Consider the following 144179-nt stretch of genomic DNA (forward strand, 5'->3'; position numbering starts at 1 on the left):
AAAAAAAAGAAAAAGGATAAAAAAAAAAAAAATCTTCTGTTGGCTTTAAACCGGTCAGGTTATTTCTGCTGGTGTCCTGTCTGTGAAACGGGAGGGGGTGGTTGGAAGGATTGGTTTCACTTTTCTCTCTTCCTGGGTCACACTCTTCGCTGTTTTGTAGGTGTGGTCCCTGGCAGTCAATCAGTCCGTTGATCAGCCAATCCAGCCGCTTTGGCTTGTGACGCGTGCGTGCGCAGCAGGGGAATCCAGCCGCTTTGGGTCTGTGACGTTATTTTGTGCCCTGAGCGCGCAGCCGGCGGACCAATCGAGCCGCCCGGGCTTGGAACGCTGGCGCGCAGGTGGCAGATTCAGCCACCTTGGGGTTAGGACACTCGCCAGCAGCTTTGTATTTGGAAAACAGGCACCCAGCTGGCCCTGAGCTTGGTGAGCGCGCGCAGTCCGCTGAGCCACAGGCTCTGTGCTTGGGGACCCAATCCAGCCGCCCTGGGCTTGAGTCTCTCGGGCGGGCGGGGCCGCCCTGGGACTGAATCACGCGGCACTCGGTTCCGAGGTTTTGGGCCTGTGGGTGGAGCAGCTAGTCTCTGCTCCAAATTATCTCGGAGGTTTCAGGTGTGGGCGCCCCTCCGGGGTTTCAAGTGTGGGTCCCGTTCGCTAATCTGCTCACGCGCGCGACCGGACCTCAGGTGAGCGTAGCAGTCCAGGGGTGGAGGGGGAGGGGCGCCAGGGGCCTCGGCTACTACCGAGAGTTCTCTAATTAGCCCCTGAGTGTCTCTATTTTCTTTTTCTTTTTGAGAAATTCCTCCTTTTCAAGCCCCCCTGGTCTAATCAAGCACCTGGCTGCTCACAGCGCAGCCTGGCCCTCTCCCAAGACTCCTGCCGCAGCCCCTGCGCCAGGGCTGGCGCTTCTGCCGCCCTTGTACCGCGCGGTCCTGGGTCCCGTGGACCTTATTGTCCTTGAGCACTCTTCTTACCGTCAGATCTTTCAGTGTCCTCTATCTTTGGTCTCTGATCTTCGTATATGCTGGAATACTGTTGGCTGTTCGCTCTGCTCCTCAGATCAGCTAGGTATTTCCCTGGCGTTGAGGGGAAGTGGACTCTGCTCCCACCTATGTTGCCGCCATCTTCCCCCTCCTATTTTCAGTAACTTTTGTTTATTCAATAAGGCAAAGGCTATTAGGGAGAGACACCTTTTCAGTAGTTCTTAGGGTTACTTACTTGGGAGAAATAATAAGGGCATCACTGATTTTAAAGAAATTTCTCAGGCAAGAGCTGCTTGCTTCTTTCTCTTCCACTGTCTGAGTCCTAAACCCTGCTCTGCTCAGAACCTTGCTTTCTGTCTTTGCCTCTCTGGTTTCATTTCCTCCTCATCCCTATGGCTTATGCATCTCCCAAACTACATAAGATGAATAAATTTTAGGGACCTATTATATAGCATGGTGACTAGGGTTAATAATACTGTGTTGTATACATGAAAGTTGCTAAGAGGGTATAGCTTTAATGTCCTCATAACAACAACAATGACAAAATAGTAATTATGTGAGGTAAAGGACAAGTTAACCTTATTGTAGTAATTATTTTTGCAATATATATATGTGTGTACCAAATCATCACATTTACACTTTAAACCTACACAATGTTATATATAACTGTATCTCAAGAAAGCTGGAAAATTTTGGAAAAATATCCTGGCCCCTGACAGTTAGGTGTGTTGAAAGTAACACTGGACTGATGACCTGACTGGTGAGGCTCAGTTGGTTGGGCATCATCCCACACAGCAAATGGTCACCAGTTCTATTACCGGTCAGGCACATGCCTAGGTTGTGGGTTTGTTCCCTGGACAGGCTGTCTAGAGAGACAACTGATTGATGTTTCTCTCTCACATTGATTTTTCTCTCCTTCTCTTTCTCCCTCCTTTCCCCTCTCTTTAAAAATAAATAAATAAAATCCTTTAAAAAACCACTGGATTGAGAAACTGGAGAAGAGAGTTCTAAGGGTTGATCTATCAGTGGCCAGTTGTATGGACTTCCCAAATTTCCTTAACTTCTCTGTTTCCCAGTTTTATTACCTATAAAAGGAGGGGATTGGGTCATATTCTTAGGGTTGGTTCTAAAATTTGACCTAAAGTTTCACACACATCTTCTTGCTTTCTGCACCTCACTCCTAAACTGGAATCATCTTCCATTTTTTAAAATTCCTCTTAGAAATGTGTTTGTTTTAAAGTGCATCTGTTAAATATTGCAATTCTTTGCTAACTATGTCACAAGAACCTGTGTTGTGAAGTTCTTTTTAATAATTATTAACCTCTGATGACATTTAAAATTCAATATAGATAATGCAGTAATATTCATGAGAAGAGAAAAAATATAGTCTGGAATCTATTTTTATCTTAACTCTGGAATCTATTTTTATCTTAATGTGAAAAAAATATGCTGATACTAGATGAGGAACAGCTGATTAATATCATGAAGGAAGGAAAGAATTATTTCTCATCTACTCTATGCCAAACACAGTGCTAGGCCCTCATGCATATTATTTCTGGTAATTTTCATGACTGTCTTTTAAGAAAGACATCAATTTCTGCCTACGCAAGCTAAAGAAACTGATGCTCAGGAAGGTTACATAACTAGCCTAAGGTAACATGATCTTTTAATGGCAGGATTGGGATTTGAATTTAGGAGGTTAAAATGTATGCGTGAATGTACTAAATGCCACTGAATTGTAAAGTTTTAAATGGTTAAGGTTGTTATGTGAATTTTGTCTCAAAGAGCAAAACAAAATTAAAAAATTTGGAAAAAAGATTGTGTTTACAGTTTGTGTCAATTTAACACAGTATGGTATACTGGAAAGTACCTAGGACTCAGCTCTCTGAGTAGCCAGCTCTGTGACCTTGAACAAGTTATTTCATCTCTCCAGATTTCCATTTTTCTGGATATACAATAAAGGAGGGATAGACTACATGAATGATTTCTAGGTGCTCCTTTATCTTTACAGATCTCTGGTCTCTGTGTTTTGTCTATGGCAGAACACTAACAGGTCTTCATTGCCCCCTTGTGGGAAAGCAGAACTATTACTGTCATTGTATTCATATGAAGTCTGTCCAGAAAAAGTCCAGCCATCATTAATATAACAAGAATAGTTTGTGCAACGTTGATGTAACCTGGCACCCAAGGAGACTGGACTGGAACATGCATGCATGAACAATGACAACTTCACTTTACTAGTCAGTGGGGGCAGTAGACACTGTTGGGTGAGCTTGTGTATTGTATGGCCGTTGCATTCAAAATGACTGAATGAACAGAGCAACCAATCGGCATCAAACGTTGTGTTAAGCTTGAACATTCCTCTGTGGAAAGTGTTCAGATGATTCAGAAGGCCACAGCTATGGGCAACTGGTGATTGGCAGCTTCGTCACAACAACACACCTGCTCATGCATCACATCTCATGCAGTTTTTCTGTGAAACATCAAATCACTCAGGTGACTCAGCCCCACTACAACCCATATTTGGCGCCCTTCACCTTCTGGCTTTTCCCAAAATTAAAATCACTTTTGAAAGGGAAGAGATTTCAGACTGTCAATGAGGAAAATACAATGGGGCAGCTGATGGCAATTGGGAGAACCGTATGAGGCCCCATGGTGCCTATTTTGAAGGGGACTGAGGTGTCATTATCCTACGTACAATGTTTCTTGTATCTTCTTCAATAAATGTCTCTATTTTTTCATATCACATACCTGAATACCTTCTGGAAATACCTCATACAATATTGCAGAATAATCTGTTTATTAAAAATAACAACAATAAATTCAAATCAAACCAGCCATTTGACATCATGCAGAAAAAAAATCTTGATGAATGAATACTTTGCTTTTTACCAATATTTTATCATGCTGACACAAGCTTAGACTTATAATTTCTCTAAATAAAAATAACTACATAGTGTCAAATGTGGTGAGAAATAAAGGACAGATCAAGTAGGCATTTCTCTCTCCCCTGACCTTATTTTCTATTTTGTTAGAGCATATCCCTTTCAATAATCTGTCAGTACTTTTAAAAAACAGCATGAACAAAGTTAAAGGGGAAGATATATGGGAGAGAATTACAGGAAACCAGCAATATCAATAAGATCAAAGGTTAATACCTATAATATAAAGATAGTTTCTAGAAGTCAATAAGAAACAAAAATAAATATTTCCCATCACAAACGGGCTAAGGACTAGAATGGGCTATTCACTCAAGAAAAAAAAATGGTCAACAAATATATGAACAACTATTTACTCTCAAAGTGTGAAAGAAATGCAAAACAAAACATGAGCTCACTTTTCATCCATCAAATTGGGCAAATGTGTTTAAAAAGTAAGCTAATATTTCATGAGTGATTGATAAGCCTCTTCTTATTCTACTGGTGTTGATGTAGTTTGGGACAGTTTTCTAGAGGGCAATTTGTCAATTATATATTAATAGCCATAGAAGTATTTATATTTTTGACCCAGAAATTTAATGTATTTGAAATAAACAGAGATGTGAATTAAGATTAGTACTAGAAACATTCACCACTCTTTTATAAAGAGGCAGTTGGAAAACAAATATTTAGCAATAAGTGTTTGATTACATATATTATGGTTAATTGTTCAATAGAATATTATACAAGCATTAAATATAATCCCTAGAAGAATATATGATGTCAGATAAAAGTCCTACTGTCAAGTGGAAAACATTATAATTAGTGTGTGAAGTATGATATAAATTTGGTTATATAAATATATTAAAATATACATTAAATAGTAATAGAAAATGTTGGTTATCTCAGGATAATAGAATTACAGATAACTTTTATTTCCTTTATCTTGCTTTTCTGTTTATTTTATTCTTCATTCTTTTTACTATGGGTGTGTATAACTTTTGTAATCAGAAAAAAAAGACAAATAAAGTTCTAAAGTATTTACTGGTGACACCTTTTTTTGTTGGAAACAAACGGAAAAAGAGATGATTCATATGTTATACCAACACTTATTCATTTGTAAGCAGATTCTATATTGATGCGTTGTTTCTAAGGCAGCCAAGAAAAATGAAAGAGAAAAAAGGGAAGAGATAAACATGTCCCTTGTTTCCTCATGAATGTACCACAGGGAGGCATGATTTGTATTTTTACTCTAATCAGTACAGTTAATGTTGAATTAAGAGCTACTTCTTACATTAAGGTAGCATTTCTCAATTCCTTTTTTATCAATCAATTTAAATAGAAGCACAGCTTGATATGTGTGGTTAAAATTCAGGAGTGCTATAGTGAGACTTATTACACATTTACCCGTAATTCATAGCATAAAAGGAAATGACAGATGACTCAGTAATACACATACTTGCACTCACAAAAACCATTTAAAGAGGCATTTAAATATGGCTGAACCCAAATTCTCCATGTCGCTTTGGAGAAGACAAAAAATTTTACAAAGACACACAAATCACTGCAGCAGTTCTTACATGACTAAAGGTGACAATTCCATCACATCTTGAGCTGTAAAGGCACTTATTCTCACTATGAAAGCGCTAAATAATCCCTCACATATCAACAAAACAAAAGCGTCACACAAACATCACCACCTCCACCAGCAAATAAAAGGCAGATCCTTGTTTAACAGTATTTGCAAATATCAATATATCAATAAAGGGACGTTTAAAACCTTTATTTATATATGTCTAGCTTTTACATTATCATTTTCTATTCTCTTTTTAAAATATTTTATTGCTTGCGGTACTACAGTTGTCTCAATTTCTCCCATTTTTCCCCCTCCATACAACCCACCTCCCACTTCCATAGCCAATCCCCATACCACTGTCCATGTCCATGGGTCCTTCACATATGTTCTTTGACTAATCCCTGCACCTTTTTTCAATCAGTTGCCACCTCCTTTTTCCCCTCTTATAGCTGTCAGTCTGTTCCATGATTCCATGCCTCTGGTTCTATTTTGCTCATTAGTTAATTTTGTTCATTAGATTCCTCTGATAAGTGAGATCATATGGTATTTGTCTTTCACCAACTGGCTTATTTCGCTTAGCATAATAGTCTCCAGTTCCATCCATGTTGTCGCAAAAGGTAGGAATTCCTTTTTCTTTCTGTTGTGTAATATTCCATTGTGTAGATGTACCACATTCTTTTGATCCACTCATCTACTGATGGGCACTTAGGCTGTTTCAAAGTCTTGGCTATTGTAAATAGTGCTTCTATGAACATGGAGGGTAAATAAATTCTTTTGATTAGGTGTTTCATGATTCTTCAGGTACATGCCCAACAGTAGAATTGCTGGGTCAAAAGGCATTTCCATTTTTAGGTTTTTTCCAGGAAATTCCATACTGTTTTCCACAGTGGCTGTACCAGTCTGCATTCCCACCAACAGTGCACTAGGGTTCCCTTTTCTCCACATCCTCACCGGCACTTGTTGTTTGTTGATTTATTAATATTAGCCATTTAAAATATGTGAGACAATCTCATTTTGGTTTTAATTTGCATCTCTCTGATGTTGAGCATCTCTTTATATGTCTATGGGCCATCTGTCCTCCTTGGAGAAGTGTCTATTCAGGTCCTTTGCCCATTTTTAGTTTGGGTTGTTTGTCTTCCTGGTGTTGAGTTATATAAGCTCTTTAAATATTTTGGATATTAAACTCTTGTCTAACATATCATTGACAAATATGTTCTTCCATATAGTTGGTTCTCTTTTCATTGTGCTGATGGGTTTTTTTAGCTGTGCAGATGTTTTCAATTTGATGTAGTCCTATTTGTTTAATTTTTCCTTTATTTCCCTTGTGCACAGGTGGCAAACACAAGGCCTGTGGGCCAAATCCAGACTTCCACCTTGTTTTATCCCACCCAGCACCTTGTTTCTACCTGGCGGCAGTGCCAAGCTCTCACTTAACTGTTAAGGAGTAGTTCCATTTATACAGTCCTAAAATTACATTCTGCCCTTTGAAGCCAACCTCAAGGCTGATGTGGCCCCCAGTGAAAATGAGTTTGACACCCCTTCCCTAGGGGATATATAGGCAAAAATATTGCTATGTGAGATACCTGAAATTTTACTGCCTATGTTTTCCTCTAGGACTTTTATGGTATCATGACTTACATTTAAGTCTTTTATCCATTTTGAGTTTAATCTGGTGTATGGCATAAGATTGTTACTGAACAGTACTTGGGGTCCTGCTGCCTACTTCCTCCCCCTAGGCAAAAGTTCCAGAGGTAAAGGATTGGTGATAAAGGAAAGGAGATTTTATCCAAAAGCACTTACTTAAGCCTAACAAGTCACAGTTTTAATCACTTAAACCTATCAATTAAGGAGAAACTGAGTTCTCCTTATCTTTTCCCTGGTGGTTTTTAGTTATCTTGTTTCTATAGCACAGGTGACAAACACCAGGCCTGAGGGCTGAATCCAGCCCTCCACCTTGTTTTATCTGCACCTCGTTTCTACCCAGTGGCAGCACTGAGCTCCTTGCCCCTAGTTAAGGAGTAGTTACATTTATACAGTCCTAAAATTACATTTGGCCCTGTTTTAGGCAACTGAGAGGCTGATGTGGCCCCTGGTGAAAATGAGTTTGACACCCCTGTTCTATAGGGTTGGTTTACAAAATAAAAACAATATAATATACAAAAACTACACCTTTTTGGAAGAATGGCAGGCTTCTACCTCAGAGCCTGTAGAACACCCAAAGAATAAACCTGCCACACTTTGCCCGGCGAGCCTGATCCTTGACTGTGCCCAGAGTTCCTTCCCATACAAAATACTGTCCACTGGGAAATGCAGGCAGCTGCAGCATGATCATCCAAGTATCCTCTAGGAAGAAGAGCCTGAGAGGGACCCTGAGAGCCCAAACCTGAAAGAAAGCCAGCTGAAGAGCCGGAGAGCCTCCTCCCTCTTTTTATTTCCATTTGCTCTGGAGGTACTCAGCTTCTCAGCCAATCCCATCATAGACTGCCCACAATTGCCTCATCAAACTCCTCATATGGTCCCTCCCTACTTCTCCCCAGTCATCTGAGTTATCTAAATCAGATCTCTCTGTATCAAGATGGTGGTCTAGTTTCATTTTTTTTTTTTGCATGTACCAGTCCAGTTCTCCCAAAACCATTTATTGAAGAAACTGTCTTTATTCCATTGTATCCTCTTGCCTCCATTGTCAAATATTAATAGACCATAAAAACATGGGTTTATTTCTGGGCTCTCTATTCTATTCCATTGACTATGAATCTGTTCTTACACCAGTACCAGTGTGTTTTGTAGTACATTTGATATCAGGTATTGTGATCCCTCCAACTTTGTTCTGTTTGTCAATATGGCTGAGACTATTTGGGGACTTTTTTAGTTTCATATAAATTTTTGGAATACTTGTTCTAGTTCTTTGAAATATGTCATCTTGATAGGAGTTGTGTTGAATCTATAGATTGCTTTGGGTAGTAGGGACATTTTATTTTTTCATTTTTCTTTTTAATCTTTATTGTATTTTTTCCATTTCCATTCAGTCCCCTTATATGGCCCACACCCCAACAATTACCACACTGTTGTCCATGTCTATGAGTCCTTTTTCTTTTTTGCTCAGTCCCTCCACCCCATTACCTCCCTTATGAACTAACTGTCATCCTGCTCGCCATCTATGAGTCTGGCACTATTTTCCTTGTCAGTTCAGTTAGTTCATTAGATTCCACATATGAGTGAAATGATATGGTATTTGTCTTTTTCTGACTGGCTTATTTCACTTAGGATAAGTTTCTCCAGGTCCATCTATATTGTCACAAAGGGTAAAATTTTCTCTTTTTTTACAGCTGAGTAGAATTCCAGTGTATAAATGTCCCATAGTTGCTTTATCCACTTGTCTACTGATGGATACTTGGGCTGCTTCCATATCTTGGCAATTGTAAATAATGCTGCAGTGAATATAGGGTTACTTGTGTTCTTTTGAATTAGTTTTCAGTTCCTTCGGATATGTTCTCAGGAGTGGGGTCACTGGGTCAAAAGACAGATATATTTTTTAATTTTTTGAGGTATACCATACTGCTTTCCACAGTGGCTGCCCCAATCTGCATTCTCACCAACAGTACAAAAGTGTTCCCCTTTCTCCACATCTTAACCAGCACTTGTTTATTGGTTTATTCATGATAGCCATTCTGACCAATATGAAATGATATGTCATTTGGTTTTAATTTGCATTTATCTGATGATTAGTGACAATGAGCATCTTTTCATATGTCTATTGGCCATCTATATGTCCTCCTTGGAGAATTGTCTATTCAGGTTCCTCGTCCATTTTTAAACTGAGTTGTTTGTTTTTTTTAGCGTTGAATTTTCTAAGTGTGTTATAAATTTTGGATATTAACTACTTATCAGATGTATTGGTAAATATGTTCTTCCATTCTGTGGGTTGTCTTTTTATTTTGTTGATGATTTCCTTTGCTGTGCAAAAGGAAATCTCATTTGTTTATTTTTTCATTTGTTTCCCTTGCCTGGGGAGATATATCCAAGAAAATATTGCTACAAGTAATGTCCAAAATTTTGCTGCATGCATTTTTTCTAGGAATTTTATGGTTTTGGGTCTAACATTTAAGTTTTTGATCTATTTTGAATTTATTTTTGTGTACAGTGTAAGAATGTGGTTGTTTCATTTTTCTGCACATATCTGACCAATTTTCACACCATTTATTGAATAAATTATCTTTTCTCAATGTATGTACTTGCTTACTATGTCGAATATTAATTGACTATAACGGTGTGGGAAAAGATTCTGGGTCATCTATTACATCCTATTGATATATGTGTCTGTTTTTATGCCAGTACCAGGATGTTTTGATTACTATGGTCTTACATTATAGTTTGATATCAGGTATTGTGATTCCTTAAATTTTGTTCTTCTTTCTCCCAGTTGCTGTTGCTATGTGAGGCCTTCTGTGATTCCGTATAAATTTTTGGAATTTTTGTTCTAGTTCTGTGAAGTATGTCATTGGAATGTTGATAAGCATTTCATTGAATCTATATGGGTAGTATGGACATTTTAATGATGTTAATCCTTCCTATCCATGAACACAGTATGTGCTTCCACTTATTGTATCTTCTTCAGTTTCTTTCTTCAGTGTCTTATAATTTTCTGAGTACAAGTCTTTTACCTCCTTGATTAGATTTATTCCTGAGTACCTTATTTATTTTGAAGCAATTGTGAAAAGAATTGTTTTCTTAATTTTTATTTCTGTTCATTCAGCATTAGCATATAAAAATGTAACTGATTTCTGGGTATTAATTTTGTATGCTGCTACTTTGCTGAATTCATTTATCAATTCTCGTAGTTTCTTGGTGGAATCTTTGGGGTTCTCTATGTATAGTATCATGTCATTTGCAAATAAAGACAGTTTTAGTTCCTCCTTTCCAATTTGTATGCCTTTTATTTCTTCTTCTTGTCCAATTTCTGTTGCTAGGACTTCCAGTACTATGTTGAATAAGAGAGGTGGAAGTGGACATCCCTGTCTTGTTCCCATCTAAAGGGGAACATTTGTTGCTTTTGCCCATTGATTATGATGCTGGCAGTGGGTTTGTCATATATGGCATTTATTATGATTAGGTGTGTTACCTATATTCCCACTTTACTGAGAGTTTTTATCATAAGTGTGTGCTGGATTTTATCAAATGTTTTTTCAGCATCTATCAATATCATCATGTGGTTTTTATCCTTCATTTTGTTTATGTGATCAATAACATTTATTGATTTGTGAATGTTGTACCCACCTTGCATTCCCAGAATAATTCCTACTTGATCTTGATGTATGATCTTTTTGATGCATTGCTACACTGGTTTGCTAATATTTTATTGAGGATTTTGGCATCTATTTTCATCAGACATATTGGCCTATAATTTTCTTTCCTTGTAGTGTCTTTATCTGGTCTTGAAATTAGGATAAACATGGCCTCATAAAATGAGTCTGGAGTCTTCCCTCCTCTTACAACTTATGAAATAGTTTGAGAAGGAGAGGTGTTAGTTATTCTTTGAATGTTTGGTAAAATTCACATGTGAAGCCATCTGGTCCAGGGCTTTTGTTTGCTGGGATTTTTTAGATTACTGCTTCAATTTCACTAGGTGTAATCAGTCTACTCAGCTTCTCTGATTCTTCCTGATTTATTTTTGGAAGATTGTATGTTGCTTGGAATTTATCTATTTCATCAAGGTAGTCCATTTTTCTGGCATATAATTATTCCTAATATTTTTTCACAATCTTTTATATTTCTGTGTTGTAGGTTGTTATTTCTCCTTTTATTTCTGATTTTATTTATTTCAGCCCTTTCTCTTTTTCTGGATGAGTATGATTAAAGGTTTGTTAATCTTTTTATCTTTAAAAAAAAACCCAGCCTTTGGATTAATTGGTCTTTTGTATCATTTTTTAGACTACATTTCATTTATTTCTGCTATAATTTTTATTATTTCCTTCCTTCTACTCAGTTTGGGCTGTGCATCTAAGTTGGCTATCTCTTCGTTGCTTAGTTGTATTTTTTCTGGAGCTTTGATCTGTTCTTTCATTTGGGCCATTTTTTTTGTCTTGGCACACCTGTTATGTAAAGGCGCGGAGCCTTAGGTGTTCACCAGGGCGGGGTAACACTGGTCGCTGCACTGTGACACTACATGGGGGAGGGGCCGAGAGGGAGCAATGGCGCTTGCTTCACTCTCTGCCAGATTTCAGTCACTCCCTCCACTACCCACAATCGAATTGAGCCCTTCTGGTGCTGCTTCCCAAGTGGGTGGGTTTGTGAAGGCTCTAGGCCCCTGTTGGTCTCTCCAAGAAACTTTCCTTTGAGGCTGGGAGTTTCTCCTGCTGCCACTTCAACCTCCACAGCTGTTTTCAATCAGTAGTTTAAGGCTTTATTTCCCCACGCTGGAACTTTGGGTTGCCCAGTCTGTCACCTAGTCCACCAGCTGCTGCCTCTCCAGCCAGCTGCAGCTTTGCCCACCCCGCTCCACAATTCACCACCTCGGTGGGTCTGCGAGGCGCCAACTTGCCACCAGTCCTCTTTGCCCCAGCTGCCCGTCTCCGCCCCTCCTACTGGTCTGGATGAATGTTTCTTCTTTATTTCCTTGGTGGTCGAACTTCCATACAGTTCAATTTTCTGTCAGTTCTGGTTGTTTTTTGTTTTTAACTTGTTGTTGTCCTTTGGTTGGTTGTGCGAGGAGGCACAGTGTGTCTACCTATACCTCCTTCTTGGCCGGAAGTCTGGATTATTGTTTTAGTCTCTATGTCTTTTAATTCCACTCTGATCTTGATTATGTCCTTCCTTGTAGTTGCTATGGGCTTTGTTTGTTTTAGTTCCTCCAGTTCTTATTGGTGTTCGGTTGGGTTGTTTATTTGAAATGTTTGTACATTTCTTAGGTAGGCCTGTATTGGTATGAAGTTTCCTCTGAGGACTGCCATCCCTCTGCCCATAGTTTTTGAACTGCTGTGTGTTTATTTATTTTGTTTCCAGAACCTTTTTGATTTCCTCCTTGATCTCATTGTTAACCAATTCATTGTTTTGTAACATGTTATTCAGTCTCCATGAATTTGACTATTTTGAGTTTTTTCATTGATGTTGGTTTCTAATTTCAGGTCATTATGATTTGAGAAAATGCTTGACATAATATCTATTTTCTTGAATTTGTTGAAGCTTGTTAATTGTCTTACTATATGATATATCTTTGAAAATGATCCATGTGCATTTTATTTATTTATTGTTGTTCAAGTACAGTTGTCTCACTTTTCACCCCACCATGTTCCCCTTGCCCCACCTATCCCAGCCTCCCACCCTCAAACCTACCCCCTTTGGCTTTTTTCATGTGTCCTTTATATATGTTCTTTGGTGGTCCTTCCCCTATTATCCCTCTCCCCCTTCCTCTCTGGTTACTGTCAGACTGTTCTGTATTTCAATGTCTCTGGCTGTATTTTGCTTGTCTTTTTGTTTTGTTGATTAGGTTCCACTTATGGGTGGGATCATATGGTATTTGTCTTTCACTTCCTGGCTTATTGCACTTAGCATAATACTTTCCAGTCCCATCCATGCTGTCACAAAGTGTAGGAACTCCTTCTTTCTTTCTGCTGCATAGTATTCCACTGTGCAAATGTACCATAGTTTTTGATCCACTCATTTACTGATGGGCATTTAGGTTGCTTCCAGCACTTGGCTATTGTAACCTGGGTTGCTATGAGCATTGGGGTGCACAGGTTCTTTTGGACTGGTGTTTCAGAGTTCTTAGGATATAATCTCAACAGTGATGTTGCTGGGTCAAAGGGCAGTTCCATTTTTAGTTTTCTGAGGAAATTCCATACTCTTTTTCCACAGTGGCTGTACCAGTCTGCATTGCCACCAACAGTGTACTAGTGTTCCCTTTTCTCCACATGCTCTGCAAAAGTTGTTTGTTGATTTGTTTATGATGGCCATTCTAACCAGTGTGAAGTGGTATCTCATTGTGGTTTCAATTTGCATCTCTCTGATGGCAAGTGATGCTGAGCATCTTTTCATATGTCTCTGGGCACTCTGTATGTCCTCCTTGGAGAATTGTCTGTTCAAGTCCTTTGCCCATTTTTCAATTGGGTTGTTTGTCTTCCTGGAGTGGAGTCGTTTGAGTTCTTTATATAGTTTGGAGATCAAACCCTTGTCAGAGGTCTCATTGGGAGGTATGTTTTCCCATAGGGTTGGTTCTCTTTTCGTTTTAATGCTGTTTTTCTTAGCTGTGCAGAAGTTTTTCATATTGATGAGATCCCATTTGTTTATTCTTTCCTTTATGTCCCTTTCTCTACGGGACATTTTGGTGAAAATATTGCTGCGTGGAATATCTGAGATTTTCCTGCTTGTGTTCTCTTCTAGGACTTTTATGGTGTCATGACTTATATTTAAGTCTTTTATCCACCTTGAATTTATTTTTGTGTATGTTGTAAGTTGGTGATGGAGTTTAATTTTTTTGCATGTAGCTGTCCAGATCTCCCAACACCATTTTTTGAAGAGGCTATTTTTCCTCCATTTTTTGCTGCTGCCCCCATTATCAAGTGTTAATTGACCATAGAGAGTTAGGTTTAGTTCTGGGCTCTCTATTCTGTTCCATTGGTCTATGTGTCTGTTCTTCTGCCAGTACCAGACTGTTTTGATTACAGTGGTCTTGTAATATAGTTTTATATCATCTATTGTGACCTCTCCTACTTTGTTGTTTTTTCCTCAAAATTGCTGCCGCTATTTGGGGTCATTTATGTTTCCATATAAATTTTTGAAATGTTTGTTCTATGTCTGCGAAACAAGTCATTTGTGTTTTAATAGGGATTGCGTTGAATCTATAAATTGCTTTGGGTAATATGGACATTTTGATGATGTTGATTCTTCCAATCAGTGAACATGGTATGTGTTTCCATTTTTTTTGTGTCTTCATTAATTTCTTTCTTCAATGTTGTATAGTTTTCTGAGTACAGGTTTTTCACCTCCTTGGTAAGGTTTATTCCTGGTTACTTTATTTTTCTTGTTTCTATAGCAAATGGATTTTTCCCCAATTTTTTTATTCTGATCTTTCATTGTTGGTATATTAATATGCCTTTGATTTCTGGATATTGACTTTAAACTCTGCTCTATTACTAGATTCACTTATTAGGTCGAGTAGTTTTATTGGTAGTGTCTATATGGTGTTCTGTGTACACTATCATATCATCTGCCAACAGTGACAGTTTTACTTCCTCCTTTCCTGTTTGGATGCCTTTTATTTCTGTTTCTTGTCTGATTTCTGTGGCTAGGACTTACAGTACTGTGTTGAATAGAAGTGGCGAAAGCAAACATCCTTCTTTTGTTCCTGATCTCAGTGGGAAAACTTTTAATTTTTGCCCATTGATTATGATTTTGGCTGTACGTCTCTCATATATGGCCTTTATTATGTTGAGGAATGCTCTGTATCCTCCCACTTTGCTGAGTGTTTTCATCATAAATGGGTGCTATACTGTATTGAATGTTTTTCTGTATCTATTTATATAGTCATATGATTTTTGTCTTTCCTTTTGTTTATGTGATATATTACATTTATTGATTTGTGAATGTTGTACCATCCTTTGATCCCTGGGATGAATCCCACTTGATCATGGTGTATGATCATTTAATGTATCACTGGATGTGGTTTTCCCATACTTTCTTGAGGATTTTAGTGTCTATGTTTATCATTGATATTGGCCTGTACTTCTCTTTCTTTGTGGTGTCTTTAGCTGGTTTGGGGATCAGGATGATGATGGCTTTGTAAAAAGAGCCTGGGAGTCTTCCCTCTTCTTTGATTTTTTTGAATAGTCTGAGAAGGATGGCGGTTAACTCTCCCTTAAGTGTTTGGTAAAGTTCTCCTGTGAAACATCCGATCCAGGGCTTTTGTGTGTTGGGAGTTTTTTGATTACTTCTGCGATTTCATCAACTGTTACCAGTCTGTTCAAGTTTCTGCCTTTTCTTCATTGAGTTTTGGGAGATTATATTTTTCTATAAATCTGTCCACTCCACCCAGCTTTTCAAATTTCTTGGCATATAGTTCATCGTAGTAATTTCCTACAATCCACTGCATCTCTGTGAATCAGTTGTAATCTCTCCTCTTTCATTTCTGATTATGTTTATTTGGGTTCTCTCTCTCTCTCTCACTCTCTCTCTTTATGAGTCTGCTTAAAGACTTGTCAGGGGTTTCTTTTTGTGTGTTTTTTTTTTAATCTTTTCAAAGAACCAGCTCCTGTGTTTATTGATTCTTTGGATTGTTGTTTTTGTGTCTGTCATTTAATTCTGGTCTGATCTTCATTAAAATGATCCATGTGCAATGAAAAGATGCTCACCATCATTAGCCATCAGAGAGATACCAATTAAAACCACAATGAGATACCACTTCACACTGGTCAGAATGGCCATCATAAACAAATCAACAAACAACAACTTTTGCAGAGGATATGGAGAAAAGGGAACCCTAGTGCACTGTTGGTGCCAATGCAGACTGGTGCAGCCCCTGTGGAAAACAGTATGGAATTTCCTCAGAAAACTAAAAATGGAATTGCCTTTTGACCCAGTAATTCCTCTGCTGGGATTGTATCCTAAGAACCCTGAAACACCAATCCAAAGGTACCTATGCACCCCAATGCTCATAGCAGCCCAGTTTACAATAGCTAAGTGCTGGAAGTAACCTGAGTGCCCATCAGTAAATAAGTGGATCAAAAAACTGTGCTACATTTGCATGATGGAATACTATGCAGAAGAAAGAAAGAAGGAGTTCCTACCCTTTGTGACAGCATGGATGGTACTGGAAAGTATTATGCTAAGTGAAATAATCTGGGCAGTGAAACAAAAATACCATATAATCTCACCCATAAGTGGAACCTAATCAACAAAACAAACAAGGATGCAAAATATAACCAGAGACATTGAAATTAAGAAGAAAGTGACAGTAATTAGAGCAGAGGTGGGAGGGGGTATTGGGGGGTAAAGTGGGTAGTGTTTGCAGGAACAACTATAAAGGACACATGGACAAAATGAAGGGGGAGTGGGATCAGGGGAGGGAGGTGGGGATGGCTGGGGTGGGGAGGGGATTGAGGTGGGGGAAAATGCAGACAAGTGTACTTGAACAACAATGAAATAAAAAATGGAAAAAAGAGAATGTAATAAAAAAAAATGATCCATGCGCATTTTAAATTAATTTATATTTTACTTCTTTGGTGTGAAATATTCTGTAAATATCAATTAGGTCTATTTGATCTAGTGTGGTATTTAATGCCACTGTATTTTTATTGATTTTTTTTATCTGGAAACAGTGTTTATTGTTGTCAGTTTGGTGTTAACATCTCCTACTGTGAGTGTGTTGCTTTCAATCTCTTTTTTAAAGTACTCCGAGATTTTCTTTAGATACTTTAGGTGGTCCTATATGTGCATATATTTGTGCATGGGTTATATCCTCTTGTGGGAATGAACGCTTAAGTATTATATAGTGACCTTGTCTCTTATTATGGCCCTTGTTTTGAAATTTAGCTTGTCAAATGAAAGCATTGCCTGTCTTGCTTTTATTTTTTTTGATGTCCATATGCATGGAATATTTTTTCATCCTTTCAGCCTCTGTAAATCTTTTGTTCTGGGGTAGGTCTCTTATAGACAGCATATATATAGATCATGTTTTCTTTCTAAAAAGATTTTACTTATTAATTTTTAAAGAGTGGGGAAAGGAGGGAGAAAGAGTGGGAGAGAAACATCAGTATGCGGTTGCCTCTCACATGTCTCCTACTAGGGACCCGACATGCAACCCAGGCATGTGCCCCAACTGGCAATCCAACCTGTGACCCTTCATTTCACAGGCTAGGACTCAATCCACTGAGCCACACCAGTGGGGGCTGGGTCATGTTTTCTTATCTATTCAGCTACCCTATGTCTTTTGATTTGAGGATTTAATGCATTTAATTTAAGGTTATTATTGATAGGTTCGTATTCTTTGCCATTTTTTCCCTTGTGCCTGTGTTCCCCTCCCTCTATTTCTTCTTTTTCTTAAAGCAGTTCCTTTTGCATCTTTTGAAATGCTGGCTTGGTGAAAATATACTCCATTACCACTTTTTTAAATATGGGAAGCTCTTTATTTCACATTCAATTTAAATGAGAGCCTTGATGGAATGAGTAGTCTTGGTTGCATGTCCTTGCTTATCATTACTTGGAATATTTTATGCCATTCCCTTCTGGCCTGTATTGTTTCTGTTAAGAAATCAGCTTACACCTTTCTTGGATCTCCTTTGTAGGTAACTAACTGTTTCTTTCTTGATTCCTTTAAGATTCTCTCTTTGTCTTTAATTTTGCCATTTTAATTATGATGTGCCTTGGTGTTAGCCTCTTTGGTTTCATCTTGATTTGTACTCTCTGTGCATCTTGAACTTGCATGATTTTCTCCTTCACTAAGTTAGGGAAGTTTTCTGTCATTATTTCTTCAAACAGGTTTTCTATCCCTTATTCCCTTTCTTCTCTTTCTGGTATCCCCAGGATGCTAATATTGCTACATTTCATGTTGTCCCAAAGCTCTCTTAGACTATCCTCATTCTTTAAGTCTGTTTTCATTTTGCTGCTCTGACTGGGTATTTTTTTTCCACCTTGTCTTATGTATCACTTATTCAATCCTGTGCTTCATTTTGCCTGCTTTTAATTTCTCCTTGTGTATTCTTCATTTTAGTTATTGTATTTTTCTTTCCCATCTCTTTCTTATTCATAGTTTCTATATCATTTTTTCATGCTGATGTAGTTCTCTTTAAGTTCCTTGAGCATCCTTATAACCATTACTTTGAACTCTATGATGATTACCTTGCCCCAATTTCATATATCTCTCTTTCTGGGGATTCCTCCTTTTCCTTCTTTTGGAGGTGGTTTCTTTGTTTCCCCAATTTAGGTTTCTCTTTTTTGTATGTGTCTGTGTATTAGATAGATATGCTTTGACTCCCTGTCTTGTTGCATTATGTGGTAGGAGTCCTGTGGTACCCGGTGGTGCAATCTCCTTGATATCCTGATATGGATGCTCTAGGAAGGTTGTTTGTATGGGTTATGAGGACTTTCATGTTATATTTGGGTTCTGATTATTGTTGGCTCATTTACTGGTTGTATCTCTCCTCTGGCTGGCTATCTGTGATGCTCTACCCCACCACATCTTATATGCTGTTGTGCAGATGCTGACAGAACAAAGTAAAAATACACAAAAAGACCATACCCAAACAAGAAAAACAGGCCCCAACTACAACAGCAATATCAATGGCAAAGTAGCTAAGGACAATACAAGTGGGAAGAGAAATGGGATAGTAGAGAAAAGGAAGAAAAAAAGAAATAGAAGAAAAGGAGTCCAAAGGAAAAAAAAGTGATTATGAGAGGAGAAAAGGGATGAGAACTAATGTGACTAATGAATTGAAAGAGGAAAATGGGAAAAAGGGACAAGGAAAGAGAAAGACTAACAAAAATTTAAAAAGGAAAGTAGAAGTAAATTATGGTGTCATCAAAGGTAAGAGTAACATAATGATATGAAAAAAAGAATAGAACACCAAAAATAGAAGAAAAACAAAAAATAATAACAAGGCTATGAAAATGAAAAAATAATGAAAATAATTAAAAGAACAAAGTGAGATTCGTCTCAGCAGGGTTCAGTGCTTGCTTGCTGGGTTCTCCCTTTGGATATGGCTCTGATGTGTCTGAGTCTGGTGGAAGCCAGTGTGAGGTGCTGCCCATGCTTACCCCTCAGCAGCCTGTTCAAAGCTACAAGTGATCCACTGTTTGTGACTGATTCCTCTGGACTTGGCTGCACATGGGTAGGCCAAGCTGCTCAGTAAAGCTAGGTTTTATCAGCATTGGGTCCAGAGGTATGTCAACAAACATCCCAAGTCACCACAGGATCCACCTGTCTGTCTCTGCCTGCCAGTCTGCTGTCACCCTTAGAGTAGTTGTAGACCTGATTGTTTCTGAGCAGGTTTCTGGTGGGATCTAGAGGATGGGACTCTTGGATCTCCCACAGCAGGTGCCTTTCAGACTCCAGGTAACATTGTGGGTGTGTTCCCCTGCCCCCAAGCCACTGGTCTGAGTGTGTTCGGGATTATTTTCCTGTACTCTTCAGGGTGGGGCCCCTGGTAGGTTAATGGGAGGGGCCTTCAGAGTCCAGGGTTTGGGTCTGCCATAAACTGGGAGGGTGTCTCTATGGCTTTCCTGTGAGAGGGAAGTGCCAGTCTCTTTCCCAGCAAAATGTATGGTATGGCTATGCCCTACAGCCACTCTCTGATAACTCCTGAGGCTGCATATGTTGCTGTCTACTCAGCAGGGGTTAAGATGCAGAATGGGAGAAAAGAAAGAATAACAAAAAAAACCCACACAAAACAAACAAACCAAATAAAAGGAAAAATGTTGCAGGGTAGAGCAAGCAGGATTGCAGAGGGAGGATGGGGCAAGTGATATCTCACAGTGTAAGATAATTGCTGAAGGGGGTCTTGCTCTTCTCAAGCAAGATGCATGCTGCAGATTCCAGGTATATACTGGCACTGAAATCTTAGAGGCACTCCCCCACATTGCACTCCAGTGCTACCCACTCTAGACTCCCCTCGTGTGACTTAAGTCTGTGTCACCCTCCCTTTGTTGGGGACCCAGTTAAGTGGCTGCAAACACAAAACCTGTGCTTTGGCCCCTTTAAGAATTTTTTTAAAAATAGTGGCTTTGTCTCTAGTGGGCTCTGCCTCTCTCCAGCAGAGAAAAACACCGTGGCTTTTCAGTGCTGGATGCTGCATGGTCGGCTGATCCTGGCACTGGTGCTCTGCTTGGGGGTCTCATTTGTGGTCCCAGCTTCTCTTCTCTCAAGGGGAAGCTCCTATAGCCGTGCTGCTGTCTCATACTACTGTCTGTGTGAATAGGGCTGGCCTCTTAAATGACCACCCTTCCTATTGGTCTGAGGTAGCTAAAATATCTTTTTTAGGTGGTCTTCCATTTATTTTAGGTGACTGCTCCCCTCTTAGTTTTATTTCCACTTTGGTTCTAGGAGGAGGTACATGACCTGTCCTACTCTGCTGCCATCATGCCCTGATAACCCTTTCTTTTTTTGGGGGGGTTATTTAATCTTTATTGTCTTTTTTTCCATTATTATTTAGTCCCCTTATACCCCCTTCCCCCAGCAATCACCACACTGTTGTCCATGTCCGAGTCCTTTTTACTTTTTGCCCAATCCCTCACCCTCTCCCCTCCCCTACCACCAACTGTCATCTGCTCTCCATCTATAGATATGTCCCCATTTTCCTTGTTAGTTCAGTTTGAAGAACAAATACTTTGAATTCAGTTTTTTTAAATTAATTAATTTATTTTTATTCAGCTATAGTTGTCTGCATTTTCTCCCCTTCCCTCCACCCCACCCCAGCCAGTCCCACCTCTACCCTCCCCCTTGATTTTGTCCTTGTGTCCTTTATAGTAGTTCCTATAGACCCCTCTCCCCACTATCCCCTCCCCACTCCCCTGTGGCTATTGTTACAATGTTCTTAATTTCAATATCTCTGGTTATATTTTGTTTGCTTTTTTCTTTTGTTGATTATGTTCCAGTTAAAGGTGAGATCACAACCCAATTAAAAAATGGGCAAAGGACTTGAACAGACACTTCTCCAAGGAAGACATACAGAGGGCCCAGAGACATATGAAAAGATGCTCAGCATCACTAGCCATCAGAGAGATGCAAATTAAAACCACAATGAGGTACCATCTCACACCGGTTGGAGTGGCCAACATAAACAAATCAACAAACAAATATTGGAGAGGATGCGGAGAAAAGAGTACCCTAGTGCACTGTTGGTGGGAATGCAGACTGATAACCCTTTCTTATCTTAAAGAGAAAGGGTTAAAGAATGAGGGCTTCGGCCCTGGCCAGGTAGCTCAGTTGGTTAAAGTATCATTCCCCTGATATGCCAATGTTGCAGGTTCAATCCCTGTTCAGGTACACACAAAAATCAACCAATGAATGCATAATTTATAAATAAGTGGAACAACTTAAGTCTCTCTCTCTCTTTCCCTTTCACTCTTCCTCTCTTTCTGTCAAATCAATAAATTAAAATAATAGAATTAAGACCTGGCTGGTGTGGCTCAGTGGATTGAGTGCTGGCCTGTAAACCAAAGGGTCACTGGTTCGATTCCCAGTCAGGGCATTGACTGGGTTGCAGGCTAGGTCTCCTGCGGGGGGTGGGTGGGAGGCAACCACACACTAAATTAATGAAATCTTTTAAAAATAATAGAATTAAGGCTTTATGTGGTAGTAATTTGAAAAAATTAAAAAGACAGGAAAAGAGAAAGTTCATTCTGTGAGGTGGTGAATACGTTAATTAACTTGATTGTGGTGATTATTTTCCAGTGTTTACATATATCAAATCATCAATTTGAACACATTAAATAGTTTTTTTAAATTTAAATTATATTTTATTGTTTATCCTATTATATTTGTCCTAAATTTCCTCTCTTTGCCCTCCTCCACTGACCCCCTTCTCACTATCTCAGGCAATCCCTACACCATTGTCCATATTCATGGGTCATGCATATATGTTCTTTGGCTACCCCATTCCCTATGCTATATTTTACATACACATGACTATTCTGTAACTGCCAATTTGTATTTCTATTTTTTAAGATTTTATTTATTTATTTTTAGAGAGAGGGGAAGGGAAGGAGAAAGGGAGGGAGAGAAACATCAATGGGTGTTTGCCTACTGGGGACCTGGCCTGCAACCCAGGCATGTGCCTTAGACTGTGAATCAAATCGGTGACCCTTTGGTTTGCAGGCCCGTGTTCAATCCACTGAGCTATGCCAGCCAGGGCCCAATTTGTATTTCTTAATCCCTACACCATTTCCACCCATCCCCAAGACCCCCCCCCATATGGCAACCATCAAAACATTCTTTGTATCTATGATTCTGTTTCTGTTCTACTTGTTCATTTATTTTGGTTTTTAGATTCAATTATTGATAGATATGTATCTATTACCATTTTATCATTCATATTTTGTTGTTGTTGTTGTTCTCCTCCTCCTTCTTAACGAAGACTTTTTAACATTTCATATAATACTAGCTTGGCAGTATTATTTAGCTCCTTTAGCTTTTTCTTGTTTGGGAAGCTCTTTATCTGTCTTTTAATTCTAAATGATAGCTTTGCTGGATAGAGTGATCTAAGTCGCAGATCCTTGCTTTTCATTGCTTTGAATATTTCTTGCCAATTCTATCTGGCCTGCAAAGTTTCTGTTGAGAAATCAGCTGACAGCCTTATGGGAATTCGCTCGTAGGTAAATAACTGCTTTTCTCTTGGAGCTTTTAAGATTCTCTTTGTATTTAACCTTTGCCATTTTAATTATGATGTGTCTTGGAGTGGGCCTTTTAGGTTCCATATTATTTGGGACTTTTTGTGCTTCTTGGACTTGTATGTCTATTTCCTTCACCAAGTTAGGGAAGTTGTCTGTCATTATGTTTTCAAATAGGTTTCCAATTTCTTTCTCTCTCTCTCTCTCTCTCTCTCTCTCTCTCTCTCTCTTTCCCTCCTTCTGGCACCCCCCATGATGTGAATGTTGGTACACTTGAAGTTGTGCCAGAGGCTCCTTACACTATTATAGGGAACCGATCTGCCTGGCAATGGCAAATGTAGCTCAGTGCTACAAGAAAGCTCATAGGTGCATTATGGCATGCAGGATGCCAAACCCACAATCAGTTCTCCAGTGGGAAATCAGGCCTGCATTATACCTAGGCTGCTTTAGCAAGTTGCTCTTGCTAAAACTCCCTCACCCTGAGTTGAGGTAGCAAATGCTTACTGCATATCTTTAAAGTAACTTCCTGAAGACTGTGCTAATTCTCCGAAAGATTGAAGTGTAACCAGACCAATTACTCTTTTTTTTTCTTTTTTTATGATTCATCCCACTTTATTTTTCCTTTACAAAAAAACTCAAATACTTGTTTCTTTGCCTTTCCATTTAAATTTTAGAATACGTTTGCTCATATTTACAAAAAATATTGCTGGGGTTTTGATAGGAATTGCACTAAACTTGAATATCAGTTAGGGGAAAACTGACATCTTTACGACATTGTGTCTTCCAGTCCATGAGCTCAGTATGTTTCTCCATTTATTTATTTATTTATTACAATTTTTATTGTTATTCAATTACAGTTGGATGCCTTTTCTCCCCATCCCTCCACCCCACACCAGCTGAACCCACCTCCCTCCCCCACCTCCACCCTCCCCCTTGATTTTGTCCATGTGTCCTTTATAGTACTTCCTGTAATCCCCTCTTCCCACTGTCCCCCCACCTGCCGGCTATTGTTAGACTGTTCTTAATTTCAATGTCTATGGTTATATTTTGTTTGCTTTTTTCTTCTATTGATTATGTTCCAGTTAAAGGTGAGATCATATGGTATTTGTCCCTCACCGCCTGGCTTATTTCACTTAGCATAAAGCTCTCCAGTTCCATCCATGCTGTTGCAAAGGGTATAAGCTCCTTCTTTCTCTCTGCTGCGTAGAATTCCACTGTGTAAATATACCATAGTTTTCGGATCCACTCGTTTGCTGATGGACACTTAGGTTGCTTCCAGTACTTGGCTATTGTAAATAGTGCTGCTATGAACATTGGGGTGCACAGGTCCTTTTGGATTGCTGTTTCAGGGTTCTTAGGGTATAATCCCAGCAGCGGAATTGCTGGGTCAAAGGGCAGTTCCATTTTTAGTTTTCTGAGGAAATTCCATATTGTTTTCCACAGTGGCCTCACCAGTCTGCATTCTCAACAACAGTGCACTAGGGTTCCCTTTTCTCCGCATCCTCTCCAACATTTGTTTGTGGATTTGTTTATGTTGGCCACTCTGACTGGTGTGAGATGGTACCTCATTGTGGTTTTAATTTGCATCTCTCTGATGGCTAGTGATGCTGAGCATCTTTTCATATGTCTCTGGGCCCTCTGTATGTCTTCCTTGGAGAAGTGTCTGTCCAAGTCCTTTGCCCATTTTTTAATTGGGTTGTTTGTCTTCCAGGAGTGGAGTCGTGTGAGTTCTTTATATATTTTGGAGATCAGGCCCTTGTCTGAGGTATCATTAGCAAATATGTTTTCCCATACTGTTGGTTCTCTTTGTAATTTGGAGCTGTTTTCTTTAGCCATGCAGAAGCTTTTTATTTTGATGAGGTCCTATTTGTTTATTCTTTCCTTTATGTCCCTTGCTTTAGGGGATATGTCTGTGAGGATGTTGCTGCGTAGAATGCCTGAGATTTTCCTGCCAATGTTTTCCTCAAGGACTTTTATGGTGTTACAACTTATATTTAAGTCTTTTATCCATCTTGAGTTTATTTTCGTGTATGGCGTAAGTTGGTGATCGAGTTTCATTTTTTTGCACGTAGCTGTCCAGATCTCCCAACACCATCTGTTGAAGAGGCTGTTTTTGCTCCATTTTATGCTTCTGCCTCCTTTGTCAAATACTAATTGACCGTACAGACTTGAGTTTATTTCTTGGCTCTCGGTTCTGTTCCATTGGTCTATGTGCCTATTTTTATGCCACTACCAGGCTGTTTTGATTACAGTGGCCTTCTAATACACTTTGATATCAGGTATTGTGATCCCTCCTGCTTTGTTCTTCTATCTCAAAATTGCTGCAGCTATTTGTGGTCATTTATGGTTCCATATAAATTTCTGAAATGTTTGTTCTATATCTGAAATATGTCATAGGTACTCTAATAGGGATTGCATTGAATCTTTAAATTGCTTTGGGTAGTATGGCCATTTTGATGATGTTAATTCTTCCAATCCAGGAGCATGATACATGCTTCCATTTGTTTGTGTCTTCCTTAATTTCTGTCTTCAGTGTTGTGTAGTTTTCTGAGTACAGGTCTTTCACCTCCTTGGTTAGGTTTATTCCTAGGTACTTTATTTTTCTTGTTGCTATAGCAAATGGGATTTTTTCCCTGATTTCTGTTTGTGCAGTTTCGTTGTTGTTGTACAGGAATGCCTTTGATTTCTGAGTATTGACTTTGTATCCAGCTGTTTTGCCAAATTCATTTATTAGGTCAAGTAGTTTTTTGGTGGAGTCTATAGGATTTCCCATGTACACAATTATGTCATCTGCAAACAGTGACAGTTTCATTTCCTCCTTTCCAATTTGGATGCCTTTTATTGCTTTTTCTTGTCTGATTGCTGTGGCTAAGACTTCCAATACTATGTTGAATAGGAGTGGTGAGAGAGGGCATCCATGTCTTGTTCCTGATCTAAGTGGGAAAGCTCTAAGTTTTTGTCCATTGAGTATGATGTTGGCTGTAGGTCTCTCCTATATGGCCTTTATTATGTTGAGGAATGCTCCCTTTACTCCCACTTTGCTGAGTGTTTTTATCAGAAATGGGTGCTGTATCTTATCAAATGCCTTTTCCACATCTATTGATATGATCATGTGCTTTTTGTCTTTGCAGTTATTGATGTAATGTATTATGTTCATTGGTTTGTGAATATTGTACCATCCTTGCATCCCTGGGATGAATCCCACTTGGTCATGGTGGATGATCTTTTTAATGTATTGCTGGATGTCGTTTGCCAACATTTTGTTGAGAATATTAGTATCTATGTTCATCAGCGATATTGGCCTGTAGTTTTCTTTCTCTGTTGTGTCTTTATCTATTTTGGGGATTAGAATGATGCTGTCTTCATAAAAAGAGTTTGGGAGTCTTCCATCAGTTGGGATTTTTTCAAATAGTCTGTGAAGGATAGGGATTCTCTCTTCCTTAAATGCTTTGTAGAATTCTCCTGTGAAACCATCTGGTCCAGGGCTTTTGTGTGTTGGGAATTTTTGGATGACTGCCTCAATTTCGTCTGCTTTTATTGGTCTGTTCATGGGTTCTTCTTCATTCAGTTTTGGAAGATTATGTTTTTCTAGAAATGTGTCCATTTCACCTAGGTTTTCAAATTTCTTGGCATAGAGTTCTTCGTAGTAATTTCTTACAATCCTTTGTATTTCTGTGGTATCAGTTGTAATCTCTCCTCTTTCATTTCTAATTGTGTTTTTTTGGATCCTCTCTCTTTTTTTTCTTGAGCAGCCTACTTAAAGGCTTGTCGATTTTGTTTATCTTTTCAAAGAACCAGCTCCTGGATTCATTGATCCTTACAATTGTGCTTTTAGTCTCTATGTCATTTAACTCTGCTCTGATCTTGGTTATTTCCTTCCTTCTGCTTGTTCTGGGCTGTCTTTGTTGTTGTTCCTCCAGTTCTTGTAGGCGTAGGGTTAGGTTGTTTGTTTGAAATGTTTCTATCTTTTTTGGTAGGCCTGTATGGCTATGAACTTCCCTCTCAGGACTGCCTTTGCTGTGTCTCATAGGTTTTGGGTTGTTGTGAGCTCATTTTGATTTGTCTCCAGAAAGTTTTTGGTTTCTTCCCTAATCTGCTTCTTGAGCCATTCATGGCTTAATAGCATGCTATTCAGTCTCCATGATTTTGAGTGTTTTGGGTTTTTTCCTTTGGGGTTGGTTTCTAGTTTCAGTCCCTTGTGGTCAGAGAAAATGCTTGATATGATTTCAATTTTCTTGAATTTGTTGAGGCTTGCTTTGTGTCCTATCATATGGTCTATCTTTGAAAAAGTTCCATGGACACTTGAAAAGAATGTGTATTTTGCTTCTTTTGCATGAAAAGCTCTATATATATCAGTTAAGTCCATTTCCTCTAGGGTATTGTTAAGTCACACAATATCCTTGTTGGTATTTTGTTTGGAAGACCTGTCCATTTTTGATAGTGGGGTGTTAAAGTCCCCTACTATAATTGTGTTACTGTCAATATCTTTCTTGAAATCCTCCAAGATATTCTTTATGTATTTGGGTGCTCCTATGTTGGGCGCATATATATTTACAATGTTATGTCTTCTTGGTGGATTCTTCCTTTGAGTATTATGAAGTGACCTTCTGGGTCTCTCTTTATGGCCCTTCTTTGGAAGTCTATTTTTTCTGATATGAGTATTGCTACCCCTGCTTTTTTTTCCTGTCCGTTTGCTTGGAAAATTTGTTTCCAGCCCTTCACTTTCAGTCTGTTTAAGTCTTTTGTCCTGTGATGGGTGTCTTGTAGGCAGCATATGTGTGGGTCATGTTTTCTTATCCATTCAGCTTTTCTTTGTCTTTTGATTGGAGCATTTAATCCATTTACGTTTAAGGTTATTATCGATAGGTAGTTATTCATTGACATTTTTTCCTACCTGTGTTCCTCTGTCTTTCTCTTTTCCTTCCTTTCCTTTAAGCAGTCCTTTTAGCATCTCTTGCAGAGCTGGTTTGGTGGAAGTGTATTCTTTTAGACTTCTTTTGTCTGGGAAACTCTTTATTTGGCCTTCTATCTTGATTGAGAGCCTTGCTGGGTAAAGTAGTCTTGGTTGCAGGCCTCTGTTTCTCATTACTTTGAATATTTTTTGCCATTCTCTTCTGGCTTGGAGCGTTTCCATTGAGAAGTCAGTTGCTAACCTTATTGGGGCTCCCTTGTATGCTACTTCCTGTTTCTCCCTTGCTGCCTTTAAAATCCTCTCTTTGTCTTCCAAATATGCCATTTTAATTATGATGTCAGACCAATTACTCTTATCGTTTCCTTGCATTTGCAACATATTTTCCTTGTTAATCTGTAAGAAGTAATCAGTAACATCCTTTCTGTTGCTGCTATTTGTAAAAAGTAATTACCTAAAGCAAACCTAAGTATAATGAATGAAAACCTTCTTTGATGTATGCTATTAGCCAATAAAAACCTGTCAGGGCAAGGGTTGGGGCGCTCTCCTCCTGAGAGAGTGGCTGAGGTGCTCCGAGGTGCTCTCCCCTTGAGAGATTTGCCATGCTGTCACTTTTTCTCCACAGCACTTGGTAGTCCATGTGAATTTGTCTCGTCTCATCCACAATGCTGCAGACACTGCGGGCCGGTGTCCACATCACACTATCCCCAACATTTTGGATTCATTTTTTTCTTGTTCTCCTTGGGTGTTTTTTGATTCCTTATATTTTAAATCTGTAATTTTTTTCTTGGCTCTATCTCCTCTAATGTTGATTCCCTGTAAATTGTTCTTCATTTCATTTAGTTTATCCTTCATTTATGACTGAATCGTTTTTTATGATTTCCATGCTTTTTTACTGCTATTGAGGTCCTCACTAAGTTCACTTAGCATCCTTATAGCCAGTGTTTTGCACTCTACATCTAGGAGACTGCTTGTTTCCATTTCGTTTAGTTCTCCCTCTGGAGTTTTGCTCCATTCCTTCATTTGGGCTATGCTTCTTTGTTTCCTCATTTTGGCAGCCTCCCTGTGTTTGCTTTCACATGTTAAGTAGAGCTGCTATGACTCTCTGGCTTGGTAGAGAGGCCTAATGTAGTAACTGTCCTGTAGGGTCCAGTGGCACAGCCTCCCCTGTCACCCAACCTGGGCACTCAAGGAGTACCCACCCTGTGGACTGTGTCTACCCTACTCCTGGAGCCAAGCGTTGATTGGTGTTGGCCAGTCAATGGCAGATATTTACTCAGGCTGATCAGCTGAAAGGATTGGCACTGACCACTGACCACCAACCTCCAAACACCATGGAGTATTGGCTGAGTAGGGGCTCACTCCACAGAGAAGGACTTACTTCAGCAGGGCTCTGGTGCCTGCTGAGTCTGCCCCTTGAGTGTATCATTTGTGGAGGTGGTTCGGTGGTGGTGTTCTGAAGTGGTCTGTAGCTGTTCACTGGCTGTGCAGGCTCTGGGGAGGTCCCATTATTAACACAGGAAGTGGCAAGCCAAGCTCAGCCACCCACTGTGTTCTGCCTGGGCCACCCAAATAAGCTACAAAGCAATCTGTATTAGGCTGCTACTTGTGCTGGGCTTGGTGGTGCCCAAGTGAGTCTGAGCTGTAAACCAAGGTGAGCTGTTGTTAGTGCTGGACCTGGGGCCACTTAGCAATAGGGACAGGGAAGCTGAGGCCAGATGTTGCTTGTTTGAGAGAATTTAGGAAGATGTGAATCATGAGCCAAGACAAACTATTTGTATGGAAAAGCCACTGGAAACAGGCTGGGTGGGCCCAAAAGTTGGGTGGGTAGAACCTCAGGGAATCACTAGGGTGGGGCAAACAGTGTGAGCCAAGTTGATGTCTCAGTTATGACATCCACCTGCCCACTCTGTGGTTCTGTGGAGGGGGGGCTCAGAAAAGGAACAAAGGCCTCTGCCAGCTCTTCTGTCTGGGATAAAGCTGCCCCCCAAATCTCACCCTGATGTTGGACAATTCAGTTTCTCCCTGTATGTCTCTGATGCCTTTCAAGCTGCTGCTCCTGTGCTGGAGCTCAGAGGCAGTGAGTCCAAGAGAGTCTGTGTGTGGGCCCTTTCAGAGGAACTGCCTGACACTCTAAAAGTTTGTCTCCCAGAGCCTTAATCCCCACAGGTTTTTACAACTAGAAGTTATCACTTATCTTCCTGGCACTGGAACCTTGGGCTGGGGAGCCTGATGTAGGGCTTGGACCCCCTTGCTCCTGTGAAATACCTCATGATTTTTATCCACCCACATGGGTGTGGGACCAGCTTGTTCCACATCCTGCCCCTCCTACCAGTCTGGATGTAGTTTCTTCTTTAATTCTGCGTTTGTAGGGTTTCCATTCAGCTTGATTTTTGACAGTTCTGAATGATGATTGTTCTGTAGTTTAGTTGTAATTTTGATGTGGTTGTACAAGGAGGTGAGCTGTGTTTACCTATGTCACTATCTTGAACCTCTCTTCAATATATACAGTTTTGTTTGTCAAGTATACCTCAATAAATCCAGGAGGAAAAAAGAGACCAGTCTGGAAAAATTCATGCACATATGTTAACATTTTATAAAAAGGTATATCACAGCCCTGGCTGGTGTGACTCACTTGACTGGAGTATTGTCCCATAAACTGAAAGTTTGCAGATTTGACTCCCAGTCAGAGCACATATCTGGGTGGCAGGTTTGGTCATCAGTAGGAACACATGCCAGAGGCAACTGATTGATGTTTTGTTCCCCCCTCTCTCTCCCTCACTTCCCCTTCTTTAAAATCAATGAGTATGTCTGTGGGTGAGGATTGTTTTAAAAAGGTGTAACACAGTTTACCTGCCCTAAAATCAAGATTAAGAGAAGTACTACACAGTAATAAATCCTACATCTCTGTAGCAAGTAGAGAACAAATGAAATTATTTTCATTTCCCTGAAATGATTTGGCTAGATCACTGAAGGAAAAAAAAATTGTTGCCGTTAGAATTACTTCAGGTAACTTAAATGAAAGTAGAGATGCCCACCCCAACCCTTACATTGAAATTACTCAAGTCAATGCCTCAATCATCCAGTGTTTTAAAAATTCAGTTATAGAATTAAAGAGAAAACATTTATTCCACACCCTCTACTTCCTGGAAGGACCATAGCCAAACTATTTCCAAAAAATGAGAACCTATTATATTTCTTCCTTTTTTTTTTTAGAACTTTTCACAAATGTTATATAATTAATTCTTTTTGTGTGTGTGATTATACAATTCTTTTTTTTTATTGTTGTTCAGTTACAGTTGTCTGCATTTTCTCCCCACCCCTCTACCCCACCCCAGCCAAACCCAGCTTCCACCTCAGCTTCCACCTTCCCCCTTGGTTTTGTGCATGTGTCCTTTATAGTAGTTCCTGAAAACCCTTTTCCCCACTATCTCTTCCCCCTCCCCTCTGGCTATTAGAACCTATTATATTTCTTAAGACATCAAGAGGACATTTCCCACTGGGCTTTGAATCAGGCAGAAAAATAGCAGAGACAGAAAGCTAGTTTTCTGCTTTTAAAATATCAGATTTAGATGAGCCATTCCTTTTTTAAGATGCTTATAACTTTATGATCTCATATAGATTAAAAGTTACATCATTATAGCCTATCAAAAGGATTTCAGGTGCTATATTTGAAGCAGGGTCTGATAATTTGTTAAATGATTATCCTCAGAGATGAAAATAGTACATGTGGCAAAAAATCTGTTTTTCTCCCTGTGATTTCAACTGCCCAAAGTTCCAACTGCCCAAAAATAGAGAGAGAAGAGGAGATGGCTAAACCTGAGTCAGATTGAATCAATGTAATAAAATTATGTGGTGTGGAGAGACTTGAATCCATAATTTAAAAGTCACCACCATGTATTTTCAATCCAGTTAATGCTGATTTTTAAAGTCCAATATGTGGAAGCAAGAAAACAGAATATTTAACAAAATTATCCTTTGTTTTCTGATTTATTTTTGCCTATATTTTCATATTTCCTAAGATATGGACATTATTCCAGTCAAGAAAATAAAAAGAATATGTATATTCTGTTATATTCTGTGATGTTTTAACATTTGTTTTAAATTATAATGAAGACATAAAATAGAGAGTCAAGACTCAATTTCCAGTCCCAATACTCTTCATACATTAAAAAGTGGCATAAAGTAAAAAGAACCTCCCCACCTTAATTTTTTGAGTTTGTTTCCCAAGCAGTAGAAGAATATTTGTCTGATCGTTAGGTAGTGGCTGCTTGGAGTACCACGTGAAAAAAATGATCTAAAGGCCACATGCAGTATAGCTGGAAAAAGTGACTTGATTAACACCTGTCTGCCACACCCACCAATTGCTCAAAAAAAGAAAGGAAGAGAAGAAGCACAAACATTGTATACTGGTTATTCGAAGAGCAGTTTTTATTTACTTTAACACAGATGCCTTTTTACAGTTGGAACAAAATATCTGATACACGATTTTGAGTTTTTAGCAGCACCTGCAACAAGAGGGTTGTGGAATACCTCAGGGTAAAATAGAGATGGCTGAGGCTAGCACAAATTAACCTGAAATTGAACAATCCATTGAAGTCATATGGAATCCGAGGCCCCCTGAATATTAGCCCAAAACATGAAAATAAACAGAATAAAATTCTGTATGACATTCAAATGGACAATTGAAAAACAGTATAGTTTCAATTAGAAGTATTTCATTCAAAAAACCTAGTGTTTATGAAAAACTACCAAAAAATTCTGTGCTGCACATTCTAGGGAACACAATTTCTAAGCCTATATGCACAGTTCCTGGGATTCACAGATTTCAGCCTTTGGTGTTTTTTAATCTTACTTAAATTACACATCACCAAAATGACACTGTTTGTTTTATCACTTTATGTCAAGTGCTTTCCCTAAGATATTCTGTAGTGATGTGGCAGGGAAAAAATTGCAATAACTAAGAGGAAAGAGGCCTCAGTTGACCTGACAATAAAATTAACACTTCTTTTGGATGCACAGGAGGCCGATGAATAGGATACCTACATAATTATTTTTACTTAATTGGCCATATTCTATTTTGATAGAGACAAGTACTATTGTGAGTGGATGGAGGTCTTTATGAAGGCCTGAGATCTACAAATAGAAAATATTATAAGCAGAATGCAAATAGAAAGAGAAGGCCCCAGGTCTCATGCACTTTAAAACAATTAGCATTTAATAGTTCTGATGTACAGAATTTCACCCTAACAAGATTGTAGCAAAATGATCATAGAATTTTAAAACCAGTGTTTATGGGCATAGGCAGGATAGGGACCAATACTTATGAGCTATGGAGTCCCAGTTCTGTCTTTGATTTCTGGCATAAAAGTTAGCTGGACAGTAGGGTCAGGATTATATTTAAATTGGAAATATTGAGTATGACTGGGTTGAAATACCGTCTTCAACTTGGCTGTGTGGTAAAAAAATCTCAGAGCTCTTAAAACACCCAAGGTTCAATGTGTAAGGCTGATTCCATATGTGGCTACAATGGAGAGTTCTAGCCTATATTCTTGTGAAAGCTCCCATACCGCTCAACCCCAGCCCAAGTCTCTTTGGGGGGTCATTTATAACTGTCCCTCACCAACCTGGGTCACTATTTTTATCAATGTTTTAAAAGTATAGCTAAAAATCTATGCAGGACAAACAGGTCAGCCAATAAGAACTAGACTGCATATAGATAGCTGGTAGTCATAGTAATAAAATTTTGACAAACCACTTTTGTATTTTAATATGGTATCTTTAGGATGTTTATATCAGGGCACACAATGTTTACTTTGATGTCAAGATTTTTCCTGCCATAGTATGAAAGCAAAAGACAGAGCTATGTAGTTGCTGTTAAATGCTGATCCCAGAATAGTTTTCGAGCCTTTTAAAAGTCCCTCTCCATAGTCTTAGCTATTGTCTTAAGATACACCTAACTATAATATGGCACTGAAACATAATATGTAGCTTACAGATTCTTAGAACTGAGAGCTGGAAGGGACCTTAAACCAAACATCCAGCCAGTACAGAAATTCTTTTTCTGGCATTTTAACAGATGGTCATACAGCATCTATGTCAATATTTTTACTAGAAGGGAGTTCACTATTAAGGCAATCCATTCCACTGTTGGAAAACTCTAGTTATGAAAAATTCATTCTAACAATGGGTTAAAGTCTGCTCTCTGGTCACTTTCTTCTATAATAAATATTGGAGTTAAGGAACCTTGTGAGAAAAGCCCATTATCCCCCAATCCTTTCTGAAGGCTTATCTGAGAGCACAGCATGGTGGACCAAACAACCATCAAAATTACAAGCAAGGAGCATTGCATTCAAAACCATATACTAAGCAGCATTGCTAAATTGATAAGAGGTTGTCAGAGAAGCAACATCCTTATGCAGCAAAAAAGTAGACTTATGAAGTAAAAAGCAAACCAACCATTTTTTTGCAAGGGTGGTTGGCATATTTAAACATAATCCATTTTGTAGTACCCTGTTACTTCAAATGCAAGAAATACAATCAAGTTCCAGTGTCATCAGTGTATCTCTTATTGAGATGGTATTTTTCGAAAAGCTCAGATAGAAGGAAAGCATACATAAGGATTTAAACAAGGCAGTGTACATCATTATACTTTTGCATTCCTAATCATTATAACCTTTTTATAATTCAAGCTTAGGACATCTTTGTTTGCATTATTCTATTTATTGTAATACAGCTCAGAGTATTATTTTTCCCCCTTTGGCAGACATGTTAGAAATTGCTTGGCAATAGTCAGTGGTGACATTTGTTAGTTGATTAATGGAACATTTATAGGAATAGCTGTAGCTCTTTAATTCCTTCATGCAACTGGGTTCTAAGTTTAAACTGTGATTTGAAAAATATTTAAATCTCTCAGGACTAAAGCTTTCTGAAATGTCCTGATGCACACAAGAAGGAAATAGCAGAAATCACACAAAATACACTTGGCTTAATAGATGCTTTTAAAAAATTGCTCTACAACTTCAGTTTGAAAGGTTCTAAATAACAATTACAACTTTATCTCTTACCCTTTCCTTTGTGTGTGCACTTTTAAAGAAGCACAGTTATTCTTACATTACTGACTTACCAATTTGAGGTATGCTTTTAAAAGGCTTCTTACTTTTAACAGCATGAAGATCCTGCTTTGGAGCCACTGTTCAAGTCAATAGTGTGACCTAACATGCAGTGCTCCAACTGTTCCTCTACAGCCAACACCTGCCTGACAGCTTCTTCAAAGGCCACTGTTACATTAGTATCATCTTTGGCACTTGTTTCTAGATAAGGGTAATCACCATTCTCCATGCACCAGGCTTGTGCCTCCTCAGTAGTCACTTGCCTATCCTCTTTGTCTACCTTGTTACCCAGAACTACAAAGGGGAAGTGCTCAGGGTCTTTCACATCTGCATAGTAGATGAATTCTTTCTGCCAGTTACCAAGGTTCTCAAAGCTCTGCCGGTCATCCACGCTGAAGGTCAAGAGGCAACAGTCTGCTCCCCTGTAGAAGGGTGTCCTAAGGCTCTTGAAACGTTCCTGCCCTGCAGTGTCCCAGATCTGAAGAGTTACAAAACGTCCATCTACCTCCAGATCTCGATTTAAGAACTCTACCCCTATGGTGTGAAAAGCCTGGGAGTCAAATTTATTGGTTACATAACGGTTCATAAGTGAGCTTTTCCCAACTCCACCATCACCCAAGAGAATGACCTTTAAGAGCAGGGATTTACCACTCATTGTTGCAGCACCAGATAAGGAGAAGTTTAAAACCAAGAGAACCTGAAAATAAAATAAAAATAGGAGGGAAACAGTTAAACTTGGAATGAAAATCAACTTCATAATAAGTGTATCTAAATTATGAGGCTTTCTAATTTAGCTTTTCTTGATTCATGCTCATTAACTGATACAGTACAGCAGAAGGAATAAACCTCTTTTTGAATGAGGACAAAAATAGGTCTTGTTTTTCTGAGGGCTCTTTCTTGTGCCAGGAAAATCAGTGAATGCCATGGGAAAGCAGACCAGTAGATGGTGCTGCAATTTGGTTCAGCTCTAACCCTATTCTCTCTTAGATGAGAGAGTCTAGAATAGGGATGCCACTCAAGTATGTAACCCATATTAGCTTCTAGTTTGGACAATTCCAAATAAGAGGCAAATAGTATGAAATTGATTCAGGGTTTGAAGTTTGTTCCCAATGGACCCAAGCATTATTGAGGAGAGAAGGTTGCATAAGCTAGAATTCTGTCAGTAGAGGTTTGGGCTAGAATTAGACCAAACTTGGAAGATGGAAAAAGGTCAAGCTTCTTCTAGCATTTGCCCCATTTTATTTGCATTGATATGGGTGCTCTCACAAGTAAAGGATCTTCCATAATCTTTTCTTCATAGAACAGTATCAGTTAAATTGATGATAGTTGGCTGGTACCAATATAACAGCTTTCATTCAGGAGGAATATATTGAATGGCTTATTAATTTTTAGATTTAGGTTCTAATTCCATACCAACACTAAAAAATACTGTAAACTCTCAAATGCTAATAATTACACTGAATCCTTTTGTTATCTCCATAACACATCTATACAAGGAATACGTAGAATACATCTTAAGATGAAAAGATAAAATATTTACTGAAAAACTCCCTTGTACTAGATTCTGTTAGATACTTTCACACTAGCTCCATTATGGGAGCTCAACAATGATGATGTTAATTGGGTATTATTTATTCAACAGGCCCAAAGAGATGAAAACTAATCAGTAATCAAAACAGCACATGCAAAAGAGTCTGGAGGCACATACATTTGAAATGTAACTTTTTAAAAACATCAGTAGTCCTTAAAATTATGTTGGTGTGCATGTGTGCTAACAATATATTTTTCCAAACATTCATTTTTAGGAGCTCCAATGAAAAAAGTATAAATATATATCTAGCCAGGTAAGTATGAAATATAAACCTACCCAGTTGGGTCTTTGTCACAATCTTGCCTTTTCTTGTTGTTATTTTTCCTTTTTAGGATTCTAAAAAACAAGTTGGGAAACATTATTTTTAAAAGTCTAAAATAAAATAAAGAATATATATATATTAAAAAACAAACTGAAGTCAGGAAAACCACAGACCAACCTCAAACTTACCTACAGAGAATGATTTTCATAAATATACTTAAAAGTTTAAAATGTTATAAATGCTTAACATGAGCAATATAATTTTATTGCAAGAACTTTAACTTGTCTTAACCTGAGTGTACTTTATATGATGTTTAAAGTTTTAGAGTGTCTCTCCATTGAACTCTCCATTCAAAGTAAATCAGAGAAAGTAGGTGATAGTCACAGTAGAAGATATTCAGGAAAGGGAAAGCACAGAGGAATCTAAGATATGTTGAAATTCTGTGTCAGAGGTGAAACTCCTTCCCTTCATACCTACCAATATTCCTATCTGCATGAACTTCCTAGTGCACTCACAAATCTGCCTTGAGTTTGTCTCTGCATTTGATCCCACAAAATCAGTGAAGAAAAAGCTATGTTTGGGGATTCCCTGTTTACAATATATTCTCTTGGCTAATTAACTTAGACCACCTGTCTTTAACATAAGTTTTAGTATTTAGCTGGTTTTCTTAAATTCCAACACAACTTTATTTAACATTTTAGTTAATTATGGCAAGAGTCTTATTTAACCAGCACCAAGGATGCTGGTCTAAAAAGAATAATAGTCCCTAGACTTGTTGAGTGTTCTTCCGTAGTGAGAAATAAAAAAGCTGTTATGAAATCTCTTCTGCTTAATAATCTCATCAATTTTTTCAAATATAGGTAAAGCATATAATAAGGGATCTATTAGAGATATAAATTAGTAAATATAAATTTAAATAATGTCTTTAAATTGATAGATTTTATTTTCCTTCTTGGTTTTTATCTATTCTAAAGAATTCTCAAGTTTTCCACAATTCTTGATTTTTGTCCTCTTTTTTCTTTGCTCTCAAACTGCTGTCTTTGGCACCAGCTCAAGTAACAAACATTTCTTTAAATGGTGATGAAACAAGTGTTGTTAGCACACCTCTTTATTTTTAATGCTGGTCTGTAGGATAACTTTATAGAGCCAAACTTTTGAACTCTCACTTTTAAAAAGTAACAGAAGGAAGAACAAACTTGGGCACAAAAATGACAGTATTAAGGGGCCATGCCAAATATGCTCCTTAAGTTTCTAGCAAACAGGTGTTCACATCATTCAAAAACTTACTAACTCTGTTCTTCCAGTTGCAGATACATCAGATGACGGGCCAAGGGCTGAGTGCATATTGAAACCAAATGCTCAGCTCCAGAAATAATGATAAAGTATTAATACCTATCTGAGGTAATGCTGCAGTTGCTAGTACATTCCCTAATTGTTCATGTGCACACATAACTTCTGGGTACATAGGCTGTATACCACAGAAAAGGGAGGAAAAACAATGTGGTTCAGTGTCAAGTGCCCTGGGCTGCTAGCAACCAGGAGATAAGAGTCTTCATCTCTGCTTTCCATTCATTTTTTTTTATGAACTTGGACAGGTCAGTTACTGTAATCTTGTTCTGTTTCAATATCTTCCTATATAAAAATAGAGATGATAATACATGCCCTACTTAACTCATAGGATTTGGGGGAAAATTAATAACTTATGAGGTCTGCAAAGATTTGTGAGCATTTATTGAAATTTTGGGTTTGAGGTTTTTGTTCCTCTTGCTCCTCCACCTCCTTTCATTCACTGATGAGAGGGCCTAATGACTCAGTGTTAACCCTTCTCAGAAAGGGCCTTCCAGTGGGAAGACAACAATTCATTCTTTTCTCTGTCTTCGATATTTGAGAATGCCTTGTTTCCCAAAAATTTGAGCATCTTCATTTACTACAGAATCTTAGTGTTGGAGGGACCTTAAGGGCCTTCTGGTCCAATCCTGCTACTGATGCTTGAGAAAACATTTGAGTACCTATTGTGTGCTGTGTCCTTACTAAGGTGTCTCTCCACTCTCCTCTGCTATCTCCAATACCCATTTGTTTGCTGGAAGTAGAGATGAATACAGTTTAAGCTTGTCTCCTTGCCTTCATTCACTAAATGCTGCTGATTTTTCCTTGGACTATCCTTCTCCAGTCTTCTGCTACCATCCTTATTTTGGCCCATATTTCCTTGCATCTATTAAGAAAGCTTCCTGGCTGTTCTCTCCCTTCCCTCAGGTTTCTCCTTAACTAATCTACTTTGCAAAGCTTAATTACTTGAGCACTCACTGGATATAGACACCGTTAGAAATGCATACATATTTCAGGTGAGGTCTTAACCTGAAGGAGTTTACAAATTAACACATAAGCTTCAGATCTCATGGTTTATAGTTGAAACAGTATCATTTTGTTAACAAAACTTTTTGCCAAGTTTGTCTTTCCAACACAACCAAATTTTAAATTCCTGGATAGTACAACCCATGTTTGTATGTGTCTTTGGAGCCCCTTCAACAAGCAGCACCAGGGTCCTCCATATGGCTAATCAATAAACATTTGTTCATTAATTAACTGTTTAGGTAGGTGCCTAGAACCAATGCCTCTGAATTTATGCCAAAGTACAATAGATCCACAGTTCTGCAAGAAATCCAAATACTATTATTTACAAGGTGACTTAAGAGCAGAAGTAATGGAGTTATCTGGATAATTTTCTAAATGGGACTTAACAGGAATTCCACCTATTGAAAGTTGGTGGAAATATTCCAGTTTTCCTCCCTTTCTCTCACATTTAAAAAATAAGTATATAAATTTCTCAATTGCCATCAAAAATAAGAGGAGAGTAATTCTTTCCACTTAATGTTTCCAATTGTTGATCGCATCCCTGTCAGCATCATTGTCATTTGAAAATGAGTGTGATCTCCTTTAATACATATTTAAGTTAAAAAGAACTACCACAGTATAAAAGCAAATCAATTTTTCCTCCCCTAGGATATGCCAAATTTCAATCAAACCTTGAAAGAAGACAACATAAATAGGCAAAAGAACTCTTTGATAACTCTAAGTACATTTAATAGGAAAGTCAGACTCCTTATACATCCTTTATGGGTTCCATATCAGGTTAGGATTTGGACTAAAATGTTTATTCTGATTTTGGTCCTATTTAGAAAAGGATCTGGCTTTAACAGACCAATTATCTTAGAGATGCAGTTCTCCTTTCCTACCCCACTGCCCCAAATAGATTAACAAGCATTCTCTAATGATAGTTTATTCATTTTTTCCAGTTAAAGTTTAAGTCTCAGACAATAAGTTGAATTAAGAATTCACATAACCAATATTTGTCAGCTTGCTTTGTTCTTCAACATACTTGAAACCTTCTGAATCTACTGTGCTGGCACTCACACAGGCTTATTAAACTGATTGTATTTAGTTGAGGGTAGGGGTAAAGGTGAGGGAGGAGGCAGTACAATGAGGAGAAAGAAGTTGAACCTTTGAAAATAGTACATTTTAGTGTGATGATGGAGAGAAGACAGAAATGCAAATTAGTAACGTCAGTTCGATTGCCATGGGTAGAATGATGCACAAATCCATAGTGCAGATTGGGAGCAATTCTTGAGAGGGATGTGTACTGCAGGACTGAGGGTGGGGATCCTCAGAGCAGCAGAAGAGGGCTAGACAGTGGATGAGAGTGGAACTGGTGGCAATCTGCATAGGAGAGGAGCCATGGTTGGAGAGGAGTGAGGAAAGTCCATCTTGTGGTGACATACTGGTTGAGGCTCCTCAACTCACTGTTGATTCCTGGCAAAATATTTGTTAATACTGCACTCGAAAACTGGGATAAGCTTTCTTTATGTAAAAATCAGTACAAATAAATGATCAAATTCCTGAGATTCTCCTCAAACAGTGTAGGTTATTTCCAATATAACCTGATGCTTGTGGTGGGGGGGGGGGGTTCATAGCAGGGAAGCCCTCTGACATGTGCACTGGACTGATTCATTTTGTAGAGCTAACAAGTTATTAGCTACATCCATGCACTGAGTCCAAGCACCACAGCTGTCATGCCACTGAAATGCTATTCCCACATCTTTGCCCATATTTAGATCCTATATGCAACTAGAAGGGACCAACGTGGAATTTCACCTCTAATCTTTCATTCCTCACTATGACAGCTCTGTGGCTATGAGCCTGAAGGCACACTAGATAGCAATTTGGCACTGTTCCTAGGCCACTTCTTCCCAAGTAGACTGGCTGGAGATAAATAGGTAAGGTTTGGATAATTGATCAGGGTACTGGGAAAAGAAGCTTCCCTAGGAGACCGGGAATGTTGTCATCTTTATGGCAGGGATACTGTTAACTTGGAGATCTAGAAAGTGAGATGTCACGCATGGTGTCAACTACCTGGGACCCAGGTCCTCTTCATCTCACTCCCAGCTCTTAGAACCAGTGACCCTGGCGCATGCGCACTGAGCCACACCCGATCCCCAGGGAGCCCTATGCCTCCGTGCCCGGCTCTGGCAGCCACTGGGATTACTCAGCAACGCCTGCCCTCCGCCACCACCTACCCGTGAACTCCGACCACTGCAGTGCCGAGGTCTCTTTCTCAAGGGTAAGCGGCCCCACAAATCACCTAGACTTCCCTTTCTCTGTCCTCTCCCGAAACCCCCAACTCTCCGTCTCCTGGGTCTCGGTGGTCCACCGCCTTCCCTGTTCACACAGAGGCACCTTACCTGACACAATGGGACAGAGACAGAAGAGATCCGCAGGCAGGCGCCAGGCAGTAAGCTCCAGGAGCCGGCAGCCCAGCTCCTCAGAGACACCGTCACTGCTCCCACTGCCTCCTTATCCTCAGTGGGGCAGCAAGTGCAGGTTGGACCTCGGTGGCCTGACAGCTGCCGCTCGTGCCCGCCGCTGCTGCCGCTCAGCGTCTCGTGCTCGCGCCTGCCAGGGGAGGGGGCGGGGCCCTGTGCTGCCTCTTTGGGTCCCTTTCTTGGCACTGGGGACCCAGCTGCCTCCCGCCATAGCTGGTGGAGAGCACAACCTGGCTCGCTCACTCTTCTTTTATGCTTAGTGTCCAACCCTGGTCTCCCCTGTCCTCTCTGCCCCTCCCCTCGGTAGGCATGGCGACAATGGACTGTCAAATGTTGCTCTACCATTTTGTTCCTCTGCAGCCAGGGTCCACAGCCCCATTTTCTGAAATTGCCCTTAGACGTACCTCATTTACCTTCCCGCCAAACCTTCTACTTTTGCCAAAAGGGTAGCACATACATTCTCCTGTTTCAAATAGCTCAGGGAAATACATTACTAGCAAATACATTACGCAACACATTACCAGGCCCTCTAGTTCTCTACTGCTTATGAAATTCTCGTGACAACCCAAAAAGAAAGGTTCACATCCATAACTCAGGCATAGAAGTCACAGCCTTTTACCCTTACCAGTTAGCGTTCTGGAGGGCCACATAGAGATCATTGCTAGAGGTTTCCGGAATTGTTGATGGAGTAGAATGAAATGTTCCAATTGTGCCCAGCCTCTCAGCCAGTACTTTTTGTTGTCTCCTGTGGCTCTCAAGTACTTCCAACTTGTTTGTGATTTATTCTTTCCTGGAATCAAAGGAGGACAGAGTTCCTGGGGTTATTCAGCCAGCACTCCATCTTTCTGTCAAGCAGATCTACCTGTGAATCTTCCCCAATGTCTGAAGACCTGTGCCTGCATGGCACTGCCCCCTCACTCATCGTGTGCCCCCTGAGGGCCCTCACACATGCCCTCCCTCCCTAACCACTCAGTCAGTGCCACAGGGCCCAGCTTAAATGTCACTTCCTCAGGGTAACCTTTCTCAATTACCCCTGAATGGAGGAAGTGCCCTGATTTATTCTCTTGCAGCCTTATGTAGATGGCTGTGCTTTCATTCATAATACTTATCCATTAATGATTAGGTATTTAAACGTATATTTTGATTGAAAACTGTCTTCCTCCACTAAACTATATTGCATGCAAAAATCAAGGACTGTGACTGTCTAGGTTCACCATCATATCCCCAGGGCCTAGGGCAATGCTTGCTACACAGGACATACTCAGAAAATGTTTGTTGAATATGAATGAATGTTTGATCAGTAATTATTGTTCTTTAAAAATAAAATGAAGGGATCTAAGTGAATCCTTTGTGCTCCTACTTAAACCAGTCCCCCACCTTCTCCAAACACACTAAAACTCTCTTCTGATGGACATAGTCCTCTAAATCAATTTTTCACTCCCACATCCTTATCTATAATAACAGGAAACTTTTTGAGCATGGGCCCCATTATATGTATATATATTTATAGATTATACACATTTACTACTGTGCATATATACTTTATACATTACTGTACATTATATATTATAATACATATACATTAGAACATTCCAACAGACATTTTAAAAGAATGAGAAAAATATAAATATATTTCAATGTTTTTTTTCTGCACTACAATGAATTGTTTAGTAAACTGCTCAAAATAATAGTCCTTATACTAGAGTGTCTCATTTTTATGTGACTCTAGTCTCCTTTTTTCCTCTTCTCATAGATAGTATTTTTCAACAGTGTAATCATCTCTGAGAATCCTCCAAACCTGCTTGCAAGTTTTAAGGTCCTTTTAATTGCTAGGTTTGGATACCCTCTTCTGTAGTCAGAAGCTCATAATTGCTGAAGGTATTACACATTTGCAGAATGTTCAAACCCTTAAGGGTAAACAAAATCCTATGTTAGCCCACATACTGTTAACTACATATCCTATATTAAAAGAGTCTCTAGAGGCCACTTGAAAGCAACTACTATCTAAGTAGAAAGAAGCAACATACTCCCACTATTTATTAGGGAACAACACAAAAGTGGATAGCTCAAAGTTGTAATTGGTTTCGTAACTCTTGCACTGTCAAACCATGCCCTCCACAAATAATGTTTCCATGCATAAGGAAACAATATAATCCTATTTTTTATAACACAGTTACACAAACACATACCACTTTTATCATACTGTGGTCAGAGATAGGAGGCTAAACCAAGATTGCCTTTAAATAACTGGAGAAAAGATTACCTTTGGAGAATGACACACACATGCAAAAGTAAGCATTCAATGTATAATATTTATTATTTTGAAAAGTCCCCAATTATGATTCAATTTTTAAATACACTGACTTGGGCTTCAAGAACATATAATTGGAATGTGATTACTATAAAAGAAAAGCCCAATTCAGTGCTAAAAAGATGGTTATGAACAAAAGAGCCCTGGCTGGTGTGGCTCAGAGGATTGAGTGCTGGCCTATGAACCAAAAGGTCACTGGTTCGATTCCCAGTTAGGGCACATGCCTGGGCTGCGGGCCAGGTCCCCAGTAGGGGATGAACAAGAGACAACCAAACTTTGATGTTTCCCTCCCTCCCTTTCTCCCTTGCCCTCTCTCTAAAAATAAATAAATACAATCTAAAAAAAAGAGACCTATGAAGGGATCCAAATAAATTCATAAACACTGCATACCATTTCCCTTCCTGGAGAGTCATAATGCATATTAGAACACTGAAGCATCTTTTGTTTATGGAATACCTGTTAACAGGATTTATACACTTCAGAACCCAATTTGGCAGCTGCTATCTTAATCAAATGTACAAAGTGGAAATGTGATAACAGGACATTGGTTTGCCTTGAACATGGATGGCAATAGATGTCCTCTTGCTTGGCAACACATACAGACTTGTAGTGGCTTCTTGGAGAACTGTGCTCTAGAGGATTCCAAGGTGCAACCAGCTCAGTAGAGAAGAGTGATTACTTAGTGATGACTACCATGGATGAGGCAATGTGTTTGCTGTCCTTGGCCTAAAGTATTTATATGGCAACTATACATTTCATATTTTCCAGATAGTTCTGATTTCAAATATTTTGTTCTGATGGCCCCATATTTACAGTAATAATTATAGGACTATCTGATATATTATTCGGAAAATATAGTAGCCACAGATATGTAAAAAGGAATTTGGGCAGTAACAACTTGTCAGTCTTCATGCCCTGGCTGGTGTAGATCAGTGGATTGAATGTTGGCCTGCAAAACAAGGGTCACCAGTTCAATTCCCAGTCAGGGCACATGTCTGGGTTGTGGGCCAGGTCCCCAGTGGGGGGTGTGCAGGAGGCAACCACACATTGATGTTTCTCTTCCTCTCTTTCTCCTTCCCTCCCCTCTCTCTAAAAATAAATAAATAAAATCCTTAAAAAAAATTGTCAGTCTTCACCAGTCATTCTCCAAAAGCAAGTAACTGGTTCTGGTGACACAATAACTTTATCACTTGACATGTGGATAATCTTTGCAATAAGGATATTTGCAAATTTTTCCATAGCCTGAAGGAGAAATCTCTGAAGATCATGTAATTATTGAAAGCATCAATATGAACTCAGTTTTATTATTTTAAAAATATGTACTTTATTTTATTTTTTAAAGGATTTCATTTACTTATCTTTAGAGAGAGTGGAAGGGAGGGAAGAAGAGAATTAGAGAAACATCAATCGGCTGCCTCACACACCTGCCCAACTGGGACTGAACCTGCAACCCAGGCATGTAACCTGACCAGGAATCAAACTAGTGACATTTTGCCCTGCAGAATGACGTCCAACCTATTGAGCCACACTGGTCAGGGGAAAAGTATGTATTTTCAAGCTTGTTCACTGAAAAACACTTGGAAAGAATGAAAATCCCAGTGCCACAGAGAAATCTAGTGCCTAGCTTGAGATTCTTTTTTTTTTTCCATTTTACTGTTCCTATTTTTTATCTTCTTTTTCTTAGATAAGTCCCTTTAACATTTCATACAATAAGGGCTGGGTGATGATGAACTCTTTAACTTCACCTTATCTGGGAAGCACTTTATCTGCTCTTCCATTCTAAATGATAGCTTTGCTGGTTAGAGCAATCTTGGATGTAGGTCCTTGCCTTTCATGATTTTGAGTACTTCTTTCTAGCCCCTTCTTACCTGCAAAGTTTCTTTTGGGAAATCAGCTGATAGTCTTATGGGAACTCCTTTGTAGGTAACTGTCTCCTTTTCTCTTCCTGCTTTTAAGATTCTCTCCTTATCTTTAATCTTGGGTAATGTAATTATGGTGTGCCTTGCTGTGTTCCTCCTTGGGTTCAACTTCTTTGGGACTCTCTGAGCTTCCTGAACTTCCTGGAAGTCTATTTCCTTTGCCACATTGGGGAAGTTCTCCTTCATTATTTGTTCAAATAACTTTTCAATTTCTTGCTCTTCCTCTTCTTCTGGTACCCCTATTATTCGGATGTTGGAATCTTTACAGATGTCCTGGAGGTTCCTAAGACTCTCCTCATTTTTTTTTTTGAATTGTTTCTTCATTCTGTTCTGGTTGAATGTTTCTTTCCTCCTTCTGGTCCACACTGTTGATTTGAGTCCCGGTTTCCTTCCCATCACTGTTGCTTACCTGTACATTTTCCTTTATTTCACTTAGCATAGCCTTCATTTTTTTCATCTAATTTGTGACCATAGTCAACTAATTCTGTGAGCATCCTGATTGCCAGTGTTTTGAACCGTGTATGTCATAGGTTGCCTATCTCTTCATCGCTTAGATGTATTTTTTTCTGGAGCTTTGATCTGTTCTTTCATTTGGGCCATTTTTTGTTGTTGTTGTCTTGGTGCACCTGTTGTGTAATAAGGGGAGGAGCCTTAGGTGTTCACCAGTGTGGGGCAACCCATGTCGCTGGGTTGTGATGCTGTATGTGGGGGAGAGGTTTGAGAGGGAACAATGCCACTTGCTCCGCCCTCTGCCAGTTTTCAGTCACTGCCCCAGCTACCTAAAAGGAAATTGGGCCCTTCTGGTGCTGATTCCTAGGTGGGTGGGCTTGTGTACATTCTAGGACCCTGTTGGTCTGTCCAATGAACTCTCCTGTGAGGCTGGGAGTTTCTCCTGCTACTGTATGAACCTCCACAGGTGTTTTCAATTAGAGGTTGGAGGCTTTATTTCCCCGCGCTGGAACTCTGGGTTGAGCTGTCTGTCTCACTACCCAGTTGTTCCTCCTGGTTTATCTGCATGCAAATGTGGGACCACCCAGTCCACAATCTGCTGCCTCGCTGGGTCTGCCAGCCACCATCTTGTCCACCCCGGTCCTCCCCCTGCTGCCTTGCTGAGAGTCCTCTCTGTCCACCTGCCTGTCTCTGCCCCTCCTACCAGTCTGGATGAATGTTTCTTCTTTAACTCCTTGGTTGTCAGACTTCCACACAGTTTGATTTTCTGTCAGTTCTGGTTGTTTTTGTTTTTAAATGTGTTGTTGTACTTCTTTTAATTGTGCAAGGAGGCACAATGTATCTACCTATGCCTCCATCTTGGCCGGAAGTCTCTGAAGCTTCAGATTCTGAACCTGGTATATCATGTCACACCAGATTGCAAAGAAGCTAAGAAACTATGAGATAATATAAAAATATATTGGGTTGGCAAAAAAGTCCATTTAGTTTTTTCCATAAAATAAAAGACACATTTTTTATTTTCATTATTAACTTTATTGATTTAGATATTTTGAGTATGTCACCTATCTCCCACATGGTATAATGTTGATTGTTCTCAATTAATGTCTCTATTTGATCGCTATCAATTTCAACTAGCCTACCCAACCGTGGAGCATTGTCCAGGGAGAAATCTCCAGCACAAAACATCACAAACCACTTCTGGCACGTTCAATCAGTCACAGAACCTTCCCATACACAGCACAAATCTTTTTTTTTTTTTTTTTTTTTGCATTTCAGCTGTGTTTTCATTTCTTAAAATGATAAAGAATAATTGCTGAAAATGTGTATTTTCTTCCATCATTAATATGACTATACAAAAACTCACCAATTTTGATAAAGTTTAAAAAAAATTCACACTGATATGACAGCTTTCACAATACAATTTAACAAAATTGTTTTGAATGAAGTTAAAGACAACTAAGAGCTACTAGAGCCATCTTACGGGAAAAAAAAAAACAAATGAACATTTTGGGCAGCCCAATATATTGGTCTCTGCCCCTACTTTTCCATTCCTGACACAGAACTTCTGAAACCCTTATAAATTTCTAAGGGATAAGAGCACTAGGAGCATCTTTGTCCCAATATTTGGTGTTTGACCCCAGTCCCTGGCACAGGGCTCCTAAATCCCCTGGAATTTCCTTGGTGATAGGATTGTCCTTTGTTCTAAAGAGGGGACTCTGGGTGGCTCCTGTGTGACTCTTGCATGGGGGCTGGTCACCAGAGAGACCAAGCCATAATTAGAAGCTTGGAGTTTTTAGCCATGCCCCTGCCCCTGCTTCTCTATAGAGATCCTCCATAAATATCCCAAAAGTAAGGGGTTTGAAGAGCTTCCATAATGGTGAACTCATCTGCATACCATCAGGGTGATGCACCCCAACTGCATGGGGACAGAAGCTCCTACTCTCAGGACCCTCCCAGACCTCACCCTATGCATCTCTTCATTGGGTTGTTTATCTGTATGCTTTATCATGTCCTTTAATAAACTGATATTTCCTTGATAAACTAGGTCTTTCCTTGAGTTCTGTGAACTGCTCTAGCAAATAATACAATCCAAGGATGAGGAGGTCATGGGACCTCCGATATATAGCTAGTCAGTCAGAATCACAAGTAACAACCTGGACTTGTGATCAGGGTTTTCCTTGTACTGGACATCACTAGGCTTGTGTGAAAAAAAAACTTAGGAACCAAATTGAAAAGGCAGTAAAGACAGTAACTACAATGGACAGAAATATATCAAATATATTTAAATATATGAGTTAATGGTGATACTTAAAATATAATTGCTCAACTTGGGGAAAGCTAGGAAAGTAGCTCATTATTTTGAAACTGGTGAATAAAATAATAAATCAAACATTTAACCTTCCTTTCTTATACGCATTCTCTTTCTGTGTAACCAAACAGTGAGAAAAATGTTGTTTTTGTCGAAGATTTCCAACTAGTAAATTAAGAAGGAATTATAGAATTTTACACCTGTTAATGAATCAATTGATTTATTTTATAATTTTTAATTGTTGTTCATGTAGAGTTGTCTCCATTTTCCTGCCACCACTTCCCCACACCCCAACCCTCACTTCCCACCTTCTATCCTTCCCACCTTTGGCTTTGTCCATGGGTACTTTATACATGTTCCTTGACAACACTTTCCCTTCTTTCCCCCATTCTCCCTCTCCCCTAGCCCCTCTGGTTACTGTCAGTTTATTCTTTGTTTCAATATTTCTGGTTATATTTTCCTTGCTTTTTTGTTGACTACATTCCACTTATAAGTGAGATCATATGGTATTTGTTTTTCACCACCTGGCTTATTTCACTTACCATAATGCTCTCCAGTTCCCTCCATGCTATCACAAAGGTTAGGAGCTTCTTCTTTCTTTATGCTGCATAGCATTCCATTGTGTAAATGTTCCACAGCTTTTTGATCCATTCATTTACTGCTGGGCACTTAGGTTGCTTCCAGCACTTGGCTATTGTAAATAACACTATTATGAACATTGGGGTGCATAGGTTATTTTGAATTGGTCTTTCAGGATTATTACAATTTAATCCCAGCGGTGGAATTGCTGCATCAAAAGGCAGTTCCATTTTTTGTTTCCTGAGAAAATTCCATACTATTTTCCACAGTGGCCTCACCAGTCTGTGTTCCCCTTTCTACATATCCTCTCCAACACTTGTTGTTTCTTGGTATGTTTATGATGGCCATTCTCACCAGTGTAAAGTAGTATCTCGTTGTGATTTTAATTTGCATCTCTCTGTTGGCTAGTGATGCTGAGCATCTTTTCATATGTCTCTGGGCACTCTGTATGTCCTCCTTGGAGAAGTGTCTGTTCAGGTCCTTTGAACATTTTTTAATTGGTGTGTTTGTCTTCCTGGACTGGAGTCATGTGAGTTCTTTATACAGTTTGAAAATCAAACCCTTCTCTAGGTCTCATTTGCAAATATGTTTTCCCATACATATTGGGAACCAGTTGGTTCTCTTTTCATTTTAATGCTGTTTTCTTTAGCCATGCAGAAACTTTTTTTTTGATAAGGTCCCATTCGCTCATTCTTACCTTTATGTCCTTTCTGTACGGGACATTTTGGTGAAAATATAGCTGCGTGGAATACCTGAGATTTTCCTACCTATGTTCTCCTCTAGGACTTTTATGGTGTCACGAGTTATATTTAAGTCTTTTATCCACCTTGAATTTATTTTTGTGTATGGTGTAAGTTGGTGATTGAGTTTCTTTTTTTTGCATGTAGCTGCCCAGATCTCACAACACCATTTGTTGAAGAGGCTGTTTTTCCTCCATTTTATGCTTCTTGCCCCTTTGTGGAATATTAACTGACCATAGAGACTTGGGTTTACTTCTGGGCTCTCTATTCTGTTCCATTGGTCTATGTGTATATTCCTATGCCAGTACCATACTGTTTTGATTACAGTGACCTTTTAACATAGTTTTATATCAGGTATTGTGATCACTCCGACTTTGTTTTTTCACAATATTGCTGCAGCTATTTGGGATCATTTATGGTTCCATACAAGTTTTTGAAGTATTTGTTCTACATCTGTGAAATATGTCATTGGTATTTTAATAGGGATTGCATTGAATCTATAAATTGCTTTAGGTAATATGGACATTTTGATGGTGTTGATTCTTCCAGTCGATGAACACAGTGTATGCTTTTTGTGTCTTCCTTAATTTCATCAGTGTTATTTAGTTTTCTGAGTACAGGTTTTTCACCTCCTTGGTTAGGTTTATTCCTAGGTGCTTTATTTTTCTTGTTGTTATAGCAATTGGAAATTTTTTTACTGATTTCTGATTGTGACCTTTTTTCTTGTACAAAACTGCCTTCAATTTCTGAATATTGACTTTGAATCCTGCCGTTTTGCCAAACTTGCTTATTGGCTTGAGTAGTTTTTTTTGGTGGAGTCTGTAGGGTTTTCTTTATAACTAGCATGTCATCTGTAAACAGTAACCGTTTTACTTCCTCCTTTCCAATTTGGATGCCTTTTATTTCTATTTCTTGTATGATTGCTGTGACTAGGACTTCCAATAATATGTTGAATCGGGGTGGTGAAAGCAGACATCCTTGTTTTGTTTTTGATCTTAGTGGGAAAGCTTTTATTTTTTGCCCATGGAGTATGTTGGCTGTAGGTTTATCGTATATGCACTTTAATATGTTGAGGTATGCTCCCTCTACTCCCACTTTGCTGAGTGTTTTTATCGTAAATTGATGCTGTACCGTAACAAAGCCTTTTTCTGCATCTATTGATATGATCATGTGACTTCTGTCTTTCTATTATTTATTTTCTTAAATTTTAATTTTTATACTTATTCAATTAAAGTTGTGTGCCTTTTCTCCCCATCCCTCCACCTCACCACAGCCAAACCCCCTCCCTCCCCCACCTCCACTCTCCCACCTTGATTTTGTCCATGTGTCCTTTATAGTAGCTCCTATAGACCCCTCTCCCCACTATCCCCTCGCCACTCCCCTGTAGCTATTGTTACAATGTTCTTAATTTCAATGTCTCTGGTTATATTTTGTTTGCTTTTTTTTCTGTTGATTATGTTCCAGTTAAAGGGGAGATCATATGGTATTTGTCCCTCACTGCCTGGCTTATTTCACTTAGCATAAGGCTCTCCAGTTCCATCAATGCTGTTGCAAAGGGTATAAGCTCCCTCTTTCTCTCTGCTGTGTAGAATTCCATTGTATAAATATACCATAGTTTTGGGATCCACTCCTTTGCTGATGGGCACTTAGGTTGCTTCCACTACTTGGCTATTGTAAATTGTGCTGCCATGAACATTGGGGTGCACAGGTTCTTTTGGATTGCTGTTTCAGGGTTCTTAGGGTATAATCCCAGCAGCGGAATTGCTGGGTCAAAGGGCAGTTCCATTTTTAGTTTTCTGAGGAAATTCCATATTGTTTTCCACAGTGGCCTCACCAGTGGGCATTCTCACCAACAGTGCACTAGGGTTCCCTTTTCTCCGCATCCTCTCCAACATTTGTTTGTGGATTTGTTTATGTTGGCCACTCTGACTGGTGTGAGATGGTACCTCATTGTGGTTTTAATTTGCATCTCTCTGATGGCTAGTGATGCTGAGCATCTTTTCATATGTCTCTGGGCCCTCTGTAGGTCTTCCTTGCAGAAGTGTCTGTTCAAGTCCTTTGCCCATTTTTTAATTGGGTTGTTTCTCTTCCAGGAGTGGAGTCTTGTGAGTTCTTTATATATTTTGGAGTTCAGGCCCTTGTCTGAGGTATCATTAGCAAATATGTTTTCCCATACTGTTGGTTCTCTTTTTATTTTAATGCTGTTTTCTTTAGCCATGCAGAAGCTTTTTATTTTGATGAGGTCCCATTTGTTTATTCTTTCCTTTACGTCCCTTGCTTTAGGGGACATGTCTGTGAGGATGTTGCTGCGTGGAATGTCTGAGATTTTCCTGCCAATGTTTTCCTCAAGGACTTTTATGGTGTTACAACTTATATGTAAGTCTTTTATCCATCTTGAGTTTATTTTCGTGTATGGAGTAAGTTGGTGATCCAGTTTCATTTTTTTGCACGAAGCTGTCCAGATCTCCCAACACCATCTGTTGAAGAGGCTGTTTTTGCTCCATTTTATGCTTCTGCCTCCTTTGTCAAATACTAATTGACCGTATAGGCTTGAGTTTATTTCTTGGCTCTCTGTTCTGTTCCATTGGTCTATGTGCCTGTTTTGATGCCACTACAGGCTGTTTTGATTACAGTGGTCTTGTAATACAGTTTGATATCAGGTATCGTGATCCTTCCTGCTTTGTTCTTCTTTCTCAAAATTGCTGCAGCTATTCGGGGTCGTTTATGGTTCCATATGAATTTCTGAAATGTTTGTTCTATATCTGTGAAATATGTCATGGGTACTCTAATAGGGATTGCATTGAATCTATAAATTGCTTTGGGTAGTATGGCCATTTTGATGATGTGAATCCTTCCAATCCATGAGCATGGTACATGCTTCCATTTGTTTGTGTCTCCCTTAATTTCTTTCTTCAGTGTTGTGTAGTTTTCTGAGTACAGGTCTTTTACCTCCTTGGTTAGGTTGATTCCTAGGTACTTTATTTTTCTTGTTGCTATAGCAAATGGGATTTTTTTCCTGATTTCTGTTTCAACAGTTTTGTTGTTGGTATACAGGAATGCCTTTGATTTCTGAGTATTGACTTTGTATCCAGCTGTTTTGCCAAATTCATTTATTAGGTCAAGTAGTTTTTTGGTGGAGTCTATAGGATTTCCAATGTACACTATCATGTCATGTGCAAACAGTGACAGTTTCCTTTCCTCCTTTCCAATTTGGATGCCTTTTATTGCTTTTTCTTGTCTGATAGCTGTGGCTAGGACTTCCAATACTATGTTGAATAGGAGTGATGAGAGAGGGCATCCTTGTCTTGTTCCTGATCTTAGTGGGAAAGCTCTAAGTTTTTGTCCATTGAGTATGATGTTGGCTGTAGGTCTCTCATATATGGCCTTCATTATGTTGAGGAATGCTCCCTCTATTCCCACTTTGCTGAGTGTTTTTATCAGAAATGGGTGCTGTATCTTATCAAATGCCTTTTCCCCATCTATTGATATCATCATGTGATTTTTGTCTTTGCTCTTGTTTATGTGATGTATTATGGTTATTGATTTGCGAATATTGTATCATCCTTGCATCCCTGGGATGAATCCCACTTGGTCATGGTGGATGATCTTTTTAATGTATTGCTGGATGCGGTTTGCTAATATTTTCTTGAGAATTTTAGTGACTATGTTCATCAGCAATATTGGCCTGAAGTTTTCTTTCTTCGTTGTGTCTTTATCTGGTGTTGTGATGAGGATGATGCTGGATTCATAAAAAGAGTTTGGGAGTCTTCCAGCAGTTGGGATTTTTTCGAATAGTCTGTGAAGGATAGGGGTTAGCTCTTCCTTAAATGCTTTGTAGAATTCTCCTGTGAAACCATCTGGTCCAGGGCTTTTGTGTGATGGGAGTTTTTGGATGACTGCCTCAATTTCGTCTGCTGTTATTGGTCTGTTAAGGATTTCTGCTTCTTCTTCATTCAGTTTTGGAAGATCATATTTCTAGAAATATGTCCCTTTCACCTAGGTTTTCTAGTCTCTTGGCATACACTTCTTCGTAGTAATTTCTTACCATCCTTTGTATTTTTGTGGTATCAGTTGTAATCTCTCCTCTTTCATTTCTAATTGTGTTTATTTGGATCCTCTCTCTTTTTTTCTTGATGAGCCTACTTAAAGGTTGTCGATTTTGTTTATCTTTTCAAAGAACCAGCTCCTGGATTCACTGATCATTTGAATTGTGCTTTTAGTCTCTATGTCATTTAACTCTGCTCTGATCTTGGTTATTTCCTTCCTTCTGCTTGCTCTGGGCTGTCTTTGTTGTTGTTCCTCGAGTTCTTGTAGGTGTAGGGTTATGTTGTTTGTTTGAAATGTTTCTATCTTCTTAAGGTAGACCTGTATTGCTATGAACTTCCCTCTGAGGACTGCCTTTGCTGTGTGCCATAGGTTTTGGGTTGTTGTGAGTTCATTTTCATTTGTTTATAGAAAGTTTTTGATTTCTTCCCTAATCTCGTTCTTGACCCATTCATTATTTAACAGCATGCTATTCAGTCTCCATGATTTTGAGTGTTTTGGGTTTTTTCCTTTGGGGTTGGTTTCTAGTTTCAGTCCCTTGTGGTCAGAGAAAATGCTTGATATGATTTCAATATTCTTGAATTTGTTGAGGCTTGCTTTGTGTCGTATCATGTGGTCTATCTTTGAAAAAGTTCCATGGACACTTGAAAAGAATGTGTATTTTGCTTTTTGGGGATGAAAAGCTCTCTATATATATCAGTTAAGTCCATTTCCTCTAGGGTATTGTTAAGTGACACAATATCCTTCTTTATATTTCATTTGGAAGACCTGTCCATTTTTGACAGTGGGGTGTTAAAGTCCCCTACTATAATTGTGTTGCTGTCCATATTTTTCTTGAAGTCCTCCAAGATTTTCTTTATGTATTTGGGTGCTCCTATGTTGGGCGCATATATATTTACAATGTTTATGTCTTCTTGGTGGATTCTTCCTTTGAGTATTATGAAGTGACCTTCTGGGTCTCTCTTTATGGCCCTTCTTTGGAAGTCTATTTTGTCTGATATGAGTATTGCTACCCCTGCTTTTTTTTCCTGTCCCTTTGCTTGGAAAATTTGTTTCCAGCCCTTCACTTTCAGTCTGTGTAAGTCTATTGTCCTGAGATGGGTCTCTTGTAGGCAGCATATTTGTGGGTCATGTTTTCTTATCGATTCAGCTATTCTATGTCTTTTGATTGGAGCATTTAATCCTTTTCCATTTAAGGTTATTATCGATAGGTTGTTATTTATTGCCATTTTTTCCTACCTGTGTTCCTCTCTCTTTCTCTTTTCCTTCCTTTCCTTAAAGCAGTCCCTTTAGCATCTCTTGCAGAGCTGGTTTAGTGGAAGTGTATCCTTTTAGACTTCTTTTGTCTGGGAAACTCTATTTGGCCTTCTATCTTGATTGAGACTCTGGGTAAAGTAGTCTTGGTTACAGGCCTCTGTTTCTCATTACTTGGAATATTTTTTGTCATTCTCTTCTGGCTTGGAGTGTTTCCATTGAGAAGTCAGTTGCTAACCTTATTGGGGCTCCCTTGTATGTTACTTCCTTTTTCTCCCTTGCTGCCTTTAAGATCCTCTCTTTGTCTTGGAATTTTGCCATTTTAATTATGATGTGTCTTGCAGTGGGTCTCTTTGGGTTCCTCTTGCTTGGGACTCTCTGTGTTTCCTGGATTTGGGTGATTTTCTCTCCTCAGATTAGGGAAATTTTCCATCATTACTCTTTCAAACAAGTTTTCTATCCCTTGCTCTTCTTCTCCTTCTGGTATTCCTATTATAGGGATATTGTTATGTTTCATGTTGTCCTGCATTTACCTTAATCCCTCTTCATTCTTTCTGAGCCTCTTTTCCTCTTCTTGCTCTTTCTGGGTATTTTTTTCTATTCTGTCCTCCAGCTTGCTGGTCTGATCCTCTGCTTCATCAAGTGTGCTTTTCATTCCTTCTACTGTGTTCTTCAATTCAGAAATTGTATTCTTCATTTCCTCTTGGCCCTTGTTGATAGTTTCTATTTCCTTTTTCATGTTGATATAGTTTGCAGTGAGTTCATTGTAGTTTCCCTGTAGTTTCTGGTAGTTCTCTGTGAGCTCAGAGAGCTCAGTGAGCTTCCTGATAACCATTGCTTTGAATTCAGTATCTGATAGTGGACTTGTCTCTTTTTCAGTTAGCATTCTTTCTGAGTCTTCCTCCTTTCCTTTCCTTTGGGGATTGTTTCTTTGTCTTCCCATCGTTTGTGAGACTCTTCTTGTTAGCCTCTGCTTCTTAAATCGATCTATTCTGACTACCTGGGTTTATGATATGAACTTTTATGGTAGAATGCCAATGGGATTCAGTGGTGCTGTCTCCTAAATCTCCTGTGCTCACTGGTCTTGAGCTGACGTTTATGGGTGTAACCCGGTCTAACTCTGGTCTTTTCAGCACTCCAGGTTTTGTTGTCTCACCTGTTGAAAAAAGAGAGAAGGAGGAAAAATAAAAGAAGGGAAGAAGGGAAAAAGGGAATAGCATAGGAAAGGAAGGAAGGAAGAAGGAATAAAGAAAGATCGGAGGCAAGATAAGAAGGTATTTTAACAGACATTAAATCAAAAGAATAAATCAAAGAAGGCACGAAGAAGGAATAAAAATGGTAAAGGATGGAGGGAAGAAGGAATAAAAAAAAAGAAAAAAGGATGGAAAGGAAGAAGGAATTCAGGGGGAAAGGAGGAAAGGAAAAAAAAAGAAAGGAAAAAAAAAAGTCTTCTGCTGGCTTAAACCGGTCAGGTTCTGTCAGGTTAGTTCTGCTGGTCTTCCTGTCTGTGGAACGGGAGGGGGTGGTTAGAAGTATTGGTTTCACTTTTCTCCCTTCCTGAGCCACACTCTTCGCTGTTGTTCAGCCTGCAGTCCAGTTCCTCTGGGTCCTTCTGTTCCCTGCTAGGCCTTTAGTTCACCAGTTGTGCTGTCCTTGAGTTGCACCAATTAGGGGCAACTCACATTCCACCTTCTTGCTCTTTGCTGTCTTAGATGCTAGGGGCTCTAGGTGCTGCTATGGGGTAGTTCAGGCCCCTACTGGGTCGAGTCGTTCTGGGGAATGCAGTTTCCCCTAGCCCTGTAGCTCCCCTCTGCTGGGTGTCCTGTCTTAGTCCTAGAGAGCCAGTGGGCCCTGCAGGGCTCTGTGGGCAGGGGTTAGGTAGGAGTTGTAGGTGTGGTCCCTCATAGGCAGCCAGGCCATTGTTCAGCAGATCTGCTGCTTTGGTCCTGCGTTGTGCAAGGCTGGCTAGTCCCCAGCTCTGGGCCTGAATTGCGTGGGGCTGGCCCCAGCTGCTTTGGGACTGAGGTGCCCAGCAAGGGCCACTTTGGAACTGAGTAGCGAGGCCCTCGGGTCCACTGCTTTGGGGCTGTGGGTGGGGCAGCTAGCCTCTTCTCTCAGTGGGCACCCACCCACCTGAGGTTTCAGGTGTGGACACCCCGCTGGGGTTTCAGCTGTGGGCGCCCAGTCCGCTAATCTGGGTGCGGGCAACCAGGCCTCAGGTGAGGGCTGGGGCTGCTTATTCAGCGTTCACAGTCCAGGGGCTGAGGGGGGAAGGGCGCCAGAGGCCAAGGCTGCTGCGGAGAGTTCTCTAATTAGCCCCTGAGTGCCTCTATTTTATTTTTCTTTTTGAGAAATTCTTCCTATTCAAGCCACCCTGGTCCAAACAATTACCTGGCTGCTCACACAGCTCAGCCTGGTTCTCTCCCAGGAATCCTGCAACAGACCCTGGGCCTGGGCCGGGGCTTCAGCCGCCCTGGTCCCTGCACAGGTCCCAGGGACCTTATTGTCCTTAAGCACTCTTCTTACCTTGAGATCTTTCAATGTCCTCTATCTTTGGTCTCCGATCTTCATATATGCTGTAATACCATTGGCTGTTCTCTCTGCTCCTCAGATCAGCTAGGTATTTCACTGGTGTTGAGGGGAAGTGGATTCCTCTCCCACCTATCTCGCCGCCATCTTCCTTGTCTTTCCTTTTATGTGATGTATTATGTTTATTGATTTGTGAATGCTGTACCATCCTTGCATCCCTGGGATGAATCCCACTTGATCATGGTGTACGATCTTTTTAATGTATTGCTGGATGTGGTTTTCCAATATTTTTCTGAGGACTTTAGCGTCTATGTTTATCAGCAATATTGGCCTGTAGTTTTCCTTCTGTGTTGTATATTTATCTGGTTTTGCAATTAGAATGATGATGGCTTCATAGAAACAGTTTGGGAGTTTTCCCTCTTCTTGGATTTTTCGTAATAGTCTAAGAAGGATAGGGGTTAGCTCTTCCCTAAATGTTTTGTAAAATTCTTCTGCAAAACCATCCTGTCCAGGGCTTTTGTGTGCCAGGATATTTCTGCTATTGGTTTGTTCAGGGTCTGCATCTTCTTCATTAATCTTTGGAGATTATATGTTTCTAGAAATTTGTCCATTTCATCCAGCTTTTCAAATTTCTTGGCATATAGTTGTTCATAGCAATTTCTTACAATCCTTTGTATCTGTGTGGTATCAGTTGTAATCTCTCCTCTTTCATTTCTGATTTTGTTTATTTGGGCCCTCTCTCTTTTTCTTGATGATTCTGCTTAAAGGTTTGTCAATTTTGTCTATCTTTTCAAAGAGCCAGCTCCTGGATTTCTTGACCCTGTGGATTGTTGTTTCAGTCTCTATGTTGTTTACTTCTGCTCTGATCTTGGTTATTTCCTTCCTTCTATTCACTTTAGGATTTGTTTGTTGTTGTTCCCCCAATTCTTGTAGATGTAGGGTTAAATTATTTATTTGAAATATTTCCTTCTTTTTTTAGGTAGGCCTATATCACTGTGAACTTCCCTCTCAAGACTGCCTTTGCTGTGTCCCATAAGTTTTTGACTGTTGTTTGTTCATTTTCATTTGCTTCCAGAAATGTTTTGATTTCTTCCTTGATCTCATTCTTAGCCCATGCATTATTTAATAGCATGCTACTCAATCTCCATGAATTTGAGGGGTTTTGAGTTTTTTCCTTTAGGTTGGTTTCTAAATGCTTATTATGATTTCAATTTTTTGAATTTGTTGATGTTGGTTTTGTGTCATATTACATAGTCTATCTTTGAAAATGTTACATGTGTGTTTGCAAAGCATGTGTATTTTGCTTCTTTGAGATGAAAGGTTCTATGTCTATCAGTTAAGTTCATTTGATCTAGGGCATTTTTCAATTCTGCAATATCCTTTCTGATATTTTGGTTGGAAGATCTATCCATTTTTGAAAGTGGGGTGTTAAAATCCTCTATAGAATTGTGTTGCTGTTGATATCTTTTTTGAAGTCCTCCTAGATTTTCCTATGTATTTGGATGCTCCTATTTTGGGTGCATATATGTTTACAATGTTTATGTGTTTTTGAGGGATTCTTCCCTTGAGTATTATGAATTGTCCTTCTGGGTCTGTATTTATGGCTTTTGTTTTGAATTCTATTTTGTCTGATATGAGTATTGCTACCCCAACTTTTTTTTCCTGTCCATTTGCTTGGAATATTCATTTCCAGTCATTCACTTTCAGTCTCTGTAGGTCTTTTTTTCTGATGTGGATCTCTTGACAGCAGCATATGTGCGGGGCATGTTTTCTCATCCATTCAGCTACCCTATGTCTTTTGATTGGATCATTTAATTCATTTACATTTAAGGTTATTATTGATACATCCTTGTTCATTTTCCTCCCTTTGTGCTTGTGTTCCTCTCTCTCTCACTCTTTTTCTTCCTCTTCTTATAGCAGTCTCTTTAGCATATCTTGCAGTACTTGTTTGGTGAAGATGTATTCTTTCCACCTTCTTTTGTCTGGGGAATTCGTAGTTTCACCTTCCAGTTTATTTGAGAGCCTCGCTGGTTAGAGTAGTCTTGGTTGTAGGTCTTTGTTTTTCATTTCTTGGAATATATTTTGCCACTCTCTCCTGGCTTGTAGTGTGTCTGTTGAGAAATCAGCTGCTAGCCTATCAGAGCTCTTTTCTTTCTTACTTCTTGTTTCTCCCTTGCTGCTTTTAAGATTCTCTCTTTGTCTCTAAAACTTGGCATTTTAATTATGATATGTCTTGGAGTAGGCCTCTTTGGGTTCCTCTTGATTGGGACCCTCTGTGCTTCCTGAAGTTGAGTAGCTTTTCCCCTCTTCAGGTTTGGGAATTTTTCTCTCATTATTTTTTCAAACATGTTTTCTATCCTTTGCTCCTTTTCTTCTCCTTCTGGTATTCCTATGATTCAAATGTTGTTGCGTTTCATGTTTTCTTATGGTTCGTTCCCTTAGCTATCTTCATATTTTTTTAGTCTTTTTTGGCACATCTTCAATACCTGGGTGTTTCTTTCTGCCTTGTCTTGGAGCTTACTAATTTGGTCCTCTGCCTCATCCAGCCTGCTTGTAATTCTTTCTAATGTTTTTTTTTTTTATTTCAGAAATTATATTCTTCATTTCTTCCTGGTTCTTGTTTATAGTTTCTATTTCCTTTTTCATACTGTCGTAGTTCTCACTCAGTTCCTTGTAGTTGTATGTGAGTTCTTTGAGCATCCTCATAACCATTCTTTTGAATTCTAAATCTAATAGCTTGCTTACCTCCATTTCATTTTGCTCTTTCAGTGGGGAGTCTTCCATTCCTTCTGATTGCAGGTTCTTTTTTGTCTCCCGATTTTAGGTGACTCTTGTTGTTTGTTTCTGTGATCCCCGATGCTCTACTTTGCTAGCTGTTTTAGTAGGGTGAACTTCTATGGTGGGAGTTCTATGGGATTCAGTGGTGTGGTCTCTTTGATCTCCTTGTCTAGATGTTCTATGATTGCCCTTTCTTCCCTTTGTGTGGGTTGCCTTATTGTACTTGGGGTTTACCTGTTGGTGGTTCCTTTGTTGGTGGGTTCTCTCCTCCAGTGGGTTTACCTGTGTTCACAGCTCCCACCTTACCTTGTCTGTGATCATTGGCTGGGTAATGGTGAAATGGAATAAAATAGCAGGAGAGTATTCTATGGCATTTAAAGTTCCAACAAGTAGAGAACAGATAGGAGATCCTTTGGAGAAGTACAGTAAAAACTGTAATATTTCACACAACTAGCCACTTTTTATAAAAGGTGAAAAAGAAATAAAACTCTTATTAGAGGGGAGAAAGAATGAGAGCTGAATCCAGAAAACAGAGTGCTTGTGCAAGTTTAGATGGTGAGATATAGTGAGAGTAAGGGATACAAACTAGGCATAGTGTAGGAGATAATAAAGTTAACCACAACAGTAATAATGCTCAGGAAAATAATGAAATGGGCCAAGACCAAGGAGGGCTGCTGTGTAGTATTTACAGTAATATGGAACAACAATTATTTACAATAATACAGGAACAACAATATGACAAGAAATGTATGATGTGAATAAAAAGAATAGAAAGTAAATGACCAAGAGCAGTGTGTTATTGGAATATAAGTGAAGTGAAGGAAGAAAAATTAAAATGCAATGTGAAAGGGAGAACAAAGAAAAGCAGTCAAACAATGCAATTAAACAAACAAAATGAAGAAAACTAAACAGAAAGAAGAGAAATAAGAAATAATAATAAAATAAAAGAAATAAAAATAATGAAAATAATAATAATAAAAACAAAATGCAGTTCTGTAGGATAACAATGTGAAATTTGTCTCAGTTTTCCAGTTGATGATAGCCTTCTGATCTGTCTCTGGATCTGTCTTTGGTTCTTTGGTCCTTTCACAGCTCCACGTCTTATTATCTTACATTTGAGGAAGAAAAAATAAATAAATAAATAAAAGCCTTCTGCTGACTTTAATCCCACCAAGCGAGTTCTGCTGGCATGCCTGGATGCTGCAGGCAGAGGGGGGCTGGGCTTCACTTTTTTCCTTTCCTGTGGTTTTGTGAGGATGGGGGCTCCATCTGGGCTCCAATATTCACATGTGCCCAGCCTCCAGCCCAGGCCTTCAGTCCCCTGCTCGGCCCCCACTGTCCATCTGCGCCAGGCTGGTGCCTTTAATCCACCACATTGTGCCACCCATGGGGTGCACTGATTAGGAGCAACTTGTACCCCTCCTCCTCCCTCTTTGCTGGCCTGGGTGCTGCACACTCTCAAAGTCACATCAGGGCAGTTTAGTTCCCTTATTAAAATAAGTCTCTCCAAAGATGGCGGCAACATAGGTGTGAGCGGAATCCACTTCCCCGCAACGCCAGGGAAATACCTAGCTGATCTGAGGAGCAGAGCGAACAGCCAACAGTATTCCAGCATATACGAAGATCAGAGACCAAAGATAGAGGACATTGAAAGATCTGACGGTGCGACAACAAAACCTGGAGTGCTGAAAAGACTAGAGTTAGACCGTGTTAAACACATAAACGTCAGCTCAAGACCAGCGAGCACAGGAGAGTAAGGAGACAGCACCACCGAATCCCATTGGCATTCTACCATAGAAGTTCATATCATAAACCCAGGGATTCAGAACAAAGCAATTTAAGAAGCAGAGGCCAACAAGAAGAGCCTCACAAACAATGGGAAGACAAAGAAACAATTCCCAAATGAAAGGAAAGGAGGAAGTCTCAGAAAGAATACTAACCGAAAAAGAGGCAAGTCAACTATCAGATACTGAGTTCAAAGCAATGGTCATCAGGAAGCTCACTGAGCTCTCTGAGCTCAAAGAAAACTACCAGAAAATACAGGGGAACTATGAGGAACTCACTGCAAACTATATCAACATGAAAAAGGAAATAGAAAATATCAACAAGAGCCAAGAGGAAATGAAGAATACAATTTCTGAATTGAAGAACACAGTAGAAGGAATGAAAAGCAGACTTGATGAAGCAGAGGATCGGATCAGCGAGCTGGAGGATAAAGTAGAAAAAAACACCCAGAAGGAGCAAGAAAAGGAAAAGAGGCTCAGAAAGAATGAAGAGGCAATAAGGGAAATGCAGGACAACATGAAACGTAACAATATCCGTATAATAGGAATACCAGAAGGAGAAGAAGAAGAGCAAGGGATAGAAAACCTGTTTGAAAAAGTAATGATGGAAAATTTCCCTAATCTGAGGAGAGAAAAAGTCACCCAAATCCAGGAATCACAGAGAGTCCCAAACAAGAGGAACCCAAAGAGACCCACTGCAAGACACATCATAATTAAAATGGCAAATTTCCAAGACAAAGAGAGGATCTTAAAGGCAGCAAGGGAGAAAAAGGAAGTAACATACAAGGGAGCCCCAATAAGGTTAGCAACTGACTTCTCAATGGAAACGCTCCAAGCCAGAAGAGAATGGCAAAAAATATTCCAAGTAATGAGAACCAGAGGCCTCCAACCAAGACTACTTTACCCAGCAAGGCTCTCAATCAAGATAGAAGACCAAATAAAGAGCTTCCCAGACAAAAGAAGTCTAAAAGAATACAGCTCCACCAAACCAGCTCTGCAAGAGATGCTAAAGGGACTGCTTTAAGGAAAGGAAGGAAAAGAGAAAGACAGAGGAACACAGGTAGGAAATAATGGCAATGAATAACTACCTATCGATAATAACCTTAAATGTAAATGGATTAAATGCTCCAATCAAAAGACATAGAACAGCTGAATGGATAAGAAAACATGACCCACACATATGCTGCCTACAAGAAACCCATCTCAGGACAAAAGACTTACACAGACTGAAAGTGAAGGGCTGGAAACAAATTTTCCAAGCAAATGGACAGGAAAAAAAAGCAGGGGTAGCAATACTCATATCAGACAAAATAGACTTCCAAAGAAGGGCCATAAAGAGAGACCCAGAAGGTCACTTCATAATACTCAAAGGAAGAATCCACCAAGAAGACATAAGCATTATAAATATATATGCACCCAACATAGGAGCACCCAAATACATAAGGAAAATCTTGGAGGATTTCAAGAAAGATATTGACAGCAACACAATTATAGTAGGGGATTTTAACACCCCACTGTCAAAAATGGACAGGTCTTCCAAATGAAATATAAAGAAGGATATTGTGTCACTTAACAATACCCTAGAGGAAATGGACTTAACTGATATACACAGAGCTTTTCATCCCAAAGAAGCAAAATACACATTGTTTTCAAGTGTCCATGGAACTTTTTCAAAGATAGACCACATGATAGGACACAAAGCAACCCTCAACAAATTCAAGAAAATTGAAATCATATCAAGCATTTTCTCGGACCACAAGGGACTGAAACTAGAAACCAACCCCAAGGGTAAAAACCCAAAACACTCAAAATCATGGAGACTGAATAGCATGCTATTAAACAATGAATGGGTCAAGAACAAGATTAGGGAAGAAATCAAAAACTTCCTGGAAACAAATGAAAACGAACTCACAACAACCCAAAACCTATGGGACACAGCAAAGGCAGTCCTGAGAGGGAAGTTCATAGCAATACAGGCCTACCTTAAGAAGTTAGAAACAGTTCACACAAACAACCTAACCCTACGCCTACAAGAACTGGAGAAACAACAACAAAGACAGCCCAGAGCAAGCAGAAGGAAGGAAATAACCAAGATCAGAGCAGAACTAAATGACATAGAGACTAAAAGCACAATTGTAAGGATCAATGAATCCAGAAGCTGGTTCTTTGAAAAGATAAACAAAATCGACAAGCCTTTAAGTAGGCTTATCAAGAAGAAAAGAGAGAGGATCCAAATAAACAGAATTAGAAATGAAAGTGGAGAGATTACAACTGATACCACAGAAATACAAAGGATCGTAAGAAATTACTATGAAGACCTATATGCTAAGAAATTTGAAAACCTAGATGAAATGGACACATTTCTAGAAAAATATAATCTTCCAAAACTGACTGAAGAAGAAGCAGAAAACCTGAACAGACCAATATCAGCAAAGGAAATTGAAGCAGTCATCAAGAAACTCCCATCACACAAAAGCCCTGGACCAGATGGTTTCACAGGAGATTTCTACAAAGCATTTAAGGAAGAACTAACCCCTATCCTTCACAGACTATTCGAAAAAATCCAAACTGATGGAAGACTCCCAAACTCTTTTTATGAAGCCAACATCATCCTAATCCCAAAACCAGATAAAGACACAACGAAGAAAGAAAACTTCAGGCCAATATCGCTGATGAACATAGACGCTAAAATTCTCAACAAAATATTAGCAAACCGCATCCAGCAATATATTAAAAAGATCATCCACCATGACCAAGTGGGATTTATCCCAGGGATGCAAGGATGGTACAATATTCGCAAATCAATAAACATAATACATCACATCAACAACAGCAAAGACAAAAATCACATGATCATATCAATAGATGCGGAAAAAGCGTTCGATAAGATACAGCACCCATTTCTGATAAAAACACTCAGCAAAGTGGGAATAAAGGGAGCAGTCCTCAACATAATAAAGGCCATATATGAGAGACCTACAGCCAACATCACATTCAATGGACAAAAACTTAGAGCTTTCCCACTAAGATCAGGAACAAGACAAGGATGTCCTCTCTCACCACTCCTATTCAACATAGTATTGGAAGTCCTAGCCACAGCAATCAGACAAGAAAAAGCAATAAAAGGCATCCAAATTGGAAAGGAGGAAATGAAACTGTCACTGTTTGCAGACGACATGATAGTGTACATGGAAAACCCTATAGACTCCACTCAAAAACTACTCGACCTAATAAATGAATTTGGCAAAATAGCTGGATACAGAGTCAATACCCAGAAATCAAAGGCATTCCTGTACACCAACAACGAAACTGCAGAAACACAAATCAGGAAAAAAATCCCATTCGATATAGCAACAAGAAAAATAAAGTACCTAGGAATAAACCTAACCAAGGAAGTAAAAGACCTGTACTCAGAAAACTACACAACACTGAAGAAAGAAATTAAGGAAGATACAAACAAATGGAAGCATGTACCATGTTCATGGATTGGAAGAATTAACATCATCAAAATGGCCATACTACCCAAAGCAATTTATAGATTCAATGCAATCCCTATTAGAGTACCCATGACATATTTCACAGATATAGAACAAACATTGCAGAAATTCATATGGAACCATAAACGACCTCGAATAGCAGCAGCAATTTTGAGAAAGAAGGACAAAGCAGGAGGTATCACAATACCTGATATCAAACTGTATTACAAGGCCACGGTAATCAAAACAGCCTGGTACTGGCATCAAAACAGGCACATAGACCAATGGAACAGAACAGAGAGCCAAGAAATAAACTCAAGCCTATACGATCAATTAATATTTGACAAAGGAGGCAGGAGCATAAAATGGAGCAAAAACAGTCTCTTCAACAGATGGTGTTGGGAGATCTGGACAGCTACGTGCAAAAAAATGAAACTCGATCACCAACTTACGCCATACACGAAAATAAACTCAAGATGGATAAAAGACTTAAATATAAGTTGTAACACCATAAAAGTCCTTGAGGAAAACATTGGCAGGAAAATCTCAGACATTCCACGCAGCAACATCCTCACAGACATGTCCCCTAAAGCAAGGGACATAAAGGAAAGAATAAACAAATGGGACCTCATCAAAATAAAAAGCTTCTGCATGGCTAAAGAAAACAGCACCAAATTACAAAGAGAACCAACAATATGGGAAAACATATTTGCCAATGATACCTCAGACAAGGGCCTGATCTCCAAAATATATAAAGAACTCACACGACTCCACTCCAGGAAGACAAACAACCCAATTAAAAAATGGGCAAAGGACTTGAACAGACACTTCTCCAAGGAAGACATACAGAAGGCCCAGAGACATATGAAAAGATGCTCAGCATCACTAGCCATCAGAGAGATGCAAATTAAAACCACAGTGAGGTATCATCTCACACCAGTGAGAATGGCCAACATAAACAAATCCACAAACAAATGTTGGAGAGGATGTGGAGAAAAGGGAACCCTCGTGCACTGTTGGTGGGAATGCAGACTGGTGAGGCCACTGTGGAAAACAATATGGAATTTCCTCAGAAAACTCAAAATGGAACTGCCCTTTGACCCAGTAATTCCGCTGCTGGGATTATACCCTAAGAACACTGAAACACCAATCCAAAAGAATCTGTGCACCCCAATGTTCATAGCAGCACAATTTACAATAGCCAAGTACTGGAAGCAACCTAAGTGCCCATCAGCAAAGGAGTGGATCCCAAAACTATGGTATATTTACACAATGGAATTCTACGCAGCAGAGAGAAAGAAGGAGCTTATACCCTTTGCAACAGCATGGATGAAACTGGAGAGCATTATGCTAAGTGAAATAAGCCAGGAAGTGAGGGACAAATACCATATGATCTCACCTTTAACTGGAACATAAGCAATAGCAGGAAAAAGCAAACAAAATATAACCAGAGACATTGAAGTTAAGAACAATGTAACAATAGCAAGGGCGGGGGTGGGGGGGTGGGGGCGGGGACAGTGGGTAGAGGGGATTACAGGAACTACTATAAAGGACACATGAACAAATCCAAGGGGGAGGGTGGAGAGGGGGGAGGGAGGTGGGTTCACCTGGGGTGGGGTGAAGGGATGGGGAGAAAAGGCATACAACTGTAATTAAATAACAATAAAAAAAAATTGAAAAAAAAAATAAATAAGTCTCTCTGGAGACTGCTAACTGAGCCCCTGCTGCCCTCCTCTGATCAGTCCATGTACCGCCCCTCCTCCTCCTTCTTCTCTGGCCCAGCTACTGTATGGTTGAGGTCCTTGCACAGCAGCTAAGCACTGTTTTTTTTTTTTTAGTGCATTTCCCTTGGTTGCAGACTGCTGTTCTTAACAAGCACCTGGATTTTCATACAGCCCAACACTCTGACCTGTTCTGAGACTCTCTGGGTCACAGTCAGTCACAGCCCAACTCTTCTCCCATCTCCAAGTATCTCCCTGCTCCCCGACTTCTCTGGTACTGTTGAGCCAGGGATCCCAATCCAAGCTGGGGAACAACCCCTGGTGTGTGTCTCCCACTGTGTCTTTATTCCCCCAGTGACTTCAAGTACCCAGGTCTCTCCTAGGCGGGCCTGACTTCCTTGCTGTGGGAGGAGAGGGAGCTGCAAAGTTACAGCTGCTGACCTGGTCCTCCTCCAAAGCTCCTACAGCTGCTGTGGTGGTCCCTGGTGCAGGGCCTGGGGACTGCTCAGCCACAGACCCAGGCACAAAGAGCCCAGGGACCTTCCCATTGGCCTATATAATCTCCTTACTATCCATTTTTAAGCATCCTCTGCAATCTTTGGCTTCCAAACTTCATATAAGCTGTGATTCCCTTTGCTGTTCACTCTGTTCTTCAGAAGATTGGCTAGGTGTCCCAGGTGGGTACAGGAGCAAGTGGGTTAAGCACCCACCTACCTCACCGCCATCTTCCAACCTTCGAAAGTTTCAATACTTTACTTTCTTTTTTTTTTTTTTAGAACATTACAGATCTGTTGTCTTATAGCTGTTGCAAATGTTGCAAAACATTATTCAGATGAATGTGTTAGTCATAATATGATGGTTTGTATAAAAATTAATGTTTTGAAAATTGAGTTGGCTAATGTAAAACATCCAGAGTAAGCTTACTCAACTTTTCTTGAAGAAAAGTTGTGTTCTAAGACTACTAAAGATCAATTAATCTTCATTGTAAAGTTAAAGTTATAATAATCTTTCTATTCCTTCAAAATAAATATGGTTTTCTTAAATTTTATACATAGTATAAAATTTGTTTAGTTAATTAATATCTTTGGCAGTTTCACCTCATTTGCCAATTTAGATCAATTGATATTTACTGCTTGGATAACAATGGGAAAATGTGTTGTGATATCTGCTCTGAGAACAGGAGTGAGAAGACAGCAACCTGTAACCACCTACTAATCAACGCAATGTTTCTTTAATATAACAGACCTAAATATATGGATTTCCCTCATACACCTTTAATTCTTCTTTTCCCCAGCTTAAGTATCTGCAAGTACTGTAAACAGTCTCCTTGTGGAACTGGTTTTGAGATCCTCCATTCTTCTCTTTCCCACCAAAGACCCACAATTTGATCACTGTTCATCTAGAAATATGGTGGCTAGACATGAACTCAGCACAAATATGCTTTTCCACACATATAATATTAACAATCATTTCTGAAAATAGTTGCCTATTTTGCCCTGTCAATGCTCATTTCATTTCTTTTCTGGTCATTTATCCCATTTTTCAGGGCCATGCACAATTCTTACTATGTATTTTAAGATACATACTAGCCTCCTTTCCTAATTTGGTTTCATTTACAAATTAATAAGCATGTTCTTGATTCCATAATTCAGATTAATCCGTTCATCTATTCAGCAAATGTAAGTGCTACTCCTTGCCTGGCTCTGCTCTAGAATTTAGGAGTCTGATGGTGAGTAATACCAGACATGGTTTCATGAGTTTACAGCCTAGGGGATAAAAATCTAAATGCAACATTCACATTGGTGGACAGTTTGGTTATTTCTTACAAAACTAAACATACTAGCCGTAGCCAGATGGCTCAGTTGGTTGGAGCATCGTCCTGTGCACCAAAAGGTTGCAGGTTCAATTTTAGGTAGGGGTTCATATCTAAGTTGCTGGTTTGATCTGATCCCTAGTCAGGGTGTGTACTGGAGACAACCAATGGATGTTTCTCTCTCACTAAGGTTTCTCTCTCTCTCTCTCTCTCTCTCTCTAAAAATCAATAAACATATCCTTGGGTGAGGATTAAAAAAACAAAATACAAACATATTTCTACCATATGTTTCAACAATCATGCTCCTTGATATTTACTCAAAGGAGTTGAAAACTTTTGTGCATGTAAAAAACCTGCACATGAATATTTATAGCAGCTTGGTTTATTTATAGCAGCTTGGCTATAGCAGTTTTGCTTATGGGGAACTGTTCCACGTGTGGGAAATGTAGCCCAGCTCCCACTTGGAAAAGCCAGTGGGTGCAAGGTTTGGCAGGCAGGACCCACGCCCACGGACAGGTTCTCCCATGGGGAATCAGGCCTGCACTGTACCTAGGCTGCTATGAGGCTTGCTTTCACTGAAACTCCCTCACCCTGCATTGAGGCAGCAAATGTTTACTGAGTATCTTTAACTTGCTAAAGTCTGTGCTAAACCTCCCAAGTATGGAGTGTAACCAGTTCAACCACTTTCCCCCTTGAGCTGTAACATCCTTCTCTTTGAAGTAATTAGCAGTATTCTGTCCTTTGTTGTCCTTAAAAGGTAATCAATCACCTACAGGTGAACCTGTGCATAGTAAATGAGGACTATCCTCGATTTAATGTGCCCAGAAAAGCAATACAAGCCTATCCAGGCAGGGGTCGGCTCTCTCTCTTGGGCTTTCTCTGGCTCTCTCACCCTCTCTCACTTAGAGAGTGGCCATGCCATCCCTTTTTCTCCACAGGATTTCTGTAGTCCATGTGTATTTGTCTATTGCTGCCACAACACAGGACCCTGCTGGCCAGGATCCACATAATTTGCTTGTCAAAATTTGGAAGTAACCAAGATTTCCTTTAGTAGATAAATGGATAAATGAACTGTGGTACATTCAGACAATGGAATATTATTCAATGCTAAAAATAAATGAGCCACCTAACCATGAAAAGACAGAGGAACCTTAAATACATATTACTAAATGAAAGAAGCCAATCCAAAAAAGCTGTATACTGTATGAATTCCAATTACATAACATTCTAGAAAATACAAAACTGTGGTGACAGTAAAAAGATCAGTGATTTCCAGGGGTTTATGGTGGCAGTAAAAATACTCTGTATCACACCATAATGATGGATACATGTTATCATACATGTGTCCAAATCCATAGAATGCACAACACCAAGAGTGAGCCCCAAGGTAAATTATGGACTTTGAGTGATAATAATATGTCTATGTAGGCTCATCAACTATATAAATTATACCACTCTGGTGGGGGATGTTAATAACCAGGGCAGTTATGCACATATGGGGGAGAGGGTATATCTCTGTACTTGGTTATAAATATTTCTGTGAACCTAAAACTGCTTTAAAAGTAAAATCTTTCTCTGACTGGCTTATTTTGCTTAGTATAACCTCGATCCATCCATGCTGTTACAAAGAGTAAGAGTTCCTTCCTTTCTAAGCTGTGTAGAATCCATTGTGTAAATCTATCACAGTTTTTTTTTTTTTTTATCCACTCCTCTACTGATGGACACTTGGGCTGTTTTCAGATGCCGGCTATTATAAATAATGCTACAATGAATTTGAGGATGCATATATTCTTTCAAATTAGTGTTTCAAGGTTCTTACGATATATTCCCAGAAGTGGAATTGCTCATATGTGGAATCTAATGAACAAAATAAACTGACAAAAAAATTAAAACCAGAGGCATAGATACATGGAAAAACTGTCAGATCTCAGAGGGGAGGGGGTGGGGGGAACTGGAAGAGATTACCCAGAGAACATATATGCATACATGCATAGCCCATGGACACAGACAACAATGTAGTGAAGGCCAGATGGGGGAACAGGGGCTTCATGGAGGGGGAAAAGGGGTGAGGGAAATGGGGGACATCTGTAACAGTGTCAACAATAACAAATTTTTAAAAATCTTAATTTAAAAAAAATTAAAAAATCTAAATGCCATGATGTGTATATATCAACAACAACACTAATTATTACAGAAGGGAATCTGGGACAGTTGTGTATTGGCCAATAATAGAAGTACTTTAGAGGAAAAGAAGTTTTCTTTAGATGGAAAATGATTGGTCTGGCCTAAAATTCACTATAAAATTGGCCATTTTCTGGGGGAAAAAAACCCAAACTTTTAATTCCACATCAAGGAAAATATCTTCTATCTTCTGTCAGTAAAATAATCCAAATACTCAAATATTCAATCCCTATAGTAAGGAATGCTGTGTTGGTTCTACACTGTAGATGGACAGCAAAATCTACATATAATACATTAAGAAACAGACTGAAAGGGATTCTGAGGGATTCGTGGTTATATATAAAAGGAGCTAGAATAGTATATTAGTGAAATGGGTTTCTATTATTATTTGGAGGAAGCAGTTGACACCATGGAAAAGTGCATGAGACCAGTTGTCAGCATGACTAACTACCCAAATACCTATCCAAATAGAATGGATCAATTTTACAAACATAATGCTGAGTATGAAAGCCAGAAAAAACTTTGTGTACTGTATGGTTCCATTTATATAAAATACAATAACATGAAAACTCATGTTTAATTCTACCTGATTATGCCAATATGTTTCCCTAAGAAGCTCATTTTGTTTCTTCCCATGAATACTATTTCAAACTTTTTCTCTGATCACACCTCCTATATCTCCTCCTTCATGTTCACTCCCATCTGTTGACCTTGATTCATATTTTATTGAGAAAATATCAGTAGAAACCATCACAGAAACTCCCATCTGTTCCCACCACCAAGTCTATAATTCCACCCTTGCTTTCACCCTTATTTTCCTCTTACTTTCTCTTACCAGTAAGTAAGCATCCATTCTCTCACCAAACACCAGTTTCTAAACATATGCTTTGAAGGTTACACATCTTAATTCTCAATTAACTTGCTCTTTGAATTGGTTATTTCCTCTATCTTTTTCATCAATTTCTTTGTTTCTATGCAATGATTTCCATGAGCACAAAACATCTTCTACTAACTCATTTTTTGAAAGGAAAAAAGTTTTGAACTTAGGTTACCCTTCAGCCATTGTTCTGCTTCTCTAATTCCCTTTACAACAAAATTTCCCAGTAGAGTTGTCTGTAGTAGATAACTCTACATCCTCACCTCTTCATTTCTCTTCAGCCCACTTTTTTCTGGCTTCCACATTCATCACTGTTTTTCAGACATTTTTCTTGTTAAATCAATAATTATCTCAGTATTGCTGAGTTCAATCAATAGTCACTGCTTTGTTTTTATTTTAGTTGACTCCTCAATACCACTTTTTTCTTTTTTTTTTTTCCTCCTGGTGAATTTTTAAATTTTTTTATCATAACATAGTGATCATATCCTTAATCATTCTTTCATAGTACTGTAGCTATATTGCCACTTTTAATTAGTATTTGTCCGATTTATATTTTTCCATTTTTCATTTCCAAACTGCATCTGTCCTTTTGCTGTAGATATGTCTCATATAAGAGTGTACAGCTGGATTTCTTGGTGGTTTGTTTTTTTAAGTCAAATCTGACAATTTATAACTTTTAATGAATACATTTATTTATTTTTTTTTAATTTTTATTGTTATTCAATTACAGTTGTATGCCTTTTCTCCCCCACTTTTTTCTTTTGAAATATTCTCCTCTTGACTTCTGCATTAGTCAGCTTTGGCTGCCATGACAAATACCATAGACTGGGTGGCTAAAACAATAGAAATTTATTTTTTATAGTTCTAGAGTCTGGGGAGTCCAAGGTGATCCTTGGACTAAACTCTGATGGTCCTACAGGGTTTAGTTTCTGGTAATAACCCCTTCCTGGTTTGCCAACAGCAATCTTCTGACTGTGTCCTCATGGAGGGGGGTGGAGAGAGAGAGAGAGAGAGAGAGAGAGAAAGAGAGAGAGAGAGAGAGAGAGAGAGAGAGAGAGAGAGAGAGAAAGCTAGCTAACTCCTCTCTGGTTCCTCTTCCTCTTCTTACAAGGATACTACCAATCCTGTCTTATTTGGTCCCAACCATTAGAACATCATTTAACCTTAATTACTTCCCAAAGACCTTGTCTCCAAAAACAGTCACAATAAGGGTTGGGGATTCAACATATGAATTTGGAGGTGGGGGGTGTTAGGGTGGTCCTGATGTAGGTTGTGAAAAAATTCACAAAGAGAAGAAACTGCAGAGAGTAAAGTTTTTTTTATTCACTCTCCAAGAGGGGAGAGGGGCTTTGTATGGACAGATACACCAGCAGTGAAACATAGGGGCTTTAGGCTTTTATTAGGTGATTGCAGTGGTTGTAGAGTAGGATACTTCAGTTAGGCTGCAGCTTGTTTTGATGTTATCTTTGGGTGCGGTGTCCAGTAATGTGGTCTGGCATGTCCTGTTTCATACGTTCCCAGAGCCTTTTGCACCTTTAGGACACTTCCAGTAGTTTTCTAGTCCTGAGGATAGAAACTCATAAAAGAAAGTCAGTTATGCCTTATGGGGTCCAGCTAGCTCTGGCAAAGAGGGCCTGGAAAGGCCCCACTATTGTCCTACTATTCTCCCCTCTGGATTTTGAGATGCATTTATTCTTAATGACCTGACCCCATTCTGGTTCTGGAGGACAGGGACAAAGGTCTCTTCTGTAATTGCTTCAGGCAGGTTATGGACATAGAGTTGTCCCTGCCTGTGGATCCAGCTATGGGTCATTAAGAGGGAGAGGGTGGAAGTGGACAGCTCAAAGGTCAAGAGCTGTGGCCAGAGGTCATTTATGGAGAAAATATCCCAGAGCCTGGACACTCCATTGAATGAAGAATATGAGATGTTTGAGGAGACATCGCCCAAAAGTGAGAATAAAAAATGTTCCTATAGTTCCTAGGAAGGGAGTTAGCCAGGAAAAACCAGGACTGGATATTGGCCTTAAAATCCCAAAAAAGGAGAGGCAAAGTAATAGGTAAGTTCTGTATGGCTGACACTGCATCACTAGATCTCAATAATTCCAAGTCAAGGGATGAAAAAAAGTGAAACATTCGCTTGGAAGAAAACTAGAAAAATTAGGATTTAATTCAGTTTGTGGGTGACAATTGGACATTGTGATTTTCATTGAAACACATTTTTTGTCCCTAAAATTACCCTAATTTTTATTTTTTTTATTTTTAAGTATATTTTATTGACTATGCTATTATAGTTTTCCCAATTTTCCCCTCTTTATTCCCCTTCCACCATGCACATCCCAACCATCCAGCATTCCACCAACCTAGTTCATGTCCATGGGTTATACATATAAGTTCTTTGAATTCTTTGTTTTTTATACCATTTTTTACCTCTCCCCATCTATTTTATGCCTACCAATTATGCTTCTTCTTCCCTGGATCTTTTCCCCCCTACTCCTCTTCTTCCCCTCCCCACTGAAAACCCTCCATGTGATGTCCATTTCTCTGATTCTGTTCCTGTTCTAGTTATTTGCTGTTTTCATTGTTTTTCTTTTATTTTTTTTAGGTTTGTTTGTTAATAGTTGTGAGTTTGTTGTCATTTCACTCTTCATAGTTTTTGATCTTTTTCAATTTCTTAGATAAGTCCCTTTAACATTTCATATAATAAGGGCTTGGTGATGATGAACTCATTTAACTGGACCTTATCTGGGAAGCACTTTATCTGCCCTTCCATTCTAAATGATAGCTTTGCTGCATAGAGTATTCTGGGATGTAGGCCCTTGCCTTTCATGACTTTAAGTACTTCTTTTCAGCCCCTTCTTGCCTATAACATTTCTTTGGAGAAATCAGCTGGTAGCCTTATAGGCACTCCTTTGTAGGTAAGGAGAACTTCCCTAATCTGTCAAAGGAAATAGACTTCCAGGAAGTCCAGGAAGCTCAGAGAGTCCCAAAGAAGCTGCACCCAAGGAGGAACACACCAAGGCACATCATAATTACATTACCCAGGATTAAAGATAAGGAAAGAATCTTAGAAGGGGCAAGAGAAAAGGACACAGTTACACAAAGGAGTTCCCATAAGACTGTCAGCTGATTTCTCAAAAGAGACCTTACAGGCAAGAAGGGGCTGGAAAGAAGTATTCAAAGTCATGAAAGGCAAGGACCTACATTCAAGATTACTGTATCCAGCAAAGCTATCATTTAGAATGGAAGGGAAGATAAAGTGCTTCTCAGATAAGGTCAAGTTAAAGGAGTTCATCATCACCAAGCCATTATTATATGAGATGTTAAAGGGACTTATCTAAGAAAAAGAAGATAAAAAATATGAACAGTAAGAATGACAGCAAACTCACAGTTATTAACAACCACACCTAAAACAAAAGCAAAAGCAAACTAAGCAAACAACTAGAACAGGAACAGAACCACAGAAATGGAGATCACAGGGAGGGTTATCAATGGGGGAGTGAGAGGGAGAGAGAGTGGGGAAAGGTACAGAGAATAAGTAGCATAAATGGTAGGTAGAAAATAGACAGGGGGAGGATAAGACTAGTATAGGAAATGTAGAAGTCAAAGAACTTATATGTATGACCCATGGACATGAACTAAAGGGGTGGAATGTGGGAGGGAGGGGGTGGGCAGGATGGAGTGGAGTGAAGGGGGGAATGGAACAACTGTAATAGCATAATCAATAAATATATGTTTAAAAAGATTCTCTCTTTATCTTTAATCTTGGGTAATATAATGATGATGTGCCTTGGTGTGTGTGTCTTTGGGTCCAATTTCGTTGGGACTCTCTGGGCTTCCTAGACTTCCTGGAAGTCTATTTCCTTCGCCAGATTGGGGAAATTTTCCTTCATTATTTGTTCAAATAAGTTTTCAATTTCTTGCTGCTGTTCTTCTCCTTCTGGTACCCCTATAATTCAGATATTGGAATGTTTAAAGTTGCCCCAGAAGTTCCTAAGCCTTTCTTCATTTTGTTTGAATTCTTGTTTCTTCATTCTGTTTCAGTTGGATGTTTATTTCTTCTTTTGTTCTAAATTGTTGCTTTGAGTCTTGGTTTCCTTGCTGTCACTGTTGGTTCCCTGAATATTTTACTTCGTTTTATTTTGGGCATCTTTCATTTGTTCTTTCATTTTTCCACAAGGCTCAATCAGTTCTGTAAGCATTTGATTACCAGGGATTTAAACTCTCCATCAGATAGGTTGGTTATCTCCTCATTGTTTAGCCTCTTTCTGGAGTTTTGCTCTGTTCTTTCATTTGGGCCCTATTTCTTTGTCTTGGTGCACTTGTCTGGTTTGTCTGGTTGACTGTTTCTTTAACTTCTTAGTTGTTGGAGTTCCATGCACTTTGAAATCTGGCACTTCTAGTTTATTGACTTTAGATTGGTTGTTATCCTCCTTTTGGTTCTGTGAGGCAGTGAATGGTTTCTCCCTATGCCTCCATCTTGACTGGAACTCTACCCTCATTTTTATTAAAGAAAATGAATTAAGTCCCACTTTAATTTGACCTGATTATTTGCATGAACACAAGAACAGCAATTGTTCATATAGGCTCTTTGAAATCTTCTTTGCTGGAATTTCACAAGCAACCTTCAGACTGAGCTTTAGTCAGCCCTTCTGACCAGGGCACAGAAGCCAGGCCACACTGTTGCCATATGGCTTTGCCTGTAATACCTATAAGTTTGGGTAGATCCTCAAGTTCTTGAGGTGTCCAACATGTCTTGAGGTTCCTTCCTTGCCATATTTTAGGAAATCAACCTTTATTCCTTACCTTGAAAGACTGCCATGAATCATGTAACCAAGCAAGGTACCAGGTCATTTCTCCAAGGGGCTCTTATTGGCTTCAAAAGTCAACCTTAATTCCTTAAGGCTTTCTGGTAACATCTAGAGTCTAGGCATGACTCTTTCAATCATGACATTCCAGACAAGGAGTTGGTTAATAAAACCACATTTGGAAATTGGTGCTGTTATAAAGAGAATAGATTTGTATTGGGCTTATGCAAGCAAACATATTGCCATGAAAACAATACTCACTCATTAAGAGTTGCCAAATTCTGGAGGAATTAGGTTGGGAGAAAAATAGAAATGCTTCAAAATTGCCTATGAGAGTATAATTTACAAATTGTTCTGGGGAAAAAACAAGTTTCCTTATACATGGAAAACAAAAGGATTTAAAATTAGCAATATTTCCAACAATGTCATAAAAATAATAATTATCTTCAGTACATTTATTCCCATATAACCAATTTTTAAAGTATGTTTTTAAAAAGATTTTATTTATTTAATTTTTAGACAGAGGGGAAGGGAGGGAGAAAGAGAGGGAGAGAAACATCAATGTGCGGTTGTCTCTTGCGTAACCCCCACTAGGCACCTGGCCCGCAAACCAGGCATATGCCCTGACTGGGAATCAAACTGGTGACCCTTTGGTTCATAGGCGGGCACTCAATCCACTGAGCCACACAAGCCAGGGCTAGAATATCTGTTTTGATAAAAAATATATGTATACAAATAGAACATAGTTATTATTATTCTGTATGGAAAAGCTTCCTATGTAATCTCAAGCATATTAAATGGGCCTAATTAGCTCAAAAAACTTTTATAAGGAGAGATAATAAACCCTTGACATATTCCAGGGCTCATGGGAATGCCCGAAAGTTACTTCTCAGTTTTTAAAATTTAAACTTTGGGAAGGTGTCAAACAAGCTTAACTGAAAGATTATAACATAATCTTGTAAAACAAATATACATATATATTTTAAAGTGTATATTATTTTAAATATATACACTTTTAAAAACATTAATCAAATTTAAAACCAGTTTTGATACCAAGTAATTTGTCCAAACTGCAGGATCCTGCTTAATTTATATCAGTATTTAATTTCTTTAGGCCAATAAAACATACCCTAGTTATGCCATCCAGAGGCAGAAAACATACCACATGTAATACACAGACAAACACACAACATATAAGGAGCACACACCTGAAAGCTGAATACATAAAGACTGTACAAATAATTTTAATTACTAATTTTTGTAAAGAAAGCACAAGATTTTTCTCATTTGCTTTTGACAACTTTTAAGAAGACTGGGGATGGAAGGTCCTATATACCAACCCAGAAGACCTGTTGAGACTCTCAAAGAAAGCTTCAAGAACTGTTAGTGAGTGGTGGAATTTTTTTGAAAAATTCTTGGCTTCAATCCAAGGAATCAAGAAGCAGGGAAGAGCCTGGGGGGCTGCTTTGTTCCCCCAAAAGGTCAGAAACCTGGTGACAGAAGATAAATTTTCCAGATAGAGGACTGGGAGTTGTAGTAATAAAAACAACTCTGGGTCCCACCAGAGTCAAAGAATGTCACCAGAGAGAAATTAAGTGGAGGAAGGGGTACTGGAGCCTGACTGAGGGTTGGTTTTTTTTTTCCAATTTAAAACTTTTACAATCTTTCACGAATCTTTTTGTAATTTTCATGAACTTTTTTTATCCATTCAGAAATAACTGTCTCTAGAACAATTCACTTTCAATCCTTGTTCTTCAAAATTTCATCTCCATGATTTATGCCTTCTATTATTAATACCACATAATTTCTTTCCAAGTTAATTTGAACTTTTAGAAACCTCAGTTTCCAAAAATAAAAAGTAAATAGCCAGCATTCTTTAGATTGACTTTTATGAAGACATTTTATGATCCTTACAAACATAGATTCCTCTATTGGCAAACACACTCTCACTTTCAAGAAATACACCTCCAACAAAGCATAAAACATTTATCTACAACTCCAAATCCATTCTATAGGCAAAAGCAGGTAAACTTAAATTAATTTGCTGAGATATAGCTAAGGTTTTCACCCTTTTGATAAGAATTATCTCTCCAAAATTTGTCCAAAGCCCCTTGCTATATCTGACCTCAATTTTGGGAGAGGTCTGACACTGAAAAGGGAGGCTGGACCCAAATAATGCCCTCCAATCCAGCAATATCACAGAGAGGGAGCCAGGTCACAGGCTTAGGGGTCACCAAGGAGACGGCCAGAAGAAACCCAACCTGAAATTGGGACAGGAGGAAAGTGAGGAAGAGAATTAGGGAGGAGAGTTGTGGGTGTGTGGGGGGGAGTATTAAAAAGTCAAGTGAAGGGGTAGAAAAGTGGCTTAAGTTTAAAAATGTCACTTTTTTCTCTGCATTGAGAGGCAGTCACTCTGCTGCTTTTGCAACCCACAATCAGTCTGAGTAGCATCAATTGCCCTATTTTTCCCAGGATTTAGCAGCTCCCAGGTCTCCAGGAGGAGAGTTTAGAGTGTTTTACAGTCTGGTTGGGGGTGGTGGCAGATATTTAAATAGAATGGTCAGAGAAATGAAGGAAATAAAGAACTTGTGAAGCAAATTTGTACAAAAAGGCATAGTTAGGAGAAAGACGCCTGGAATCTCTGGAATCCCACTGAAGGTTAAAATCTTGTCTCCTTTTGAGAACTAAACCTAAGGAGAGGATTGAGATGGCAACAGTAAAGGTCTAGTTGGAGGATAGTATTATAGTTAAGAGATCCATTCATGGACCAGACTTCCTGGTCACCCAGCTTATATTGGGGCCAGACCATATTGCAATAAAAAATCAAGTGCTTGGGCTTGAGGAAATAAGTCCCAGAGCCTTCAGTTTCTTAAGGAGATATCCCACTGGGGAGTCTTTGGGCAGGGTCAATTGGGTGTTGCCCATGATGAGAACTATGAGAAAGAAAGGGAAGGACATCTCAGGGACAAGAACATGCTGAGGGAAGGGAAGGTCTGAGAGGGATGTCCCATCTCAGGCATCCTAGAGATCTGCCACCAGAGCCAAGCATTCTTGAATCTAAAGGCAGATCGACCATGAAGATCAGTCCTACCTGAACAGACACTTCTCCAAGGAGGATATACAGAGGGGCCCATAGATATATGAAAGGATGCTCTGCATCACTAGCCTTCAGAGAGATGCAGATTAAAACCACAATGAGACACCACTTCACACTGGTGAGAATGGCCATCCATAAACAAATCAACAAACAGCAAGTGCTGGCAAGGTTGTGGAGAAAAGGGAACCCTAGTGTACTGTCCTGGGAATGCAGACTGGTGCAACCACTATGGAAAACAGTATGGAATTTCCTCAGAAAACTAAATATGGAACTGCCTTTTGACCAGGCAATTCCACTTCTGGGATTGTACCCTAAGAATGAACTCACAGTGACCAGAGGGGAGGGGGGAGGAGGATAATAGGGGAAAGAAGGATCAAGTCAAGTCAAGGAACATCTATAAAGGACCCATGGACAAGGACAACAGGGAGAGGATTGAATGTGGGAGTGGGGTGGGCAGGGAAGGGGAGAGTAATGCGGGGGAAATGGGGACAACTATAATTGAACAACAATAATTTTTTTTTAAATGATCAGTCTTAGAGCCAGGCATCCTTGAGTCATAGGACAAGACTAAAGCTAGAAGGGGAAATGGTCAGGAGGCATCCCTTCTAAGACCAAATCCCCAGAAAGCAATAAACCCAATGCCAGTGTTTTCAAGCAGGAGATGACTAAAGAACTATAATTTTCAATTGGGTGGATGCTAACATCCCAACATTCCGAGAGACTACTGATTATTCAAGATGGCAGAGGAGTAAGTAGAAGCTACACTAACCTCCTCCCGGGACCAGTTTGGAATTACAACTAAATTGTAGAGAAATCATCCTGAATAACTAATTGAACACCAGATGGAGAGAAGGCTTATAACCATGGACAGGCAGAAGAAACCATTTCACCACGAGACTGGTAGGGAGTGCAGAGGAGGCATGAGAGGGCTGGCTAGGCTCCCATGGGTGAGAGCTGAAGTTTCAGAGGGATATTTCAGTGGCCAGGGGGTTCCCCTTGAGAAGTGTGGGGTCTAAATCCCAAGCTGGGCTTCACAGCCCACCACACCAGAGCCAGAAAAGAACCCAGATAACATCTAGCTGTGGAAAAGCAGCAGTGTTTCTGTCTGCGAGGGAGAGACAGCTGGAGATGCAGAGAGCCTCTGAAAGGGGTAACACATACAATTGTCATTTGCAGCCACTTACCCTGGGTTCCAGCAAAGGTAGGGCAGAGTGGACTAGAGACACTTGAGGAAAGTCTGAGGTTGGTGGCTCTGGAGAGAGAACTGAAGGAACAGCCACCAGGACCCCTGTGCTGAGTCATTCCCCATACTGCAGAACTCATCTTTCTCAGGCAGAGCACTCTCCTACAAGTGGCATCAGCCTGAGGGTAAGCAGTAGCCCTTCCCACAGGAATTATTCTGCCCAACCCTGTGGTGCTTAAGCCTGGCCGTTGATTACAGCTTAATGTTGATTAGGCTATATCACTGATTACTTTACTAAGGTGGAAAATACAAAGAAGCAGCCAAAATGGGAAGACAAAGAAATAGACCCCAAACAAAAGAACAAGAGAATTCTCCAGAAGATCTAGATGAAATGGAGGCAAGCAATTTATCAGATAGAGTTTAGAGTAATGATTATAAGGATTATAATGCTATTTTCAATAGCATTAAAAAGACATAGAAAGCACAAAAAAGGACCAGTCAGAAATAAAGAATGCAATATCTGAAACAAATAATACACTGGAAATAATAAACAGTAGGTTAGATGAAACAGAGGATCAAATTAGTGATTTGGAAGACAAAATAGAAAAAACACCCAGGCAGAACAGCAAAAAGAAAAACGAGTCAGAGAGACTTACCAATCACTGGACGTGAAGGTGGGTGAGGAGGAGGCTGTCCACAGAGTCTGTACAAATGGGAAAGGATTAGAATCCTCTCTTCAAACCTTGAAGAAACAGGATTAGGGGGTAAGCCTGGGTTAGCTCCCACTGACCACTGCTCTCATAGTCACAAGTCTCAGGATGTGGAAGAGAGGGAGATAGAGAATGTCTCCATAAGGGCCACCAAAATGTTAGGGTTGTCAGTAATGTAGGCTGTGAAAGAAATCACAAAGAAAAGAAATGCAGGGACTGAAGCTCTTTTATTCACTCTCCAAGAGCGGAGAGGGGCTTGGCGTGGAGAGATAAACCAGCAGCGAAATGTAGGGCTTTTGAGCTTTTATGAGGTAATTGGGGTGGTTGTAGAGCAAGATGTTTCAGTTGGTCTCGTATAGGTTGCAGCTTGTTTTGATGTTATCTTCAGGTGCAGGGGTGAGTCATTGCAGTCTGGCATGTCCTATTTTGTAAGCTCCCAGAGCCTCGGTGCCTTCAGGGTGCTTCCAGTAATTTTCTAGTCCTGATGATGGAGGCTCATTAAACAAGAGACATTCATGCTTTATGGGGTCCGGCTAGCTCTGGCAAAGAGGGCCTGGAAAAGGGGCCTTTGTCCTATTAATAGGGAACACAATTAAGTCCATACCAGCTTTTGTGAAACTAGTCTCTCCTGATTTTTGTTCTACTTTAGCTGGTTATTCTAATTCTGGCTTATTTGTTGGCTTCTCATCCTATAACTGACTCTAAATGTTGGCACTCTTCCATACATTTTATGGATCTTCTTCTCTCATTACTTACTCTCACTAGCAAAGCACATTAGTTCTCATGGATTAAATTCCATCTGATGCTTATGATTTTCAAATTTGTATTTCAGATTTCTAGCTGTCTACTTGAAAACAGCATGCTAAGAGTTTCAGCCAAGATGGAGGTGCAGATAGAAATGCTTCACTTCCTCACACAAACAAAAGAAGGATAACAACCAATTTAAAAGCAAAAAACCACCAGAACTGCCAGAAAATAAATCTATATGGAAGTCTGCAACCAAAGAGTTAAAGAAGAAACATTCATTCAGACTGGTAAGAGGGGTGAGAAGCTGGGGTGGAGAGGACATGAGGCAATGCAGCAGCATACTGGGGGAGGGGTGAGGCAGTGGCTGGTGGATAGGATTTCCCACATTCAGATGCAGATAAGCCAGGAGAAACAACTGGGGAGCAAGACAAACCACTCAATCCAGGGTTTCAGCATGGGGAAATAAAGCCTCAAAACACCTGGCTGTAAAAACCTGAGGAGGTTGTGGTGGTGGGAGAAACTCCCAGTCTCACAGGAGAGTATGTTTGGGAAGCCCACAGGATCCTAGAATATACACAAGCCCACCCACCTGGGAATCAGCTCTGAAAGGGTACAATCCACTTGTAGGAAGTAAGGGAAGCGACAGAAAGTGGGGCAAGAGCTGAGTAAGCTAGCAAGTGACGTTGTTTCCTCTCTGACACCTCTCACACATACAGTGCCAAAACTCGGTGGAGTGGCCCCACCCTGATGAATACTTAAGACTCCATCCCTTACAATGTAATAGGTGTGCCAAGACAAAGAAATATGACCCAAGTAAAAAAACAGATCAAAACTCCAGAAAAAGAACTAAGCAATGAGGAGACAGACAACCTATCAGATGCAGAATTCAAAACACTGATAATCAGGATGCCCACAGAAATGATTGAGTTTGGTTGCAAAATATACAAGGAACCAACAGTAAAGGGAAGGAAATTGGGACTAATATCAATAATTTGGAACAAAAGGAAGAAATAAACATTCAACCAAAACAGAATTAAGAAACAAGAATTTTAAAAAATAATAATAATAAGGAGAGGCTTAGGAAACTCTGGGACAACTTTAAACATTCTACCATCTGAATCATAGGGGTACCAGAAGGAGAAGAGGAAGAACAAGAAATTGAAAACTTATTTGAAAAAATAACGAGGGAAAAATTCCTCAAGCTGGCAAAGGAACAAGACATGCAAAACCAGATGCTCAGAGAATACCAAAGAAGTTGGATCCAAGAAGAAACATAATAGGCCACATCATAATTAAGTTGCCCAAGATTAAAGATAAGGAGAGAATCATAAAAGCAGCAAGAGAAAAAGAGACAGTTACCAACAAAGGAGTTCCTATAAGACTATCAGCTGATTTCTCAAAAGAAACCTTACAGGCAGGAAGGGGCTGAAAAAAAGTATTTGAAGTCATGAAAGGCAAGGACCTACATCCAAGATTACTCTACCCAGCAAAGCTATCATTTAGAATGGGAGGACAGATAAAGTGCTTCCCAGATAAAGTCAAGTTAAAGGAGTTCATCATCACCAAGCCCTTATTATATGAAATGTTAAAGGGACTTATCTAAGAAATTGAAGAAGATCAAAAACTATGAAGAATGAAATGACAACAAACTCACGACTATCAACAAATGAACGTAAAGAACAAAACCAAAAACTAAGCAAACTACAATAGGAACAGAATCACAGAAATGGAGATCACATGGAGTGTTATCAGTGGGGAGGGGGAGAATGGGGGGAAAGTTACAGGGAATAAGAAGCATAATTGGTAGATACAAAATAGACAGGGGGAGGTTAAGAATAATATAGGAAATGGAGAAGCCAAAGAAGTTATATGCATGACCCATGGACATGAACTAAGGGAGGGGAGATGCTGGAGGGAGGGGAGTGCAGGGCAGAGGGAGATAAAGGGGAGAAAAAATTGGGACATCTGTAATGGGATAATCAAAATATACTTAAAAAGTAATCAGCATGCTAATATCTCACATCAATATCAAACAATATGTTGAAAATGAAACTGCTTTTCTACCAAGGTTGCTTCCATGCACAATTTTTTTCCCATTCCAATTAATGGCATCAACATTCATTCACATAGTTTTTCTATCCAGAAAAGTATGAAATCTTTGATTCCTTGCTCTGAAACCTTGATGCTTTTTCTCTGAAATATTGATTTCTTTATATGCCTTACTCCTTCCCAAAGTAAGTACATCAGCAAATCATGCTGATTGTAGTGCCAAAATATACCTGGAACCCACCTCTGACTTCTACTGATCATCTTAGTCAAATCACACCTGAGTCACTACAATTCCAAACTTGTCTTCCAGCTTATATTCTTTCCTCTTTTAATCCATTCTCCACACAGCAGAGTGATTTTCTCCCAAATCTCTATTTTTTGTGTTAAATTTACATGACATTGGTTGATATACATGCAATTAGGTTGAATTATTGCAATAAAAAACAGCTGGCACAAACAAGTTTGGGGGGAAAACACTGACTCTTTATAAGAATATAACTCACTGTGGGGAGCAGAGGTGCAAGGTTGGACTAGAGTAGGGTTGGCAAACCATTTCTTAAAGGGCTATCTAGTCAATAGTTCCCTATATAATGGAGTAATCATACCTCTTTCAGTTGGAGGGGGTGGACTAATGTTAGTTAAATAATGCATTTTGTAGAGCTCTTATCTGGTATAGAAGAGGTTTAATTACATGAGAGCTATTTATTAGGCATTTAAAATGTTCTAGTTAATTTTGGCTGTGTAAATTTGAGAAAACATGCTTAACCTCTCAAACTTAGATTATTTCTCTGTAAAACAGAGATGTCACCTACTGCTTATGGTCTAGAAAGCATAAAATAAAATGAAATAAATACATAAGCTAAATAACTTGGTAGGCACTAAATTAATGTTAACTGATCCTATATTTTTCCATATATATATTTGCTCATAGATAAGGCCTCATATTAGAAATCATCCTGCAGGCAATTTAGCATGACCAAAGGCACGAGATATACTAGGGGTGGTGGTGCAGTTCATTTTCACATCTGTCAAAAGAGCAAAACAGTGTTTTTGTTTGTTTGTTTGTTTAGACTGGGCATGTTGCTATTTTTATTTTTATTTATTTTTTCAATATTTAATTTTTAAAATTTTTATTCAGTTACAATTCTCTTCATTTTCTCCCTATCCCTCCACCCCACCCCAGCCAATCCCACCTCCCTCCCCCACCTCTATCCTCCCCCTTGATTTTGTCCTTGTGTCCTTTATAGTAGCTCCTGTAGACCCCTCTCCCCACTATCCCCTCCTTACTCCCCTCTGGCTATTGTTACATTGTTCTTAAACAGTTTTTAGTACAGTTGACAGAAGTTGCACACTCTCTAGCTGGGGCCACATTAGTGATTTTTAAGGAAAACATTTCCCTGTCCTTTAGAGCTACTACAGGTCCCCTATTATAAATATATCAGAGTAGGTAATTTTCTTACTGATATGCTTAAACAAAGTATAATTTCAAAGGCTTTCCAGGGGAGTACAAACACATATAAGACATGAAGTCAAAGTTTGTTCAACATAAGTTCATCCTGCAAGACAAAAGTCAGAGATGTTTAGAACATGTTTTGCTAAATATACTCAAATATATTCATTTTGTTTGAAAGGGATAAGTTGTCCATAACATGAGGTCAAACAAAGAGTAATGAAAAGAACATAAGTCATTGTTTTCAAAAGATGATTTGTAGGTCTTCTTGCAGTTCAGTGGTCCATTGCTCCTCCAGTGCTTTCTTTACTCGGGCGTGATGAATCCAAGGTTTTATACTTTTCAACTTCACCACAGTGCTGGCAGTGAGGAGTATTTCCTAAGGTTCAGTCCACTTTTCTTCTAGTTGGCTCTCTGGAGATCCTGTCTTCCAAGTCTTGAGTAGCACCTTATCTATAGGCTCAAAGGAATGTAGCCAAACCCGTGGGGGAGAGGTCTCTAATATGAGCAAGATCATTAATTACAGCTAAGGTCTGACTTAAATGTTGTATACATTTCTTTATCTTCACTTCATGATCTATATACATATCTTCCATCCCAATCACACCCTGAAATCATCACCCATACACAATTTCATAAGAACTCAATTGAATCCCACTTTGAGGAGCCACAGTTATCCTGAGCAGGGCATTAGGTAAATCTTTTTTTCATTTTTTACTGTTGTTCATGTATAGTTGTCTACATATTCACCCCACCATGCCCCCTCACCCCAGCCATCCCTGCCTCCAACCCTTGAATTACCCCTTTTGGCTTTGTCCATGGGTCCTTTATACAAGTTCCTTGATAGCCTTCCCTCTACTTTCCCCCATTATCCCTCTCCCTCCTCTTCTCTGGTTACTGTCAGTTTGTTCTTTATTCAATGTCTCTGGTTGTATTTTGCTAGCTTTTTTGTTTTAGGTTCCACTTATAGGTGAGATTATGGTATTTGTCTTTCACCCCCTGGCTTATTTCTCTTAGCATAATGCTCTCCAGTTCTATCCATGCTGTCACAAAGGGTAGGAGCTCCTTCTTTCTCTCTGCTGCATAGAATTACATTGTGTAAATGTATCATAGTTTTTTGATCCATTCATTTACTGATGGGCACTTAGGTTGCTTCCAGCACTTGGCTACTGTAAACTCTGCTGCTATGAACATTGGGGTACATAGGTTCTTATGAATTGGTGTTATAGGATTCTTAGGGTATAATCCAAGCACTGGAATTATCAGGTAAAAAGGCAGTTCCATTTTTAGTTTTCTGAGGAAATTCCATAGTGTTTTCCACAGTGGCTTCACCAGTCTGCATTCCCATCAACAGTGTACTAGGGTTCCCTTTTCTCCACAACCTCTCCAACACTTGTTGTTTGTTGATTTATTTGTGATGGTCATTCTGATGGTAAATCTTGATCCCAATGGAGATGAGCTTCTTGATACAGCTTGGCTGTATTTTTCTTCAAGGTGTGATTCATCTATACCTTCCCAGAAGCCTGAGGTCTCCATGCTGTGGAGAGGTGTCCATACCTTCCACTTGATTCCTAAAAATTTACTAAACTTCTCTGTAATTTCTGAAAAAGCAGGTCCATTATCACTCTGGATGCTTCTGGGTAGGCCAAAGCAAGGAATTATTATTTCCTTCAGTATCTTTCACTACCTCTGAGGATTTCTCCATTCTAGTAGGATAGGCTTCTACCTATCCTGAAAAAGTGTGAACAAAAACTAAAAAATATTTCCACCCATAGACCCTTGGCATCTGGGTAAAATCTATTTGCCAGTCCTCAAATGAGCTCTGTAGTTAGTATTGTTTCCCTTCTCTCTTTTGATGGAGATCTGTCTTGGGGTTGTTCTTCTGGCAAACAACATATCTAGGAATTACTTTTTGTATGGCTTTAGAAATTCCAGCACCTGTAAGCCACCATTTATTTATTTATATTTTTTAAAAAAATTTTATTGTTATTCAATTACAATTGTCTGAATTTTCTCCCCATCCCTCCACCCCACCCCAGCCAATCCCACCTCCTTCCCCCACCTCTACCTCCCCCTTGATTTTGTCCATGTGTCCTTTATAGTAGCTCCTGTAAACCCCTCTCCCTACTATCCCCTCCCCACTCCCCTCTGGCTATTGTTACATTGTTCTTAATTTCAATGTCTCTGGTTATATTTTGTTTGCTCTTTTCTTTTGTTGATTATGTTTCAGTTAAAGGTGATATCATATGGTATTTGTCCCTCACCACCTGTGTAAGCCACCATTTAATATTCACAGTTAATGAGTCCCTTACATAGTGAGTGGCATCATGCAAATGGTTTATAACTGGATACACTAAATGTTCAGGAAGCAGTATAACTCCTTTCTTATTCTTTCTCCATCCATTATGAACACCTTCTTCATCAAAACCCCAGCTCTCAGCTTTCTCTAAGTCTGTAGTTGAATATTACAGGTTAAATTGTGACAAGGCTAGAACAGGTACCAAAGGCTTTATAAGTGTTCCTTGGCAGCCTCTTTCATTGCTCAATCAGCCAGACTGTTTCCTCTAACCACTTCAGTGTCCTCTTTCTGATGCTCAGGGCAGTGCATAACTGTCACCTGTAAAAGTATCTGAACAGGATCTAACAATTTTAAATTTTCTGCTGCATGCTTAATCTCCTTTTTATTGGAGTTTAATATTCCTCTTCCCTTCCAGATGGGACTATGTGCATGAAAAATTAGGAAAGCTTACTCTGAGTCAGTATACACATTCACTCTCTTTCATGTGACAATGCCTGTGCCCTCGTCAATGCAATCAGTTCAGCTTTCTGAGCAGACATTCCTGGTGGCAAGGCCTTGACCTCCACTACTCCTTCAAGAGTCACAACTGCATACCCAGCCTTTCTGTTTCCTTTGTCCATATAACAGCTTCTATCTGCATCTATAGTCCAGCCTGCCCCTTCTAGAGGATGGTCCTGTCCTGTAAATCAATTCTGCTAGAATAAACTTCATCAATTATCTCAGCAGAGTCATGAGTTAGTGCAGCTGAGACAGGCTCTAAGAGAAGAGAGGCAGGATTTAACTTACAGTTTTGAAGGAAACATTGAGATTGTTGAGAAGAATGGCTTGGTACCTGCCCCTTCTTCCAGCAGTGAGCCACAAATTTCCCTTTTGCTCCAGCAGGCTCAGCACTTGGTGGGGTGATAGGCTGTCCCAAGGAAAACTTTTTGGCCTTCCTGTAAGAGCTCGCAGGTGGTTGCCACAGCTCTCAAACAGGCTGGCTACCCTTGGACAGTGTGATCTAATGTATTTAACAAGTATGCAATGGATTGCATAATGTCACTAAGCATTTGGGTTAGGACATCTAGGGCAATGCCCTGCCTTTCATGAATGTATAACTGAGAGGGCTTTAGTCCCAAGGTTTGGAAGCCCTGAGGCTGGTGTAGAAGCCAGGTACACCTTTAGAGACTCAAAAGATTGGGTGCACTCCTTAGTCCATTCTAAAGGGATATATTCTGGTCCTTTCAGAGTTTTTCCATTTTAACACATCTGATCTAGAAAAGAGTATGTGCCCAATAATATCCAGCAGGCTGGCCCTCTGGCCCTACTCCTACTGGAAATCTTCACAAAGGGTTTTGCCCTGCCCCAGAAGGAGCTTGTCCTCCACCAAATTTGGTTCCCTGACTGGATTGAGATGGTGAGACCAGTTCAGGCTCACTTTCCCCAGTTCCCTCAGCTGAGTAAGGAGGAAGATCCCTCAGGGATGGATGGGCCGTAGGAACCCTGAACATGCTCACAGCAGCCATAATACCTAGATCTTCCTGGTCCCTTTCCTCTGAGCTTCTGCTTTTACAGGCAAATTCCATTCTCTCTGGTCTATTAATCTTTCCTTTTAACCCTGGATCCTTATTATATAAACTTGTAAAATTTTCCAGGTAAGATATTTTGTCTCACTTCCCTGATCTTTGACAAAACAACTCTAATTGCAGTATAATACAGTAATTTAAAGACCCATTCAGCAGCCAGCTCTCTCCTAAATCTAGATTATACAGTACATAAGCCAAATAGTATTAGAATATAGAACCATTTACTTTTTAGTCATAGGTTTATAAGCATAGGTCAACCAATGAGCCAAAACTCACCCCAAAGGGCTGTTTCCTAGAATGGAGGCTTTTCCCCTATTTTACCAGACATAGCTCTGTAATATTACAAAAACCACAAGGCACCTTAATTAAACCAGAAGACACCTTTTTACCAGACAGAGCTCTGTAAACCAGGAGTCACCTTAATTCCTGATGATCTAAGTCACGGCCCAGGATTGTAACCTGAGCCAGAAAACACAGTGATTCAATACAAAGTGAAGAAGATGGGAGGTGCTGAGAGTTAGAGGAGAGTCCCCAAATGAAATCACTTTGCAGCTGCTAGGGAGTCTCCAAATCTACACCCTGGGGTCCCCCAGTCAAGGCAGCCAATGGAACATCCCCCCAAATACCCAGACTTACCAGAGCACCCAAAGTCTGTCCCAGAAAGGAGTCAGAATATGAAACTGGAAAAGCCAGAGTTTGTGCTGCCTGTGACTACCAGAACCAATAAACAGAGACAAGGGTTGAATAAAGTGCCAAGGATTGGCACTTTATTCAAATGGCTGGCAATCTGAGAAGACAGCAAGTTATGTACCCTAACAGACCACCTCACATTTTCTTTCAAGCTAGTCTTTTTTGTAAGGAGGAAAAAGTGTAGGTAAGGGATTTGGAATTAAGGGAAGAGGTTAAACAGATAAAAGCTGCAGTCTGTCAATTTCCCTAACATCCTTTCATCTACTGACTGGTGATTTCTATCTGAGTCCTGTGTCCTGTGTCCTTTGTCCTGGGTGATTTTCTTTATCTGTATCCTGAGTGGTGGAATGTCTCCCTCTGAAACACAATGGCTCAGATACCATCTTGATTGCTTATGATCTGTTCTGGAGCATAAAGGTTGAATTGCTTGTAGTCTCCTGGAGTCAGGGTGAGCTGTACATTCAGTTACTGAAATAATAGCTTTTTACATGCATTAACTATTATGCTTATTAAGTATTGACAAAATTAAAATTTTCCAACTCTTTTGCCCTCATCATTTACCTATGCTGCCATCTTGACCAGAAGTCTATTAATCTTCATATAGACAAGTTCTGAATTTAGACAAGGGTCAGTATCTCATTGAAAGTGAAAAATAATGAAACAGTAAATTATATTCCCAAATTGCATAACCTCAATTCTTTGGGATGCCAAAAAATACAATGAGCAATTACATGCCCATCAGATGCTCAAGATAATGAAAGTTACTGAAAATTAGGGAGGTTAACCATTTTGTTGAGTAAAATCAGACGAATTTATAAGTGAAGAAGGATAAGGATCAAGGCTTCAAAAAATAAATACATAAAATCTTAAACCATTAAAATATTTACTAATTTTTAACTCTTTCAAGATCTTTTGGACAAAAACTTAAAAAACCCCGAAACTACATCCTCAATGTAAGAACTTTATAGTATAAAGCAGGATTAAATGTGCAAACGCTGATATTAAGACAAGAGGGTCATATTAAGACCCTACATAAAGGACATCAGGGAGGCCATGAGAGGAGAAGGGGGTGGAGTGTTAAATATGGGAATTAATAGCTATGCTTTTTTCCAGGCCCAAATTCTCTAGCCTCAATGTTAAATTAATTAGAAAATATAAAAATACAAAAGGTTTCTTTGCATATGCAACACAGAAATGCGAGATTAAAAACTCCTGTGGGGCAGAAACATAATGAATTCAAGCAGAATTTCTGGGCCATGGTTTTCCCTGTCTTCCCAGCACAGACCACTGGACTCTAGTTTTGATATTCCCTTCAGGTGGAGTGCTTGTTTTCACCTTGGCCTCTGTGTACAAGCAGAAACTTGTGTAAAAACTCAGAAGCCAATGATGACTTTTTACATTGGCAGATATGTGAGAAGCCACAACTCTGCATTTATCAAAATGATCTTAACTTCCCCTCAGCTTAAATAAACTTCAGAAATGTTTTCTCCCGACTTTAGACCAATAACTTCCCTTTTCTTGGAGCATTTACTTTAGAAAACTTGTAATTGCAAATTTCTTTCTCTGTCCTTTTGAAGTGTAGACAAATCTTCTCCCAGCCTCTGAGCAGTTTAGCAACTGAGGAATGTCTTTTTCAAAGACCTGGGAGCTATCCATTTGAAATGCAATCATCATGAAAGACATTGCCCCTGTCTCCCAGTCTCTGTGGAAGGGTAGGAGCTTCAACTTCAAAAAGAGAAAATTAGCCAACACTGGATGAACTAATACCATTGAACAACGTCCCTCCTAACATTTCTCCAGTACTTTTCCACTAGGTCACTCTAGAGTTTAAAAACCTTCCCATCTCTTTATTATAATATTCTTTTTTAATTGTTTAAAATATTGTTAGTATTTATTTATTAAACTTTCTGTTAGGGGTACTGGCTGATAATTTATTTGTTGGTTGGTTCACTTTTCTTTACATTCAATATTATTTTGTATTAGTTTCAGGTGTGTGGCATAGTAGTTAGACAATCATATACTTTAGGAATTGTTCTCACAATATTTCCAGTACCTACATAGAACCATACATAGTTATTACAATATTATTGACTATATTCTCTATACTATACTTTACATCCCCTTGACTATTCTGTAACTATCAATCTGTACTTCTCAATCCCCTCACCTTTTTGAACCAGTCCTCCAAACCCCTCCCCTCTGGCAACCATTAGTCTGTTCTCTGTATCTGTGAGTCTGTTTCTGATTTGTTTGTTCACTCAATATATTGTTCTTTAAATTTCACTTATAGGCGAAATCATGTGGTATTTATGTTTCCCTGACTGACTTCATTGAGCATAATACCTTCTACATACATCCATGCTGTCACAAAAGGTAAGATTCCATTCTTTTTTATGCCTGAGTAATATTCCATTGTATATATATACCATGGCTTTTTATCCACCCATCTATCGATAGGCTTCCATATCTTGGCTAAAGTAAATAATGCTATAATTAACATGCGGGTGCATACATTCTTTCAAATTAGTGTTTTGGATTTCTTCTAATATATTCCCAGAAGTGGAAATGCAGAGTTGAGGGATCGGAGATGGCAGCAGAGTAATGGGCAACTCTGTTCATCTGCTCTCAGACATGGACCAGATTTGAAATCATAACATGAAGAGAGTGAGTAAAAGTGTCTGTGAGTGAGAGCATATGTGTAGGATAGTGTGGAGCATGTGGGAGTATGCAGGAACTGGCCAGCCTGTGGGGCACCCAGGGGTCAATGGGTGTCCCTGGGTTTTCTAGGAGGACTGGGAGCTAATGACCTGGGTTTTCTAGGAGAACCACCACCACTGCTCAGCCCAGCACTGCTGGCTGCACAGAGTTGGGGCAGCTATAGATCGGCTCAGGACTCACAAGCTACCGGGGCAGTGAGAGAAGGCCTGGGAGGTGTGGGCTCCAGAAACAGCACAAGAGCAACAGGCAGGCCCAAGGCTGAAGACCTCTGGAGGGAGCAGGAACAGCACACCATCACCACCTTGTGTTGTAGCAGAGCTGAGGGGATCTTCCCAACACCATCCAGGAAAGATTCAGAGAGAAACTTTATTTAAAATTGGCAGAGGCCCTGTAAGGCAGTGGCCAGCCTTGACCATGAGAGACTGTGTGATTTTGGGAGAGGGACTGTGGCGAGAACAGGACCCCCAAGGATCCATGCTACATCATGGGGGCCATAGAGAAATTCTTTTAAAAGGGGAGCTGAGATGTACTCAAGGCTTGGCAACGAGCCGGGCATGCAGGCCTGTGTGTGTGGGTGGGACCTAGCAGTACTGGTATCCAAAAAACTCAGAGGTAGAGAAAACACTGAAAGGGAGGGTCTGACCCAACACAGCTTACAAGTAGAGGATGGAGCAAAGTGGAGAATTCAGGTTGAATCTCCTGTGAGAGTGTGGCAGGCTTGGGTCTGGAAGGTAGGAGCTGCATGCCTAAGATTTGCACCAGTCAGCCAGAGCCTTTCACAGACAGGTGAACCCGACACCCACCTGTGGGATTATGGGCTCAGCACAGCAGAGAGGTCAAGCCCAGGAGTTTTATGCTGATGTGTACATCTCCTCAGAGGAAAGAAGAAAAAGGCCCTAAAACAGACACTATGTGCTACACAGCTCCTCAGGCCCTGATTTACTAAACCCAGCAGAGCAGAGAAAATAGAGACAGGCGCAAGGTGCTATCTTCTCTCCTGCAAAGCTGTTTAACATTCATTTCATGTACTTCAAGTTTGGGCATAATAAGGCACCAGGTTTTATTTTTATTATTTTATTTTATTTAAAAAAAATTTTTATTGTTATTCCATTACAGTTGTCTGCATTTTCTCCCCATCCCTCCACCCCACCCCAGCCAAACCCACCTCCCTCCCCCACCTCCACCCTCCCCTTTGATTTTGCCCATGTGCCCATCAGCAAATGAGTGGATCAAAAAACTATAGTACATTTACACAATGGAATTCTACGCAGCAGAGAGAAAGAAGGAGCTTATACCCTTTGCAACAGCATGGATGGAACTGGAGAGCATTATGCTAAGTGAAATAAGCCAGGCGGTGAGGGACAAATACCATATGATCTCACCTTTAACTGGAACATAATCAACAAAAGAAAAAAGCAAACAAAATATAACCAGAGACATTGAAGTTAAGAACAACCTAACAATAGCCAGAGGGGAGTGGGGAGGGGACAGTGGGGAGAGGGGTTTACAGGAACTACTATAAAGGACACATGGGCAGCAGGTTTTATAATATAGTTTATTTCAAATCTCATCTGTTGCTCTTCCCTTCTCTTACTCCATCCTACCTCCTTCCTCCTCCTTTATATATTTGTTTTAAAGTCTATTTTCTCTCTTGCTATGACTTGTTTCTATTCCACTCCATTACTATTGCTCCCCCTTCAGCCTCTCAAAACCATTTGTGATTGTCATTAGTCATTTCATATTCCTTCTCCCATTCTTAAAATACCCTTATTCTCTCTCCACCTTTATCGATCTTTGCTTATAAGTAGTGGATAAGGTGGTTGTTATTGAACTTCTTCAATCTTATTTCTAGATAGTGACTGTCTTTGTATTTCAAATCTCAAATTTTTAAAATGATTTTACTTATTTTATTTTTTAGAGAGGGGAAGGGAGAGAGAAAGAGAGGAAGAGAAACATCAATGTGTGGTTGCCTCTTGCACGCCCCCTACTGGGGACCCAGACCACAACCCAGGCATGTGCCCTAGACTGGGAATCAAACCTGCCACCCTTTGATTAGCAGGCTGGCACTCAGCCACTGAGCCACACCAGCCAGGGTTCAAATCTCAAATTTCACTATTCCCCTCTCCTGCTCCATTTTGCCTTCCTCATGCCCTTCCCTTTTTATCATTTTAAGTGTTAATTTTTCCCTGTCTTAGCCAGGTTTTCATCTCTCACTCTAAGTATTCTTTCTCCCTGTATTCTCCCAACATAACTTCTCTTCCCTCTAGACATCTCTTAAACTCTTCTTTCTTTCCTTGTGCCCTCTTATGCCCTCTTACTCCAACTCCACCTGTATAAATCTTAGCTCATTGGTTGTTGATATTTCTGTGGTGGAAATTTTTCTGCATTTTGGGCCACATTATATATCTATAGATATAGATATAGATATAAATTATATATATATAGATAGATATAGATAAAGATATAGATATATAGATTCTCTTTTTCTCTCACTAGATATATAAAAATATATAAATTTTCTTTAAATTTGATTTTAACCTAATACTACATTCTTCTCCTCCCTTACTCCATACCACCTTCCCTCCTCCCTTTTTAGTTAGGAAATAAATTTTATTTTCTTTCCTGCTTTTCCTTGTCTCTATTCCCTGCTCTTATTATTGCCCCTCCCTCTACCCTTGCAAAATCTGTTTTCTTTCAGTTAGTCATCTCATATTTGCTTTTTATTTATTGAAATAGTCTTAATCATTTTACACCTTTATTAATATTGGTGCATTGGCTGTTGAGAGTGTAATTGTGGGTTAGGGATATTTTTGGTGGTGTTCTGGCAGCACCTTGACAACAGTATACAACACGTGGAGGGAACAATGACTCTCAGTCAGTCAGCCTGAGGGAAGAACACACCAAACAATAACCCAACAACAACAAAAACCCAATTACAACACATAAAAGATATAAAGGGCAGTGCAAAAACGTCAAACAGAGGTGATCAAGGAGATTGCACCACTGAGTCCCACTTGTCTTCTACCATAGAAGATCACACCACAAGGACAGGGAGTCAAAGTGGATAAATGTAACAAGCAGAAAAAAAGAGAAGAGTCATCTAAAATGGGGAGACAAAGAAACAATCCCAAATCAAAACTAAAGGCGGAATCCCCAGAAAGACTACTAAACAAAATTGAGGCAACCAAACTATCAGATATCAAGTTCAAAATACTGGTTAGAGAATCCAAGATGGTGGAGGAGTGAGTGAAAGTTACACTAACCTCCTCCCAGGACCAATCTGGAATTACAACTAAATTTTGGAAAAATCACCTGGAACAAACAATTGAACAATAGCGAGAGAGAAGCCTTATAATGATGGAAGACAGAAGACTCAGCTTCAGCACAATGTGAATGGTAGGCAGTGCAGTGGAGATGCGAGAGGGCTGGCTGGGCGCCAACAGGCGGCAGCTGAAGTGCCAGAGGGATATTTAAGCAGCGAGTTGGATCACCCTGAGAAGTGTGGGGTCTAAACCCTAAGCTGAGATCCCCAGCCTAGAGTACCAGAGCCCCAAAAGTACACAGATACCATACAGCTATGAAAAGCAGCAGGATTTCTCTCTGCCAGAGATGAACAGCTGGAGACGCAAAGAGCCATTTAAAGGGCCAATGCATAAATTTTTATCTGCAGCCACTTAAAGGGCCAATGCATAAATTTTCATCTGCCCTTGGCTCTGGCAAAATGGGGGGGGGTGCATTGCAGAGTGGACTAGAGATGTCTGAGGAGAGACTAGGGATGGAGGTTTTGGGGAGAGAATTGAGAGTACCCACCAGGATCCTGGCACTGAGTCATTCCTCATATTGCAGCAGCCATCTTGCTCAGGCAGACCACTCCCCTCTGAGTGGGAGCAGCCTGAGGGGAAGCAATAGCCCTGACCCCAGAAGGGATTCTGCCTCACCTTTGGTGCTTAAGCCTGACTGCTGAGTGCAGAGTGACTAGATTAACAACTGAAGGAGTCAGCCACAGATAGTGGATCCCAGGTAGTCTTGAACAGGCTGCCTAAGGCCAGACAAAGTCACCATTTCTCATCACCAGAGGCAGATACAGAAAGAAAAAAAACACTGGTAAATACTAGATGCTACCAACACAAAATACACCATGGTCTTCTCCATGATTTGCAATATTTTCTTTTAAGATTCACTTCTTGTCCTTCAAACTTCTGCACTTTGTCACTATATTTTATATTATAGTTTATCTGAATTCACATATTTTGCTCCTCCCTTCTGTTACCCCATTCTGTTGCCTTCCTCTTTCCTTTTATATCTTTTTATTAAATTTTGTTTTCTCTCTTGATAAAACTTGTTTCCATCCATCACTCCTACTATTTCTCCTCCGTCCACCCCCTCTGTCCCATTTTCTTGTCAATGGTCATCTCAAATTCTTTTTCTTGCTCTTGAAATACCCATGTTCTATCTCCACCTTTAGCAATCTTTGCTAGTTGGTTGTAGATAGGGTAGTTGTTGTTGCATTTTTTTTATTTTACCTCTAGAATTTCACTATTTTTGTATTTCAAATATCAAATTTTCCCATTCCCCTCTCCTACTTCTTTTGTCTCAAATTTTAATTACTCCCTGTCTTAGCATGTTTTTTTCTTTTTCTCTTTCATCCTGCCCTTTTCTTCTGAAATTTTAACTTTTCCCTGTCTTAGCCTGGTTTTTGTTCCTTACTCTTAGTATTCCCTTCTCCCTTACCATCTCAACATCACTTCCCTTTCTACTAGATATCTCTTAACTCTTTCTTTCTCTTATAACTCTTTCTTATATCTCTTATCTCTTTCTTTCTTTATTCCCACTTATTCTCATCCTACCTATACTAATTTTAGCTCATTATTGTTGATAGAGCTGTGGTGGATTTTTATCCAATGTGGTTCCTATATTTTATTATTTATTTACTTTTTTCCTTTTTCTTTCTCTCTCACACTTTATTTTATATTTTTAATTTCTGTTTAAACCTAATACTATATTCTCCCCTTCTCTTACTCCATTCCACCTTCTTCATTCATTTTGTACTCATGATGTAAATTTTACTTTCTCTCTTTGCATTGCCTGATTCCCCACACTTATTAGTATACCTCCCTCAACCCTCTCAAAATCATTTTTTTTCAGTAGGACATCTCATATTCCCTCTCCTTTCTTATAGTAGTCTAGTCTTAATCTCTTTACACCCTTTTAATACTGGTTAATTTACTGTTGATAGTGATATTTCAGGTGGCAGTTATTTTTTGGGGTGCAGGCTTGTTTCCTGGGCTTTATGGTTTTCTCCTGGCAGCATCTGAACAACAGCATACAAGATGCAGTGGGTGGATTACCCTCAGTCAATCAGCTTAAGGGAAAGACCCACCAAAGAATGACCTGACAATAATCAAAACCCAATTACATCCAGAGAGCCAACATAAATGGTGTAAAGGGCATCCTAAGAGCATAAAGTTCAGGTGGTCGAGGAGGCTGCACCACTGAATCACAAAGGCCTGAAACCATAGAAGTTCAAACCACAACTACAGGAAGTCAAAGCATACCAATTTAAAAAGTAGAAGTACACAATAACAGTATCCCCTAAAATGGGGAGACTAAAACAACACCAAATTAAAAGGAAAGGAGGAATCCTCAGAAAAAGTACTAAATGAAACAGAGGCAAGTAAACTATCTGATATTGAGTTCAAAACAATGGTTATAAAGAAGCTCAATGAGCTCAGTGAGAGTTACAAAAAAAACTACAAGGAAGTTATAAGGAACTTACTGCGAACTATATAGCATGAAAAAGTACATAGAAACTATCCACAAGAACCAGGAGAAAATGAAGATTATAATTTCTGAATTGAAGAACACAGGATAAGGAATCAAAATCTGGCTAGATGAAGCAGAACATTGAATCAGTGTGCTAGAGGAGAAGGTAGAAAAAAAAATCCCAGAAAGAACAAGAAAAAGAAAAGAGACTAAAAAAGAATGAACAGGGATTAAGGGAACTGCAGGACAACATGAAATGTAATGATATCTGTATAATAGGGATACCACATGGAGAAGAAGAAGAGCAAAAAACAGAAAACCAGTGTGAAAAACTAATGATGGAAAAGTTCCCTAATTTGATAACAGAAAAACTCACAAGCCCAAGAAGCACAGAAGGTCCCCATCAAGATGAACCCAAAGAGGCCCACTCCAAGATGCATCATATTAAAATGTCAAAATTCAAAGACAAAGTAAGAATATTAAAGGCAGCAATGGAGAAATAGGAAGTAACATACAAAGGAACCCCGATAAGGCCAGCAGCTGACTTCTCAACAGGAAACACTACAAGCCAGGAGGGAATGACAAGAAATATTGAAAGTAATGAAAAGCAAAGGCCAGCAACCAACTACTCTACCTAGCAAGGCTCTCAGTAAAAGTGGAAGGTGAAAGGTGAAATGAGGAGTTTTCCAGACCAAAGAATGTTAAAAGAATACACCACTACCAAACCAGCATTGCAAGATATGCTAAAGGGAATGCTTTAAGAAGATGAAGAAAAACAGTGGGACAGAGAGGAACACAAGAACAAAGGGGAAAATGGCAATGAATAAGTATCTATCAATAATAACCTTAAATGTAAATGAGTCAAAGGCTCCAATAAAAACAAAAGTAGCTGAATGGATAAGAAAACATGACCCATACATATGCTGCCTACAGAGAACCACCTCAGAACAAAAGACTTACACAGATTGAAAGTAAAAGGAAAGAGAACCAAGATGGTGGCGTAGATAGACACAGTGTGCCCCCTCGCACAACCAGAACTGACGGAAAATCGAACGGCAAGGAAGTCCAACACCAAGGAAATAAAAAATAAACATTCATCCAGACAAGTAGGAGGGGCGGAGAAGGGCAGCCAGGGCGGAGAGGACTCGCGTTGCCATGGCAGGACCGAGACTGGTGGAGTGTGGGACGAACGGGGCAGGCAGTCTGACCACTAGCAGACCCTGCTGCCCCACATTAGCGCACAGATAAACTGAGAGGGCCGGATTCAGAGTGGTGGAGAACGGGGCAAGCAGAGCTGCGGGTAGCACCCGGCAGCCCCACACTTGCGCAAGGATAAACTGAGATGAATGGCGGGGAGCGAAGCAGACTGCGTAACCCAGGGTTCCAGCGAGGGGAAATAAAGCCTCAGACCTCTGATTGAAAATGCCCGTGGGGGTTGGGGTGGCAGCAGGAGAGACTCCCAGCCTCACAGGACAGGTCATTGGAGAGACCCACAGGGGCCTTGAGTGTGCACAAGCTCACCCACTTGGGAGCCAGTACCAGAGGGGCCCAATTTGATTGTGGGTAGTAGAGGGAGTGATGAAATCCGGTGGAGAGTGGAGCGGCGCCATTGCTCCCTCTCGGCCCCTCCCCCATGTACAGCATCAGAGAGCAGCGACCAGTCTTTATCCCGCCAGGGTGAATACCTAAGGCTCCGCCCCTTTAAGTAACAGACCACCAAGACAAAAAAAAAAAATGGCCCAAATGACAGAACACTACAAAGCTCCAGAAAAAATACAACTAAGCGAGGAAGAGATAGCCAACCTATCGGATGCACAGTTCAAAATACTGGTTATTAAGACGCTCACAGAATTGGTTGAATTTGGTTGAAAACTAGATGAAAAAACAAAGGCTATGCCAAGAGAAACAAAGGAAAATATACAGGGAACCAATAGTGATGCGAAGGAAACTGGGACTCAAATCAATGCTGTGGACCAGAAGGAAGAAAGAAACATCCAACCAGAAAAGAATGAAGAGACAAGAATTCAGAAAAATAAGGAGAGGCTTGGGAACCTCCAGGACATCTTGAAACGTTCCAACATCCGAATTATAGGGGTGCCAGAAGGAGAAGAGGAAGAAAAAGAAATTGAAAACTTATTTGGAAAAATAATGAAGGAGAACTTCCCCAGTCTGGCAAAGGAAATAGACTTCCAGGAAGTCCAGGAAGCTCAGAGAGTCCCAAAGAAGCTGGACCCAAGGAGGAACACACCAAGGCACATCATCATTACATTAGCCAACATTAAGCAGAAGGAGAGAATCTTAGAAGCAGCAAGACAAAAGGACACAGTTACCTACAAAGGGGTTCCCATAATACTGTCAGCTGATTTCTCCAATGAGACCTTACAGGCAAGAAGGGACTGGCAAGAAGTATTCCAAGGCACAAAAAGCAAGGGCCTACATCCAAGATTACCGTATCCAGCAAAGCTATCATTTAGAATGAAAGGGCAGATAAAGTGCTTCTCAGATAAGGTCCAGTTAAAGGAGTTCATCATCACCAAGCCATTTTTATATGAAATGTTAAAGGGACTTATCTAAGAAAAAGAAGATAAAAAAATATGAACAGTAAAAATGACAGCAAACTCACAGTTATAAACAACCACTCCTAAAACCAAAACAAAAGAAAACTAAGCAAACAACTAGAACAGAAACAGAACCACAGAAATGGAGATCACATGGAGGGTTATCAATAGGTGATTGGGAGGGGGAGAGAGGGGGGAAGGTAGAGAGAATAAATAGCATAAATGATAGGTGGAAAATAGACAGGGGGAGGGTAAGAATAGTGTAGGAAATGTGGAAGCCAAAGAACTTATAAGCATGACCCATGGACATGAACTATAGGGGGGGAATGTGGGAGGGAGGGGGTGGGCAGGATGGAGTTGAGTGAAGGGGCGGAAATGGGACAACTGTAATAGCATAATCAATAAATATATCACAAAAAAAGAAAGTAAAAGGAAAAAAATTTTCAAGCAATTAGGAAAACAAAAAAGCTGGAATAGCAATACTTATATCAGACAAAATAGACTTCAAAACAAAAGCCATAAAAAGAGACACTGAAGGACACTTCATGATACTGAAGTGAAGAATCCATCAAGAAGACATAAACATTGTAAACATGTATGTACCCACCATAGCAGCATGCAAATATATGAGAAAAATCTTGGAGGATTTCAAGAAAGATATACACAGCAATAGAATTATACTAAGGGATTTTAATGTCCCACTGTCAACAATGGATAGACTTTCCAAACAAAATTTCAACAAGAATATTGTGGAACTGATGATGCATTATATCTAATGGACTTAACTGATATATATAGAACCATTCATCACAAAGAATCAAGATACACATTCCTTTCAAGTGCACATGGAACATTTTCAAAGATAGACCACATAATAGGACAAAAAACAAGCCTCAGCAAATTCAAGAAAATTGAAATCATATCAAGCATTTTCTTGGTAAACACAGACTTGAAACTAGAAACCAACTTCAAGGAAAAAATTCAAACACACTCAAATTTGTGGAGATTGAATAGCATGCTATTAAACAATGGATAGGGGTAATAATGATCAAGGAAGAAATTGAAAAGTTTCTGGCAACAAATGAAAGTGAACACAAAATAGCCCAAAACATATGGGATACCACATCATGGCAGTCCAGAGAGGAAAGTTCATAGTGATACACGCCAACCTAGAAAAGATAAAAGCATTTCAAATAAACAACCTAACCCTACATCTACAAGAACTGGAGGAAGTACAACAAACAAAGCCCAGAGTGAGTAGAAGGAAGGAAATAACCAAGATCAGAGCAGAATTAAATGACATAGAAGCTAAGATAACAACTCAAAGGATCAATAAATCCAGAAGCTGGTTCTTGGAATGGTTAAACAAAATCAGCAAGATTTCAACCAGACTCATCAAGAAAAACTACAGTGGACCCAAATAAATAACATCAGAAAGGAAAGAGTAGAAATTACAACTGATAGCACAAAACTACAAACGATTGAGATTTCCGGACAAGATGGAGGTGTAGGTAGACACACTGTGCCTCCTTGCACAAACAAAAGAAGGACAACATTTTAAAAACAGAAAACAAGATTGGGGGAAGATGGCGGCGATATAGGTGGGAGCGGAGTCCACTTCCCCTCGGCAGCAGTGAAACACCTAGCTGATGTGAGTAACAGAGCAAAGAGCCAACGGTATTCCAGCATATATGAAGATCGGAGACCAAAGATAGAGGACATTGAAATATCTGACCGAAGACCAGCAGAATTCACCTGACCAGTTTGAAGCCAGCAGAAGACTTTTTTTTTTCTCATTTCCCCCTAAATTCCTTCTTCTTTTCTGTCCTTCTTTCTTTTTGTATTCCTTCATCCTTCCATCCTTTACCATTTTAATTCTTTCTTCCTGCCTTCTATTATTTATTATTTGGTTTTAATTTTTGTTAAAATTCCTTCTTGTCTTTCCTCCAATCTTTATTATTCCTTCTTCCTTCCTTCCTTTCATTTTCTATTCCCTTTTTCCCTCCTTCCCTTCTCCTTTTTTCCCCCCCTTCTTTCTGTTTTTCCCACAGGTGAGACAATAAAACCTGGAGCTCCCAAAAGACCAGAGTTAGACCGTGTTAGACCCAACAAATTCAGCTCAAGACCAGTGAGCACAGGAGATTAAGGAGACAGCACCACTGAATCCCATTGGCATTCTACCATAGAAGTTCATACCATAAACACAGGGAGTCAGAACAGATCAATTTAAGAAGCAGAGGCTAAGGAGAAGAGTCACACAAAGAATGGGAAGACAAAGAAACAATCCCCAAAGGAAAGGAAAGGAGGAAGCCTCAAAAAGAATGCGAACTGAAAAAGAGGCAAGTCAACTATCAGATACTGAGTTCAAAGCAATGGTTATCAGGAAGCTAACTGAGCTCACACAGAACTACCAGAAACTACAGGGAAACTACAATGAACTCAATGCAAACTAGATCAACATGAAAAAGGAAATAGAAACTATGAACAAGGGCCAAGAGGAAATGAAGAATACAATGTCTGAATTGAAGAAAACAGTAGAAGGAATGAAAAGCAGACTTGATGAAGCAGAGGATAGGATCAGCGAGCTGGAGGACAAAGTAGAAACAAACACCAAGAAAAAGCAAGAAAAGGAAAAGAGGCTCGGAAAGAATGAAGAGGGATTAAGGTAAATGCAGGACAACATGAAACGTAACAATATTCATATAATAGGGATACGAGAAGAAGAAGAAGACCAAGGAATAGAAAACCTGTTTGAAAAGTAGTGATGGAAAATTTCCCAAATATGATGAAGGAAACAGTAACACAAATCCAGGAAACACAGAGAGTCCTAAGCAAGAGGAACTCAAAAAGGCCCACTGCAAGACACATCATAATTAAAATGGCAAAATTCCAAGACAAAGAGAGGATGTTAAACGCAGCAAGGGAGAAACAGGAAGTAACATACAAGGGAGCCCCAATAAGGTTAGCAACTGACTTCTCAATGGAAACGCTCCAAGCCAGAAGAGAATGGCAAAAAATATTCCAAGTAAGGAGGATCAGAGGCCTGCAACCAAGGCTACTTTACCAGCAAGGCTCTCAATCAAGATAGAAGGTCAAATAAACAGTATCCCAGACAAAAGAAGTCTAAAAGAATACACCTCCACCAAACCAGCTCTGCAAGAGATGCTAAAGGGACTGATTTAAGGGAAAGAAGGAAAAGAGAAAGAGAGAGGAACACAGGAAAAAATGACACTGAATAACTACCTATTGATAATAACCATAAACGTGAATGGATTAAATGCTCCAATCAAAAGACATAGAATAGCTGAATGGATAAGGAAACGTCACGCACACCTATGCTGCCTACAAGAGACCCATCTCAGGACAAAAGACCTACACAGACTGAAAGTGAAGGGCTGGAAACAAATTTTCCAAGCAAACGGACAGGAAAAAAAAAGCAGGGGTAGCAATACTCATATCAAACAAAGTAGATTTCAAAATAAGGGCAATAAAAAGAGACCCAGAAGGTCACTTCATAATACTCAGAGGAAGAATCCACCAAGAAGACATAAACATTGTAAATATATATGCACCCAACATAGGAGCACCCAAATACATAAAGAATATCTTGGAGGACTTCAAGAAAGATACTGACAGCAAAAAAATTACAGTAGGGGACTTTAACACTCCACTGTCAAAAATGGACAGGTCTTCCAAACAAAATATCAACAAGGATATTGTGTCACGGAACAATACCCCAGATGAAATGGACTTAACTGATATATATAGAGCTTTCCATCCAAAAGAAGCAAAATACACATACTTTTCAAGTGTACATGGAACACTTTCAAATATAGACCACATGATAGGACACAAAGCAAGCCTCAACAAATTCAAGAAAATTGAAATCATATCAAGCATTTTCTCGGACCACAAGGGACTGAAACTAGAAACCAACTCCAAAGGAAAAAACCCCAAAACACTCAAAGTCATGGAGACTGAATAGCATGCTATTAAGCCATGAATGGCTCAAGAAGCAGATTAGGGAAGAAATCAAAAACTTTCTGGTGACAAATCAAAATGAGCTCACAACAACCCAAAACCTATGAGACACAGCAAAGGCAGTCCTGAGAGGGAAGTTCATAGCCATACAGGCCTACCTTAAAAAGATAGAAACATTTCAAACAAACAACCTAACCCTACGCCTACAAGAACTGGAGGAACAACAACAAAGACAGCCCAGAGCAAGCAGAAGGAAGGAAATAACCAAGATCAGAGCAGAGTTAAATGACATAGAGACTAAAAGCAAAATTCTAAGGGTCAATGAATCCAGGAGCTGGTTCTTTGAAAAGATAAACAAAATCGACTAGCCTTTAAGTAGGCTCATCAAGAAAAAAAGAGAGAGGATCCAAATAAACACAATTAGAAATGAAAGGGGAGAGATTACAACTGATACAACAGAAATACAAAGGATTGTAAGAAATTACTATGAAGAACTGTATGCCAAGAAATTTGAAAACCTAGGTGAAATGGACACATTTCTAGAAAAATATAATCTTCCAAAACTGAATGAAGAAGAAGCAGAAAACCTGAACAGACCAATAACAGCAGACAAAATTGAAGCAGTCATCAAAAAACTCCCAACACACAAAAGCCCTGGAATTGATGGTTTCACAGGAGAATTCTACAAAGCATTTAAGGAAGAGCTAACCCCTATCCTTCACAGACTATTTGGAAAAATCCAAACTGATGGAAGACTCCCAAACTCTTTTTATGAAGCCAGCATCATCCTAATCCCCAAAATAGATAAAGACACAACAAAGAAAGAAAAGTTCAGGCCAATATCACTGATGAACATAGACGCTAAAATTCTCAACAAAATATTAGCAAACCGCCTCCAGCAATACATTAAAAAGATATGAACCATGACCAAGTGGGAATCATCCCAGGGATGCAAGGATGGTACAATATTCGCAAATCAATAAACATAATACATCACATCTACAACAGCAAAGACAAAAATCACATGATCATATCAATAGATGCGGAAAAAGCATTTGATAAGATTCACCACCAATTTATGATAAATACACTCAGCAAAGTGGGAATAGAGGGAGCATTCCTCAACATAATAAAGGCCATATATGAGAGACCTACAGCCAACATCACACTCAATGGACAAAAACTTAGAGCTTTCCCACTAAGATCAGGAACAAGATAAGGATGCCCGCTCTCACCACTCCTATTCAACATAGTATTGGAAATCCTAGCCACAGCAATCAGACAAGAAAAAGCAATCAAAGGCATCCAAATTGGAAAGGAGGAAAGGAAACTGTCACTGTTTGCAGATGACATGATAGTGTACATGGAAAATCCTATAGACTCTACCAAAAAACTACTTGACCTAATAAATGAATTTGGCAAAACAGCTGGATACAAAGTCAATACTCAGAAATCAAAGGCATTCCTGTATACCAACAACGAATCTGCAGAAACAGAAATCAGGAAAAACATCCCATTTTCTATAGCAACAGGAAAAATAAAGTACCTAGGAATAAACCTAACCAAGGAGGTAAAAGACCTGTACTCAGAAAACTACACAACACTGAAGAAAGAAATTAAGGAAGACACTAACAAATGGAAGCATGTACCATGCTCATAGATTGGAAGAATTAACATCATCAAAATGGCCATACTACCCAAAGCAATTTATAGATTCAATGCAATCCCTATTAGAGTACCCATGACATATTTCACAGATATAGAACAAACATTTCAGAAATTTATATGGAACCATAAACGACCCCGAATAGCTGCAGCAATTCTGAGAAAGAAGAACAAAGCAGGAGGGATCACAATACCTGATACCAAACTGTATTACAAGGCCACAGTAATCAAAACAGCCTGGTACTGGCATCAAAACAGGCACATAGACCAATGGAACAGAACAGAGTGCCCAGAAATAAACCCAAGTCTCTATGGTCAATTAATATTTGACAAAGGAGGCAGAAGCATAAAATGGAGCAAAAATAGCTTCTTCAACAAATGGTCTGGGGAGATCTGGACAGCTACTTGCAAAAAAATGAAACTCGATCACCAACTTACGCCATACATGAAAATAAACTCAAGATGGATAAAAGACTTAAATATAAGTTGTAACACCATAAAAGTCCTTGGGGAAAACATTGGCAGGAAAATCTCTGACATTCCACGCAGCAACATCCTCACAGACACATCCTCTAAAGCAAGGGACATAAAGGAAAGAATAAACAAATGGGACCTCATGAAAATAAAGAGCTTCTGTAGGGCTAAAGAAAACAGCACCAAATTACAAAGAGAACCAACAGTATGGGAAAACATATTTGCCAAAGATACCTCAGACAAGGGCCTGATCTCCAAAATATATAAAGAACTCACACGACTCCACTACAGGAAGACAAATAACCCAATTAAAAAACGGGCAAAGGACTTGAACAGACACTTCTCCAAGGAAGACATACAGAGGGCCCAGAGACATAGGAAAAGATGCTCAGCATCACTAGCCATCAGAGAGATGCAAATTAAAACCACAATGAGGTACCATCTCACACCAGTCGGAGTGACCTACATAAACAAATCCACAAACAAATGTTCGAGAGGATGCGGAGAAAAGGGAACCCTCGTGCACTGTTGGTGGGAATGCAGACTGGTGAGGCCACTGTGGAAAACAGTATGGAATTTCCTCAGAAAACTAAAAATGGAACTGCCCTTTAACCCAGCAATTCCGCTGCTGGGATTATACCCTAAGAACCCTGAAACACCAATCCAAAAGAACCTGTGCACCCCAATGTTCATAGCAGCACAATTTACAATAGCCAAGTACTGGAAGCAACATAAGTGCCCATTAGCAAACGAGTGGATCCAAAAACTATGGTATATTTACTCAATTCAATTCTATGCAGCAGAGAGAAAGAGGGAGCTTATACCCTTTGCAACAGCATGGATGAAACTGGAGAGAATTATGCTAAGTGAAATAAGCCAGGCAGTGAGGGACAAATACCATATGATCTCACCTTTAACTGGAACATAAAAAACAGAAGAAAAAAGCCAACAAAATATAACCAGAGACATTGAAGTTAAGAACAATCTAACAATACCCGGGGCGGGCGGGGGGGGGGATAGTGTAAAGAGGGGATTACAGGAACTACTATAAAGGACACATGGACAAAACCAGGGGGGAGGGGGGAGGGGGGGGAGGCAGGTGGGTTCAGCTGGGGTGGGGTGGAGGGATGGGGCGAAGAGGCATACAACTGTAATTGAATAACAATAAAAATTAAAAATATATAATAATAAAATCCTTAAACCTGTACCAAGTTTAAAATTGTTTTCTTAGCAACACTTAGATACTAAAAATATTTCAATTGCTAGAATTGATGAATATATATAAGAGCTATTGGGTGAAATGTATATATTAACCTAACTGTCTAAGAAACTTCCTTAGGGAGAGAAAATGTATCAATAAAATGAGAAATATTTTAAAATAAATGCACAATCATTTTAATAATCTTTATAATACATGCAAAGATATTTTTACATATGTAAATGTAACAGTATAGAAATTGAACCAAATTATACAATAAAATATATTCTAAAGTTGAACCACTCTTTATCATTTCAATAAAATATAAATAATTATAAAACCTAATGAGGAAAACATATTAAACAGATTTCTGAGCCCTCTCATTTATTAATAAGGATAAAAATATCCTACTTAACTGTTATTAAATAAATCAGTTTAGAGAAAAGACCAAATAAGGAAAACCGCTTTATTGCTATAAATAACAAATTACAAGCATCAAACTGGGGGGGGTATTATTTATAAAACAAATAACCCATACAAACATTTTTCAACATGTCCCCTATTGTGGAATTCACTTAAGTAAATAACTGAGGACCCAAACACTCTTTGTCCAGTTAAACAAAAAGTTAAATAAAAAAGTTCATGAAATGGTATGTTTTTTTCAAACTTTTTAGAAAGTGGAGTAACTAGCCTAACTCATTCAGATTTATCTGAATCTATTCTTTTCTGGTTTATACTCTTTTGTTTTTTAAAAAATGACCTGAAAATATGTATCACTGGATGATGGGAGTGTTCAAGCAGAGCAGCTCCAGCCCCCTACCTCCATGGGCTCAGTCAATAAAGGACCTGCAGACCCTGAGCCACAGCCATTGGCTCATGTGGCAACAGGTGACTCAGGGTGAACAAATAAGTGCCTTCTTGGGTATTCATTCTTGGTGACTGAAGAGAAAATTGGTGTGCTTTTAAAAAAAATTACAGTTGAGGACTTCTGGTCAAGATGGTGGCGTAGGTGGACATGCATTGCCTTCTCACACAACAATAAAAAGGAGTCACAACTAAATCTCAAAACAAATAAAACCCAGAACTGTCAGAAAATCGAACTGTATGGAAGTCCAACAACCAAGGATTTAAAGAAGCCAAATCCATCCAGATGGGTAGGAGGGGTGGATACTCAGAGAAGGCATAGAGAGACAAGGAGATGTGGTGTGGGTGGAGAAGCAGCGACAGTGGTGGTGGAATGGGCTCACATGGTCCCGCATTCATGTGTGGTGGATAAAAATTAAATACCTTAAGATTGAGAGATCCCAGTGCCAGGCCAGACCACACAGCCCAGGGTTCCAGCTCTGGGAAGATAAATCCCCATAACTTCTGGCTGTAAAAACCAGTAGGGGTTGGGGCAGCAGAAGCAATTGCCAGATTCTCAGGAAACTTCACTTAAAGGGCCTGCATGGTCTTAATACATATGCAAACCCACCCACACTGGTATTCAACACCAGGGCAACAGCTGGAAGAATGCAAGTCCCATACAGGGAGTGGATGAAGTGACTGAGAACAGGGCAAGTGCCTGGAAACCCCCCAGAAGCCAGGCAGTGGCACAGTCCCCTCTCTGTGCCTTCCCCTCACACAGTGCCACAGAGCAGTGAAGCAGGTTGCCCCACCCTGGTTATTACCTAAGGCTCCACCCTACACAATTTACAGGTGCCTTTTACAGGGAGTCAAAGCAGCTCTACCTAATACACAGAAACAAAGACAGGAATGCTGTCAAATTGAGGAGATAAAGAAATATGGCCCAAAAGAAAGAACAGAACAATGCCATAGAAAAAGAACTAAACAAAATGGAGACAGTCAACCTATCAGATGCAGGGTTCAAGCCAGTGGTGATCAGGATACTCAAAGAACTCAGTGAGTATGGCAACAACATACAGGAAGAAATGAAGGTTACACTAAGTGAAATAAAGAAATATCATAAAAATTAAAAAATAAAAGGAATATCTTCAGGGTTCCAACAGAGAAGGTAAGGAAGCCAGGATTCAAATCAATGATTTGGAACATAAGGAAGAAATAAACATTCAACCAGAACAGAAAGAAAAAACAAGAATTAAAAAAAATGAGGATAGTATAAGACGACTCTAGGACATCTCCAAATGTGCTAACATCTGAATCACAGGGATGCCAGAAGGAGAAGAGGAAGAGCAAGAAATTATAAACTTATTTGAAAAAAATAATGAAAGAAAACTTCCCTAATTTGGCAAAGGAAATAGACATACAAGTCCAGGAAGCACAGAGAGTCCCAAACAAGTGGGACCCAAAGAGGACCACACCAAGACACATCATGATTAATATGTCAAAGGTAAAAGATAGAGAATCTTAAAAGCAGCAAGAGAAAAGCAGAGAGTTACCTAAAAAGGAGTACACATTAGACTTATCATCTGATTTCTCAAAAGAAACTTTGTAGGCAAGAAGGTACTGGCAAGGAGTATTCAAAGTGATGAAAGGCAAGGACCAACAACCTAGATTAATCTACCCAGCAAAGGTACCATTTAGAATGGAAGGGTAGATAAAGTGCTTACCAGACAAGGTAAAGGTAAAGGAGTTCATCATCACCAAGCCATTATTACATGAAATATTAAAGGGACTTATTTAAGAAAAAGGAGATTGAAACTATGAATATTAAAGAGGCAACAAATTCACAGCTATCAACAACTGAGTCTGAAATAAAAAACAGACAAACTAAGCAAACAACCAGAACAGGAACAGAATCATAGGTATGGTGATCATTTGGAGGGTTACTAGTTGGGTGGGGAAAGGGGAAGAATGGGGGAGAAGGTGGAGGGATTAAAAATCATAAATGGTAGGTACAAAATAGACAGGGGGATGTTAAGAGTAATATAAGAAATGGGAAAAGCCAAAGAATTTATATGCATGACCCATGGACGTGAACTAAGAGGGGAGGGATTGCTGGAGGGAAGGGGTTACTGGGTGGAGGGGAGTAAAGGGGGGAAATTGGGACAACTCTTAATAACATAATAAAATATTCCTTTAAAAAAGTCACATAAGGCATGCCAAAATAAAAAATAATACAGTTGACAGCCATTATTTTATATTAATTTTAGGTGTACAGCATAGTGGTCAAGCAATTATATAATTAATGAAGTAATCCCCTCGACAATCCTAGTACCCACCAAACAGTGTTACTACAATGTTATTGACTGTATTCCCTATGCTGTACTTTACATCATTGTGACTATTGTGTAACTACCAATTTGTACTTCTTAATCCCTTCACCTTTCCACCCAATCCTTAACCCCTCTCCCATCTAGCAACTCTCATTTGCTCTCTGTATCTATGAGTCTGTTTCCATTTGGTTTGTTTATTTACATTCTTTAGAGTCCACATATAAGTGAAATCATATGGTATTTGTCTTTTTCTGACTTATTTCACGCATCACAATACCCTCTAGGTCCACCCATGTTGTCACAAATGGTAAGATTTCATTTTTTACAGTTGAACAATAATCCACTGTATATATGCACCACTTCTTTATCCACTCCTCTCCTGATGGGCACTTTGGTTGCCTCTGTATCCTGGATATTGCAAATAATCCTGCAATGAACAGAGTGGTGCATATATCTTTCCAAAGTAGTTTTGGATTTCTACATACTCAAAAGTGAAATTACTGGGTCATACGGTAGTTTCATTTTTTTTAATTTTTTGAGGAAACTCCATACCCTTTCCCATAGTGCTGTACCAATTTGCAATAGGTGTGGCATTTGTGTGTGTGTTTTCTCAGGACCCTAAATCCCAATCCCCACTAATAGTGGGTTTATTGTGGGAAAAAATCTTTTTCTGATTAAACAGGCAAGTCAATATAGTGACTGGAAGAGTAGCCCTACATTTATATTTAAGAAATGCTGAGTGCCCTGGTTGGTGTGGCTCAGTGGCTTGAGTGCCAGCCTGAGAACTGAAGAGTCACTGGTTCAATTCCCAGTCTAGGGAACATGCCTGGGTTGCAGGCCAGGACCCCAGTAGAGGGTCCGTGAAAGGTAACCACACATTGATGTTTCTCTCCCTCTCTTACTCCCTTCCCCTATCTAAAAAATAAATCTTTTTTTTTAAAGAAATGCTGACTAAAACTACTCTCAATGAGCAATTGCTTTTCCCACCTCATATCTGCATAGAGTACTTACTTTGCAGCTACATGTCTTTTACCTGCCACCAGGTCCCTCTCATCTGCTCTGACTCAGTTTAACATACTGCTCAGGATGGAATCACTATGTTAATGAACAGAATGGTTACCAGATGCAAATGAACAATGGGAGTTTTATCCAATGTCAGCTCACCTGACAATGCTTATTCTTTATTTTAAAAATATTTATTTATTTATGTATTTATTTATTTATACACAGAGGAGAAGGAGAGAGAGGGAGAGAAACATCAATGTGTGGTTGCCTCTCGTGCACCCCTACTAGGGACCTGGCCTGCAACCCAGGCATGTGCCCTGACTGGGAATCAAACTGGCAACCCTTTGGTGGCCAGGTTGCCACCCAATCCACTGAGCCACACCAGCCAGGGCTATTTATTCTTTCTTTTAGGTCCTTTGAAATGAGCCTGATTTTGTGCTGGATCAGTGTGCAAATGCAGAGGTTGATAAATCTATCATAGGTGTACAGTATCTTTCTCAAATTTGCAAATGGCAATGTTGAAAGGAATGCGACTAATTGGATGACAGAATCATGGTGCAAAGAAATCTGTCCGTGAGGAAACTTGAGCACATCAGTAAACAGGATGGTTCCCCATGCATGCACTTTGGATCCAACAGATCTGGAAGGTGTCATCAGAAGACTTGTAGGTATAGAGGCAGACACACAACAGCTGACTTCAAATACTGGAGCAGGGAATAGGCTGTGTGGTTCTCCAGCATACAGAATTGGACTATTGTATAGAAGACACAGGGGTGCAGGTTTGGGCACAGAGTAATTAGCCTGTCACAGCAAGGGGCTGAGTGACTCTTTCGGATAATTGTTTCAGGCAAGATGTAAGGTATTGGTGACTAACATGGTTACTTCCAAGTCCCAAATCTTCTGACTACACTAAGCCCTGTGCTTATGTCACCTCACTGACATTTGATCTGTGGACCCACCTACTGTTTTGCTTATGGAAGTTTCTGCTATTGCAGAGAAAACAGCTTCCACTTCCTAAAAACCCAGTGGTTGTTTAAGGATGTTACCCCTAAGAGGTGGGTGGTAAGATAATACTTGAGATTCCAAATAGATACAGACAACACAATCACTTTCTGTAGGGAAAGATACGAATGTTAATAGACCAGTCTGGATGGTTATACACACAAATGCTAACATGCCTAATTGGTGGGATCATAGATGATTGGTTTTTAAATTTCAAGTGATGAAAGTATTGTTTAGGGCAAGGATTGGCACTCACATATTTATATCGTATTAGTCTGCTCCAGTTGCCATAATAAAATATCAAAGACTAGGTAGCTTAAACGATGGTAATTTATTTTCTCATAGTTCTGGAGGATCTGAAGTTCCAGATCGAGGACCAGCAGGGTTGGTTTATGGTGAGAACTCTCTTCCTGGCTTGCAAATCACCACGTTCTCATTCTCATGTCCTCACGTGGTGCCAGAAGAGGGATGGGAAGATACCTCTGGTGTCTCTTCCTCTTCTTTTAAGGACACAGTCCTATTAGATTAGGGCTCCAACCTTATGACTTCAGTTAACCTTAATTATCCTATCTCCAGATCCAGTCATATTGGGAGGTAGAGTTTCAACATATGAATTTCTTTTTGGTGTGGGGTGGGTGGTGAGGGGAGACGATTCAGTCCATAGCATTTATGCTCACTACGAACACCAAAAATCCTTGGTTCATAAGAGAGGGAATTCTGTTAGAAATTTCCTCCTGCTTCCTTCCCTATCCAATCCCAGCTTCAGCTGCCCCCTCCCATTAAGCTGAAAAGCACTGTTCAGAAAACAAATTCCAGCCCTTATTCACCTTAGATCACTTCAGACCCTGTTTTCATTTCTTCATTTTATGAGAGAGAGGGCTAATCCACGTAACCTCTTCTCCCAAAGGTTCTCAAATTCTATGATTCCAACTCTACAGAAAATCACCTCACATTCCCAAGTCAGGAACCACTTAATCTAGGCAGAAAAGTGCCATTTCCATGTGATAAACCTGCTAAAGCATCCCTTTTTTTTTTGGCCGAAGTATACCTGTGTGTACTTCCTAAGAAGACCACCAAGAATGAACAACAGGAAACTTAACATGCATTATTTTATTGCCACATTGGAAATGAAAATGAACTCTGAGAAGCTGCAAAATCATGCCACTTCATGAAGATTATGGAGCAAGGAAAGAATCCATTGTAGACAGTTACAAGTGGCCTATCCTATAGGGGATACAAGGTCTACATGCACAAAAGTCATCAATGGTGATATTATCAACAGCACCTGCCAGCTGGAATTTATGCACCAGTGGAAAGTTAAAAAATGTAGGTGAGGCAACATTGGTCACCCAACAGGAAGTATGGGTGAGAAGACATCAGGAGATGCTAAAATCTCTACAACACAAAGGTTTACAAAAAACAAGCCCTAAACCAAGACACTCAGGCAATGTTGACATTTGCTCTTGGGAGAAGATCCTCATTTTATGTTTGAACACACTCTTTCTCCTGCTGGATAGCTAGGGGTACAGATGAGGAAAACAAATGCAAAACATCACTAAGAGGGCATTTGCCTAAGATGGAGTTCAGTTTTTTCCAAGAAGGCTCTTTGCCAAGTCATTGAAGGCTGCCAACCTGTTTTAAATTTAGAATGGCAAGGCACTAACCACAAATTCTCAGCCATGTGTGTGTGTGCTTATGTGTGTTTTCATGCACGCTTTAATGACTTGAACATGCATTAGACTCTATCTGAATTGTGGGGTTTTTTTTCCTCCATTTGAGTGGTAGTTTAACACTGTTGCCATTTTTTCCATAGTTATTCTGAGAATAAGGAGCAAGTAAAGCATTTTCTTCAGGTTTATCTATCACTATACAATTAGGAAGTTATGCCCTTTCAGACAATTTTGACTAACATTGGAAATTTCAAATAATGCTTACATGACACAGTGTGCCCTTTGGCTTGGAGTTTTTTCCTCACACTGTAAGTCAGAAGGACAAAAATGATTCCTCTATCTCTGGTAGACTTGAACTTGTATACCCAAGATCTAAACTGGTTGTCTAACTTCATCTTGTTAGCTAGAGAAGGCCATAACCACAGTTTGCATGGCTCCTTAAGTATGAGATCATATAGATCTCACCTTTAACTGGAACATAATCAATAGAAGAAAAAAGCAAACAAAATATAACCAGAGACATTGAAGTTAAGAACAATCTAACAATAGCCAGGGCTGGGGGGGGTGGCGGGGACAGTGGGAAGAGGGGATTACAGGAACTACTATAAAGGACACATGGACAAAACCAAGGGGGAGGGTAGAGGTGGGGGAGGGAGGTGGGTTCACCTGGGGTGGGGTGGAGGGATGGGGAGAAAAGACATACAACTGTAATTGAATAACAATAAAAAATTTTAAAAAAAAGTATGAGATCATATAAGCAAATTGCTAGATGCAGAAAAATGCCAAATAACCAAAAATTAGACAAATTTAAGATATTTCCATTTTAAGTCCAATATTCCAAGATTGGCTTTAATGTGATTTCTAGTAATTTTCCAACAAAAAGTACCATATTTTTGCCATGCATAATACACACCTTTTTGCCCAAAATTTTGAGGGAAAAATAAGGATGTGCATTATACATGGGTACTACCTGAAATACTGTGTTATCTGTTCTTGTGTTTTGTAATTATTTGTTACATAAAATTTCTTGTACCATAATATGTTAAAAAGTAAATGCTAAAATTCCTTTATAATACAAAACAAGTATCTAGTACTTGGCTATTGTAAATTGTGCTGCTATGAACATTGGGGTGCATAGGTTCTTTTGGATTGGTGTTTCAGGGTTCTTAGGATATAATCCCAGCAGCGGAATTGCTGGGTCAAAGGGCAGTTCCATTTTTAGTTTTCTGAGGAAATTCCATACTGTTTTCCACAGTGGCCTCACCAGTCTGCATTCCCACCAACAGTGCACTAGGTTTCCCTTTTCTCCCCATCCTCTCCAACATTTGTTTGTGGATTTGTTTATGTTGGTCACTCTGACTGGTGTGAGATGGTACCTCATTGTGGTTTTAATTTGCATCAGCACAATTTACAATAGTCAAGTACTGGAGGCAACCTAAGTGCCCATCAGCAAACGAGTGGATCCAAAAACTATAGTATATTTACACAATGGAATTCTATGCAGCAGAGAGAAAGAAGGAGCTTATACCCTTTGTAGCAGCATGGATGGAACTGGAGAGCATTATGCTAAGCGAAATAAGCCAGACGGTGAGGGACAAATACCATATGATCTCACCTTTAACTGGAACATAATAAATAGAAGAAAAAAGGAAACAAAATATAACCAGAGACATTGAAGTTAAGAACAATCTAACAATGGGCAGGGGGGAATGGGGAGGGGACAGTGAGGAGAGAGGATTACAGGAGCTACTATAAAGGACACATGGACAAAATCAAGGAGGAGCGTAGAGGTGGGGGAGGGATGGGGGTTCAGCTGGGGTGGGGTGGAGGGATGGGGAGAAAAGGCACACAACTGTAATTGAATAACAATAAAAAATTAAAATTAAAAAAGAAAAAAACAAATATCTAAGTATAAATAAATAAAAATTGAATTAAAAAATTAAAATTAAAGACTTTTTTCTGACAGTTTGGGCCAAAAACGTGGGTACACACTATACACAGGAGCCCATTATATACGGCAAAATGTGGTAGTTTTTTTACTCACCCCATTACTTTTAGGCCTATTTTGTGAGAACCACTTACATACACCAAGTTTAAAAAATATGTTATTTTTAAATGTTACATTAAATACACTGAGAGTCTATTGCTTGGTTCATGACAAAATTTACTAGGCAAACTTATTTACTGAATGTATCAATTTTCACCATTGTTTGTCTCAACTAGAAAGCTCCCATGACTTACTTTCCTTTGAGGGGAGGGTATGTTTTTCTTAGGTATTAGTTTTCTTCAGCTTTGACCTGTCAAAATTCTCCACTTCAGACAAGTCTGGTTTTATCGTTCATCTTAACTGAAGAAAAAAGAAATGAAAAAAGAAAAACCTTATCTGGTAGAACTATTATCACACTAAGGAGTAATACCTAATATCAATGTGTTTTTTACCTTCAGATTTTCAACAAGAAAACAGCACACATCTCAGAAAAGTCATGTTTTTATTAGAATATTTGGATTCCACTTCATCATTATCCCATTTCTGATAGGCAGTAAATGCCATTGGATCAGGATGCAATAGAAACCAAGATGCACTAGAAACCCAGAGCCAATATGTCCGGCTCTTAAAATCAAAGCAGAGGTAAGATGGAGGTGATAGAAGCACAGGAGCAGATAGACATAGAAGAAAAAATAAAGAATTGGTTTCACCAGTTTATGAATTTTTAAGAGGAGATGGCATTATTTGATCTTTTTCACTTTGTATTTAATTACTTAAAGGAGAGAACCTTTTTCTTGCAGGGCAGGAAGCAGCACACACAAAAACGGTAGTGTAAGTTGCACTAGTTTCTATCCCTTTTATCTGCCTGAAGACAGTAGATTAAGGAGCTACAATAAAAGAGGAAAGGATTTAATCCAGTCATAAGTAATTATGGATCTCATAATAACTCCCTGTGGCTCTGGTTTGTGAGTGCTGTAAGAAAATACAGCTAGATAGGATCAGACCATAGGCTTCAGCTGACTGGGATAAAACCAGATAAGGTTGATTTTTATTTTATTTCATCATGTTTTCTCTGCAAAGAAAGAGGCCGGGAGAGGAGGTGCCCTGTCGCCATTCCAGGTTTGTCCCAGGAGGGCAGAGCTCTCACGTGCGTCAGACTCCACCCTGCTGGGGGTAACGCCCATCTAGTGCTCATAATAGAATAAAGAGGCCACAAGCAGCCAAAAGTCCCAAATATCACTCCCTTCTGGCAATGTCAGCCTAAGACCCTTCCTTGACCAACGATTAGATGCCATCTCCAGAGGTGAGGAAACAGGGACGTCAAATAAGTAATAACAGGGCTGGTGCACAGGCCAGTCTGTTGTCAGCAGTTTGCTTATATTTTAATTAACTATCACCGTTGTCGGGCGCCCAGACTCACCTATTGGCCACAGAAGGGGATAAAGTCAAGGGCCAGCCCCGAAGGGTCCATTCTGGACCGCATCCACACTCCTTGTCCTAGTAGCCTCAGACCTGCAGCCGCAGCCAACGTAAAGCTGTGGGGGCCGCCCCCTTGGGCCTTCTAGGGACTCACTCCCGGAGAACTCCGCAACCGGTGCAGAAGGCAGCGCCACGGAAGAGGAAGGCGCAGACTCGCCAAGAGGTACAGCCCACTCCCAACCCGCCCTCTCCAGTTCTCGAAAGCCCGACAGTCCCCGCCTCACAGCCGCCCACGAGCTCTTGTCCCCATAATCCTCTGGCTCTGGCAGAGCTGCGTGTCCTCACCTGAAGACTGGAAGACCGGGGAAAATGTACACGGCTGTGGGAAGAGAACACTCCACAGAGGTTAGCCTTCCAGCGCAGAACCCCGTAGGTTTCAGCCGCGGAGCAGGCCCCGCCCCTTACCCCACACCAACCCTCTAGGATTGGCTGGGGAACCCTAGGCCCTCCTCTACACCTCTTTAGCCTTGCAGGCCTGAGTTCATTGTCTCCGCTAAAGTCCTCACCCACTGAAACAGGGTTTTAATGACGTTATACCAGATTCGCCTCCCTACTCCCAGACCAAGCTCTGATTCTCCCAGGAACGGATCTCTTGCAGGCCTGCCCTGCATGTCCTGCTACTTTCTTTTCTATTCTTCCTTCTTCCCAAGTATACGCTTTCCCCCACAATAGTGTGGGCAAGCAGACGCTTCTGGCCTGTCAGCTTTGAATGTCTGAAATTCCGAGATCCAAGCTGAAGGATCCCTAGTCAGGCTTGACTTTTTATAGCCACAGAGCTGCCGATAGATACAGCTCCAGGCTCTTGGTAGCCCTGAACAATAAATTAGACTGAGTACACACACAACGTTACGTGTTACGTGAGAGGTTTATTAAAGAAAGTATGTCTCTTAATGAACAAAGTGCAATTAGTGTGATTTATAAAGGACTGTACACTCCCGAGGTAGGGAAATGTCACCTACTTTGCCAGTACAGATACCAACAAGGAAATGACCCTCTTCCCAAGAGTCGCGGGTTTTAAAGGGAAGGAGGGCTGGTTTCTGAATCCCTTTGTCTTGTTTCGCGGGTTTTTGGCAGCGTTTAAGCAAAGAGGTTAATTTCTTTGTTTCATTTCGCGGGCTTCTTACTGTGCATGCTTAGTTACCTAACCTTTAAGCGTGTACGGAGGCGCGTTTCCCACAATTCCCTTTGCCACCTTGGGGTCAAACAACCATGCTAATTCATTATAATAGCATGATAATTAAGTGGGGGTGAAACAGGGGTTAAATATCGCTAAAGCTAAATGCGCAGGTTTGGTCTTTACTAGGTGCTACAAAGCGTTTCCTGGCAACCAGGACGCTACACACTGGCCAGCAGCAGCTGCAGCAGCACTGCCATCTCAGAGCTCCTCCATTACTGTGCTGTCCCTTGTCTTAACTGGAGCCTAAGTATCCTGCAACGAACAAACAGTGGTTTGGAAGCAGTGCTGTGTTGTCTGTTTTAATCTTTGACCAGGTGATGGAGGAGGGGTATTCATGGAGAGGGTGGACAGTTCAGGATCATTCATCCCTAAAGCTGGACATTTCTATGATAGTGGTTCTCTCCTATGTAAAAGTCACATTTTCAATTGTCTCAGCCACTGGACATGGTGGGAGACCAGAGGAGAATCTATTCAAACTGTTCGTCTTTGTATCCCAATCCCAAGCACTTTGGTTGTCCCACAGAAGACACTAAATAAATACGTGACTGTTAGACTGAAGCAATAAATCCATGATAGAGCAGAAAGTTTGGACAGCAGCACCACCTAGTGTCTATGTTGGGGGAGAAAAGTAAGGATCTGGTAATTACTTGAAAGGACTAAATCTTTAAGGTCATTTTCTGGATATTCACCCAGAACCTTAGCACATTGTGGTAAAGTGAAAATAAGACTATGTCTTTAGCTTGAGCCTGATATTTTCCATTTGGTTCATGTATGGTGGTATAGTTCTACATAGATTAAGAATCACTGTACAAGGATTTCTCAAGCCTTCCCCACCTCTTCCGTTCTCTTTTCTATGCTTTTGCAGCACTTTGATTTAATGTGATAATTTTGTATGTTGGAGAAACTACTACATGAGAAAGGCAGACTCATTTGACAAATAATATTCATTGAATATCTACAATGTTCCAGGTATTAAATATAATAAACCAGTTTTCCACCACTTAGATTTGAATGTTTTTAAGTATATTTTACTGATTATGCTATTACAGTTGTCTCATTTCTCTCTCCCCTTTATCTCCCTCTGCCCTGCACCCCTCTCCCCCCAGCATTTTGCCCCCGCCTTAGTTTATGTCCATGGGTCATACATACAAGTTCTTTGGCTTCTCCATTTCCTATACTATTCTTAACTTCCCCTGTGTAATGTGTACCTACCAATGATGCTTCTTATTCCTTGTACCTTTTCTCCCTCCATTCTTCCCCTCCCTTTCCCCACTGATAACCCTCCATGTGGTCTCCATTTCTGACTTTCCATTCCTGTTCTAGTTGTTTGCTTAGTTTGTTTTTATTTTTGGTTTTTAGGTTCAGTTGTTGATAGTTGTGAGTTCATTGGCATTTTACTGTTCATAGATTTGATCATCTTCTTTTTCTTAGAGACGTCCCTTTAACATTTCCTATAATAAGTACTGGGTGATGATGAACTCCTTTAACTTGACCTTATCTAGAAAGCACTGTATCTGTCCTCCCTTTCGAAATGAGAGCTTTGCTGGATAGAGTAATCTTGGATGTAGGTTCTTGCCTTTCAGGACTTCAAATACTTCTTGCCCTCCCCTTCTTGCCTGCAAGGTTTCTTTTGAGAAATCAGCTGATAGTCTTATGGGACCTCCTTTGTAGGTAATTGTCTCCTTTTCTCTTGCTGCTTTTAAGATTCACTCCTTATATTTCATCTTGGGTAATTTAATTATGATATGTCTTGGTGTGTTTCTCCTTGGATACAACTTCTTTGGGACTATGAGCTTCCTGGACTTCCTGGAAGTCTGTTTCCTTTGCCAGATTGAAGAAGTTCTCCTTCATTATGTTTTCAAATAAGGTTTCAAATTCTTGCTCTTGTTCTCCTTCTGACACCCCTGTGATTCTGCTGTTGGAATGTTTAAAGTTGTCCCAGAGGTTCCTAAGCCTCTCCTCATTTATTTGAATTCTTGTTTCTTCATTCTGTTCAGGTTGAGTGTTTATTTCTTCCTTCTGTTCCAAATCGTTGATCTGAGTCCCAGTTTCCTTCCCTTCACTGTTGGTTCCCTGTATATTTTTCATTATTTCACTTTGCATAGCCTTCACTTCTTCCTTTATTTTGTGTCTGTACTCAATCATTTCTGTCAGCATCCTGATTACCAGTGTTTTGAACTCTGAATCTGATAGGTTGGCTATCTCCTTGTCACTTCTGGAGTTTTGATCTGTTTTTCATTTGGGCCATATTTCTTTGTCTTGGCAACCCTGTTACATTGTAAGGGGAAGATCCTTAGGTATTCACCAGGGTGGGCCAACCCACTTTGCTGCGTTGTGGTGCTGTATGTGGGGGAGGGGTCAAAGAGGGAACAATGCCACTTACTTAACTTTTGCCCCACTTTCCATCACTTCCCTCATTTCCCACGGGTGAATTGTGCCCTTTCAGGTGTTAATTCCTGGGTGGGTGGGTTTGTGTACATTCTAGGGTCCTGTGGACTCCTCCAATGAACTTCTTGTGAGGCTGGGAGTTTCTCCCACCACCACAACCCCCACAGGTTTTTACAGCCAGAGATTTTGAGGGTTTATTTCCCTGCAGTGGAACCCTGGGTTGCACAGTCTGTCTCGCACCCCCATTGTTCCTCCCAGCCTATCCACATACGAATGTGGAACCACCTGGTCTGCCAGCCACCATCTTGGTGCTGGTGCACGTCCTCCCCACCCCCGGCTGCCTGTCTCCACCCATCCTACCAGTCTGGATGAATGTTTCTTCTTTAACTCCATGGTTGTTGGACTTCCATACAGTTCGATTTTCTGGCAGTTCTGGTTGGTTTTTGTTTTTAAATTGGTTGTTGTCCTTCTTTTGTTTGTGCGAGGAGGCAAAGTGTGTTTACCTAAGCCTCCATCTTCACTGTAAGTCAGATTTGAACATTTTTAATATTTGAGTATATTGGCTCTTTTTTGTTTTTTTTTAAGATTTTGTTTATTTTTTAGAGAGGGGAAGGGAGAAAGAGAGGGAGAGAAATATCAATGTGTGGTTACCTCTCACATGCTCCCTACTAGGAACTTGGCCTACAAGCCAGGTATGTGCCCTGAGTGGGAATCAAACTGGTGACCCTTTGATTCACAGGCTGGCACTGAACCACTGAGCCACACCAGCCATGGCTGCCTTGTCTTTTCAAAAGCATAAAAACATTACAGAAATGTTGAGGCCTCCTTGACTGTTGCCATATGACTACCCACCTTCCCACTTCCTCAGAGGTAATCCTATCCTGAATATGAAGTGTAGTTTCAAGCCTAATGTTCTCTCACTACAGGTTTATGTGATCTCTGGTTCGAGGAGCAATATGGAACATTGTGTGAACCAGCACTCCAGTTGTAACACTGAACTTCCATATCACTTGGGGGTGGACAAGAAATCCCAGCCACCTACAATCCCTTCCCTAACCCAAACTTAAAATCCTGCCACCCCTATATGCCTTGAATTCATCCAGTGATGATATTTATCCCCATTTGTACTAGTCCCCACAAGAATCCTAAGATCCCCACAACACCCCTCAACACCTCACAACTTTCATATGACTATTGACCACATTGCCTCATTAGTTCACTTCTTGCACCCCTCCCCTACTCCTCAAATATAATGCATCCTCAATAATTTCTATACATCCTCAACCTCTTCTCTGAATGTGTTCTTCATTGTAATAACAGAAACCAGACTCTACCCTGAGGTCTCTGTGTCCCTTGAAACCCCCTCAAGAGAAGCAGATGATTTTTCTCTCCCACCTCCATTGTAGCACAGAGCCTTAAGTTTGCGTAAATGTCTTCCTAGTTTCTCATTCCTACCTTTAGACCATTTCTCTCCTACCTCCCTGAAAAATTCCAGCTTTTTACAGCTTGTTACAGACTAGTCTTCATTGTTTTTGTCATCTGCCAAACTTCAGTTTTATTCCCGTTATTTCTCATAGATTTTAGCTCCTGGAATCTGGTCATTCTCAATGGTAGTAGTCCTGTCTTAATTCCCGATGAGCTCAAGAATGATCATTCTGACACACTGGCTAATTCAGTTCCTTGAACATTTCTTCTCCATGACACTGTCCTTGACCCCATCTCAGCTATTCACTCACAGGGCTATATTCTAGGCTTTGTCATAGCAATTATATCAACCCTTCCATAAACTCAATTCAAACATTTCTCTATGACCACCACCTCCTCTTTTTCCAGCTCACAACCTTTAGTAACCAGAGTCCCCTATTCTTCAACCTCAACAGAATCTCCAGTACATTGGCTTTACCAGATTTTCACTATCTCTTGCTCCCTATTGTCTGCTCCCGTCCTTCCCTAGCTCAAATTTCACACTCAGTCTTTGTAATCAGTCCTTTTACATATATCTCCCTCTCTCCTTCTCCTCTCTCACTTTGTGTTGTTTCCCTGTCAAAATCATAACTATGGCTAAGTCTAAATACACCCCAAGGAGCCTAAACCCACAGAGCTAAACCTGGCTGTAGAAAAATATACAACCACATGACTAATTTCAGTTTAAGTATTATGACCATGAATCTCAGTCAGGCCCTTAATGCTGTTGGGCAATTACTGCATAGTCCTCTTGTCCCTTAACTTTCTGACTTTTTAAAAGATTTTATTTATTTTTAGAGAGAGGGAGGGGAATTAGAAAGAGAGGAAGAGAAACATCAGTGTGTGGTTGCCTCTCACACGCCCCTTGATGGGGACCTGGCCTGCAATCCAGGCATGTGCCCTGACTGGGAATCTAACCACAACCCTTTGGTTCACAGACTCGCACTCAATCCACTGAGCTACACCAACTAGGCACTTTCTGACTTTTTAAAAGTTACTGTTTCACAAGTTTCACAAGTTTTCTCTTCTCAAACTCCCAACACCATTTCCACACCCCAACTCTTCACTTCTTATTTCACTCTCTAACACACTATAAAATGTATTTACTTATTATGTTTATTGTTTTATATTAGTCTTTCCCCATTGAAATATGAAGTCTTCAAAGTTAAAGATTTTTGTTTTGTTCATTGATCCCAAATACCTAGAATTATATACAAAATGAAGGTTTGTTAAATGAATTGTTTTCTTGTGATTTTTGCATCCCAATAAATTGTATCACATTGTGTGTAATCTTCTACAAGTTACTTTTTTACCCAACATTATGTATTTTTAGATTTATCCATGTTTGTATTATAACATAGGTACATCCATTTGAACCACTATATAATATTCCACTATATGAATATAGTATAATTTACTCATGCACTTCCATTCTTATGGACATTTAAGTTGTTCCCTTGTTTGTATTACAAACAATAGTACAATTAACATTCATGCTATAGCCTCCTATTACTGTATAAACTCATTGCCCAGAAATGAAATTGCTAAATGACAGAGTACATGCATTTTAAACCTGACTAGATGTTGCCAAATAGCTTGCCACAGTAATTGAACCAAATTACATGCCTGTCAGCAGTGTAGAATCCCTATTTCCCCCACATTCTTGGAAATAAGTATTTTCAGATTTTTTTTTTACCAACCTAATGGGTGAAAATGAGCATATCACTAATATTTGCACCTGCATTTCCCATATTATTTCATGAAGAAAACATCTTTTTATATGTTTTCTAGCCATACAAATTTTCTCTTTTCTGTGAATTGCTTTTTGATATTCTTTACCCATTTTTATATTGTCTATCTTTTTAGTATTGCTATTTATATGTGCTTTAGATATTCTAATTATTGGTGTGCAATATATTTTGCAAAATTTTTTAAAGATTTTATTTATTTATTTTTAGAGAGAGGAAGAGAGAGGGAGAGAAACATTGATGTGCAAGAGATACATCCATTGGTTGCCTCTCACACGCCCCCAACTGGGGGGCCTAGCCCACAACCCAGGCATGTGCCCTAATGAGGAATCGAACCAGTGACCTTTTGGTTCACAGGCCTGCAGTCAATCCACTGAGCCACACCAGCCAGGGCTATATTTTGCAATTTTTTTGTGCATTCCTGTTTTGTTGGTTTACAGTAAGTATAACTGGAATAAGACTGAGAAAAAATACTTTTGATACACACACAATTTGACTGATGGGAGCCATGTATAAAGAAAGTATCCTGTCCTGGCTGATGTGGCTCAGTGGATTGAGTGCTGGCCTGCAAACCAAAAGGTTCTATTCCCAGTCAGGGCACATGCCTGGTTTATGGGCCAGGCCCCCGGTTGGGGGTGTGTGAGAGGCAGCCAATCAATGTTTCTTTCACACATCAATGTTTCTCTTCCTCTCATTCCCTTCCCCTCTCTTTAAAAATAAATAAATTAAAAATCTAAAAAAAAGAAGGTATCTTATTAGTCAGATTTTCAAAATGTTAAGTATAATATACATTCAAGGAGAGACACCTAAAAAACTGGAAGTATCTTCTGCAGGGTGGGCCTCTTGTAGTACAGGCTTCCTCTCCTAAGGGAGCGTTCTAGGGTCCCATCTGTACTAGTGTACCAGCTGGCATTGTTGTGAGAGGCTGTGTTCAGCTTCAGTGAATTTTTTTTTGAAGAGGCTTTCAATGCCTTTGCCCATTTCATGATGGGTGATTTATGAGTGCACCCGCCCATACCGCACTGAGTATTCAGCAGTTTTTTACCCAAAACAGCATGATCCTCATGACCCACCCTCCCTATTCACCCCATCTCACCCCAAGTGACTTTTTTTTGTCCTCGAAGGGCAGCATTTTGCTGATGTGGAAGAGGTGAAACAAAAATTGGCAGAAGCACTAAAAGGCATCAAAATTGATGAGTTCAGAAACTGTTTTGAGAAGTGGAAAAACATCTCAATAGGTGTATTGCATCAAATGGAGAGTACTTTGAAGGTGACTGAAGTTTAAACATGTAAAAATAACTACACAATTTTTTATAAATAAATTCTGAGTTTTGGAGGTACCCCCTTGTCTAAAAAATGAACATATTTTAAGTTTACCACTTGATGAATGTTCAAAAAATGAAGACAACCATATAACCAGCCTCCAGATTGACACACAAATCATGACCAGTACCCCCAGAAGCCTCTCTTGTTCCCCCTTTCAGTGACTATGCCCAAGAATGGTAACTCCACCCCCAACAATTAGTTTTGCCTCTTTAGTATTTTAAGTAAATAGAATCATTCAGCACATACTCTTGTGTCAGGCTTCTTTTTACTCAACATTAGGTTTGTGAGATGCATAACAATAAATACATGTTGTCATGTGTATTTGTTGTTAGTTTGTTCTTCTTTCTGTGCCACATTTCAATGTATGAGTATACCACAATTTATTTATATATTCTACTGTTGTTGGACATTTGGGTTTTTTCCCAGTTGGGAGCTATTACAAATAGTGCTGTTATGAACATACTTATATATGTCTTTTAGTGAACATATGTATGCATTTTTCTTGGGCATATACCAAGAAGTAGAATTGTTGGTCATAGGATATGCATATGTTCAGCTTCAGTAGATACAGCTAAGTAGTTTTCTAAAAAGCTTGTACCAATGATTGCGTGTCCTTCGACCTTAACTTTGTTTCTTATGCCTTTTATTATATAAATTTCATTGAATCAAATGTATCCATTTTTTCCTTCAAAAATTATGTTTTGGGTTTTGTTCAGGAAATTCTGCTCTACTCTGAGGACATTATGATTTTTGTCTGTATTTCTAATTGGTTTTAATTTTTGATTGTGTCTTTTTGGTCTTTTATAGATATAGACTTAATTTTTTATAAGGAATGGATTTAGATTTTTTTCTATATGGGAGACCAATTGTCAATCATACTTACTAATTATCAATCCATTCTTCAACTCTTTGCAGTGCCACATCTTTCATATACCCATTTCCCATATATACCTTTTCCAATTTTGTAATCATTTTGTCAAATTCCACCAAAAAAATGGTCCTCCTAATATTTTGATTGGAATGTTATTAGATGTATAGATTCATTTGATAAGAATTGCTAACTTACTGACATGAAGTCTTCCCATGCATGAATGCAGTATTTTTGGGAGAGACATTCCACCATGGGCCCTGAGCATCCCTGCATGTTCTTGCTGTTTATGCCAAAACTCCAAGTCCCTGATGAATCTTTATCTTAGCCATTTCTCAGGGTCATATTTGCAATGAGCAATCCTGAGTGATGAGGAAACATCTTTCCACAGAAAAAGTACAGGTTTGCTTCTGTTTTTTATAAAAGTAGTGAAACCTCATTGTTCCTCTCCTATAACACAATCTGCTGTGTGTGCAGCCATCCATCATGGGTCCTTTACATTGCCCTTGTGGGACATGGGGGGCACTGGGGACAGGCACAAACCAACATGAAGCTCCAATTATTGCTTTTGCTGTGAATAATATCCTTTGTCTCTCATCCAAGATTTTTTAAATATATTTATTGATTATGCTATTACAGTTGTCCCATTCCCCCCCTCACTCCACTCCATCCTGCCCACCCCCTCCCTCCCACATGCCCCCCCTATGGTTCATGTCCATGGGTCATGCTTATAAGTTCTTTGGCTTCTACATTTCCTACACTATTCTTATCCTCCCCCTGTATATTTTCCACCTATTATTTATGCTACTTATTCTCTGTCCCTTTCCCCCCTCTCTCCCCCTCCTACTCCCGTTAATAACTCTCCATGTGAGCTCCATTTCTGTGGTTCCGTTCCTGTTCTGGTTGTTTGCTTAGTTTGCTTTTGTTTTTGTTTTAGGTGTGGTTGTTAATAACTGTGAGTTTGCTGTCATTCTTACTGTTCATATTTTTTATCTTCTTTTTCTTAGATAAGTCCCTTTAACATTTCATATAATAATGGCTTGGTGATGATGAACTCCTTTAACTTGACCTTATCTGAGAAGCACTTTATCTTCCCTTCCATTCTAAATGAAAGCTTTGCTGGATACAGTAATCTTGAATGTAGGTCCTTGCCTTTCATGACTTTGAATACTTCTTTCCAGCCCCTTCTTGCCTGTAAGGTCTCTTTGGAGAAATCAGCTGACAGTCTTATGGGAACTCCTTTGTAGGTAACTGTGTTCTTTTCTCTTGCTGCTTCTAAGATTCTCACCTGTTTAATCTTGGGTAATGTAATTATGATGTGCCTTGGTGTGTTCCTCCTTGGGTCCAGCTTCTTTGGGACTCTCTGAGCTTCCTGGACTTCCTGGAAGTCTACTCCCTTTGCCAGATTAGGCAAGTTCTCCTTCATTATTTGTTCAAATAAGTTTTCAATTTTTTGTTCTTACTCTTCTCCTTCTGGCACCCCTATAATTCAGATGTTGGAACATTTCAAGATGTCCCGGAGGTTCCTAAGCCTCTCCTCATTTTTCTGAATTCTTGTTTCTTCATTCTTTTCTGGTAGGATGTTTCTTTCTTCCTTCTGGTGCACACTGTTGATTTGAGTCCCAGTTTCCTTCACCTAACTATTGGTTCCCTGTACATTTTCCTTTGTCTCTCTTAGCATAGCCTTCATTTTTTCATCTAGTTTTCGATCAAATTCAACCAATTCTGTGAGCTTCTTGATTACCAGTGTTTTGAACTGTGGATCTGATAGGTTGGCTATCTGTTCGCTGCTTAGTTGTATTTTTTTCTGGAGCTTTGAAGTGTTCTGTCATTTGGGCCTTTTTTTTTTTTTTTTTTTCGTCTTGGTGCTTCTGTTACTTAAAGGGGCGGAGCTTTAGGTGTTCCCCGGGGCAGGGTAAGGCTGGTTGCTGCGCTGTGACGCTACAGCTGTGACGCTGTACATGGGGGAGGGGCCGAGAGGGAGTAATGGTGCCCGCTTCACTCTGCTGGATTTCAGTCACTCCCTCTGCTACCCACAATCAAATTGGGCCCCTCTGGTGCTGGTTCCCGAGTGGGTGGGCTTGTGCACACTCTAGGCCCCTGTGGGTCTCTCCAATGACCTCTCCTGTGAGGCTGGGAGTCTCTCTTGCTGCTGCCCCAACCCCCACGGGCGTTTTCACTCAGAGGTTTGAGGCTTTATTTCCCCGAGCTGGAGCCCCGGGTAACGCAGTCTGCTTCACTCCCCGCCATTCGTTCGGTTTATCTGGGTGCGAATGTGGGGCTGCGGGGTGCTACCCTCCGCTCTGCCTGCCCCCTTCTCCGCCACTCTGAGTCCAGCCCTCTCAGTTTATCTGTGCGCGAATGTGGGGCCTCAGGGTCTGCTAGTGGTCAGACTGCCTGCGCCGTTGGTCCCACACTCCGGCAGTCTCGGTCCCGCCATGGCCACGCGAGTCCTCCCCACCCCAGCTGCCTGTCTCCGCCCCTCCTATTGGTCTGGATGAATGTTTATTTTTTATCTCCTTGGTGTCGGACTTCCTTGCCGTTCGATTTTCTGTCAGTTCTGGATGTGCAAGGAGGCGCAGTGTGTCTACCTACACCGCCATGTTGGTTCCTCTCATCCAAGATTCTTATGTCTGATGCCAAATCAATAAAATTACTGCAGACTCCATAGTTTCATGTGTTAACTTTATATAAGGTAAAATCCCAGACTCTGTGTAGCTCTTGACAAGTATATTTCTCCACTTTTAGATATTTACAAAATTTTCTTTAGTAGAATTTTGCACTTTTATGCATAATGGCATATCTATATCTATATCTATATCTATATCTATATCTATATATATATCTTTGTTAGCTATCTTCTAGCTGTCTTTATAGATTTTGGGGGCTACTGTGAATGGGTTATTGTTCCTATTACAATTTCTAATTCATTGTTGAATTCTTCACCCTTTTTACATATCACAAGTATAGCTACTCTTAGGGAATAATGTATCATTTCCCTCAATAACTGTTGCCTTCTCTGGCAAGCAGAAATCGTGTCTTATTAAAATTATGAATAACACAGACACATCCACAAAATATTGCCATGAACAAAGTAGTAGTGTGCATCATAGCAGATACAAGTGTATATAAACAATGTATTATGGACATAGGGGCAATTCATTGTGACTTGGAGGATTCTGGAAGTTCTCATACAATAAGTAGTGCTTGACTTGAGCCTCAAAAAGTGATCAGGATCTAGAGTGGCACAGACGAAAAGGGGGGTGAGGGAGATGACTTCTCATATCACAACTGGCATTCAAGGCCTTCCACAATTTAGCCCCAAGCTACCTTTCCAAACCCAGCTGTTAAGTCTTCCAGGAAATTAAAATTAGTCTCTTCTCTATTAATCATCTTCCAAACTCATAATGTTTGAGTTCCCACCATGTTGCTTTGCATTAGCACAATAATTAAAAGCAAAAGATCTAGAGTAAGGCAAATTTGGATTCTGGCCCAGGCTCTACAACTATGAGATCTTGAGCAAATGAAAGTTAGTATTAGTACTTATCTCATAGGGTTGTATGAAAATTATATAATTCTTATAAAGCTTTGGATCTGCACCTGGCATAGAGCATGCACTTAATAAACACTAACTATTATGAATGGTAACTCTACTTTATCTAACTTTATGGTATTAATTCTCAAGTCAATTATGGAACACTTACTGTATATCTACTATGTATAATAGATTATATTAGGCATCATGGGGAACACAAGATGAACAAGACCCTACCTCTGCCCTCAGTGACAGGTCAGGTAGAGAAAATAAAATATGTACATAAATAATCATAAATCAAGGCAGATTAAAAGATCTGGATTCTTTCTCTGGCCCTCCATAGCATGAGGAAGTTGGACCATATGATTACCCAAGACTATTTCCAAGTGTAGCATTGTGATTCTATGACTTCTATAATTGTAAGTACTACATCAAGATCAATAAGTTCCAGCAAAAAGTGAAAAAGAAGTTAAACCTATTTCTACCTGCAAGAGTTGGGGATGCCTGTTGAGGAAATGACATTTGAATTGTGTCATAATAGATGGGTGTTATTTGGTAAGGGAAGAAATTGGAGCAATTTAATTCCACAAACAAGGGGAAATAATACCAAAGGGAAGTGTAGGGCAAACTCAGGGAATACCTAAAAGTCTTATATAGTTGGAACATCAGAATCCATAATGATTAAGTAAGGAAAAATAGGGTAGAAATGGTAAACTGGTGTCAGATCATAGAAAACTAGGAATGTCAGGTTAAGCAGTTTGGATTTCATCCTGTAAGCTATTCACATTTTAAGGTGGTAAGGAGAACTGTTAAAGAGCTGACAGTTGTTCAGGTATAAAATAACAAGGAGCTGAACAATGCCTGTAGGTCTAACAGAAAAGAAATGACAGAAATGTATCAACATTTTTCATATACTACCTTGTGTGTACTGTGGAATAATTTTCAATCAAATATTTCTTGAGTTGCCAGCCAAGATGGAAGCATAGGTAGATAAGTTTCACTTCCCCCGAAAACCATAAAGAAGGACAACAACCGATTTAAAAACAAAAACCAACCAGAACTGCCAGAAAATCGAACTGTATGGAAGTCCAACAACCATGGAGTTAAAGAAGAAACATTCATCCAGACTGGTAGGATGGGTGGAGACAGGCAGCCGGGGGTGGGGAGGACGTGCACCAGCACCAAGATGGTGGCTGGCAGACCAGGTGGTTCCACATTCGTATGTGGATAGGCTGGGAGGAACAATGGGGGTGCGAGACAGACTGTGCAACCCAGGGTTCCACTGCAGGGAAATAAACCCTCAAAATCTCTGGCTGTAAAAACCTGTGGGGGTTGTGGTGGTGGGAGAAACTCCCAGCCTCACAAGAAGTTCATTGGAGGAGTCCACAGGACCCTAGAATGTACACAAACCCACCCACCCAGGAATTAACACCTGAAAGGGCACAATTCACCCGTGGGAAATGAGGGAAGTGATGGAAAGTGGGGCAAAAGTTAAGTAAGTGGCATTGTTCCCTCTTTGACCCCTCCCCCACATACAGCACCACAACGCAGCAAAGTGGGTTGGCCCACCCTGGTGAATACCTAAGGATCTTCCCCTTACAATGTAACAGGGTTGCCAAGACAAAGAAATATGGCCCAAATGAAAAACAGATCAAAACTCCAGAAGTGACAAGGAGATAGCCAACCTATCAGATTCAGAGTTCAAAACACTGGTAATCAGGATGCTGACAGAAATGATTGAGTACAGACACAAAATAAAGGAAGAAGTGAAGGCTATGCAAAGTGAAATAATGAAAAATATACAGGGAACCAACAGTGAAGGGAAGGAAACTGGGACTCAGATCAACGATTTGGAACAGAAGGAAGAAATAAACACTCAACCTGAACAGAATGAAGAAACAAGAATTCAAATAAATGAGGAGAGGCTTAGGAACCTCTGGGACAACTTTAAACATTCCAACAGCAGAATCACAGGGGTGTCAGAAGGAGAACAAGAGCAAGAATTTGAAACCTTATTTGAAAACATAATGGAGGGTCCTAGCTTGGAGTGAACCGAAGTGTAAATGCTCCAGCTTCTTATCCACCAGATAGAACCTGCTTGGTTGAGCCCAGTGGCTGCAAAAGAACTTTCTCCCACCCCAACAGTTGCCATGGCCAACTGCGTAGCCTGCCTAGCAGGCTCCCCGTCTTCTCTTCTCCTCTCTGGCTCTATGCAGCCATGTCTCCCTCTCGCGCAGCAATATGCACTTGCTCCCACCACCACCTCCTTGTCTTCTGCCTGGCTAAATGGCCTTCCCAGCTGCAGTGATGTGCAACAAGGAGTTCATGTGGGGCCTGAAAAATGGGGACTTGGATGAGGTGAATGACTATGTGGCCAAAGGAGAAAATGTCAACCGGACACTAGAAAGTGGAAGGAAACCTCTTCATTATGTGGCAGATTGTGGGCAGCTTGAAATACTGGAATTCCTACTGCTGAAAGGAGCAGACATTAATGCTCCATATAAACATCATATTACCCCTCTTCTATCTGCTGTCTATGAAGGTCATGTTTCCTGCATGAAAATGCTTCTGTCGAAGGGTGCTGATAATACTGTGAAAGGTACAGATGGACTAACTGCCTTTGAAACCACTGACAACCAGGCAATCAAAGCTCTGCTTCAGTGATGGGCAGATGGGCTGACAGCTCTGGAAGAATGACTCTCCTGTGGCCTCAAACAGCTGCCTGTCTGTCTGTCACTTTCTATCTGCCAGTTTCTTCAGCTAAACACTTTAAGAGTGGGGGAGAGAAATTCATAACAAATCAGATTACCAGGAAAAACAATGTTTGGAGAAGAGGAAAAAATCATGATCAGGCTTTTACTAGGACTCCTGATCAAGTCATCCTCTTTTCCATTTCCAAAAAATAAAAATAAAAAATACACAGCTTATACCCAAGGGAGAGCAAAGACAAACTATACCATAACATTTGACCTTCTCAGCCCCCTAGCTAATTTATTAATTCAATTGTGTCGAGGGTCTGATTCTACAAAGGCCAACTATACATATTTGGTAGCCATAACTGCGAGCAGTAGTGGCTGCTGCAATGTAAACCTAGGGTGCTGAGATAAGCAATTAGCTCTAGCCTTCTGCTTTAAGGAGCACTCTTCAGGGCTCTCCTGGTGTACTTCAGAGCGCTGCCTGTGGTTAGTGACCAAATCTCTCCTCTGTGACTCTCAGCTTCACAAGAGAACTCGCTTCAGGTCAGGAGGGACACACTCCTAAATTGCTAGATGAGTGGACTTTGGATTTCCTCTCCCCTTTCACATGGATTTCATGTATATTTAGGTAAAACTGACTAGTTTTATTCATAAAATCTTAAATTTTGGAAGTCTATATGAGAAACCATTCCAGTATACCTATTTATTTTTTTTTCTCCTCTAGATTCACACATTTATATAACACTGAAATACTTTTAAACTCCTGCTGGTCGTAAAGGAGGTATAAAAATAGAATCATATCCATATACCTGTTCGTATCATGCAGAGAAAAAGCAGCTGTCTGAGGACCTGTGAGTGTGTTTTCCTCACTGGCTCTTGAAACGGAGTGGCCTTGGTTCTGTGTGGGGCATGGGGCCACTGCTGAAGCCTCTCAGACCACTTTGAATGCTGATTCCTCTCTGCTCCAAAGCTCCCACTGGGGTGAGGTTGACTGTTAGGACACATTTAACCCCATCTCTTCAAAAATGTGCCTGTGACCAGGTCTCCCCAAGTTGTCGATAAACTTCTGCTGAACATACTCCAACTCACCTGCATAGTACATTTTTGTTTCTTTTCTAAATCATACATTGCATAAAGTGTGACACCTTCAAGATATATTCTGTGTCCTTAAATACCTGCTCTAAAAGGTTCTTCCAACCTGCAGAAAATGTTTAGACACATTTTCATGTTTATTTCATGAACGGTATGACTAATTAAAACATATACTCTTAAAAAAAAAAGAAAACATAATGAAGGAGAACTTCCTCAATCTGGCAAAGGAAAAATAGACATGCAAGTCCAGGTTGCTCAGGGAGTCCCAAAGAAGTTGGATCCAAGAAGAAACACACCAAGACACATTGTAATTAAGTTACCCAAGATTAAAGATAAGGAGAGAATCTTAAAAGCAGCAAGAGAAAAGGAGACAATTACCTACAAAGTGGGTCCCATAAGACTATCAGCTGATTTCTCAAAAGAAACCTTGCCGGCAAGAAGGGGAGGGCAAGAAGTATTTGAAGTCCTGAAAGGCAAGAACTTACATCCAAATTACTCTATCCAGCAAAGCTCTCATTTAGAATGGGAGGGCAGATACAATGCTTCCCAGATAAGGTCAAGTTAAAGGAGTTCATCATCACCAAGCCCTTATAGAAAATGTTAAAGGGACTTCTCTAAGAAAAAGAAGATGATCAAATCTATGAACAGTAAAATGCCAACAAACTCACAACTATCAACAAATGAACCTAAAAAAATAAAAGAAAAACAATGAAAACAAAAACTAAGCAAATGACTACAACAGGAACAGAATCTCAGAAATGGAGATCACATGGAGGGTTATCAGTCATGAGTGGGTGGGGGTAGAATGGGGGAAAAAGGTACAGGGAATAAGAAGCATAAATGGCAGGCACAAAATAGACAGGGGAAGGTTAAGAATAATGTAGGAAATGGAGAAGCCATAGAACTTATATGTATGACCCATGGACATGGACTAAGTGAGTGGGATATACTAGAGGGAGGGGCAGGGCAGGGCAGAGCAGGATAAAGGGGAGAAAAAATGGGACAACTGTATTAGCATAGTCAATATAATATACTTAAAAATAAATTTAAACAAAATGTTTTTTGAGACCAGTGATCATTCATTCAATATTCATTGAGCACCTAATATATGTGAGACACTTTTCAAGACACTTTTCTATGCACTGGAAATACAATGGTGAATGAGAGAATCAAGATACCTATATGTTAGAATTCCCCTTGAAAGTATCGAAAAATGATGGCACTGGAATTGGGAAGATTATGGACAAGTTGGTAGGGGAAATAGAGAGTTCTATCTTTGACATATAAAATTTGGGATGCCTATAAGAAATCTCAGTGAAAATCAAGTCAAGTAGGCAGTTGGATAAAAATACTTTGAGTGCTTCCTGCTCCATCCCACAGTTCCTCTCCATTAACATAGTAATTTGTTTAAGGTGTATGTTCTACTTTTTGAGAACTGAATGAATTATTGGCATCTTTATAGATAATAGTATATTATGTCAATCAATATATAATATATTTTATTGAAAAAATCAATATGAGGGATCAACACATAAAAACTGATATATTAACACCAGATTATATTCTCTTAAAACAAAAGAGCATTACCTATAAAAAATCATTACAATCCACCCTGGCTGGTGAAGCTCAGGAGATTGAGCACAGGCCTGAAAACCAAAGGGTTCGATTCCCAGTTAGGGCACATGCCTGGGTTGCAGGCCAAGTCCCCAGTAGGGGGCATGTGAGAGGCAGCCACACATTCATATTTTTGTCCCTCTCTTTCTCCCTCCCGTCCCCCTCTCTAAAAATAGATAAATAAAATATTTAAAATATCATTATAATTCTATTACTAATCCTAATCCTCTTTACTTTTAGCAGTTTTTTAAAATCAAGTCAGTGAAAGTCTCAGCAACTGATAAAAATTCAATAAAAGATGTCAGAAACTATGAAAAATATTATGAAACTTAGAGAAACATTAAAAATTAGAATCTCAACCATTATTACTGTTTGTGTTTAAACTAAAGTTACTTTTGCTAAAATTAAAATCTCAATGATAGTTTTTATAGAAAATAAAGTCTCAGCATCTATATTTTTAGATATTGATAAGAACAGTTAAGAAACTCTTAAAGAACAGGAATGAAGTAGAAAAGACTTTTCCTATCAGATATCAAGAGTTATTACAAAGCTACAGTAACTGCCCTGGTTGCTGTAGTTCAGCAGACTAAGCACTGGCCTGCGAACCTAGAGGTCACCGGTTTGAGTCCTGGCCAGGGCATATACCTGGGTTGTAGGCAAGGTCAGATGTTTCTCTCTCTCCCTTCCTCTCTCCCTAAAAATAAATAAATAAAAATCTGTTTAAAAAAACTACAGTAATTAAGGTAATGTCACTGGCTCAAGATTAGACAAATAGACCAATGAAACAGAACAGAGAGACCACAAAAAGTCCCAATATATGAGCTCTTGATATTTTACAGAGGTGGCATTGTGAATAAGTGGAGGAAAGAGATTTTCCACAAATGATATGGAGCAATTGGATATTTTTAAGGAAAAAATAAAACTAGATATCTATTCTTACTCTACACAAAAATTATGTAAAAAAATATTAAAAACCTAAGTTAAAAGACAAAATTATGAAAAATTTAATTGTTAATGTAGGGGACTATCTTCATGATGTTGGGGGTAGGGAAAGATTTCTTTGAAAAGACCCAAAAAGTATTATGCATAAAGAATAAAGATCAATAACTTTGACTATATTATAATTAGGAACTGTTTATGGAAAAAACTATCAATTATATTATCAAAAAATAAGAGACAAAGTGGGGAAAGATATATGCAACACATGTAAAGGACAAAGGACTACAGTTATAATATATACATAACATTTACAAATCAATTTGAAACAGGTTCAGTACCCAATAGAAAAAAAATGGTAAATGTCTTGAATAAATGCTTCAGAAAGTAAATTCTCAATGTCTAATAAGCATATGAAAAGATGCTCAACATCATTAGTAGTCAGGAAAATCAAATTATGAGAGGCCATATTTCACCCACTAGGTGGGCAAAAATTTTTAAGTCTATCGGCCACCAGGTGGAACAATGGGAACTGTTAAACACTGCTGCTAAGGGTGTAACTAGCACCACCACTTAGGAAAAGTTTGGCATCATCTAGAAACTTTGAAAATGCTCATACCCCATAAACCATCAATTCCACTCTTGAGTAAATATCCTAGAGATGCCTTTATTTATGTACACTACCAAGAATATTCATGGTAGCACTGTTTTTTTAACAGTCAAAAACAGGAAACAACCACAATGCCCCTCAAAGTTATCACGGATAAATTGTGGTATACAATGAAATACAACTACTTACCTATCAGAATGACCAAAATTGGGAACACTGACAACAACAAATGCTGACAAGGATGTGAAGTAGGATCTCTCATTCACTGTTGATGGGAATGCAAAATGGTATAGCCAGCCACTTTGGAAGACATTTGGGCAATTTCTTAACTACTATAAAGGACACATGGACAAAACCAAGGGGAAGGGTGGAGGTGGGGGAAGGAGGTGGGTTTGGCTGGGGTGGGGTGTAGGGGTGGGGAGAAAATGCAGACAACTGTGATTGAACAACAATAAAAAATAAAAAAAATAAACTAAACATGCTTACCATACAATCCAGCAATTTTTTTCTTTGGTATTTATCTAAAGGAGTTGAAAACATCTCCACATAAAAATGTGCACATCGATGTTTATAACAGCTTTACTCATAACTGTGAAAACTTGGAAGCCAGCCAGATGTCCTTCAGTAGATGAATGGATAAATAGTGATACACCCATTTATTCAGTGCTTAAAATAAATGAGCTATCAAACTATAAAAAGACATGGAGAAATCTTAAATGCATATTACTAAGTGAAAAAAGCCAAGCTGAAAAGGCTATCTACTATATGGCTTCAACTATATGACATTCTGTTAAGTGTAAACTATGGAGACACTAAAAAGATAAGTGGTTGTCAGAAGTTGGAGGGGAATGAACAGGTAGAACACAGAGGATTTGGTGGAGCAGTGAAACTACTCTGTATGATACTATAATGGTGGGTACATATCATTATACATTTGTCAATACCCATAGAAAGCACACCAAGAGTAAACCCTAATGTAAACAATGGACTTTGAGTGATGATTTTTCTACATGTACTACTCTGATGGGAAATGTTGATAATGGGGGAGGCTATGTGTGTGCGGGGGTAGGGGATATATAGGAAACCTGTTTAGCTTTCTCTCATATTTGCTGTGAACTCAAAACTGCTCTAAGAAACAAAGACTTTTAAAAGTAAATTTATCATGATTTAAAGTAAATTTATCATGATTTATCAACTACAGCTACCTTCAACAACATGAATGAGTCTCACCAATAATGTGAAATGAAAGAAGACAGTCAAAATTCCAAGTATATAAAGTTTAAATATCTGTAAAACAAAACTGTGTTGTTTTACATGGTTTCACACAGTAAGTAAGGATTCTTACTTACATGGAAGATAAACCTATAAAGAAAAGCAAAAAGCCCTGGCTGGTGTGGCTCAGTGGATTGAGTGTGGGCCTGTGAACCAAAGGGTCACCAGTTCAATTCCCAGTCAAGGCACATGCCTGGGTTGTGGACCAGGTCACCAGTAGGGGGTGTGTGAGAGACAACCACACATTGATGATTCTCTCCCTCTCTTTCTCCCTCCCTTCCCTTCTCTCTAAAAATAAATAAAATCTTAAAAAAAAAAGAAAAGCAAAGAAATGATATCACAATAGTCAGGATGGGGGTTACCTCTAGGATGGTGGAGGAATGTCATTACTGGGGATTGGCGGGGAGAGTGAGGGGATGGGGGTTATCAAGGTGTTCTACTTCTTGATCTGGATATTCCTTACATGGTTGATAGCTTTATAAATGTTCTTTCAATGAGTAGTTCTCTTCTGAATGCTTCTCCTTTCTTAATCAAATGGAAACCAAGGTCACCAACTGGGATTGAGGATGAGGAAAGAGGTGTTGAAGATTTGATGAGAAGGAAAATGGTATGAAAGAAACAAGTTGGAGAGTGAACAGAGCAGAGAAATATAATATTTCTTATTTTTTTCTTTTTATGAAAACTTCTCACAATTTCCTGATTTGTTATGCTTTTTCTATTGTATATAGATGAGGTAGCATTATTTTATTAATTTTAATGTACACTATATGCAGTTATCCTAAACACGTAGTTAAATTATTGTTATTTAATGTTTTTAAAATAAATTAAAATAAAATAAAATTTTAAAGCAAAATTAAGTCTTAATAAACCATATAACTGTGATAATAGTTGTAATACATTAGTCATTTATTATTTCAACTTGCATTTTAGAAAAGCTGATGTAGTTTATATTAAGACAAAACTACACTGAGTTTATACAAGGAATTTTATTTATTTATTTTTAGAGAGAGGGAAAGGGAGGGAGAAAGAGAGGGAGAGAAACATCGATGTGAGAAACATCGATTCGTTGCCTTGCGCACATGCCCTGACCAGGGGCTGAACCCAAAAGCCAGGCATGTGCCGCCGAACCAGCAACATTTTGCTTCAAGGGATGATGCACAACCAACTGAGCCACACTGGTCAGAGCAGGGAATTTTATTGTTTTTCTTTCAACTTTTTATACCAAGTAGCTTTATTGTTAAAATTTACATTTAAAAGTTTTAAATACTTATACTTATATTTAAATACACCAGTATTAATTACCTCCTTATTTTATTGATCCCAACTTCAAAAGCCATTTTAAATGTCAGAAAACATAACCACATTAACATCACAAAACTAAATATTGACACTTAAAATTAAGAGAAACTATTATACTCTTATACTGTACTCAGAAGATTTAAATGGAAAAGTTGATAGGTTTATATAATTTTATAATTTCTCCTGTTTTTATGTAAATCAATTGGTAAAAATCAACTATTTAAATTATAACATGCTTTGGTTGTAAATCCATGTTTATATTATAATTCCATAGCTTCAATTATTAACTTGTCTAATGTAAAGTTTTTATAAAGGCAAATATAGTAAATTGAAACAATTACCACCAATGTAGGTTTAAAGTATGCCATGAAATTTCATTTTCTAATATTCTATAATAACTATGCCCTTGTCGTGGAGATAAAATTTTTTAATGTATTTTTTAAAGTATTTTATTTATTTATCCTTAGAGAGAGGGAAAAGGAGGGAGATGGAGAGAAACATCAATATATGGTTGCCTCTCACTCCCCCTACTGGGGACCTGGCCCACAACCCAGGAATGTGCCCTAACTGGGAATTGAGCTGGCAACCCTGATTCACAGGCCAGCACTCAATGCACTTAATCCACTGAGCCACACCAGCCGGGACTAGATCAGAGTTTTTTAAAGGATTTGAATCTACAAACATTGAATCTAGAAATACTAAAATTTCCAGCTCTCAGATGGTTCAGGAAAAGTATTGTGAGTGTGTGTAGATAGACAGTGAATTCTCAAATAATAAAGCACCTGTTAATAATGTTAACAGTATCTAAATTTGGGTAGAGGGTGAGTGTTATTTATACTTTTGTTATGCAGGAACATTTTCTATAAGTTCAAAATTATTTCTAAATAAGTTATAATGAAGAAAGCAACATAGACTGGTGGTGACATAAGTGGAAATTGACAGCGTATGTGGAAAGAAATGCATCTTTGCATTAGAAAGTAGGTGAATACAGTAGTTTATCCTCTTCTTTTCAGCTTAAATACCAAAGTCATAGCTAAGTTACAAATTTTTGTAAACAATATTTTCTTTCTTCTGAGCTAGCCTTGAAATATAATCAGATGCTTTTCTAGTTTTCCTTCCTTTGGGAAGACTCTGTGGCCCCTGTCCTTGAATCTACAAGCAGAGTACTTCCCTACCCCATCTAAGTCTGCACGGTATCAGATGTGGGAACTCATCTGCAGCTATTCTGAACCAGCCATTTTCTTTTGACCTTGCTGGCAAATGCTCTCTGCTCTCTTATCACCTGTAGTGTTGTCTTCAACTTTTGTGATACTCAGTCAGGAATCCTCACTTCAAAGGATCTACAATCAATCAGGTCATTACAAATGACTAATTCAGTTCAGTAAGGATGTTCAAGCAGAGGTCATTATCATATCTATAAGGGGAAAACTGCAACATATGTCATCTTGGAAGTCCTCAAAATTCCACTTGAAAAGAATGGGACAATTAAGCAATATGTTTCTGTTGGTGAAATTTCAGTTTCTATAAGTGTTGCTAATAGCAAACATGTCATCAATAACACAAACTGGTCACATGTTCCAATTGAAAGTCATTTATTATCATTATTATCAGCAGCAGCAGCATTATCATTAGCACAAAACTAAATCCACTAATAAAAGAAAACAAAATCACAACCCAAAGGCATGTGTCTTACTGCCAGTGAGTCGTTAACATTATCTTCATGTACAAAAGACAGCACCCTGAAGATAATGAGCATATCACAGCTTGATAATTAATTCAATAATTCAACTAACATTATTGAGCACCTAGGCACAATAGGAGATTAAAAAATTTGTACAAGAATCCCTGCTTTTAAGGAGTTTTACAGTCTAGTATGAGGTGTTGAAGAACTCCAAGAACACAGGGCCACATGAGATCAGGACATAGTGGAATCGGTGCCATGTACGAAATGTTATCACAAGAGACTATGGTCACATTTGCTTGTGGGAAATCAGGAGAGGATCCACAGTGAAGGTGGCATCTAAGCTGGGCTTTGAGGTTCTGGAAAGATTTTTGCAGAGTGGCATATGGAGAAGAGGCACTGGAGGCAAAGAGAATTAAGTATGGGTGAAAACATGGCCATGGGATCGTTTGTGGCATTTTGGGGGAAAAACAACAGTTTGGCTGGTATATGAAACCTATGTAAGTGGGAGTGGTGTGATAAAATGCTGAAAGTTAAATGTGTACCATATTTTGAATGGGTCTGAACTACACGCTAAGATTTCTGATCTTTCATCTATGTCACAGTAACTATGTACTTATAGCAATAAAATATGCAATGATCTGTGAAGAGATATGGTCATTTCACTTCCAGATTTCTTAGGGAAACTAAAGTGGTTTCTAGGCAATGTCATTGCTTTGCTATCAAAAATGTCACAGCAGATAACCCCAAGCAATCTGTAATAATTTTTTTCTATTTTACATGCAACTACATCTCTTCCCTCAAAGTCTATTCTTTCTATCTATCCAGGGACCACAGCTATATTCACTCTCCCCTCCAGCCCACCAGTTATTGTGGCACCTAATCAGTTGAAGCAAGTCTAATTTAGGGTTTCCAGCTATAACTACTACCCTAAAGCTAGGACCCACAGCTGTGAGAAGT

General features: G+C 39.5%; 2 protein-coding genes, 1 long non-coding RNA gene and 1 pseudogene across 12 annotated transcripts in view; 2 read left to right on the top strand and 2 right to left on the bottom strand.

The window, feature by feature from the left end:
• Nucleotides 1-32122: 32122 nt before the first annotated feature.
• Nucleotides 32123-119912, bottom strand: RAB9B (RAB9B, member RAS oncogene family). 10 transcript variants are annotated; one of them, XM_045188484.2, is made up of 6 exons: nucleotides 119799-119912; nucleotides 118289-118394; nucleotides 81984-82069; nucleotides 42104-42268; nucleotides 36676-36735; nucleotides 32123-35505 (listed from the first exon to the last, which is right to left on the bottom strand). In XM_045188484.2, the coding sequence occupies exon 6, from the start codon at nucleotides 35461-35463 to the stop codon at nucleotides 34858-34860; it is 606 nt and encodes a 201-aa protein (XP_045044419.1). In that variant the 5' UTR covers nucleotides 35464-35505; nucleotides 36676-36735; nucleotides 42104-42268; nucleotides 81984-82069; nucleotides 118289-118394; nucleotides 119799-119912; the 3' UTR covers nucleotides 32123-34857. The 10 variants fall into 10 exon arrangements, 6 of the variants coding, with proteins under 6 accessions (XP_045044419.1, XP_045044418.1, XP_071076428.1 ...); XM_045188483.2 differs by lacking the exon at nucleotides 119799-119912 and adding an exon at nucleotides 119455-119638; XM_071220327.1 differs by lacking the exon at nucleotides 81984-82069.
• On the top strand, nucleotides 41183-85858 carry LOC139440556 (uncharacterized). Its single transcript, XR_011650801.1, has 3 exons — nucleotides 41183-41276; nucleotides 82870-83071; nucleotides 83910-85858. It is a non-coding gene; the product is annotated as an uncharacterized lncRNA (long non-coding RNA).
• A 14414-nt stretch (nucleotides 119913-134326) lies between the features above and the next one.
• On the top strand, nucleotides 134327-134683 carry LOC112296880 (myotrophin pseudogene; annotated as a pseudogene).
• Nucleotides 134684-142958: 8275 nt separating this feature from the next.
• The window catches only part of SLC25A53 (solute carrier family 25 member 53), a 9436-nt gene continuing 8215 nt past the window's right edge, over nucleotides 142959-144179 (bottom strand). Inside the window, exon 2 of the mRNA XM_024551575.3 lies at nucleotides 142959-144179. This exon is cut by the window's right edge and continues 1473 nt beyond it. The gene's annotated coding sequence lies outside the window, so the exon portion shown is untranslated.

Source organism: Desmodus rotundus, chromosome X, assembly GCF_022682495.2.
Source record: "Desmodus rotundus isolate HL8 chromosome X, HLdesRot8A.1, whole genome shotgun sequence".
NCBI classification, from domain to species: domain Eukaryota; kingdom Metazoa; phylum Chordata; class Mammalia; order Chiroptera; family Phyllostomidae; genus Desmodus; species Desmodus rotundus.

What these genes read in the sequence shown, in the direction of transcription:
- RAB9B (XM_071220327.1), bottom strand. Translation starts at nt 35,463, where the DNA reads ATGAGTGGTAAATCCCTGCTCTTAAAGGTCATTCTCTTGGGTGATGGT.